The following is a 144,179-nucleotide window of genomic DNA, read 5'->3' as shown; positions in this document are numbered from 1 at the left end:
CCTCTAAAACTTTCCCCAGTCAGTGACGGGACGATTTGTAGCGCGCGTCTTTTGTGGAATGGATAGTGCGTCAAGGCGCGCAGCATCAATCGTTTTCATATAGACACTGTCCAAGGTCCCTAATGAACTCAAATACTCTCTTTCAAATCAAATCACATTTTAATGGTCACATACACATGGTTAGCAGATGTTATTGCGAGTGTAGCGAAATGCTTATGCTTCTAGATCTGACAGAGCAGCAGTATCTAACAAGTAATATCTAACAATTCCACAACAAAAGCTAATGAATATGGCCTCTCTCTCTCTCTCTCTCTCTCTCTCTCCTCTCTCTCTCTCTCTCTCTCTCTCTCTCTCTCTCATCTCTCTCTCTCCTCTCTCTCCTCTCTCTCTCTCTCTCTCTCCCTCTCTCTCTCTCCCTCTCTCTCTCTCTCTCTCTCTCTCTCTCTCTCTCTCTCTCTCTCTCTCCCTCTCTCTCTCTCTCTCTCTCTCTCTCTCTCTCTCTCTCGGTGTTTTGTGAGCTGCATCATTAGTGTGGGGATCACTCAGTTCCCACATGTGATGGACCCCCAGCAGTGTGATGGAGGCCATGTGTCAGAGGGGTTGTAACACTCCTGGTAATGGGGACCAACTGGCCCCCCTCCTGCCAAACTGGTCCGCCCTGGAGTGTTGAACGGTGGTGGGGGCCCCTCAGGTCCACACCAGGGCAGGCAGGACGAGACAGGGGGAGCCCAGGGGTCAGAACACTTCAGCCCCCAAACTCAACCACACCCGCACCCACAACCCAAGAACTGGCATAATAGAGGTAAGACTGAAAAAGAAGAGTGGGGGCGCGAGAGGGAGGGAATGGATGAATAGAGGGGGTGAGATGGGTGAATAGAGGGAGGAATGGGTGAATAGAGAGAGGAATGGGGTGAATAGAGGGGTGAGATGGGTAAATAGAGGGAGGAAATGGGGTGAATAAGGGGAATAGAGGGGTGAGATGGGTGAATAAAGGGGTGAGAATGGGTGAACAGAGGTGGTGAGATTGGGTGAATATAGAGGGAGGAATGGGTGAATAGAGTGGGTGAGATGGGTGAATAGGAGGGAGGAATGGGTGAATAGAGGGTGGAATGGGTGAATAGAGTGGTGAGATGGGTGAAATAGAGGGAGGAATGGGTGAATAGAGGGGTGAGATGGGTGAATAGAGCAGTGAGATGGGTGAATATAGGAGTGAGATGGGTGAATAGAGGGGTGAGGTGGGTAAATAGAGGTGTGAGATGGGTGAATAGAGGGAGGAATGGGTGAATAGAGGGGTGAGATGGGTGAATAGAGCAGTGAGATGGGTGAATATAGGAGTGAGATGGGTGAATAGAGGGAGGAATGGGTGAATAGAGGGAGGAATGGGTGAATAAAGGGAGGAATGGGTGAATAGAGGGGTGAGATGGGTGAATAAATGGGTGAGATGGGTGAATAAAGCAGTGAGATGGGTGAACAGAGTGGTGAGATGGGTGAATAGAGGGAGGAATGGGTGAATAGAGTGGTGAGATGGGTGAATAGAGGGGTGAGATGGGTAGATATAGGGAGGAATGGGTGAATAGAGTGGTGAGATGGGTGAATAGAGGGGTGAGATGGGTGAATAGAGGGAGGAATGGGTGAATAGAGGGAGGAATGGGTGAATAGAGGGTTGAGATGGGTGAATAGAGGGAGGAATGGGTGAATAGAGTGGTGAGATGGGTGAATAGAGGGAGGAATGGGTGAATAGAGGGGTGAGATGGGTGAATAGAGCGGTGAGATGGGTGAACAGAGTGGTGAGATGGGTGAATAGAGGGAGGAATGGGTGAATAGAGGGGTGAGATGGGTGAATAAAGGGGTGAGATGGGTGAATAGAGCGGTGAGATGGGTGAACAGAGTGGTGAGATGGGTGAATAGAGGGAGGAATGGGTGAATAGAGTGGTGAGATGGGTGAATAGAGGGAGGAATGAGTGAATAGAGGGAGGAAAGGGTGAATAGAGTGGTGAGATGGGTGAATAAAGGGAGGAATGGGTGAATAGAGTGGTGAGATGGTGAATAGAGGGGTGAGATGGGTGAATAAAGGGGTGAGATGGGTGAATAGAGCGGTGAGATGGGTGAACAGAGTGGTGAGATGGGTGAATAGAGGGAGGAATGGGTGAATAGAGTGGTGAGATGGGTGAATAGAGGGAGGAATGGGTGAATAGAGGGGTGAGATGGGTGAATAAAGGGGTGAGATGGGTGAATAGAGCGGTGAGATGGGTGAACAGAGTGGTGAGATGGGTGAATAGAGGGAGGAATGGGTGAATAGAGTGGTGAGATGGGTGAATAGAGGGAGGAATGAGTGAATAGAGGGAGGAAAGGGTGAATAGAGTGGTGAGATGGGTGAATAAAGGGAGGAATGGGTGAATAGAGTGGTGAGATGGTGAATAGAGGGGTGAGATGGGTGAATAGAGCAGTGAGATGGGTGAATATGGGGTGAGGTGCGTAAATAGAGGGGTTAGATGGGTGAATAGAGGGAGGAATGGGTGAAGAGAGGGGTGAGATGGGTGAATAGAGGGAGGAATGGGTGAATAGAGGGAGGAATGGGTGAATAGAGGGAGGAATGGGTGAATAGAGGGGGGAATGGGTGAATAGAGGGGTGAGATGGGTGAATAGAGGGAGGAATGGGTGAATAGAGGGAGGAATGGGTGAGTAGAGGGGTGAGATGGGAGAATAAAGGGAGGAATGGGTGAATAGAGGGGTGAGATGGGTGAATAAAAAGGTGAGATGGGTGAATAGAGCGGTGAGATGGGTGAAAGTGAGTGGTGAGATGGGTGAATAGAGGGAGGAATGGGTGAATATAGTGGTGAGATGGGTGAATAGAGGGAGGAATGGGTGAATAGAGGGAGGAATGGGTGAATAGAGGGAGGAAAGGGTGAATAGAGTGGTGAGATGGGTGAATAGAGGGAGGAATGGGTGAATAGAGTGGTGAGATGGTGAATAGAGGGGTGAGATGGGTGAATAGAGGGAGGAATGGGTGAATAGAGGGAGGAATGGGTGAATAGAGGGAGGAATGGGTGAATAGAGGGGGGAATGGGTGAAAAGAGGGGTGAGATGGGTGAATAGAGGGAGGAATGGGTGAATAGAGGGAGGAATGGGTGAGTAGAGGGGTGAGATGGGAGAATAAAGGGAGGAATGGGTGAATAGAGGGGTGAGATGGGTGAATAAAGGGGTGAGATGGGTGAATAGAGGGAGGAATGGGTGAATAGAGGGGTGAGATGGGTGAATAGAGGGAGGAATGGGTGAATAGAGGGGTGAGATGGGTGAATAAAGGGTTGAGATGGGTGAATAGAGCGGTGAGATGGGTGAACAGAGTGGTGAGATGGGTGAATAGAGGGAGGAATGGGTGAATAGAGTGGTGAGATGGGTGAATAGAGGGAGGAATGGGTGAATAGAGGGAGGAATGGGTGAATAGAGGGAGGAAAGGGTGAATAGAGTGGTGTGATGGGTGAATAGAGGGAGGAATGGGTGAATAGAGGGGTGAGATGGGTGAATAAAAAGGTGAGATGGGTGAATAGAGCGGTGAGATGGGTGAATAAAGGGGTGAGATGGGTGAATAGAGGGAGGAATGGGTGAATAGAGGGGTGAGATGGGTGAATAGAGGGAGGAATGGGTGAATAGAGGGGTGAGATGGGTGAATGAAAAGGTGAGATGGGTGAATAGAGCGGTGAGATGGGTGAAACAGAGTGGTGAGATGGGTGAATAGAGGGAGGAATGGGTGAATAGAGTGGTGAGATGGGTGAATAGAGGGAGGAATGGGTGAATAGAGGGAGGAATGGGTGAATAGAGGGAGGAAAGGGTGAATAGAGTGGTGAGATGGGTGAATAGAGGGAGGAATGGGTGAATAGAGTGGTGAGATGGTGAATAGAGGGGTGAGATGGGTGAATAGAGGGAGGAATGGGTGAATAGAGGGAGGAATGGGTGAGTAGAGGGGTGAGATGGGAGAATAGAGGGAGGAGATGGGTGAATAGAGGGAGTGAGATGGGTGAATAGAGGGAGGAATGGGTGAGTAGAGGGGTGAGATGGGAGAATAAAGGGAGGAATGGGTGAATAGAGGGGTGAGATGGTGAATAGAGGGGTGAGATGGGTGAATAGAGGGAGGAATGGGTGACTAGAGGGAGGAATGGGTGAGTAGAGGGGTGAGATGGGAGAATAAAGGGAGGAATGGGTGAATAGAGGGGTGAGATGGGTGAATAGAGGGAGGAATGGGTGAATAGAGGGGTGAGATGGGTGAATAAAGGGTTGAGATGGGTGAATAGAGCGGTGAGATGGGTGAACAGAGTGGTGAGATGGGTGAATAGAGGGAGGAATGGGTGAATAGAGTGGTGAGATGGGTGAATAGAGGGAGGAATGGGTGAATAGAGGGAGGAATGGGTGAATAGAGGGAGGAAAGGGTGAATAGAGTGGTGAGATGGGTGAATAGAGGGAGGAATGGGTGAATAGAGTGGTGAGATGGTGAATAGAGGGGTGAGATGGGTGAATAGAGGGAGGAATGGGTGAATAGAGGGGTGAGATGGGTGAATAGAGCAGTGAGATGGGTGAATATAGGGGTGAGGTGGGTAAATAGAGGGGGGAGATGGGTGAATAGAGCGGTGAGATGGGTGAATATAGGGGTGAGGTGGGTAAATAGAGGGGGGGAGGTGGGTGAATAGAGGGGTGAGATGGGTGAATAGAGGGGTGAGATGGGTGAATAGAGGGGTGAGATGGGTGAATAGAGGGAGGAATGGGTGAATAGAGGGAGGAATGGGTGAACAGAGGAGGGAATGGGTGAATAGAGGGGTGAGATGGGTGAATAGAGGGAGGAATGGGTGAATAGAGTGGTGAGATGGGTGAATAGAGCGGTGAGATGGGTGAATAGTAGGGTTGTAAAACGAGGAATTTTCCAGGTAAAATTCCAAATGTACCAGTAAACTACTAGAATTTTGGAAAATTTCAAGAATTCCGGGGAATTTGCATGATGCTTTAGCTTTTCATTTCCAATGCCCTCTGCTTCTATCTGGATGCTGTGAAATGATTGGCTGTGATGTGTATCCGTCATCCCAGGAAGCCTGCTGCCTGTGATGTGTTTGGTGGAGCACAGAGAGAGCCCGGTCCTGGCAGTGGAGGCTGAGAGTAGAGAGGAGCATGCAGAGTTTGTACTGGTCAGGAGAGACCTGCTGTTTAACCAGCTGATAGAGATGGCTTTACTGGCCCTGGGCTACTCTCACAGCTCAGCAGCACAGGCGAAAGGTACACACACATGCTCACCAACACACACACTCACACACAGACATAAATCATGGTCACACACACACACACACACACACACACACACACACACACACACACACACACACACACACACACACACACACACACACACACACACACACACACACACACACACACACCTTCTCTTCCTCCAGTGTCAGTGTTTGTAACACAGTGTTTGCGTGTGTGTGCGTGCGTGTGCGTGCGTGTGTGTGTGCGCGTGCGTGTGCGCGCGTGTGTGTGTGTGTGTGCGTGCGTGTGTGTGTGTGTTTGTGTGTGCGCGTGCATGTGTGTGTGTGCGCGTGTGTGTGTGTGTGTGTGTGTGTGTGTGTGCGTGCGTGTGTGTGTGTGCGCGCGAGCCTGTGTGTGTGTATGTGTGTGTGTGTAGGTTCCATCCAGGTGGGTAGGTGGAACCCTGTCCCTCTGTCCTGTGTGACTGATGCTCCTGATGCCACTGTGGCTGACATGCTGCAGGACCTCTACCATGTGACCACCCTCAAGATTCAGCTCACCAGGTACACCATCATCTCTTGTGGACAGACATACGTAACATAAATGGTATCCAAACGTCTGTCTACAGACTATGAGATGGGACAACTAACGAGGAACATTGTTCCGGTGCGCTGGTTTTGTGTCACTGGTTATTTGGATGAATCACAATTTCGCAAGGCGCTGCATTTTTTGAATTTCTGAAGAGGAGGGCACATGTGACCCATAGACTTCCAGGAGACATGTGGAGAGAGGGGGGGGTGGAGCTACCAAAGAGGTTTTGGCACCTGCAGTAGATCCGCATGTCATACCTCCACCCCCAGAACCTAATCCAGTAGTTTACATTAGATTTTTGTTTCTGGGTTGCCGCGATTAGGTAGACCAGGACACAGCTTCTGATGCTACATCTATCAACCTGCTTTCAGTGGGGGTGTGTAGTGGCAGGAAATGGTTGGTGTGAAAATCTGCTTGGCTGCATTCGTGGTTCATGATATAATAATAATTCACCATTCTGAAAACACAGCAGATGTGTTGTGTGAAGTAATTAACTAATAACTACCACCAGGTGAGGCAGGCCGGCAGGCACACACACACACGCACACACACATAGGAACACACCCACAGAAACACGCAGTCAGCCAGTCTAAATCTAAAAGCCGAGGGCCCCCACAATTTCAGACAGCTTTTTTATTCATTTGTCAATCTACTTCTCTTCCACCCACCTCCATCTCTCTTCATCCACCTCTCTCTCTCTCTCTCTCTCTCTCTCTCTCTCTCTCTCTCTCTCTCTCTCTCTCTCTCTCTCTCCTCTCCTCTCTCTCTCTCTCTCTCTCTCTCTCTCTCTCTCTCTCTCTAGTTGTCCCATGTTGGAGGACCTCCCTTCAGAACAGTGGAGTCACTCCACAGTGAGAAACGCCCTGAAGGAGCTATTGAGAGACATGAACCAGAGCTCACTGGCCAAAGAGTGCCCTCTGTCCCAGGTACAACCAATGATTTATATATACACTAGATGACTGATAGGAGGCGCTGTGTTGAAGCCACAGCTTAGCCATCTTGGCACTCCTCCACCGTTGTAAAAAATATTTTGGAAGCTACAGAAATATATTTATTAATGTATACATAAATTTTTTACAAATGTATTCTATTACAGACACCTTAATGCATATTTTACATTATATTACGTGACCTAAACATAAAAATAAGAAATGAAAAATATATAACAAAAATTTCCTTAAAGGATATTTTTAGAGATTACTAATGTTACTGTCCCCAATCAAAACAAAAAAATACTTAATTTTGTCCAACACACACACAGGCATTAACATGTACACGCACACACACTCACATAGGCACAAACACGTACACACACACACAAAGGCATAAACACATACATACACACACAAACAAACACACACACACATAGGCATAAACACGTACACACACACACACACTCACGCACGCACAAACACGTACAATCACGAACACACACACACACACACACACACAAACAGGCATAAACACATGCACGGATTGCTGAGACAAATAAGGTCTGCGGGCAGAGAGAGATATAAGGGATGTTTATCTTTTAATAGGGATAAGCGTCCCATCAATGGGGCAGTTGTAAGTCATGCAGCGCCGTGTGTCACGATCGCAGATTTTAGAGAAACAACGAATGTCGGTACATATAAGTGTCTTATGTCAGCTGAAAGCTTAAATTCTTGTTAATATAACTGCACTGTCCAATTTACAGTAGCTATTACTGCGAAAAAGTGCCATGCTATTGTTTGAGGAGAGCTCCTAACAACAAAACACTTTTTTCACCGCGATAGCTTTGATAAATTCACCTCTGAAGGTGAAATGTGTACTTACATTCTGAAATCTTGCTCTGATTTATCATCCCAAGGGTCCCAGAGATAACATGAAGTGTCGTTTTGTTAGAGAATATCCTTTTTCATACCCTAAAAAGGTCCATATAGCATGCATGATCGATTTTGTATTTACTCTCGTTCAATTTGCAAAGAAAGGAATCTGTGAAAATCTAACCCTAATGTTGTTTCAACCAGTCAAATTACGTTCGTATTTATTCCTCAGAGATCCTAGAATGGAACCAGACTTCACTATATCATTAGGAGTGTAGTATATCCTATAGGACACCATTTCAAAGATGGTGGTAGAAGATTTTTTCTTTGTATTTTCTTCTACCAGATCTATTGTGTTATATTATCCTACATTCAATTCACATTTCCAAAAACGTCAAAGTGTTTCCTTTCAAATGGTATCAAGAATATGCATATCCTTGCTTCAGGGCCTGAGCTACAGGCAGTTAGATTTGGATATGTCATTTTAGGCGAAAATTGAAAAAAAGGGGGCTAGAGCCATGCTGCATCCCGTTACCTACAGCTCTGCTGGCACATACTATACCACTGTACCCTTCTGCTACTGTCTGTCTCTTCCTAGTCAATCTCTGTCTTTCTCTTTATTTCTTTCTGTGTGTGTTTCTCCTACTTGTTGCATGCCCAGCCTTTAGCTCAGTGGGCTAAAACAGTCTTGTATCACGCAGGCAGGTGACCCAAGTTTGAACCCAGTTGGCCACACATACACAGCATCTCACTCACACGCTGAATTTCTTTCCACACACACACACACACACACACACACACACACACACACACACACACACACACACACACACACACACGTAGAGGCACCTAATGTTGGAGAACAGATGGATGTGTCTTGTGAATATTTATAACAATCAAAATAGTCTGTCTGTTACTCACCCTGAGAGCAACAACTACAGCCTCAGTCTAATAAACAGACATTGTCTCCCTCTCTCTTTCTCTCTCTCTGACTCTGCCCCCCCCCCCTCTTAATTCAATGGGCTTTATTGGCATGGGAGACATATGTTTACATTGCCAAAGGAAGTGAAATAGATAATAAAGAAAAGTTTCTCTCTCTCCCTCTCCCTCTCTCTCTCTCCCTCTCTCTCCCTCCCTCTCTCTCTCTCTCTCTCTCTCTCTCTCTCTCTCTCTCTCTCTCTCTCTCTCTCTCTCTCTCTCTCTCTCTCTCTCTCTCTCTCTCTCTCTCTCTCTCTCTCTCTCTCTCTCCTCTCTCCCTCCTCTCTCTCTCCCTCTCTCCCTCTCTCAGTTATTGGAGCAGATTAGAATAAATATGAAGTGATTAAAGGTGTAATCAGATGTTAAGATGACACAGGATTGTCTTGAGGGATTAACTTCAGCATCCATTTCTTAAATGACAGATGACACCTAGATGAGGTAGCATACACACACACTCAAACACACACACACACACACACACACACAAACTCATCTGTCTTTATTAAAGAGTTTACCTGGGGGTGTGTTTTAATAACCCTGTTCTGAGTCCGTTATCATCAAACATTCTATGTTCAGCTGAGACACACACACCCAGGGAGAGAAATGGAGTCTGTTAAAACTGAGACAAAATGAGAGACAGAGCAATTATTTAAAATGTGATTCGTTACTTGTTTGTCGCTTTTATTGAAACTGTTGTATAATAAGTTATTTCTGACTTCAAATGCAATTCTTGCCCAGTTCTCGAGCTCTGTTGCCAAGAGGAAAATAGCCTGGGCCTCAGGCTAGCGTATGTACAGTATATAACATGCATTATATTTAATAGACTGGGCCTCAGGCTAGCGTATGTACAGTATATAACATGCATTATATTTAATAGACTGGGCCTCAGGCTAGCGTATGTACAGTATATAACATGCATTATATTTAATAGCCTGGGCCTCAGGCTAGCGTATGTACAGTATATAACATGCATTATATTTAATAGACTGGGCCTCAGGCTAGCGTAGGTACAGTATATAACATGCATTATATTTAATAGACTGGGCCTCAGGCTAGCGTATGTACAGTATATAACATGCATTATATTTAATAGACTGGGCCTCAGGCTAGCGTATGTACAGTATATAACATGCATTATATTTAATAGACTGGGCCTCAGGCTAGCGTAGGTACAGTATATAACATGCATTATATTTAATAGACTGGGCCTCAGGCTAGCGTATGTACAGTATATAACATGCATTCTATTTATTAGACTGGGCCTCAGGCTAGCGTATGTACAGTATATAACATGCATTATATTTAATAGTTCTATATGTTGCATTGATCTGCTGTGGTTTAGTATTCATAATGCTTTTCCCTGCCACTGTTACGACTCCATCTTCTATTTTCTTTGTGTCTTTTGTCCCTCTCTCTCAGAGTATGATCTCCTCCATTGTTAACAGCACCTACTATGCAAATGTATCGGCCTCCAAGTGCCACGAGTTTGGCCGTTGGTATAAGGACTTCATGAATACCAAAGGCATCATGGGTAAGACTACAGGGGGGCTTAAAGGGGTAGTTCACTTATATTGATCCTCAATGCTATTGTTAGCAAATAGCAGCTTTGACTATTGATATTTACTCCCCCTCTCATTTCCATCTCTCTTCCTTCATCCCTCTCTCCACTATTCTCTTCCTCACTTCAGAGATTGACAGCTTCTCTGACCAATCCCAACCGAGCTCCACCCACCCATCAACCAAACAACCATTCCCAGGCAGGACAGCCGAGCAGGTCTGCTCCTCGCCCCTCCCCTTACCTCACGGGGGTGCCACCCACATTTCTGGGCGTAGTTGTCTGGCCCCAAGTCTCTGCCCCCCGGGGCTGGTGACCGCCCCCCTCAGCCCCCAGCTAGTCAGCCCCCAACAGATAGTCATGGCCCAGTTCCTCAACCAGCAGTATGCAGTCAGCCATATGCTAGCCCAGCAAAGCCTGTCTGTATCTGTCTCCACCTCCCCCCACCAGTTCCTCAACCACCCCCCTGTTGTGAGGCCTCCCCCCTCCCTGGCCCTAGCCAAGGGCCTCGACCCCCAGCCCCAGGCTGGACCACCAAGACCCGGGTCTGGGTCCCAGAGCCAGGTGTGTGGACCATCAGACATCTCATGTGAGATCTACCAGTGGGTGAGAGAGGAGCTGAAGAGAGCAGGCATCTCCCAGGCTGTATTCGCCCGTGTGGCCTTCAACAGGACCCAGGTAGGAGACAGACAGGGAGATAGGGGTACTGTATGTATGGGACTGTGCTGTAAACTAAGGGTTAGGGATTAATTAGGGGGTGGGGTTGGTGGAGGACAGAGTGTTATGATGTGTGTAAACTGTGTGCTGGTGTTATCGGATTGAGTGTGTGCGCTTGTGCATGGTGATTAGCTCTTGGCATGGCCTTTGCCGCATTGTCTGTTCTGTGTGTGTGTGTGTGTGTGTGTGTGTGTGTGTGTGTGTGTGTGTGTGTGTGTGTGTGTGTGTGTGTGTGTGTGTGTGTGTGTGTGTGTGTGTGTGTGTGTGTGTGTGTGTGTGTGTGTGGAATACGTGTGCTGGTGAATGTGTGTGTGCTCTGTCTGTGTGTGTGTGCGTGTGTGTGCCAGCTCTTCTCTGCAGTAGGAACACATGCCAGCGGTGAAGCAGCTGCTGGGCCAGCTAGTCACGCTCCCTCAGAGAGTCCCTACCTCTCCCTATCTAATCACACTTCCCCAGAGAGTCTCTACCTCTCCCTCTCTAATCACACTTCCCCAGAGAGTCTCTACCTCTCCCTCTCTAATCACACTTCCCCAGAGAGTCTCTACCTCTCCCTCTCTAATCACACTTCCCCAGAAAGTCTGTACCTCTAAAATCACACTTCCCCAGAGAGTCCCTACCTCTCCCTCTCTAATCACTTCCCTCAGAGAGTCTCTACCTCTACCTCTCTAATCACACTTCCCCAGAGTCTCTACCTCTAATCACACTTCCCCAGAGTCTCTACCTCTACCTCTCTAATCACACTTCCCCAGAGTCTCTACCTCTACCTCTCTAATCACACTTCCCCAGAGTCTCTACCTCTACCTCTCTAATCACACTTCCCCAGAGAGTCTCTACTCTCCCTCTCTAATCACACTTCCCCAGAGAGTCTCTACCTCTCCCTCTCTAATCACACTTACCCAGAGTCTCTACCTCTACCTCTCTAATCACACTTCCCCAGAGAGTCTCTACCTCTACCTCTCTAATCACACTTCCACAGAGTCTCTACCTCTCCCTCTCTAATCATACCTCCCCAGAGTCTTTACCCCTCCCTCTCTAATCACACCTCCCCAGAGTCTTTACCTCTCCCTCTCTAATCACGATTCCCCAGAGAGTCCCTACCTCTCCCTCTCTAATCACACTTCCCCAGAGAGTCTTTACCTCTCTACTCACACTTCCCGAGATTCTCTACCTCTCCATCTCTAATCACACTTCCCCAGAGTCCCTACCTCTCCCTCTCTAATCACACTTCCCCAGAGAGTCTTTACCTCTCTAATCAAACTTCCCAAGATTCTCTACCTCTCCATCTCTAATCACACTTCCCCAGAGTCCCTACCTTTCCCTCTCTAATCACACTTCCCCAGAAAGTCTTTACATCTCTAATCACACTTCCCTAGATTCTCTACCTCTCCATCTCTAATCACACTTCCCCAGAGTCCCTACCTCTCCATCTCTAATCACACTTCCCCAGATTCTCTACCTCTCCATCTCTAATCACACTTCCCCAGAGTCTCTACCTCTCCCTCTCTAATCACAGTTCCACAGTCTCTCCCTCTCCCTCTGTTTGTCTCCATCCCTCCATTATGCTTTCTCTCTCTCATCTCTCTATCACTCTCTGTCCATCTCTCTATATCTTCTTTTCTCTGTCCATCACTTACTAGCTTCCTTTCTTTTTATATTTCCTATATGTATTTCCACCCTTCCTCTGTATCCAACTTCATGACATCTCCATGTGACAGGTCTATCCCTTGTTTTTCTCATTTCATTTAAATCTTTCTCCTTTCCCTATTTCATACCTCCCTCCCTCCCTCCCTCCCTCTGTCTATCCTGTCTGCTCCTGCTGTTAGAAGGCACTCACATTAATGGCTTCTAGAGAGACCTAGCCCACTGTTACTATTACCGTCATTATCACCAGCATCATCATGGGTGTCATTATAATGATCACAGACCGCCATTATAGCCACCTGCCCTGTATTTCTCTGTCGCTGTGACAACTGGGGTCTGTGAACAGGTAGAAGGGAGTGGGGCAGAGGAAGGAATGTCTCACCTGGGCAAGGTGCCAAGGAGTAGAGTGGACGGGGCTTGGCTTGGAGTGTAAAGACCCTATTGGAGTGTGAAGGCTTAATAGCTAGTGTGTGTGTGTGTGTGTGTGTGTGAGGAGTGAGGGGGGTCTACATTAGAGGGGTATAGTCCTAAGAAAATGACATATATTTTGGGCGGGAGGGAGGATAGAGCAACCCCCTATTAGAGCCCCATTGTATGGAAGAGTGAGTGACTGCTGTACGAGCAGGAGCTGACAGATAATAACTTAATAAGGGACGAATCTGTTTAATAGCAGTGTTTTAGAAGGTGTCTGGAGTTGGTATCTGCTATGTTTACTCTAGCACTGTGAAGGGAAAAACTACCTGTGAGGACGTGTGCTTTCTGGGTGGGTGTGAGTCTCTATGTTCAGAGGTTATCCTAGTCTAGACTAATGGCCTTCAGCCAGTTTTAGTATGAAACTTGCAGGTTGACATTTTTTCGCTTTTTTAATGTTAGAGTTAGACATTAGGGTTAGCAGTGTGGTTAAGGTTAGAGTTAAGGTTAGGGTTAGGTTTAAAATCAGACTTTATGACATTGTGGCTGTGCCAGCTATTGACCACTCTACAGAGCTGCCTCCAGAACAACATTCATGACCAAAACGCTAACCTGCACAAAACTTTCCATTAGGGTTTTGTTTGATGGTGTTAATAATTTATCTTTATCAAACATTGTCTATAAGTTTCTCTTGGCCTGGTCAACATTACAGGGCTGCTACCCTGGAAGCGTAACTTGCCAAGTGTGACACACTCTCATTCATTTAAATCAGGGGTCTTCATCTTTCTCTTGCCCAGGAGCCCCCACCCTGGTTGATAAAGTCATTCATGCTTTGCCTGGCTACACAAACTCCTTGCTCCGGCCAAACTCTACAACACGCCCATGGACATTAGTTTATTCTCCACAATGAGTTTGGATCTGAGTACCTCCCAACGATTTCTAGAATGGAAATCCATCCTAGAACGCCTGATTGGTCACAGAAACTGGTGGGTTGGGCCAGAGCCAGAACACACGTGGGCAAAGCGGCATGGAGAAAATTTGTCATTGGCTTTCATACTCTGATTGAACCAATCGCTGATGGCTTTGGTTTGTACAGTGCCCGTCGTCACCACAAATGACTTCAATGATGGCAGTCTCAAACTGAAGTATGTAGCGAACGACAGAGCTGTGGAACAATTCAGTTTGAGTCGTCACGCAAATTCCTGCTCTGCTCATGCCGACAAACGTTGCATGTCCAGTGTAGCAGCTGTTTTCATGACGTAGTGATTCTATTTCTATGGTGTGTATCTTGTCTTCATGTGTCTTTCTATCCTGTGTGCCAGGGCTTGTTGTCTGAGATCCTGCGTAAGGAGGAGGATCCTAAGAGCGCGTCTCAGTCTCTCCTGGTCAACCTGCGGTCCATGCAGAGTTTCCTACAGATACCGGAAGGTGACCGCGACCGTATCTACCAGGAGGAGAGAGAGAGGAGTCTGACCACGTCGACCATTATCAACCATTCATCCAACAACACTACCCCACCATGCCACACACAGGTCAGACAGACAGACAGAGCGAGATGGAGTGTGTGTGTGTGTGTGTGTGTGTGTGTGTGTGTGTGTGTGTGTGTGTGTGTGTGTGTGTGTGTGTGTGTGTGTGTGTGTGTGTGTGCATGTGTGTGTGGGTTGAAGTTATATCTTGTTCATGATAGTCTAAGATGTATTCCTCTGATGTTTCAGACCAGAAAGGAAGAGGGAAACTTTGTTAAGGCTGAAGATTGGCACTCCCAGGTTTCCATTGTATTTCCTAAAGTAAGCTCTCTCTCAAATTGTAAATGCTTTATAGCCAAAGTGACAATGGCAACATCTCTGCTAATCGAACTGAAATCAGAACAGAAATATCTTTACTAATCAAACGATACAGCTGTTTTAGTAACCACATCAACGCCTCTCTCCCCTCTCTCTCCCCTCTCTCCCCTCTCTCCCCTCTCTCCCCTCTGCAGGTGAGGCTGTCTCCAGTAGCAGTAGTAAACAGAGGGGTGAAGAACGAGGGATGTGTTCTAAACAGAAGGGTGAAGAGCGAGGGATGTGTTCTAGACAGAGGGGTGAAGAGCGAGGGATGTGTTCTAAACAGAGGGGTGAAGAGCGAGGGATGTGTTCTAAACAGAGGGGTGAAGAGCGAGGGGTGTGTTCTAGACAGAGGGGTGAAGAACGAGGGATGTGTTCTAGACAGAGGGGTGAAGAACGAGGGATGTGTTCTAAACAGAGGGGTGAAGGACGAGGGATGTGTTCTTAACATCAACAGTTCCATCTATGAGGAGATCCAACAGGAGATGAAGAGAGCCAAGGTTTCTCAGGCCATGTTTGCCAAGATGGCCGCATCCAAGAGTCAGGTACACACAGACACGCACACACAACACACACAAGCACACAAGCACACACACACACACACACACACACACACACACACACACACACACACACACACACACACACACACACACACACACACACACACACACACACACACACACACACACACACAGGAAAGAGAGTATGGTACTCACTGACTGGGGGATGCCTATGGAAACAATGCTAATCTTGGACTGAAACAGAAGAAAACGTTCATTACAGATTGATATTAGTAAGTGTGTAACACACACACACATTTCCGCAAGTCCCTATAATATGAGATTTGGTATGTGATGTATGAATTTGTGAAAACATCTTTACACAGAGCCACGTTGGGCAGTAACCGGTTGTGTAGCAAATGATCCACTAGCATGTGCAGTCTCTGGAGAGCTCTGATCACTGCATCAGACCGTTATTGTTCTATAAATCACCAGTTTACACACACACATTAACACGCACATGTCACACACATGCGCACACACTTATACACAAACACACACACACACACTTGAACACACACCAAATGCGTGCCAACACACAGACACACTGGTGCTTCCATTGTGCTAGTTTTCCAGGCAGAACCATAAGCTTATTATTGCCTTTTGTTTTGGGATAATTTCCCTCTGTAGAATGGAGGGATTTCTGTCTTTCTCTCTCTGCCTTTCTTTCACTCTCTTTCTTGCTTCACGTCTTGCCTGTTTGGCAGGCAACACCATATTAGAGCTCACGTTATTGTAGGGCTGTTTGGCAGGCAACACCATATTAGAGCTCACGTTATTGTAGGGCTGTTTGGCAGGCAGCACCATATTAGAGCTCACGTTATTGTAGGGCTGTTTGGCAGGCAGCGCCATATTAGAGCTCATGTTATTGTAGGGCTGTTTGGCAGGCAGCGCCATGTTGGAGCTCATGTTATTGTAGGGCTGTTTGGCAGGCAGCACCATATTAGAGCTCACGTTATTGTAGGGCTGTTTGGCAGGCAGCACCATGTTGGAGCTCACGTTATTGTAGGGCTGTTTGGCAGGCAGCACCATATTAGAGCTCATGTTATTGTAGGGCTGTTTGGCAGGCAGCACCATGTTGGAGCACACGTTATTGTAGGGCTGTTTGGCAGGCAGCGCCATATTAGAGCTCACGTTATTGTAGGGCTGTTTGGCAGGCAGCGCCATGTTGGAGCTCACGTTATTGTAGGGCTGTTTGGCAGGTAGCACCATGTTGGAGCTCACGTTATTGTAGGGCTGTTTGGCAGGCAGCGCCATGTTGGAGCTCACGTTATTGTAGGGCTGTTTGGCAGGCAGCACCATATTAGAGCTCACGTTATTGTAGGGCTGTTTGGCAGGCAGCGCCATGTTGGAGCTCACGTTATTGTAGGGCTGTTTGGCAGGCAGCACCATATTAGAGCTCACGTTATTGTAGGGCTGTTTGGCAGGCAGCACCATGTTGGAGCTCACGTTATTGTAGGGCTGTTTGGCAGGCAGCACCATGTTGGAGCACACGTTATTGTAGGGCTGTTTGGCAGGCAGCGCCATATTAGAGCTCACGTTATTGTAGGGCTGTTTGGCAGGCAGCACCATATTAGAGCTCACGTTATTGTAGGGCTGTTTGGCAGGCAGCACCATGTTGGAGCTCACGTTATTGTAGGGCTGTTTGGCAGGCAGCACCATATTAGAGCTCACGTTATTGTAGGGCTGTTTGGCAGGCAGCACCATATTGGAGCTCTTTGTTGTATCTTCTCACTGCATCTGCATGGCTTTGTGTGGTATTGCTGGGCTACGGCCAGGTGTGTGTGTGCCACAGTAATTGTGTAGAGGACAAGAGCTTGGCACTGTCGCTGCTTTCCTGCGCTGCCTCCTCTCCCTCGCTATCCCCTCCTCTCCTTGGCTGGCCTCTCCTCTCCCTCACTATCCCCTCCTCTCCCTCGCTGCCTCCTCCTCTCCCTCGCTATCCCCTCCTCTCCCTCGCTGTCCCCTCCTCTCCCTCGCTGCCTCCTCCTCTCCCTCGCTGCCTCCTCCTCTCCCTCGCTGCCTCCTCCTCTCCCTCGCTGGCCCCTCCTTTCCCTCGCTATCCCCTCCTCTCCCTCGCTGCCTCCTCCTCTCCCTCGCTGGCCCCTCCTTTCCCTCGCTATCCCCTCCTCTCCCTCTCTGCCTCCTCCTCTCCTCTGGCTCCTGAGAGAGAGAGAAGTGTTCTGCTTGATGTTGACTAGTAGTTTGAACTGTAGTTATTTTATATAAAACATCAATAACAATGTTGTTTTCTGGTCATAAAAACAGAAGCTGTGTTTCAATATCTACAAAAGATAGTATATTTTAGTATCTTACTTGAATGGGTTCTGGGAAGGTTTGTATTTATATTCTATGGGTTCTCTGACCGGATTCTGATGTGGGTTCTGTGTGTTTGTTCTGCAGGGCTGGCTGTGTGAGCTGCTGCGCTGGAAGGAGGATCCGTCCCCGGAGAACCGAACCCTGTGGGAGAACCTGTGTATGATCCGGCGCTTCCTGAGTCTGGCCCAGATGGAACGAGACGCCATCTATGAACAGGAGAGCAACACTCTGCACCAACACTGTACAGACAGACTCACACAGCTAGTCAACAACAACACACTGGTCAGTCTACTCTGGATAGCCTACATACACACGTACACGCATGGAAGCACACACACGCACACAACACAAACACAATTCTACAGTGTAAATGTACATGCATATATGCACACTCAAATGTGTATATCATCAGCTCCCATTGGTTTGTTTGTAACTTAACATCCATCTGTCTCCACCAGCTCCAACGCCACTCCCCATTGCAACAACAACACCATCAACGAACACTGACCGCTCTGTCCCAGCTGCCCTTGCAGCCCCAGGCGGAGCCTCGCCTGCCACCACGACAACCATCCACAGCATCACCGGCCGAAACTGAGGGGGGTAGGGGGCAACTGAGGACCTGGTGGGGGAGTAGTCAGGGTGATGGGAGGGACGAGGACATTACTGGCAGGGGCTGTAGGGGTTGGGGCCAGGGCAGGGTTAGGGGGGTGTGTAACAATGACAAGAAAGGGGGAGAGGGACGGTGGGCGGGGGGCAGACAGACTAACGGCGAGGGCGATGGTGGGAGTGATGGCGAGGGGTTTCGGGTGTCCCGGGAAGCGCAGGGGATCCTGCAGAGCTTCATCCAGGACGTTGGTCTGAACCCAGACGAGGAGGCTGTCCACACCCTGTCAGCCCAGCTGGGCCTGCCCAAACACACCATCCTCAGCTTCTTCCACACCCAGCACCACAGCTACACTCACCAGAACCATAGACAGCACTACAGTGAGATCCACCAAAACCACAACCAACATCCGAGCCAGGACCACAACCACAGAGAGAATCACAACCAACACCACACGGACCAGGACCAGCTCTTCTATAATGGAGCAGGCCCAACCCAGCCTAAGAGAACTACAGGGGGGGAGTGGACCATAGATCTCGCTGGACAAATGGGGGGAGGAGGGGAGGATATGGAGCGGGAAGGGGAAATAGAGGGGAAGGGGGAGGAGGACGCCATTTTGAAAGAGTTGGATGTGAGCAGTCAGACTAATGCCGTCGCCACCCTAGAAGAGGAGCAACATGATTCTAACCAATCTGAGACTGCCCAACCACATGACTCTGATGAATAACATGACTCCATCCACTAGTTGTCCCCTTTAACCCAATGAGAAGGCATCAATTTGATAGACTCATCTAGCTCTGCAGAAAATAACATTAGCGTTTTCTGGAGAACTGTAGTAATTTATGATGTGGTGTTATTGGCGTTTCCCTTATTTGTAATGAAATTATGTAGTTATACATGTATGCAGAGTTATTTTAAATGCCCAGTGCAGTCAAAAACTAGATTTTCCTGTGTTTTGGATACATTTCCACACTGAGGTTGGAATAAAACAGTGAAATTGTGAAAAGTATGATAATGCCCTTTTAGTTTTTAGTTTGCCTGTTTGGGTGGGGGGGAGATTTGGCCTGCCTGGTGACATCACCAGACACTAAATTAGTTAATACACCAATAAGAAAGAGAGTTCCAAACCTCTGCCAATAACAGCTAATTTTCAGTTTTCCCCTCCTCACTCAGACCACTCCCAGACAGTCCTAGCAAAATTTTTGCTTGAGAAATTGTTTCTTTTTGACCATTTTAACTAAAACAATCACAGTAAGGTACTTAATTGTTACCTACAAATTCTTTGATATTGAGATAAAAATGGCTGCATTGGACCTTTTACTGTTGAGGATCCAATTTTAAAGACATTATGCCAACAAATGCCTTGTTGTATGTGGCACTACCCATCTGTTTTATGCCTAGATCATCCTCTCTGGATTTAAAAGACATTGAAATGTGAATATTTATATTGATCCACTGGCAACAGCTGTATTATAGACACATGATACAGTATAGTGTTTTGGTTTCTTTCTCCTTTACAAAACTCTGACAACTATGCTTTCTTACATCGATCTGTCATAATGTCCACTTACTTGTCTCTTTGACTGACAGTAAAATGTAAAAGTGTCTTAAAGTCATTGCTGATCAACATAGTTGAGGGACATCACTCAAATTTTGTATGCAAATTATTTCACTCTAGCAAATGTAGTGTAGGTCAATTGCCTAATTGTAGAAGAAAAGGCTAAATATGCAAAGGGTGTGTGTGTGTGTGTGTGTGTGTGTGTGTGTGTGTGTGTGTGTGTGTGTGTGTGTGTGTGTGTGTGTGTGTGTGTGTGTGTGTGTGTGTGTGTGTGTGCATTAATTAGTTCCTGCCTTGTCTTCTTTTGATTAACTCTACCATCTTTCAATCTGTTTTTGTTGAAAATAAAATGTAGTATTTGTTTTAAGAGTTCATTCCATTGATGCATGAGTTATATTTGAAGTGGTCGTTTTAAACAGCAATGCATTGGATTGCAGAATGACATTAAAGCTGTGATTTACTATTTGTTTCATCACACATTAAACAGTTCTAAAATGGAGCTGCTGATGATGAGTGTTTCTGTAATATGGTACAAATCTCCTATCTCCATGCTGAACCACAAACCTCCTGATCAGTCAACTTGACTTTTACCAGACAGACTAAGCTAGGTAGATAGGCATGTTCTCTCCTGCTCAGTTATTATTCCATTGAAAAGAAATGAACTACTGTTAAAAGTTGTTTTGGTTAGAAGTCAATCTTGTCATTTCACAATGAATGTAACATGGGGAAATGGTAAATAACATTTCACATATTAGTGACCTGTAAGATCCAAGGTCGTGGGAGGGTCAGTGTTAATGGCTTGAATGGCAGCTACAGCTTACTGTGATTACAAGCAAAAGTTTTCCAATACCATGGAATCATAAAACTTCTTATCAGACATGACTGGAGATGTGTGTGTGTGTGTGTGTGTGTGTGTGTGTGTGTGTGTGTGTGTGTGTGTGTGTGTGTGTGTGTGTGTGTGTGTGTGTCTGTGTGTGTGTGTGTGTGTGTGTGTGTGTGTGTGTGTGTGTGTGTGTGTGTGTGTGTGTGTGTGTGTGTGTGTGTGTGTGTGTGCATTAATTAGTTCCTGCCTTGTCTTCTTTTGATTAACTCTACCATCTTTCAATCTGTTTTTGTTGAAAATAAAATGTAGTATTTGTTTTAAGAGTTCATTCCATTGATGCATGAGTTATATTTGAAGTGGTCGTTTTAAACAGCAATGCATTGGATTGCAGAATGACATTAAAGCTGTGATTTACTATTTGTTTCATCACACATTAAACAGTTCTAAAATGGAGCTGCTGATGATGAGTGTTTCTGTAATATGGTACAAATCTCCTATCTCCATGCTGAACCACAAACCTCCTGATCAGTCAACTTGACTTTTACCAGACAGACTAAGCTAGGTAGATAGGCATGTTCTCTCCTGCTCAGTTATTATTCCATTGAAAAGAAATGAACTACTGTTAAAAGTTGTTTTGGTTAGAAGTCAATCTTGTCATTTCACAATGAATGTAACATGGGGAAATGGTAAATAACATTTCACATATTAGTGACCTGTAAGATCCAAGGTCGTGGGAGGGTCAGTGTTAATGGCTTGAATGGCAGCTACAGCTTACTGTGATTACAAGCAAAAGTTTTCCAATACCATGGAATCATAAAACTTCTTATCAGACATGACTGGAGATGTGTGTGTGTGTGTGTGTGTGTGTGTGTGTGTGTGTGTGTGTGTGTGTGTGTGTGTGTGTGTGTGTGTGTGTGTGTGTGTGTGTGTATATGTATGTCTGCTCACGTGCACACTTACACAAACACTGACGCATAAACACACACCCACATGGTCACATGCACAGTTAATCAGAGTTATTTATCAGACACGTTTTACTATTGAAAACAAATTAACATTTATTGTATACAAATTAAGACTGACCTATGCCCATAAACATACACTTTGACCTTAGTTTATAACGCATCAGCAAATCTATTAATAGATGGGTAATTCCAAGAAATTAGTGCCTTTTCCGTCCACTTTGATATTTTAAGTAGAAATTGGGCACCAATATTGAATTTTAAAAGCCTTTTATATTTAATGAAGTGCCCTTTAATATAGACAACATGGAGAATTAAATACATCAGATTTTGTATATGAATAAAGACTTGCGAATGTGCCAATATTCAGCATTTTGACATGTCCCTCCGTGCACACACTGTGACTTCCAGGAAGAGTTTAACTCACTTAACCCCAAAAGTTTTCACAAAGTCATTTCTGAAGATATAATTTATTTTATGTGTTTAGTGGTTAATTGTAAGGTAAAAAACAACAACCTGTTTCTCATTTTAAGGTCAACCCTGGTACGTGGACTGAACTCTCATTTTAATATGGTGAAAGTATAGAACATAGAACATCTAATAGTAATATCATTGTGTGTTGAGAACAACACGTCAGCCCTGTTACTCATAGATGGACAGGCTAGGAATGTTTGAATTGTTACATTTTCGGGGTGAAGTTTGCATTCAATTGCCCCACCCTGTTGCACCCAGCTTCCATTTCGCCTGTCACAAGGGGATTTATGGCTGATTTACAGTGCATTCCACCTTTTCTTACGTTACAGCCTTATTCTAAAATGGATTAGATAGTTTTTTCCTCATCAATCTACACACAATACCCCATAATGACAAAGCAAAAACAGGTTTTTAGAATTGTTTCCAAATGTATTTAAAATAAAAAATGGAAATATACATTTACATAAGTATTCAGATCCTTTAAATAGTACTTTGCCGTAGCACCGTTCCTCCCATTCTTCTCTGCAGATCCTCTCAAGCCTATCAGGTTGGATGGGGAGCGTCGATGCACAGCTATTTTCAGGTCTCTCCAGAGATGTTCGATCGGGTTCAAGTCCAGGCTCTGGCTGGGCCACTCAAGGACATTCAGAGACTTGTCCCGAAGCCACTCCTGTGTTGTCTTGGCTGTGTACATACATAGGGTCGTTGTCCTGTTGGAAGGTGAACCTTCGCCCCAGTCTGAGGTTCTGAGCGCTCTGGAGCAGGTTTTCATCAAGGATCTCTCTGTACTTTGCTCCGTTCATCTTTCTCTCGATCCTGACTAGTCTCCCAGTCCCTGCCGCTGAAAAACATCCCCACAGCATGATGCTGCCACCACCATGCTTCACTGTAGGGATGGTGCCAGGTTTCCTCCAGACGTGACACTTGGCATTCTGGCAAAAGAGTTCAATCTTGGTTTAATCATTCTCATGGTCCGAGAGTCCTTTAGGTGCCTTTTGGCAAATTCCATGCGAGCTGTCATGTGCCTTGCACTGAGGATAGGCTTCTGTCTGGCCACTCTACCATTAAGGCCTGATTCTGATTCTCCCATCTCCACAGAGGAACTCTGGAGCTCTGCCAGAGTGACCATCGGGTTCTTGGTCACCTCCCTGATCAAGACCCTTCTCCCCCGATTGCTCAGTTTGGCCAGGTGGCCAGCTCTAGGAAGAGTCTTGGTGGTTCCAAACTTCTTCCATTTAAGAATGATGGAGGCCAATGTGTTCTTGGGGACCTTCAATGCTGCAGAAATGTTTTGGTACCCTTCCACAGATTTGTGCCTCGACACAATCCTGTCTCGGAGCTCTATAGACAATTCCTTCGACCTCATGGCTTGGTTTTTGCTCTGACATGCACTGACAACTGTGGGACCTTATATAGACAGGTGTGCCTTTCCAAATAATGTCCAATCAATTGAATTTACCACGGGTGGACTCCAATCAAGTTGTAGAAACATCTCAAGGATGATCAATGGAAACAGGATGCACCTGAGCTCAATTTCAAGTCTCATAGCAAAGGGTCTGACTACTTACACTACACAGATAAGGTATTTCTGTTTTGAAGGTTTAATAAATTAGAAAACATTTCTAAAAACCTGTTTTCACTTTGTCATAATGGGTTATTGTGTGTAGATTGATGAGGATTTTTTTTATTTAATCCATTTTAGAATAAGGCTGTAATAAAACAAAACTTAATTGGCACTTACTATAGTTTTTTTTTATTTAACCTCTTGAGATGGGATTTTTTTTAGGACAGAATGTTAAAAAGAGGTGAAATCCAAAATATTTTTCACCAATTTACACATCTCAAAAGGCACCGAATTGGTAGAACGACCCACGATGCACAGAGGTATTTATCAGACACGTTTTACTATTGAAAACAAATTAAGATTTATAAATGTTCTACTAAACCACATGTTAATAGCAGCAGGTAATGTAAATGTTATGAAACTGTTATAAAACTAAGGTCAAAGTGTATGTTTATGGGCAAATGAAGACCGATCTATGCCCATAAACAAACACTTTGACCTTAGTTGTATAACAGTTTTACAACATTTACATTACCAAATCAGTACATGCTGCTAGTATTTAACATGTGCTTTAGTGCAACATGTATAAAAGGCAGTGGGACTGAGGAGTAGAAACAGAAGACTGACTTAACTGTAGCCTACAGAAGAAAAGCAATACTTAACTTCCAGCACAGAAGAATGATAGAGAGAGCAACTCTAACTCTGGCTCTAGTGTTTCGGTGCCTGCTTGGAGAACAGGGTCTCACTAACGGTGTCATGGAGAAACAGATCCTCACAGGAAAAGGACAGATAGAGGGAGTGGGGTGAGGGTCAGAGAGAAGGAGCGATGGTGAAAGAGAACAGAGTGGAGTAAGAGAGAGGGAGAGACGGTGGGAGAGAGAGAGTGGGTGCCAGAGGATGAGGATGAATACCATTCAGGCTGAGAGGAAGGGGGTAGAGGAGGTGTCACTGGAGGCCAGGCTGACAGCTGCTGAGGGTCTCTTAGAAGAGGAGAGAGTCCTGGTGTCTGAGCTGAGAGCTACAATGGAGAAACAGAGCATCATGCTGCAGAGGCTGAGCATGCAGAGAAGAGGTACACTATTTTACCATACCAGTGATGTTCTATACTGTGGTTGTTCTTTTGTAACAGAGGAGACTTTCATGAGGCTTGATTTCTCACAGCATGACAAAACGTTACTGGAAATTTAACTTGATATAATAAAAACAGAATACCATTATCTTCTTTATAGGCCAACCAAAAGTGGCATTCTCCGCTTCACTGGGAAGTTTGAATCATTTTGGACCTGTCAGTATTGATGTCACATTGGTCTATAATGATGTCATCTCAAATTATGGCATTGCATACAGCCCTGTTAGATGTAATGCATGGGAAACGTTGCAAATCTTCATCAGAACTTAAAATACACCAGCGAACACACACAGGAGAGAAATCGCACCATTGTTTTGATTGTGGGAAGAGTTACTTAAGATATTTCTTTTACATTTTTGTACCTTTATTTACAGTTGAAGTCGGAAGTTTACATACACCTTAGCCAAGCACATTTAAACTCAGTTTTTCACAATTCCTGACATTTAATCCTAGTAAAAATTCCCTGTCAGTTAGGATCACCACTTTATTTTCAGAATGTGAAATGTCCGAAAAATAGTAGAGAGAATGATTTATTTCAGCTTTTATTTCTTTCATCACATTCCCAGTGGGTCAGAAGTTTACATACACTCAATTAGTATTTGGTATAATTGCCTTAAAAATTGTTTAACTTGGGTCAAACGTTTCGGGTAGCCTTCCTCTTGCTTCCCACAATAAATTGGGTGAATTTCGGCCCATTCCTCTGACAGAGCTGGTGTAACTGAGTCAGGTTTGTAGACCTCCTTGCTCGCACATGCTTTTTCAGTTCTGCCCACACATTTTCTATGGGATTGTGGTCAGGGCTTTGTGATGGCCACTCCAATACCTTGACTTTGTTGCTTCAATATATCCACATAATTTTCCTTCCTCATGATGCCATCTATTTTGTAAAGTGCACCAGTCCTTCCTGCAGCAAAGCACCCCCACAACATGATGCTGCCACCCCCGTGCTTCACGGTTGGGATGGTGTTCTTCGGCTTGCAAGCCTCCCCCCTTTTCCTCCAAACATAACAATGGTCACTATGGCCAAACAATTCCATCTTTGTTTTATCAGACCAGAGGAAATTTCTCCAAAAGTATGATCTTTGTCCCCATGTGCAGTTGCAAACCGTAGTCTGGCTTTTTTTATGGCGGTTTTGGAGCAGTGGCTTCTTCCTTGCTGAGCAGCCTTTCAGGTTATGTCGACATAGATACTTTTGTACCTGTTTCCGCCAGCATCTTCACAAGGTCCTTTGCTGTTGTTCTGGGATTGATTTGCACTTTCGCACCAAAATACGTTCATCTCTAGGAGGCAGAACGCATCTCCTTCCTGAGCGGTATGACGGCTGTGTGGTCCCATGGTGTTTATACTTGCGTACTATTGTTTGAACACATGAACATGGTACCTTCAGGCATTTGGAAATTGCTCCCAAGGATGAACCAGACTTGTGGAGGTCTACAATTTTTTTCTGAGGTCTTGGCTGATTTCTTTTGATTTTCCCATGATGTCAAGCAAAGAGGCACTGAGTTTGAAGGTAGGCCTTGAAATACATCCACAGGTACACCTCCAATTGACACAAATGATCTCAATTAGCCTATCAGAAGCTTCTAAAGCCATGACATAATTTTCTGGAATTTTCCAAGCTGTTTAAAGACACAGTCAACTTAGTGTATGTAAACTTCTGACCCACTGGAATTGTGATACAGTGAATGATAAGTGAAATAATCTGTCTGTAAACAATTGCTGGAAGAATGACTTGTGTCATCCACAAAGTAGATGTCCGAACCGACTTGCCAAAACTACAGTTTGTTAACAAGAAATGTGTGGAGTGGTTGAGAAACGTGTTTTAATGACTCCAACCTAAGTGTATGTAAACTTCCGACTTCAACTGTAACTAGGCAAGTCAGCTAAGAACAAATTCTTATTTGCAATGAAGGCCTACACCGGGCAAGCCCGGATGACGCTGGCACAATTGTGCGCCGCCCTATGGGACTCCCAATCATGGCCAGTTGTGATACAGCCTGGATTCGAACCAGGGTGTCTGTAGTGACGCCTCAAGCACTGAGATGCAGTGCCTTAGACCGCTGCGAGGAAGGAGCAATAATGTGTGTGTGTGTACGTGTGTGAACATACGTGTGTGTATGTGTATGTGTGTGTGTACGTGTGTGTGTGTGTGTGTACGTGTGCATGTATACTATGCATGCACATGTTTTTGTGCGTATGTGTGGCGAGCATGTGTTGGTGGGTGTGTGCGTGCGTGTGTTTGTGTTGATGCATCTGAAGTACGGTAATCTACTGTACATGCTCTGGTTGTAATACACCCTCTCTCTTGATTCAGGATTATTCACAGCACCAGTGAGAGGAGTATACTTCACTTTCTACAGCCATGCAGGGGGTGAATGGAGAATAGTGTGTGCCTTGTTCAAAAATGGACATAGAGTGGTCACTGCTATGGATCATTCCAGTAGAGCGGACATTGCTGACACAGTGGTGAATGGAGCTACCCTTCAGCTGAACAGGGGAGATCAGGTGTACACGCGTCTTGCGGCCAACACACACATCTTTGACGATTCACAACGCAAAAGTACATTTAGTGGCTTCCTGCTTTTCACTGTGTGAGTCCCTTATGATTCAAGATCATTTGGTCACTATAATGTTACCTATATAAAAATGTCTGTATTTCAATTTTATTTTGTATGCATGTCATTTGTATGTGTGTTGTACTGTATGTAATATCTCTTACTGATTTTTCCTTTGTTTGTATGTTCTACCTCTGTCACGGATTTCTTCGTCGTCAGACGATATAGCGAAATCATCGTCGGAGAAAGTAGACCAATACGCAGCGGGTTGCGTGTTCAACAACATATTTATTAAAGGACGTTGACCACGGAAAAACAAGAAAACTAAATAAGACTAGTGACAGTTTTACAGGCATAAATAAACGCAGTGCAAAATACAACTACCCACAAAACACAAAGACAAACACACCCTATTATATAGGACTCCCAATCAAAGGCAACTCAACACACCTGCCTTCAATTGGGAGTCCAACCCCAATTAACTATACATAGAAAAACAAACCTAGAACCTATACCAACAACTAACACCCCACTACACCACACACAAAACCCCATAATACAAAACAAATATACCTCTGCCACGTCCTGACCAAAATATAATACAAATAATACCTAAATATTGGTCAGGACGTGACAACCTCTTTTTGGTCACTAAAAAGTCCAGCCACACAGGTTCAGTTTCATCCAGTGGAGGCTGCTGAGGGGAGGACAGCTCATAATAATGTCTGGAACGGAGCAGATGGAATGGCATCAAACACAAAGAAACCATGTATTGGATGTATTTGATACCATTCCACCGACTCCGCTCCAGCCATTAACACGAGCCCGTCCTCCCCAATTAAGGTGCCACCAACCTCCTGTGGTCTCATCAAATGTTGTTCTGTGTTTACCTCCTACTGTACATCCACCCCTCACAGACACACATGTTCTGGGGTACAAGATAACTGTAAAAAGCTCCCAATTCACTGATTTATTGACAATGTTTCCATCCCAAACAGATCTTCGTCAGGTCAAACAAACAAACTGAGTGTTCACATCCCAAAATATACACGTCACCTCACATGACCGTTGCGGACATGACACATTAGTAGATGATGGCCAGAAACGTTATAATTTGGTATCAATGTTAGCCCTAGTGTCAGGTGCATCTAACCATAAACTGTTGTCCATGCTGAAGGCAGGTCATAAACACAAGTCATAAACACCATTCAAAGAAGATTAAATCCTTCAGAGAAGCTATTTTTATATTTTTAAAAGCACCTCCACACAGTAACCGGCGATGCATACAAAGTGAAATCATCTTAATTATTCTTTATTGTTGTTCAAGGCAAGGACTTTTTAATCAACTGCACATTTTCTCTCTTTAGATTATTTTTAGCTTATTAAAAAAAATAATCTCTCAAGACAAAAAAATCATTGTTTTCAAAGATCATTTCTCACATATTAATGCGGGGACAGGATTTATGCGTTGTGCGCAGAGAGACTATGAGACAAACTGCCTCTAATTCCTTAATTTATACTCTGCTGTAGAAGAGCGAGAAGTAGAACACGGGCACATGACAGTTCATAGATCAAAAGGCTTTCATTAGACACACATTAGCATACAGCTGACTTAATATATATATATATATATATATATATATATATCTAATAACATATTTGTATTCTAGATCATTCTCTGTGGACGTTAAAAGCTCACTTCAAGTTCAAGTTTAAACTGTATTTGTCCCAGAGGGCAATTGGTTTTGCAGCAAAAAAGAACATTGAACATATACAATCTATATGGATCACAATGACACACAGTTATAGTGTCATAGGTCTGACAGTCATCAATACAAATATATACAGTAGACCTACTAGTGATCAACATTAGCAGCAGCACAAATGTATAGCTGTCACGCCCTGACCTTAGAGAGCCGTTTTATTTCTCTATGTGGTTAGGTCAGGGTGTGATGTGGGGTGGGCATTCTATGTTGTTTATTTCTTTGTTTTTGGCCGAGTATGGTTCCTAATCAGAGGCAGCTGTCTATCGTTGTCTCTGATTGGGAATCATACTTAGGCAGCCCTTTTCCCACCTGTGATTGTGGGATCTTGTTTTTGTGTAGCTGCCTGTAAGCAGCCCAGAACGTCACGTTTCGGTTTTTCCCCCATTGTCTACTAAACTCCAGTCCAGCTCTCTGTCTGAACACACACACACACACACACACACACACACACACACACACACACACACACACACACACACACACACACACACACACACACACACACACACACACTTTAGTTTTTACTCTGAATAGTTCATAAAACAATAATGTTCCCTTTGATAGCATTGAGTGCCAACTAGCCAACATCTCAGTCAACATTAGTTGATTGAAAATTTGTTAAATTAGTCAACATCATTAAGGTGCAGCAGGGCTGTAGGGTTAGTAACGGTGGTCAACATCATTAAGGTGCAGCAGGGCTGTAGGGTTAGTAACGGTGGTCAACATCATTAAGGTGCAGCAGGGCTGTAGGGTTAGTAACGGTGGTCAACATCATTAAGGTGCAGCAGGGCTGTAGGGTTAGTAACGGTGGTCAACATCATTAAGGTGCAGCAGGGCTGTAGGGTTAGGGTTAGTAACAGTGGTCAACATCATTAAGGTGCAGTGGTGCAGCAGGGCTGTAGGGTTAGGGTTAGTAACGGTGGTCAACATCATTAAGGTGCAGTGGTGCAGCAGGGCTGTAGGGTTAGGGTTAGTAACGGTGGCCAACATCATTAAGGTGCAGTGGTGCAGCAGGGCTGTAGGGTTAGGGTTAGTAACGGTGGCCAACATCATTAAGGTGCAGTGGTGCAGCAGGGCTGTAGGGTTAGGGTTAGTAACGGTGGCCAACATTCATTAAGGTGCAGTGGTGCAGCAGGGCTGTAGGGTTAGGGTTAGTAATGGTGGTCAACATCATTAAGGTGCAGTGGTGCAGCAGGGCTGTAGGGTTAGGGTTAGTAACGGTGGTCAACATCATTAAGGTGCAGTGGTGCAGCAGGGTTGTAGGGTTAGGGTTAGTAACGGTGGCCAGAGGTGTTCGATGGGGTTGAGGTGAGGGCTCTGTGCAGGCCAGTCAAGTTCTTCCACATCGATCTCGACAAACCAGTTCTGTATGTACCTCGCTTTGTGCACGGGGGCATTGTCATGCTGAAACAGGAAAGGGCCTTCCCCAAACTGTTGCCAAAAAGTTGGAAGCAAAGAATCATCTAGAATGTCATTGCATGCTGTAGTGTTAAGATTTCCCTTCACTGGAACTAAGGGGCCAAACCCAAACCCTGAAAAACAGCCCCATATCATTATTCCTGCTCCACCAAACTTTACAGTTGGCACTATGCATTGGGGCAGGTAGCGTTCTCCTGGCATTCGTCAAACCCAGATTAGTCCGTCGGACTGTCAGCCGGTGAAGCGTGATTCATCACTCTAGAGAACGCGTGTCCACTGCTCCAGAGTCCAATGACAGCGAGCTTTACACCACTCCAGCCGACGCTTGGGGTGGCGCATGGGGATCTTAGACTTGTGTGTGGCTGCTCGGCCATGGAAACCCATTTCATGAAGCTCCCGGCGAACAGTTCTTGTGCTGACGTTGCTTCCAGAGGCAGTTTGGAACTCGGTAGTGAGTGTTGCAACCGAAAGACAGGCTATTTTTACACGCTACGCGCTTCAGCATTCGGCGGCCCTATTCTTTGAGCTTGTGTGGCCTACCACTTCGTGGCTGAGTTGTTTTTGCTCTTAGACATCCACTTCACAATAACAGCACTTACAGTTGACTGGGGCAGCTCTAGCTGGGCAAAAATTATATGAACTGACTTGTTGGAAAGGTGGCATTCTATGACGGTGCCACGTTGAAAGTTACTGAGCTCTTCAGTAAGGCCATTCTACTGCCAATGTTTGTCTATGGAGATTGCATGGCTGTATGCTCGGTTTCATACACCCGTCAGCAATGTGTTTGGCTGAAATAGCTAAATCCACTCATTTTAAGGGGTGTCCATATACTTTTGTATATATAGTGTAGCTGGGAAGGGGTGACGATACCAGCCGCTACAACTTCCTGTTGTACATTGTGATTTACTACAATGTACTTTCCCACCGTGCCTGACTACTTTGATAGATCAGACCAGATAGATCAGAAGTGTTGAGTTGATGGATGATTTCAACCGATAAACACGTTTTCCCATCATGCACCTTTAACTACTTCAATGAATGCTCAACCAACCTGTAACTCTCAGACACAGGGCATTGATAGAAACAGGTGTTTTATTGAAGAGAGGTGGCATGCACAGTTTAGTGGCTTTATCTAGTTCTAATGTGTATTGTGTAACATTGCAACAACAACAAAAAGTTTATCTGTCCGAGTGAATCTGTGTCTTGTCAGACATAGGCTAGGGCCTCTCAGTGCTCTGTCTGGCTGCTGTCGATCTCTCTCTGTCATTCTCTCTCTCTGTCATTCTCTCTCTCTGTCATTCTCTCTCTCTCTCTCTGTCATTCTCTCTCTCTCTCCGTCATTCTCTCTCTCTCTCTGTCATTCTCTCTCTCTCTCTCTCGCTCTCTCTCTCTCTCTCTCTCTGTGTGTGTCTCTGCTCAATGATGTTGCCCATTGCTACTCTTCATCAGATAGTGAAGCGTTCAAGCCCCATTTGCTCTGAATGGCTTTTAGCGTAATTCAATAAAGATTTGTGGCATTCTGTCATCTGCTAGCATGACGACGTCTCTGCCGGGGCCAATCAGGGGCCGTGGAATCCTCGTCATCGGTAATATTAGCGATAATAATGATAATGGTGTTTCTGAAAATGCAGCGCTTCTGAGTATTATGATGATGATGACGATGGTAATGATGATGATGATTAGACATTATTGTTGTTTCGTTACTCTGCCCCCCCCCCGCCACCCATATCAACATCCTTCTACATTACTCTTTAAAGGTCCAATGGATCTGTTTTTACCTCAATATCACATCATTTCTGGTTAACAACTAAGTACCTTACTGTGATTGATTTAAATTAAAATGGTCAAAAAGAAACAAAAATAGCTTATTAGCTAAGAGCACTTTCTCAAGCAAAGAACAGCTCTTACACTGAAAGGGCGTTATCATAATTTTCACAATTTCACAGTATTATTTCAACCTCATAGTTTGGAAATAAATATACAACAGTTGGAAATCCCGTTTTTGACTGCACTGGGCCTTTAATGCAGGACAGGTTAATGACCCCTTATACCACCACTCTCTCCCCCCTCCCCTCTCTCCCCCCTCTCTCCCATCAGACATTACTGAGGTTCTGAAAGGGGCTGTAGACTTATTGCCTTTTACTGTGATGACCTTCCTGGCTGTGACCAAGAAGTCAACTCTGAGAAGTATGAAGCACCATGAGCATTGAAGTATCATCAATACTGGTCAAAAGCAATCTTAAAAAGAGACCCCAGTACAGATGGTTTCTCTCTTGTACACTCTCTCTCTCTCACACACACACACACACACACACACACACACACACACACACACACACACACACACACACACACACACACACACACACACACCTTTTTCTCATATAAACTTCCGTCGTACTTTGTACTTGATATATATTTTCTTAGTGACTACTCCAACAATTATCATCAATTGTCTCTAATTATCTCGTTAACTTTATCTTAATCAGCACTAATGAGTTTGATTGTTCTGAGAACCGCCTCGCTGCTCTTAATAATCAGTGTCTGCTTCTCTATCAGTGTTTCAGGTGCTCACCAGAACCCTACAAGGCTCTTAGCGACGTACATGTATATATACTTTACCTACCTACAGTATATATAGGTCATAACTCAGTTATTACCCAATAATACTATAAATTGTGCCTTCCTGTATTATACTTATGCTAAAATCTTTATTGTATTCTACTGCCATTTACTTTATGTTCGTATTCTTATTTTAGTGCTATTTCTTATTGTTGTTGCATTGTTGAGAAGGAACCTGTAAGTAGGCATTTTGTTCGATGATATACAGTATAAGGGAACTAACAAGACTGCCCTGTTAGAGCTCCTAATCGACAGGTGTATTTGGTGCATTGAGTTGGGTGGAAGCTCTCCAGCACTCTAATAATAAACAATGATTCAATTAAAATTGACTTTGAGTGTCCCGTGGTAAGATTTTACATAAGTGGCAGCATCATGCTGTGTGGATGTATTTCAGAGGCAGTGACTGGGAGACTTGTGAGGATTGAGGGAAAGATGAATGGTGCAAAGTACAGAGAGGTCCTTGATGAAAACCTGCTCCAGAGCACTCGGGACCTGGGGCAAAGGTTCACCTTCCAACATGACAATGACCCTAAGCACACAGACAAGACAATGCAGGAGTGGCTTCAGGAAAAGTCTCTGAATGTGCTTGAGTGGCCCAGCCAGAGCCCGGACGTGAACCCGATCGAACATCTCTGGAGAGACCTGAAAATAGCTGTCCAGCGACGCTCCCCATCCAACCTGACAGAGCTTGAGAGGATCTGCAGAGAAGAATGGGAGAAACTCCCCAAATACAGGTGTGCCAAGCCTGTAGCGTCATACACAAGAAGACTCGAGGCTGTAATCTCTGCCAAAGGTGCTTCAACAAAATACTGAGTAAATGGTCAGAATACTTTAATTCATTTTTTTATATTTGCAAACATTTCTAAAAACCTGTTCTTGCTTTGTCATTATGGGGTATTGTGTGTAGATTGATGAGGGAAAAAAACTATTTTGGAACAAGGCTGTAACATAGCAAAATGTGGAAAAAGTCAAGGGGTCTGAATAATTCCTGAATGCGCTGTATATCATGCATATCCCGTGCATACAACTAATAAAGTAATTGTTTTTCTCAATCCACTTGTCTGTCTGTTCTCTGTATCTCTCTATCTCTCTCAACCTCAGCCTCCCTCAGTCTCTTGTCTCCTCTCTTTATCTCCTACCTCTTTCTCTACTTCAATAAATCAATGTCTAATGCCCTAATCCATCTACTTCTTCTCTCTCTTTGCCATTTCTTCCCTTCTCCTCCCTCATTATGAGAGATGGTATAGCGTGGCGCTTGCAATGCCAAGGTTGTGGGCTCGATTCCCCTGGGGGACCAGTATGAAAGAAAAGATAGATATATATATTTATGTACACTCACTATTTTTTTATTTTTTTTAACCTTTGTTTAACTAGGCAAGTCAGTTATGAACAAAATCTTATGTTCATTGACGGCCTATGAACAGTGGGTTAACTGCCTTGTTCAGGAACAGAACGACAGACTTTTACCTTGTCAGATCGGGGATTCGATCTTGCCAGCTTTCGGTTACTAGTCCAAAGCACTAACCTCTAGGCTACCTGCTGCCCCTGTTGACTGAAATGACTGAAATGTAAATGTGCTAAGGGGAAGGAAGAGAGGTAGAAGTGACCTTGAGGGAATTAGGCCTACATCCATCCGATCTAATCTACAGAGGAACATTCAGTGAATCTCCACAGAGCACCAGCAGCGGGGATTTGTTGCTTAAACACACTATTCAGATACTTGGTACCAGTAGGCCTATGTCTATCAGTGAGTTGGCAACAGAAGTGCAGAAAGCCTGGAGTCAGGAAATGTAGGCCTATTCATCCAAAGATTATGTGAATCTCTTAAAAGGTAATAAAACTGTGTTTTATTGTGTTTTTTTTTGCATTGTTTGTAACTTATTTTGTACATAATGTTGCTGCTTCCGTCTCTTATGACCGAAAAGAGCTTCTGGTTATAAGAACAGCAATTACTCACCTCGAACTGGACGAAGATTTGTTCTTGAATGAGTCCGACGCAAAAAATATACTGCTTCTCCAAACCAGGCCCATATCCCCATCATTCACGTGAAGAAAATATGTTAACACGGGGAGGAGATCAGGATGCCTTGCCCATCCTTTCTATTGGCCAACGTGCAATCCCCGGAGAATAAACTGGAACAACAACAATTACGAAGTCGTTGGATGTGATAGGTCTTGCAAACTATTACGGACTACAAAGGGAAACCCAGCCCAGTGACGCAAGCCTATCAGACGAGCTAAATAAATTTTATGCTCACTTCGAGGCAAGCAACACTGAAGCATGCATGAGAGCACCAGCGACTGTGTGATCATGCTCTCAATAGCTGATGTGAGCAAGACCTTTAAACAGGTCAACATTCACAAGGCCGCAGGGCCAGACCAATTACCAAGACGTGTACTCAGAGCATGCGCGGATCAACTTGCAAGTGTCTTCACTAACATGTTAAACCTCTCCCTGACCGAGTCTATAATACCTACATGTTTCAAGCAGACCACCATAGTCCCTATGCCCAAAAAAGCAAAGATAACATGCCTAAATGACTAGTGCCCAGTAGCACTCACGTCGATAGCCATGAAGTGCTTCTTTATTTTTGTTATTTTTTATTAACCCCTCCACCACCCCCCTCTTCGGAGGACAAATAACTTAGTTTTTTTACAGCTTTTTTGCTACATACATTTTACATACATGGTACTTTTATATAAAGCAGTCACATAACAATAATACATTAAAACATAAGCTCTTTAATCCCAACCCTCAGCCACTCTCAGCCCTTCCCACCTATCACCATAGACCATAGGTTTCCATGTGCCATATATTTTTAAATTGTGCTGTGATGTTTTACAAAATGTTTGAAGCTTTCTAATCGTATTTTATCCACAGGTTGTGAGCTAAAGATGAAAACCTTTCCTATGAGTATTATTACATTATTTATTGACTGACTATGACTTTCCAAATCACCCAACACTGCTATTTGTAAGGTTAATTTGAATTGCATGTTGTGATTTTTTAACCATTCCTGAACCTGTGAACCGAAACATGCTCCATAGGGACAATACCAGAATAAATGATCTCTTGATTCTGTCTCTTCACAGCAAAATCTACAGAGCTGAGATTGATGTATGCCCCATATATATATATAGCATTCTGTTGGTGGCAAGAATTTTATATAATAACTTAAATTGAAAAACTCTAACTGTTGAATCACGTGTAGTTTTTTGTACCAGCTCATAAACCATATCCCATGGAATTGGTACATCGAAAAGCTCCTCCCATTTATTTTGCAACCTGTATGGCGCAGCTGTCAACATTTTTGTCATCAGATGAAACTGGTATATTTTTCTATTTATGCCAGTTCCTTTCAGCCAATTTGTATCTTTCATTTATGGCAGGCAAACAAGTTCCCAACCTTCTCCCTTTTCCACTTGCCTCCTCCAATTTTGTGGTAGTGCTGCAATCAGTTGGTTGTAAATTTGGATTGAGCAGATATTCCCATATCTTTTTGATAACTGCATATGTGACATAACTCCTCCGTTTCTATTCATAATATCATTAACATATATACAGTTTAAAAAAAAAAAATCCATAAAGAATGATTAATCAGTATATTTGAATTTAACCATAACATATGTTGTAATATTTGTTCTATCTTTTCTGAAGGATAAAACTGACAATGTAACCAGCTTTGTATGGCTTGTTTAAGAAAGGGCGATACTTTAAACAAAATGTATTTTTCAATTAGTCGGAAATGAGAAGTTGTGATCTGTATAAAGGCAAAAAGGCAATTTTTGAACTAACGGTGAGCCTTTCTTAATAATCTACTGGAGAACCATTTTGGGTTTAAGTATAATTTATGTGTGAGTGAAGCTTTTAGTGAAAGGTTTTAAGCTTTAATATTTAATCATTTTAGCCACCCAAACTCATATTCTGTAACGGTCGTCGTGAACACAGGACCAAATCGCAGCGGGAATATGAATGCTCATCTTTTTAATATTAAGAAAAGTGAACACTTACGAAATAAACAAAACAACGACTACACAGTTCCATAAGGCAAAGTAGCTATACAGAAAACATCTACCCACAAAACCCAAAGGAAAAACAGGCTGCCTAAGTATGACTCCCAATCAGCAACAACGATATACAGCTCTTCCTGATTGAGAGCCATACCCGGCTGAAACAAAGAAATCCCAAACATAGAAACACGGACATAGAATGCCCACCCAAATCACACCCTGACCAAACCTAAATAGAGACATAAAAAGGCTCTTTCAGGTCAGGGCGTGACATATTCATTAGATAAATAGGCACGTTTAATTTTGTCTGGTTTAGCATTCCAAATAAAATGAAATATTTTTTGCTCATATGATTTAAAAAACGAGTCATCTAGAGTAGGCAGTGCCATTAGTAAGTAACTAAACTGTGATAGGACCAAAGAGTTTATCAGTGTGATTTTTCCATAAATAGTGTCACGGATCCCTCTGGAACTTTCATTGCGCACACCTGGTCCCTATTCCCACAGATTGTATGTTTATATATGTGCTCTTTGTTCACCATGGTGCTGTCGATTATTGCTACAATGTCCGTTGGTGCGTGTGAGTACCTGTGCTGTGTGTTTGGGGATTTTGTGCGGTTGTGGATTGCGCAGATGATTACGGGTCTCGTCCCGTGTGAAAATCATTGTGCGCTAGTGTTATTTATTAGAGGTAGTCCTCGCTCTTTTGTTTGGGTTTCAACCCTATGTGTTTGTTTGATCTTCGTCCCCGTGCCTTTACACCGCACACCGTAATTTGGGGCTTAATAAAAAAACAACTATAACGCATTCCTGCGTCTGTCTCCCGAATCATATATACCAGCATGACAAATAGACAAGTATTTACAGTTGAAGTCGGAAGTTTACATACACCTTAGCCAAATACATTTAAACTTAGTTTTTCACAATTCCTGACATTTAATTTAATGTTTACATACACTCAATTAGTATTTGTTAGCATTGCCTTTAAATTGTTTAACTTGGGTCAAGCATTTCGTGAAGCCTTCCACAAGCTTCCCACAAAAGTTGGGTGAATTTTGTCCCATTCCTCCTGACAGAGCTGGGGTAACTCAGTCAGGTTTGTAGGCCTCCTTTCTCACACACACTTTTTCATTTCTGCCCACAAATTTTCTATGGGATTGAGGTCAGGGATTTGTGATGGCCACTCCAATACCTTGACTTTGTTGTCCTTAAGCCATTTTGCCACAACTTTGGAAGTATGCTTCGGGTCATTGTCCAATTGGAAGACCCATTTGCAACCAAGCTTTAACTTCCTGACTGATGTCTTCAAATGTTGCTTCAATATTTCAAAAATTTTCCTACCTCATGATGCCATCTATTTTGTGAAGTGCACCAGTCCCTCCTGCAGCAAAGCACCCCCACAACATGATGCTGCCACCCCCGTGCTTCATGGTTGGGATGGTGTTCTTCGGCGGCAAGCTTCCCTCTTTTTCCTCCAAACATAACGATGGTCATTATGGCCAAACAGTTCCATTTTTCTTTCATCAGACCAGAGGACATTTCTCCAAAAAGTGCAATCTTTGTCCCTATGTGGAGTTGCAAACCGTAGTCTGGCTTTTTTTATGGCGGTTTTGGAGCAATGGCTTCTTCCTTGCTGAGTGGCCTTTCAGGTTATGTCCATGTAGGACTTGTTTTACTGTGGATATAGATACTTTTGTACCTGTTTCTTCCAGCATCTTCACAAGGTCCTTTGCTGTTGTTCTGGGATTGATTTGCTCTTTTCGCACCAAAGAACGTTCATCTCTAGGAGACAGAGCGCGTCTCCTTCCTGAGCGGTATGACGGCTGCATGGTCCCATGGTGTTTATACTTGCGTACTATTGTTTGTACAGATGAACGTGGTACCTTCAGGTATTTGGAAATTGCTCTCAAGGATGAACCAGACTTGTGGAGGTCCACAATTATTTTCTTAGGTCTTGGCTGATTTCTTTAGATTTTCCCATGATGTCAAGCAAAAACGGCACTGAGTTTGAAGGTAGGCCTTGAAATACATCCACAGGTACACCTCCAATTGACTCAAATGATGTCAATTAGCCTATCAGAAGCTTCTAAAGCCATTACATAATTTTCTGTAATTTTCCAAGCTGTTTAAAGGCACAGTCAACTTAGTGTATGTAAACTTCTGACCCACTGGAATTGTGATACAGTAAATTATACGTGAAATAATCTGTCTGTGAACAATTGTTGGAAAAATGACTTGTCATGCACAAAGTAGATGTCCTAACCGACTTGCCAAAACTATAGTTTGTTAACAAGAAATGTGTGGAGTGGTTGAGAAAAGAGTTTTAATGACTCCAACATAAGTGTATGTAAACTTCCGACTTCAACTGTACCTCTCCATGGTTGCAGAATCTTATGTATTTTTGCTAACTTTCTATTGAAATTATTTGTGGTAAGTTAATTAATACATTTTTTTTTAGATGTGAATGCCAAGTATGTCTACTTCACCATCCGCCCATTGTATTGATAAACTACAAGGTAGTGTAAATACTGTATTTTTTTACGATCCAACACGTAATATGACACACTTGTGATAATTAGGTTTTAATCCGGATAGGCTAGACAAGTGATCAAGATCTTCAATGAGACTGTACAGGGATCCAGATTGCGGACTTAAGGATTTTTTTTATTTATCTTTGAGTACATCAAAAAAGGTCTGGTATACCTCTACTGGTATACCGTCAAGCCCTGGTGTTTTTCCAGACTGAAAAGATTTTATTCCTTCAAAAAGTTCCTCTTCTGTAAATTGTCCTTCATACTGTAAATGTGTTAATTTTACATTATTATTAGGAAAGAAATCCTTACAGTTAACATCATTCAGTGGAAAAGGAGGAGACTGAAAAGAAAACAATACATTTTGCTTCCTCTTTGAAAATATAATTTGGTGAATCATGGATAACTCCATAATTTGTAACGAGTTTCTGTAAACTATTGTTGGTAGAATTTCTATGTTGACGATTCTAGAAAAAGTCAGTGATGAATTATTTTGTCTTAGTTAAGAACAAATTTTCATCCAATAGGCTTTGATTAAATTTCCAATATCCCCGTCCACGTCGAAATTCTGTAAGAGTTATATGGAAGCCAATTAGATGGTGGTTCGATCTCATTCGGTCTCCTATTAATGCTTGTTTTACTTTTGATGCCAGCAAGAACGAAACTAGGAAGTAATCAAGATGGCTAGCTTGATTAAGCCTCCTCCATGTATATCTCACTAGGTCAGGGTTTTTCAACCTCCATATATCCACTAGTTCTAAAGTATCCATGATCTTTGTGATCTCCTTTAGTGCTTGAGGGTTATAGTTTGTAGAGTGATTTCCTTTACGATCCATTGAGGTACTTAAAACCGTATTATAATCTCCCACCATAATAATACATTCTTTCATTGCTTGTGAGCTCAATAGATTATTATATATATTTTCGAAAAAGTGTGGATCATCATTATTTGGCCCATAAAGATTAATTAGCCAGATCTGTTTTTGGTTCAATAGCATTTTGTCACGTGTACCCCCTTTCCGGCCTCTAGGTCACCAGGCTGCTCGTTATGGCGCACACCTGTTACCATCATTACACGCACCTGCGCGTTATCAGACTCACCTGGACTCCATCACTTCCCTGATTACCTGCCCGATATATGTCACTCCCTTTGGTTCCGTCCCCAGGCGTCATTGTTTCTGTTTCAGTTTCATGTCTGTGTGCTGTTAGTGTTTCTTGTTTTGTATTATGTTCTGATCATTTTATTAAAACACTCACTCCCTGAACATCCTTCCCGACTCTCAGCACATATCGTTACACATATTTAAAATAATCCATCTTCATGAAGTGCTTTGAAAGGCAGGTCATGGTTCACATCAACACCCACTCCAATTCGCATACCACCCCAACAGATCCACAATTGACGCAATCTCAATCGCACTCCACACTACTCTTTCCCACCTGGACAAAAAATAATACCTATGTGACAATTCTGTTAATTGCCTACATCTAAGTGTTCAACACCATAGAGCCCAAAAAGCTCATCACTAAGCTAAGGACCCTGGGACTAAACACCTCCCTCTGCAACTGGACCCTGGACTTCCTGACGGGCCACCCCCAAGTGGTAAGGGTAGGTAACAACACATCTGCCACGCTGATCCTCAACATGGGGGCCCCTCAGGGGTGCGTGCTTTGTCACCTCCTGTACTCCCTATTCACCCATGACTGCGTGGCCAAGCACGACTCCAACACCATCATTAAGTTTGCTGATGACACAACAGTGGTAGGCCTGATCACCGACAATGATGAGACAGCCTATATCTCTCCCTCAACGTGAGAAAGACAAAGGAGATGATCGTGGACTATAGGAAAAGCAGGGCCGAACATGCCCCCATTCACATCGACGGGGCTGTAGTGGAGCGGGTCGAAAGTTTCAAGTTCCTTAATGTCCACATCACCAACAAACTATCATGGTCCAAACACACCAAGACTATCGTAAAGAGTGCACGACAACACCTTTTCCTGCCCAGGAGACTGAAAAGATTTGGCATGGGTCCCTAGATCCTAAAAATATTCTACAGCTGCACCATTGAGAGGATCCTGACAGGTTGCATCACCGCCTGGTATGGCAAGTGCTCGGCATTAGACCTTAAGGCGCTACAGAGGGTAGTGCGTACGGCCCAGTACATCACTGGGGCCAAGCTTCCTACCAACCAGGACCTATATACCAGGGGGTGTCAGAGGAAGGCACGAAAATTGTCAAAGACTCCAGTCTCCCAAGTCATAGACTGTTCTCTCTGCTGCTGCACGGCAAGTGGTACCGGAGCGCCAAGTCTAGGCCCACATGGCTGCTACTAGCTGTTTATTATCTATGCACAGTTTACCCATACTTACATGTACAAATTACCTCGACTAACCTGTACCCTCACACATTGACTCTGTACTGGTACCCCTGTATACGTCCTCGTTATTGCCTTTATTATGTTATTTTTTATTTTTACTTTAGTTAATTTAGTAAATATTTTCTTAACTCTATTTCTTGAACTGCATTGTTGGTTAAGGGCTTGTAAGTAAGCATTTCACGGTAAGGTCTACACCTGTTGTATTCGGTGGATTTGACAAATACAATTTGACTTGATTTGATATCCATACCTGGGTGCTTTTCCAAAACGAAGGCCTCAAGTTGTCACGCATCCCAAGATAACTGTATGTGTCTGTTTCCGATTATTTAAAGTCCTTTGAATCATCGGTCTTTGATCTTTCTATTGAGTAGATAAATCTGGTAAAAGGCCAAGCCTACTCCCACAATTCAAGTTACCATTACAATGTGCACGTAGTTAGCCTAATGAGATCGCTATTTCCATATTGCAAAATGTTTAGGACTTACCTGTATATCCTCGTAATTGAAAAGGTAAAATGTTTGTTCCTCTCTGAGCTGTGTTCAGGAGCGCCAATTATCCTGTGGTGTTGGGTAATGCCCATATTGCAAATCCCAAGGAGCAGAGTAATGAATACACTACCCCTGGAGTACTTCTGCTTAATGCAGGATTCTACACTGAGGGTACAACTCAATATTAGAAAGGTGTTCTTAATGTTGTGTACACTCAGTAATGACAAAGCAAAAACAGGTTTTTAGAAACTTTTGCAAATTTATATAACAAAAAACCCCGGAAATATCACATTTACATTTATATTCAGACCCTTTACTCAGTACTTTGTTGAAGCACCTTTGGCAGCGATTACAGCCTCAAGTCTTCTTGGGTACACCTGAATTTGGGGAGTTTCTCCCATTCTTCTCTGCAGATTTTCTCAAGCTCTGTCAGGTTGGATGGGGAGCGTTGCTGCACAGCTATTTTCAGGTCTCTCCAGAGATGTTCGATCGGGTTCAAGTCTGGGCCACTCAAGGACGTTCGGAGACTGGTCCCGAATCCACTCTTGCGTTGTCTTGGCTGTGTGCTTAGGGTCGTTGTCCTGTTGGAAAGTGAACCTTCGCCCCAGTCAAAGGTCTTGAGCGCTCTGGAGCAGGTTTTCATCAAGGATCTCTCAGTACTTTCCTCTGTTCATATTTCCCTCTCCTGACTAGTCTCCCAGTCCCTGCCACTGAAAATCATCCCCAGAGCATGATGCTGCCACCACCATGCTTTACCATGGGGATGGTATTGGCCAGGTGATGAGCGGTGCCATGTTTTCTCCAGATGTGACACTTAGCATTAGGGCCTACAGAGTTCAATCTTGGTTTCATCAGACCAGATAATCCTGTTTCTCATGGTCTGAGAGTCCTTTAAGTGGGCTGTCAAACTCCAAGTGGGCTGTCATGTGCCTTGTACTGAGGAGTGACTTCCGTCTGGCCACTCTACCATAAAGGCCTGATTGATGGAGTGCTGCAGAGATGGTTGTCCTTCTGGAAGGTTCTCCCATCTCTGCAGAGAAACCTACAACTCTGCAGAGAAACTCTGGAGCTCTTTCAGAGTGACCATCAGGTTCTTGGTCACCTCCTTGACCAAGGCCCTTCTCCCCCGATTACTCATTTTGGCCAGGTGGCCAGCTCTCGGAAGATTCTTGTTGATTCCAAACTTCTTACATTTAAGAATGATGGAGGACACTGTGTTCTTGGGGACCTACAATGCTGCAGAAATGTTTTGGTACCCTCCCCCAGATCTGTGCACAATCCTGTCTCAAAGCTCTGCGGACAATTCCTTCAACATCATGGCTTGTTTTTTTGCTCTGACATGCTGTCAACTGTTGGACTTTATATAGACAGGTGTGTGCCTTCCCAAATCATGTCCAATCAATTGAATTTACCACAGGTTTTTATTTTTTTACTAGGCAAGTCAGTTAAGAACAAATTCTTATTTTCAATGATGGCCTAGGAACAGTGGGTTAACTGCCTTGTTCAGGAGCAGAATGACAGATTTTTACCTTGTCAGCTCTGGGATTCGATCGTGCAACCTTTCAGTTACTAGTCCAACACTCTAACCACTAGGCTATCTGTAGCCCCAAAGGTTGACTCCAATCAAGTTGTAGAAACATCTCAAGGATGATCAATGGAAACAGGATGCACTTGAGCTCAATTTTGAGTCTCATAGGAGTCTGAAAGGGTCTGAATACTTATGTAAATAAGGTGTTTCTGTTTTAATTTTGAATACATTTGCAAAAATCTCTAAAAACCTGTTTTCACTTTGTCATTATGGGGTATTGTGTGTAGATTGATGAGGATTAAAAAAAAAAAAAATCCAAGTTAGGATAAGGCTGGAACATAACAAAATGTGGAAAAAGTGAAGTGGTCTGAATACTTTCCGAATGCACTGTATACTAGCCTAATTGTTGATTGGTGCATAATGCTATCTTCCAAGGTGAGGCCTTGATGGAAGGTGTAAACTCTGTCATACCTGCCGTGGCCAGACAGGGGTAAGGTTGCCATACTGGTGTTGCTATCACTACTCAGGATATGACCCAGACACAGACACAAGGGGCAGATAGTTTGGTTCTCAGAAAATGTATTACAACAAAGCGGCAGGCAAAGGGCAGGTGGAGCGCAGGCAGAGGTTCGTAATCCAAGGCAGAGTCAATCAGGGACAAAATGGCCGGCAGGGTCAGGACAAGCAGAAAGGTCAGAACTGGGAAGACTAGAAAACAAAAACTTGAGAACAGGCGAAATGGGAAACACACTGTTAAGATCTGACAAAACAAGATGAACTGGCAACAGACAAACAGAAAACCCAGGTATAAATACACAGGGGATAATGGGGAAAATGGGAGCCACCTGGTGGGGGGTGGAGACAAGCACAAGACAGGTGAAACAGATCAGGGTGTGACAGTTGCGCTTTCTGTCATGATTGAGGCCTGTGTTAATTAGAGCTCTGTATTTTGTGTTATTGATTATTTGTTTCATTTTATCTGAGTTTGTGTATAGTAAGGAGTCTACTTCCTGTTTTTTATTATTGTTGTACATACAGTATGTAGCCTACATAGTATACAGTTCTCATGGAGTTGATTTCACCTCCTGCAAATAAACACCCTGAGTTTTGCACCATAGGCTTACCAACTAACCCTAACCCTACCAACAGGCCTCCACTGCCACTTCACACTGTCATTTGAAATCAAGTATTTTAAAGAAAGCTCATGATGAGACAAACTCACCAAAGGTGGCAGAAAGAAAGCCTCTCTTGAAAAGCCAAACCTTGACCTGGAAAATGTAAAAAACTATCAGCCTATATCGAATCTCCTATTCCTCTCAAATATTTTTGAAAAACTGTTGCGTAGCAACTCACTGCCTTCCTGAAGACAAATAATGTATACGAAATGCTTCCGTCTGGTTTTAGACCACACCACTGAGACTGCACTCGTGAAAGTGGTAAATTACATTTTAATGGCGTCAGACCAAGGCTCTGCATCTGTCCTCGTGCTCCTAGACCTTAGTGCTGCTTTTGACACTATCGATCACCACAATCTTTTGGAGCGATTGGAAACCCTAATTGGTCTACACGGACAAGTTCTTGCCTGGTTTAGATCTTATCTGTCGGAAAGATATCAGTTTGTGTCTGTGGATGGTTTGTCCTCTGACAAATCAATTGTACATTTCGGCATACCTCAAGGTTCCGTTTTAGGACCACTATTGTTTTCACTATATATTCTAACTCTTAGTGATGTCATTCAGAAACACAATGTCAACTTTCACTGCTATGTGGATGACACACAACTGTACATTTCGATGAAACATGGTGAAACCCTAAAATTGCCTACCCTGGAAGCTTGTGTTTCAGACATAAGGAAGTGGATGGTGGCCAATTTTTACTTTTAAACTCAGATAAAACAGAGATGCTAGTTCTGGGTCCCAAGAACAAAGAGATCTGCTGTTGGATCTGACAATTAATCTTGATGGTTGTACAGTCGTCGCAAATAAAACGGAAGGACCTCAGTGTTACTCTGGACCCTGATCTCTCTTTTGACGAAGATATCAAGAATATTTCAAGGACAGGTTTTTTCCATTTTTGTAACATTGCAAAAATCTGAAAAGTTTTGTCCAAAAATGCTAATGCTAATCCATGCTTTTGTCACTTCTAGATTAGACTACTGCAATGCTCTACTCTCCGACTACCTGGAAAAAGCACTAAATAAACTTCAGTTAGTGCTAAACCCGGCTGCTAGAATCTTGACTAGAACCCCAAAATATGATCATATTACTCCAGCGCTAGCCTCTCTACACTGGTTTCCTGTTAAGGCTAGGGCTGATTTCAAGGTTTTACTGCTAACCTACAAAGCATTACATGGGTTTGCTCCTACCTACAGTATCTCTCCGATTTGGTGCTGCCGTACAAACCTACACGTACGCTACGGTCACAAGACGCAGGCCTCCTTATTGTCCCTAGAATTTCTAAGTAAACATCTGGAGGCAGGGCTTTCTCCTATAGAGCTACATTTTTATGGAATGGTCTGCCTATCCATGTGAGAGACGCAGACTTGGTCTCTACCTATAAGACTTTACTGAAGAATCCTCTCTTCAGTAGGTCCTATGATTGAGTGTAGTCTGGCCCAGGGGTGTCTCAGGGTAGTAAGTTGGTGGTCTGTTGATATCCCTCTAGTGGTGTGGGGGCTGTGCTTTGGCAAAGTAGGTGGAGTTATATCCTGCCTAGTTGGCCCTGTCCGACCCCCTCCTTTCTCAGCCTCCCGTATTTATGCTGCAATAGTTTATGTGTCGGGGGGCTAGGGTCAGTCTGTTATATCTGGTGTAATTCTCCTGTCCTATCTGGTGTCCTGTGTGAATTTAAGTATGCTCCCTCTAATTCTCTCTCTCCCCCTCTCTCCCTCCCCTCCCGGAGGATCTGAGCCCTAGGATCATGCCTCAGGACTACCTGGCCTGATGACTCCTGGCTGTCTCCAATCCAACTGGTCGTGCTGCTGCTCCAGTTTGAACTGCCCTGCCTGCGGCTACGGAACCCTGACCTGTTCACCGAGCATGCTACCTTGACCCGGACCTGCTGTTTTCGACTCCCCCCCCCCCCCCCCCCCCCCCACTGCACCTGCTGTCTTGACCTCTGAATGCTCGGCTATGAAAAGCCAACTGACATTTACTCCTGAGGTACTGACCTGCTGGTCATCTATGAACGTTTGAACATCTTGAAGAACAATCTGACCTTAATGGCTATGTACTCTTATAATCTCCACCCGGCACAGCCAGAGAGAACTGGCCACCCCGCTGAGCCTGGTTCCTCTCTAGGTTTCTTCCTATGTTCCTGCCTTTCAAAGGAGTTTTTAAGGAGTGCTTCTAGTCTGCATTGCTTGCTGTTTGGGGTTTTAGGCTGGCTTTCTGTATAGCACTTTGTGGCATCTGCTGATGTAAAAAGGGCTTTATAAATACATTGGATTGATTCATTCATTAGTTCACCACCACACACTCATCATCTTCATCATCATGGGCATATTCACTATATGACAGAGGAAATATAGTGAAGCCCATTTGATGCATGCTATGTTTTCATGTAGGATATGTTAGATTATATAAATGAAACATATCACAAGGTTACTATTTTGCAAGCCCGTCTTGTCTTTTTAATGATTTATTATTTTGGGGATTATTATGCATCTCGCGCACGCGCTATAATCACTTAATCTCCCTAGTCACATGTTCTGTCAGCTGTGCCTCAACATACATCCACTTGACTCGCGACTGTTTACAATCAGAAGACAGCACAGAATGGGGAGCCCCGCATGAACAGAACAGGTAAAATACACACTCACATTAAACGACAGAATATGCAATGGAATTTTTAATAACTGGAAATAACCCGTGCGTTTGTATGAAGTTGCTATATTGATTTGTCTTTAGCCACCGAGCTGTATGTCGGAAGTGTAGCGCTAGGCCTATGTGCAAGCTCGTGCAGCTAGCCTGAAAGCTAACCCGCAAAAAGCTTGCAAAACAGTTTGACGACTAGATTATATAGCTAGCTAGACGTCAGCAACGTAAGTATTTTCTAGCGATTGTAAATATGCATGGTGTTCCTACCTAGTTAGACGTTTGTTTTTCTACCACCATGCTGGACATCTAACTAGTAGAGCTAGTTGCTAGCTATATCATGCCAATATATTGTACATCGACAGTCATTGCGGTGAAAATTGGTCTGATCACCTTTTCTATAAAGAAAACTGTATTTTACGGTGCAGTTTGATTCAGACGTTTATTTAATAGCGAGGATCATATTTCACTTTACGCCTGGTAAGTAGAGTTCCTAGAGATTATAAATATGCCTTTGTTGACAGAACGTTTTTTTTGTGTAGCAGGCTATTTTATGGTTGGGGATATTTTCCTTCTCCAACCACTAGAACGATTCACAAATCAGGGAGTCCAAACAATAGACTCCCGATGTTGTCCCAAAGCTGTTTGCTAACTATGTTTCTTCTTATTTTAAACAATGGCAAGCACTAGCTAGCCTATGTCTACCTGTTTTTATTATGTCCAAGTTACAGGTGCCAACAGCACTATCGTGACCCAGCATAGTGCAGTGACTACCAAAGTCAGGTTGTATAAGAGTTGTTTTGGCCAGAGGCCGCCCAGACAGGAGAGGTCTGTACCATGAGAGAACCGTTCTGTCAGTATCGAACCTTTGATCTCTGAGCGAGGTGCACTGACTGCAGGGACTGAAATGAGCAGCCAGCCAGCACATAACCTACTCAAGCGAAACGATCTGTGTATTGTGAGGCAAACCACTTATGAGAAACTGCAATAATATGTGACCAACCGCCTTGATTCGGTCTTATGTAGCAACATATGAAATTGTTTTTTTTACATTGGATAAAAGCAGAGTTGCAGAGCTACAACATGGTATATCATACACTGCATTTGAGGAACAATGAAAAAGTCATTCTGCTTTGAATGTTGATAAACTTATAACCTCACTTTTGAGAAAATGGCCTTTGAATGTTTTGGTACCTACTGGAGAGCTCTTCTTTGTCTACACCATTCAGCATCATTCACACCCTCTTAACCTCTCTTGGGGAGGTGGGACGCTACCGTCCCACCCACGGGTGCACTATTCAACAGCCAGTGAAAAATCAGTGCGCCAAATTCAAAACAACAAAATATCGGAATTCAAAGTTCTCAAACATACGACTATTTTACACCATTTTAAAGGTACACTTCTCCTTAATGTAACCACATTGTCCGATTTCAAAAAGGCTTTACGGCGAAAGCATAAAGTTAGATTATGTTAGGACAGGTACAACACAAGAAAAACCACACAGCCATTTTCCAAGCAGGAGAGGGGTCACAAATACCAGAAATTCAGCTAAAGTTAAGCTCTAACCTTTGACGCTCTTCATCAGATGACACTCCTAGGACTCAATGTTAGACAATACATGTATGTTTTGTTCGATAAAGTTCATATTTATATCCAAAAACAGCATTTTACATTGGCGCGTGATGTTAAGAAAATATTTTGCCTCCAATACTGCCGGTGAATCAGCACAACAATTTACAAAAATACTCATCATAAACGTTGATAAAATATTAAACTGTTATTCAAAGAACTTTAGATAACCATCTCCTTTATGCAACCGCTGTGACAGATTTCAAAAAAGTTTCACGGGGAAAGCACACTTTGCAATAATCTGAGTGCGGTGCTCAGAAACATACACAAGGCAATACAGATACCCGCCATCATAAATAGCATTATAAATATTCACTTACCTTTGATCTTCATCAGAAGGCACTTCCAGGAATCCCAGGTCCACAATAAATGTTTTGTTTGATAAAGTCCATGATTTATGTCCAAATACCTCCTTGTTGTTTGCGCGTTCAGTAAGCTACTCCAAATGTAGGAAGTGCGCCCAAAAGTTCACGACGAAAAGTTTAAAAAAAGTTCTATTTACGTTCGTTGAAACATGTCAAACGTTGTATAGCATCAATCTTAAGGGCCTTTTTAACTTAGAACTTCAATAATATTCCAACTGGACGATTCAGTCTTGAAAAACATTTTGGAACACAGCTACCTCATCATGTGAATGCGCGCCAATGAACTCATGTCCTTTCCTGAGTCACCAACTTCCCGGCCTTCTTGTTCGCTCTCTGTTCACTGCAAAAGCCTGAAACTAGGTTCTAAAGACTGTTGACATCTAGTGGAAGCCTTAGGAAATGCAAAATGAACCCTAAGTCACTGTGTGTTGGATAGGCAATGACTTGAAAGGACTACAAGCACCAGATTTCCCACTTCCTGGTTAGATTTTTCTCAGGTTTTTGCCTGCCATATGAGTTTTGTTATACTCACAGACATCATTCAAACAGTTTTAGAAACGTCAGTGTTTTCTATCCAAATCTACTAATAATATGCATATTCTAGTTCCTGGGCCCGAGTAGTAGGCCGTTTAATTTGGGTACGTTTTTCATCCTGCCGTGAAAATACTCTCCCCCTACCCTAGAGAAGTTAAGCTTTAGCTCCCACCCAAACTCTGACCATTTTACTTGCCCTAGCAGAGGTGGTTAGGCTGTATTCATGTTATCCAGAGCGTTAGTGACTGTAAGCATGCTGCTGGCAACAATTTAGTTCTGCTTTTTTGCTGATGTTTACTGACAGTGGTCATATTCAACGGGTGTTGAGTGATCGTAAATTCATTAGTTATTCTGCGCTCTGGCACACTCAGACACACTCAGACGAGAGTGCTCTGAAATCGGAGTAGATTGTCAGACTGAATTTACGAACGCACCAGAAATGGTTATTTGAATAGTGGAGTCTTTTGTTAAGACATCTAGCTAGCTAGCTAAACAATGAGCCATAATCCCAACTCATGATGTTACTACCCTGCATGAATCTGCAGGTAGCTTACCAACCAGGTTAAATGTTAGCTAGCTAACATTAGGCTTTAACTAGCCAAGCAAATGGCTCTGAGATATGAATAATAAGATCATACATGTAACATTAGCTAGCCAGCCAGCTAACGTTAGCTAGCTAACAGTACACTTTAACTTGAAATGAAGCTACTTTCTATCCAAATTAGAAACGTGTAATATCTGAAAATGTAGCTAGCTAGACTATCTTACCCGTATACATCATAGATGGACGTGTCTCCTGTCACGGATGCCATGGTTGCTCTTAGTTTGAAGATGTAATCCAGAGACTGGTGTTTTCTCCATCTCCTTAGCTATCATACTTGAATTCCACTGATTTCAAAACTTGATCCTCCAGAAAGTGGAGAACAACTCTTATGCACTTTTAACTGCGCGATACACTGATTTTGATTTAAAAAAAGTTTACGTTCAAACGGTTCTTCTGTGATGTAGTGACCTGCGACATACGCCTAGTTTCCTGAAACGGGTGACCTATGTCAGTGTCATGTTGTTTTGACCCCTCACTGTTCAGTCACCGAACAATGACTGATATTAGCTAGTGTAGGACTTTTTTACCAATACATTCGTCACAAATTGCTTATCAGAAACCTCAGCCTAACCTCTATAGAGCAAGCGGAGGTGACAGTCTCAGAGAAACAACTCCCTGGGTAGTGAATAGATTGTGTAGATTGATTGGGGGGGGGGGGACGATTTAATCAATTTTAGAATAAGGCTGTAACATAACAAAATGTCAAGGGGTCTGAATACTTTCTGAAGGCACTGTACCAATACAAACATTGTCATAGCTGTAGTATGATTCTGCAGGTAGCGAAAGCAAACCAACTAGGTTCAATGTTAGCTAGCTAACATTAGGCTATAACTAGTAATTAAAAGTGATTTTCTGATTCAAATAATATTACTACACAGATCATACAAGTAACCTTAGCTAGCATGCTAATGCTAGCTAGCTAACAGTACGCTTTATCTTGGAAAGAAAATGACTTTTTAAACTAAATTTGAAACTTATCTTTGAAAATGTAGCTAGACTCTTACCAGCATACATGGATGAATGCTTCATGGCAGACTGGAACCGTTGAACTATTTTTTTTGTTTGTAGGTACATCTTGTTTGGCCAGCGTTGTTGAGTCACTGCGGTTCACACTGACTGTGGCGTGTGCAGAAAGTAGCCCATCACTTTTTTCCAGCTGATCTGTCGACAGCGCCTGTTAAAATAAGGGCATCAATGTTGTTGAGAAAAGTAGCAAGACTTTTGTTATTCTCAATAGCTAACATTTTACTGCACTGTTTTTGAAAGATATAAAGGGCTGCCAATACATGCTGAACAGCTCATGTTATAGACAGAAGCATGGCAGACCAATCCAAACTCATCTCCCAGCATGTCCAGCCCATCCATAATCTCAGCCAATCATGGCTAGCTGGAATGTTCCTGTCTTTTTCCCTTGCTAAACCAACTAGGCATTTAATTTGACAGTTTTATTCATATTTACGTATGGAATACAAGTTTATTATTAATGCACATGAAAGTTCCATTTCATTGTTTCGGAGTCCTCTTGATAGCAATCTGTATAGTGTACTGCATCCACTAGAATGGACCCTCAGTCACATGAAAGCCGTCAGGCTAGTCCTCTCTACTGGCACTGAAGTACCCTTCTCTGTTTGTTATTCCTCAGTATATTCTGCTATACTGCTGTTGTCTCCAGTGTTGTTGTCCGAACCCAGAATGCCCAGGGCCTCTCAGCTGATCTGTTGTTCTAAAACAGCATCATCAAAGCCTCACAGAAAGCAGAAGAGCTTTATGGCTCTGGGCAGAAGCTACACAGCCTCTCTGTCTAGCACCGTTTTGGGCCTTCCAAGTCCTACGTCTCGCTCTCTCTCACACACACACACACACACACACTAATTTCACCTCTTCACAGCAAGGGATGTTCTCCATCTGTTTATAGTAAAGAGGAAGTGAGTCATAATGGTGCTCTATTAATATCCCTGATAGTATGAAGGTGTAGTTTTATGTATTTCCCTTGCATTTCTCATTTTATTTTGTCAGGTGTTTGTCTAATTTAGCCTTCTGTTTCTTTGTGTTCTCATCGTACCCTCTTCAATCAACTAGGATAATGTTTCTAGGCTACTGGCTGGGGTCATGTACAGGTCAGGGCAGGAGGACTCATGTGTCATGATGATTTGTGTTAATGGCTTACAGACTAGGCATTCTTCAAATGCCTGGGTTGTATTCATTACTGCACACGTAGCAAAATGTTTTGCAAATTAATATGAAAACAAGCTTTTCGTATTGGACAAGTTAAGGTAGGTCCCTCCCTGTTTTGTTCCGTTTGGTACCCAGTGGACCCTTTTTCCACACAGAGGTGGGATTCAGTGGACCTTGTTACAGTAGGCTAAATCACAGGCAAGTACACTACATGACCAAAAGTATGTGGAGATTAGTTTGTTGGACTGCCAGATGGTGAAGCATCATGCCATAGAACGCTTTTCCGCTGCTCCAGAGACAAATGGCAGCGAGCTTTACACCACTCCAGCCGACGCTTGGCGTTGCACATGGTGATCTTAGGCTTGTGTGCGGCTGCTCGTCCCCGGGACAAACAGTTATTGTGCTGACGTTGCTTCCAGAGGCAGTTTGGAACTCGGTAGTGAGTGTTGCAACCGAGCAAAGACGATTTTTACCCGCTCCCGCTTCAGCACTCTGTGGTCCCGTTCTGTGAGCTTGTGTGGCATACCACTTCGCGGCTGTGCCTTTTGTTGCTCCTAGAAAAATTGAATTGTTGGAAAGGGGGCAATCTGTGACAGTGCCATGTTAAGTCACTGAGCTCTTTCGTAAGCCCATTCTAGTGCCAATCTTTGTCTATGGAGATAGCATGGCTGTGTGCTTTTTTTTTTTTTTTTTAAACACCTGTCAGGAGCGGGTGTGGCTGAAATGGCCAAATCCACTTATTTGAAGGGATGTCCACATACTATATATACACAGAAGTATCTTCTCATCCTAATGTAAGTTTGTAGATAGCAGTGCAAGCAATTTACCTATTGGTTTATTAATGCCTTCCATTATGTATTTATTTGATTACATCATCAAAAATTAATTCAGTGACTTATTGACGTATCTCCCGGTGATATGTAATACATTATGCAGTACTTAATGTGTTTATTGCGCTGAGAAGTTTGTCATTGTTGCAGAGCAGAAGATTACTCTGTGGAGGATAACTTTTAGAATGGAAGTGAAACCTTCCACCACGCATGGCCGTGAACATGCAACACACAGCACTTCTTAGTAGTACAGTCACTCTGTTACATTCCCTTAGCCTGAGTAGTGAGTGATTTTATATATGAGGATCACAACATCCTGTTCAGAATTACAAGATTGAGGGATTAATCAGTTATTAGGTTTCCTCTTCCTGGAATACAGAATGTTGGAATAGCCTCTGGATTCTGGGAGTAGAGTCATAATGAATGAAACTATTCAACTACGGTAAAGAAGAATTCCTCTAAGAATCCTCACCTGTAGTTCTGAGTTTCGAGCCCTTCAGACACTTCTGAAACATGCCTAACTCTGAAAGGAATCTGTTCCACTTCAACCTGATGAAATGCAGTGCATTATTATTGACCTATTCACAGCATGTCTGGAGATTAGTTTTAATTATTTAATGGGATATTGTCTTTTAAAAGAGGGAAAAAACTCAGATGACTTGAAGGCATTAGTCTTTGTGAGGAACAGATGTTGCAGAGCCAAACAGGAGCATAGAGTACGCATATAAAATGATTTCTATTTTGATCGTGTGCGCGGTCGATTTATCAAAGCCGGGTTCCATGCTCCTCGTTAATGGGTTTAAGGAGATGCCTTTGTTGGGTGATTTCCATAATTAATAAAGGAAAATGCTTAATGCTCTCGCTGCTGTGGTGGAAGGAATCGTGTGTTATGTAGGCTAAGCCTATGTGTACGCACAAGGGTTGTCACGATACCAGCATCGCAATACTCCGAGGTATCATGGCAAGGAAATGTCTTTGCTTTCCTTTTTCCCATGGAAAATCAGGTATTGTCGTATTGTGACAACCCAAGTACGTGTACACACACATACATAACCATGGAAGACGCCCATCCAGGATAAGTAATGGAGAGGTGGGGTTATTAAATATTTTTTTGTAGTTATTTTTATTTTGGGAGGTACTTTTTCCCCCTCTTTTTTTTTTTTTTTCCCCCAATTTGGTCATACCCAATTGGTATTTACAGTCTTGTCCCATCCCTGCAACTCCCGTACGGACTCTGGAGAGGCGAAGGTCGGGAGCCATGCGCCCCCCGAAACAAGACCCCGCCCAGCCGCACTGTTTCATGACACGCTGCTCGCTTAACCTGGAAGACAGCCGCACCAATGTGTCGGAGGAAACACTGTACAGCTGGCTACCGAAGTCGCTAGAGTGCGACGGGACAAGGACATCCCGGCCGGCCAAACCCTCCCCTAACCCGGCGACGCTGGGCCAATTGTGCGCCGCCTCTCCCGGTCGTGGCCGGCTGCGACACAGCCTGGGTGTCGAACCCGGGTCTGTAGTGACGTCTCTAGCACTGCGATGCAGTGGCTTAGACCGCTATGCCCCTCGGGAGGCCCACGGGTTTAACCTTAATTAAATCAACATGGTTTGAGGACAATTTTAAAACATTGGCTTTTTTTGATGAACGGCATGTCGTCGACTAGTTCCTTAAGGGTCCTGCTCAATGTCCGTGTCATTGTACTGCTGTGTGAAACGTCTTGATTGGTCATTTTCTTTTGGTAGGACCATGTAGTGTCAATGTTTCATTTGTCACAGATCTCCCACAGAGCTGTCTGAAATGCCATAGTGAATATTGGGGAAGAATTCCCTGGGCTATCCCTGCTCTTCTTCCATGGAAGAGGTGGTTTTTATGCACAAGCTACTTGACTCTGTATGTGATTAGAATGTTTTCCTTTGTACATTGAGACGTGAGTTATTTTTCAAATCTTGTCCAGTCTTATTAAATCAGTGTATCCTATGTCAGTGATGTTCCAAAGCCACTCAAGACATTTGAGTAGCCTACACTAGGGTTGGCCGGTACCCACACTTTCATACCGTTCCTGTACCATAATGAGGTATTCGGTATTACTGGCAATGCACACAAGGGGCACTATTACTTTCCAAACATGCATTTGACGCACAAAACCCATTTAGGCAGCAGGGATCTTGATCCAGGAGGGAATTGATCGTATCTGTCGTAACCAAGAAGCTTGATCTTGCAAGCTAGCCATTTGGTTAGCAAACCATGTGGATAGTTGGAGACCTGAGATGGAGTAGTTTATTTGGCATATCTTTGATAGTTAACTTGTATAAGCAGTTGTGTACGGTATACCGCACAAGCCTAGCCTATACTGCGTTGCCTTGTTGTCTTGTGTTGAGTTCCCCCAAGTGATCCTATTTATACCGAGGGACAGAGGGACAAATACCAAGCCTTCGCTTTTTGTGTTTCTCTTTTTGTCCTGAACGTCTTTTTGTGTTTCTCTCAGATATCCCAAACTCTCATCTTTCCTGAGTATCGGCTGAGAAGAAACACAACGTTGTGACTGTAAGTACTGACATGGAACAAAGACAAAAAGCACAGGCCTAAAGCTGAACTGGATAATATTATTAGTAGATCAAATCAAGCTTTATTTATACAGCACATTTCCGACAGGGAATGTAACTCGATGTGCTTCACAGGGGAAAAAACAAATGAAAATAAAAACTTAAATATTTACTGCACAATATGCTTAAGAGGATAAAAAACAAAATGATAACAATAAAAACTAACGACTGAAAAGCACTAAGGAAAACTAAAACATTTCCACAGTTTAGGCCCCTCTCAGGTTCTCTGGCAGGCTATTCCAGAGGCTGGGGCAAAATAACAATAGGCTTCCTCTCCATGCCTCTTGGTCCTAGGCTTTGGGATAGTTAAAAGGCTAGTGCCAGAGGACCTGAGCGACCTACTGGGTACATAACATGCATAACGTACATAACATGTTTTTAATTTCTATACTCAACTTAGTCCCAGTGGTGTAAAATACTTAAAGTACTTTAAAATACTGCCTAAGTAGTTTTTTGGGGGGTATCTGTACTTTACCATTTTATATTTGACAACTTTTACTTCACTACATTCCTTAAAATATTTGTACTTTTTACTTCAAACGTTTTCCTTGACACCCAAAAGTACTCGTTACATTTTGAATGTTTAGCAGGACAGGAAAATGGTCCACTTCACACATGTCCACAGAACATCCCTGGTCATCTCTACTGCCTCTGATCTGGTGGACTCACTAAACATACATCCTTCGTTTGTAAATGATGTCTGAATGTTGGAGTGTGCCTCTGGCTATCTGTACATTTTAAAAACAAGACTGTTGCTCTCAGGGTTGCTTAATATAATTAATTTGAAATTATTTATATTTTCTTTTGATACTTAAGTATATTTTAAACCAAATACTTTTACTCAAGTAGAATTTTACTGGGTGACATTTACTTGAGTCATTTTCTATTAAGGTATCTTTTATCAGACGAGTCCTCTTGCTCTGTGGTGTTCAGTTTTGTTCTTACTGTATAGTGTTTACTGCTGCAGTCATCCTACTCTTGTTCTGTGGTGTTGCGTTTCATTCTTGTTCTGTGGTGGTACACAGGTAGTTTTAACCCCTCCTGTTGTTCTCATCCCAGGTTCTGTTGTGTGGTGGTCATGCAGCACCCTAACTTTGAGACCCACCACCCTCTCCAGCCTGAGGGAGAGCAGGAGACTGGCTTCGACCCTCTCCACAACTTCAACAAGAACCGCAGCCGTGGTGAGTCAACCCAAATGCATGTTCATTACAGCTATATTTACATGTTAACCCTTTATAGCAACTATTTGAGCCTTAATTAAGCAGTTATTAACACTTCATATTCATAACCAAACACCATTTAATGACGAGTGAAGGAGAGTCGGGGGGGGGTAGTTGAATATGGGGATAACGAAAGACTGTGACAGATAAAAGGAAATATTGCTGGAGAAAGGTATGGAGTGTAGTGGATTGTATAACGGTGATTTATGAACACAGTTGAAGACGCCTGCGGATGAAAGAAGGGTTAGCGTGTTTAGCTAATGAATTTTCATAGTGAGTGTCCCCAGAGCAACGTCACATGATACACTTCTGTAACTAATGTTGATTGACAGCTCCCAGGAGTGTGTGTGTTAAACTGCAGGGCAAATTAGTTATTATTTATGATGATGATTTAGGTTTGTGACTTCCCTGCGTCTTACTCACGCTTGAGAAATACCCTGAGACATACCTGTCCTTCTCCCCATGACATGATTTCATTGGTAAATGTAATGTGGTAGAAACCATGCTATTGAACATGCCTATTGAAATCTGTCACAGAAAAGGATGCATTCAAACATCCATTAGGTGGAAGATGAGCCTCACTGAGCCATGTAATTGGTGTCTATGCCGCCTTCTAGTGGCTGCGTGTGTGAACTGCATTGTTTGTTTTACAGGAGGATCTCTGGATAGTAACACATTGTCTTACTCAGAGTCTGAGTCCACCTTCCTTTCCTACAGGTAAGAACTCATGTTGCTGTGTGTGTTCATGCTTAATATGTGCGTGTGATTTATATTTTGGTCCATGTCACATGCAGATCTAATTCTCTGTGTATTGCACATTAGATTAAACAAAATTGCACAAACTCACTAAAACCTCTTCTCATCTCTCCCTCCCTCCCTCCCTCCCTCCCTCCCTCCCTCCCTCCCTCCCTCCCTCCCTCCCTCCCTCCCTCCCTCCCTCCCTCCGAAGGAAAGAATGGGATGACTTGTTCCTGAACAGTAATTATCTGGCCAGGATTCGGCAGGCAGGCATCAGCGGCCGATTGCGGAGCAGCCGATTCCGCAGTGTGTGCTGGAAGGTAAACCACTCACAAAGATGGCTCTCAGGTTTCTCTCTCTTCAGAATACTCTGTGTGTGGCTGTGTCTTATCTGATTATCTAGACCTAGGTAATGGATTGAAAGGTTTTAATAACATTTTTATAAACCCTTTTTCTCCCTGATTTGTCATATCCAATTGGTAGTTTAGTCTTGTATCATCGCTGCAACTCCCGTACGCACTCAGGAGAGGCGAAGGTCAAGAGCCGTGCGTCCCCCGAAACACAACCCCGCCAAGCCGTACTGCTTCTTGACACAACGCACGCTTAACATGGAATCCAGCCGCACCAATGTGTCGGAGGAAACACTGTACAGCTGGCGACCGTGTCAGCGTGCATGCGCCGGGCCCGCCACAGTAGTCACTAGAGCGTGATGGGACAAGGACATCCCAGCCGGCCAAACCCTCCCCTAACCCGGACGACACTGGGTCAATTGTGCGTTGCCTCATGGGTCTCCTGGTCGCGGCCGGCTGCGACACAGCCCGGTATCGAACCAGGATCTGTAGTAACGCGCTGCGCCATTTGGGAGGCCCAATGGATTAAAAGTTAACACTGATATGACTGTGTTGTGTGAAAGGTGTTTTATCTATGGTGTTAAATGTTTTGTTTGCGTCTATGCGGTCGATGGTATCAGAAGGAAGTTGTAGCATGTTTGTTGTCCTCTAGTTGTACCTGGAGGTCCTTCCTGAGGATAAGAGCCAATGGCTCAACAAGACCAAGGAGCTGCGAGCCCAGTATGAGAAGATCAAAGAGACTGTAAGTGTGTGTGTGTGTGTGTGTGTGTGTGTGTGTGTGTGCGGCGCGCGCGCCAGTCACTGACTGTTTCCCCTCTCGTCTCAGCATATCACCAATCCCCGTAAAGCTGCAGGCCAGCAGGACCTGGTGGTCAACAATCCACTCTCACAGGACGAGGGGGTAAGTGTAGTGTAGCCTGAGTGTCTCTGAATACACCTTATCCATAATGGGGTATATGGATGTCTAAATATCCCTCTATCACAGGACTAAGGGGGTATCCCAGTTGTAAATATCAACCTATATCATACCTTTATTATGATGTACATGTAACTGCCAAAATAATGGAAACACCAACCTAGTGTGTTAATAGGGTGTTGGGCCACCACGAGCCAGAACAGCGTCAATGTACCTTGGCGTAGATTCTACACCTTCTTCCACAAGAAATTCCATAATTGAAAGTTTTGTTGGTGGTTGAAAACACTGTCTTAGGCAATGTCTCCAGAATCTCCCATAAGTGTTTAATTGGGTTGAGATCTGGTGAATGAGAGGGCCATCGCATGTGGTTTACATCATTTTCATGCTCATCAAACCATTCAGTAAACACTCTTGCCCTGTGGACGGGGCATTGTCATCCTATGAGGGCATAGCCATGGTAGCCAAAATAGTGGCCTGCCCAGCATTTTTATACATGATCCTAATCATGAGATGTTAATTGCTTATTTAACTCTGGAACCCAACCTGTGTGGAAGCACCTGCTTTCAATATACTTTGTTTTCCTCAAATGTACTTAAGTGTTTCCATTATTTTGGCAGTTACCTGTATGTCCCTATATTGTGTTATAATGTATTGTAACATATAAGTATGGTGAATGGGTTTATGGTGTATTTCCTGGTTCATATGTCCCTGTGCTCTCCTCTCCCTCCTGTCCAGAGCCTGTGGAACAAGTTCTTCCAGGACAAAGAGCTGAGAGGGATGATCAAACAGGATGTGATGAGAACGTGAGTCTGCTACACCTTTAAATACACCTCTGGTTATCAAGTAATGGCACTAATGTCCTTCTACTGTATGCCTCTCATATAAACACCATCTTTTCTTTCCATTCACTTCTCTCTCCTCTTCTCTCCCTCTATCCTCTCTCGTGTTCCTCTTTTCTGTCTGTAGCTTTCCTGAGATGCGGTACTTCCAAGACGAGGCCGTCAGGACCAAGCTGACAGACATCTTGTTCTGTTACGCCAGAGAGAATGAACAGTTACTGTACAAGCAGGTACCACTACACACAATGTTAGATTTGCACACCATGACAGGGCCACCAGGCATGCTGTTGCAACTCCTAGAATAGACCGTGTACTGTCCACATTGTGCTACACAGGGAGAGAGCATTGATGCCCACTCAATGTTCTAACAGGAAGTGACATACGGCTGGCCACTGGTTAATTAAGTTTAATGATGCTCTGTCAATACTGATAACACAACTCGTGCATCGCGCTGAGAGAAACACAGGCCATGCTGAATCATGTTCTCTTTCTGTCTCTCGCTGACTCTGTGACCTCGCTGACTCTCTCTCTGTTTGCAGGGAATGCATGAGTTGTTGGCTCCTATCGTGTTCGTCCTGCACTGTGACCATCAGGCCTTTCAGCACGCCAGCGAGACCGCCTACCCCAGGTCAGTCACACCGGCACCCCTACTTCACATCTATCTCCTACCCTTCATTTACACCCTATGCTGTCCATTCCTCCAAATTGGTTTCTGTGTTGATCTAATGCTTTTGTCTTTGGTCCACAGTGAGGAGATGCTGTCTCTACTGAGTCCTATGTTCCATGAACATGACGCCTAGTGAGTGAAATATGCATTTGACATACTTCTACATTCTAAACGTGGAAATCATATGGACAGGTCAGAGACTATTAACATGTTCTTGTTGAGCCCCAGTCCATATGACTCCGTTCTCCTCTGTCTGTGTTGTGCAGTGCCATGTTCTCCCAGCTGATGGAGACAGCAGAACCCTGGTTCTCCAGCTTCCAGAGAGAAGTCAGAATGGTCAGTGCTCTTGTTAATATTCTCTTTAAGTGAAAAGATGTAACACTCACTGGCTACTGAAGCTCCATTGTAGCTGCTGCTGCTATTCTAACGTGTATCAGCGTTGTATATTATGTTCATGTTATTCCACTGTTGATGTTGTGTGAACGTTCTCCTCAGGGGAAGGACGAGATGCTGACCAGCATGCCGTTCGCCCGTCCTCAGGACTTGGGGCCGTCCGTTGCCATAGTGACCAAAGTGAACCGCATCCAGGACCAGCTGGTGAAGAAGCACGACGTGGAGCTGCACATGCACGTCAACCGCCTGGAGATCGCCCCGCAGATATACGGCATGTGAGTACTGCCACCTGTCTGTGTATTGTCTCTGTAGTGTGTGTCTGCCTGCGTCTGTTTAAATGTGTGTGTCTGCCTGCGTCTGTTTAAATGTGTGTGTCTGCCTGCGTCTGTTTAAATGTGTGTGTCTGCCTGCGTCTGTTTAAATGTGTGTGTCTGCCTGCGTCTGTTTAAATGTGTGTGTCTGCCTGCGTCTGTTTAAATGTGTGTGTCTGCCTGCGTCTGTTTAAATGTGTGTGTCTGCCTGCGTCTGTTTAAATGTGTGTGTCTGCCTGCGTCTGTTTAAATGTGTGTGTCTGCCTGCGTCTGTTTAAATGTGTGTGTCTGCCTGCGTCTGTTTAAATGTGTGTGTCTGCCTGCGTCTGTTTAAATGTGTGTGTCTGCCTGCGTCTGTTTAAACTGTGTGTGTCTGCCTGCGTCTGTTTTAAACGTGTGTGTGTGTGTGTTTGCGTCCCTAGTCGCTGGGTGCGTCTGCTGTTTGGCCGTGAGTTCCCCCTGCAGGACCTGCTGGTGGTGTGGGATGCCCTGTTTGCTGACAGCATCACTCTAGACCTGGTGGACTATGTCTTCGTAGCCATGCTGCTCTACATCAGAGACGCCTGTAAGGACCTCCCTCACTGCCCATCAATACATGTCAGTCACATAGATGGTTGGTTTGCCAGTCATAGTCAGCTATTCAGCCAGTTGTATTCAGCCTGCCGTCGTCGTTCGGCCAGCGTTCAGCCTGCCGTCGTCGTTCGGCCAGCATTCGGCCAGCGTTCAGCCTGCCGTCGTCGTTCAGCCAGCGTCTGGCCGGCCAGCGTTCAGCCTGCCGTCGTCGTTCAGCCAGCGTCTGGCCGGCCAGCGTTCAGCCTGCCGTCGTCGTTCGGCCAGCGTCTGGCCGGCCAGCGTTCAGCCTGCCGTCGTCGTTCAGCCAGCGTCTGGCCGGCCAGCGTTCAGCCTGCCGTCGTCGTTCAGCCGGCCGTCTGGCCGGCCAGTGTTCAGCCTGCCGTCGTCGTTCAGTGTCAGACAGTCAGCCGTAGACAGTCAGCTATAGTCAACCAGCTATTCAGCCAGCCTGCCTGCTAGCCTACCTGTCTGTCTGCTAGCATGTCTGTCTGCTAGCTAGTGTGTCTGTCACGGAGCCTTGCTAACTCTTTGTTTTTTTTCCTGTGTCTCAGTGATAGCGAGTAACTTCCAGACCTGTCTGGGCCTTCTAATGCACTACCCACCTATAGGAGACATCCACACCCTACTACACAAGGCTCTGTTCCTCAGAGATCCCAAGGTAAGAACACACACCTACCCACCTATAGGAGACATCCACACCCTACTACACAAGGCTCTGTTCCTCAGAGATCCCAAGGTAAGAACACACACACTACCCACCTATAGGAGACATCCACACCCTACTACACAAGGCTCTGTTCCTCAGAGATCCCAAGGTAAGAACACACACTACCCACCTATAGGAGACATCCACACCCTACTACACAAGGCTCTGTTCCTCAGAGACCCCAAGGTAAGAACACACACTACCCACCTATAGGAGACATCCACACCCTACTACACAAGGCTCTGTTCCTCAGAGACCCCAAGGTAAGAACACACACACTACCCACCTATAGGAGACATCCACACCCTACTACACAAGGCTCTGTTCCTCAGAGACCCCAAGGTAAGAACACACACACTACCCACCTATAGGAGACATCCACACCCTACTACACAAGGCTCTGTTCCTCAGAGACCCCAAGGTAAGAACACACACTACCCACCTATAGGAGACATCCACACCCTACTACACAAGGCTCTGTTCCTCAGAGACCCCAAGGTAAGAACACACACTACCCACCTATAGGAGACATCCACACCCTACTACACAAGGCTCTGTTCCTCAGAGACCCCAAGGTAAGAACACACACACTACCCACCTATAGGAGACATCCACACCCTACTACACAAGGCTCTGTTCCTCAGAGACCCCAAGGTAAGAACACACACACTACCCACCTATAGGAGACATCCACACCCTACTACACAAGGCTCTGTTCCTCAGAGACCCCAAGGTAAGAACACACACACACACTACCCACCTATAGGAGACATCCACACCCTACTACACAAGGCTCTGTTCCTCAGAGACCCCAAGGTAAGAACACACACACACACTACCCACCTATAGGAGACATCCACACCCTACTACACAAGGCTCTGTTCCTCAGAGACCCCAAGGTAAGAACACACACTACCCACCTATAGGAGACATCCACACCCTACTACACAAGGCTCTGTTCCTCAGAGACCCCAAGGTAAGAACACACACACTACCCACCTATAGGAGACATCCACACCCTACTACACAAGGCTCTGTTCCTCAGAGACCCCAAGGTAAGAACACACACACTACCCACCTATAGGAGACATCCACACCCTACTACACAAGGCTCTGTTCCTCAGAGACCCCAAGGTAAGAACACACACACTACCCACCTATAGGAGACATCCACACCCTACTACACAAGGCTCTGTTCCTCAGAGACCCCAAGGTAAGAACACACACACTACCCACCTATAGGAGACATCCACACCCTACTACACAAGGCTCTGTTCCTCAGAGACCCCAAGGTAAGAACACACACACTACCCACCTATAGGAGACATCCACACCCTACTACACAAGGCTCTGTTCCTCAGAGACCCCAAGGTAAGAACACACACACTACCCACCTATAGAAGACATCCACACCCTACTACACAAGGCTCTGTTCCTCAGAGACCCCAAGGTAAGAACACACACACTACCCACCTATAGGAGACATCCACACCCTACTACACAAGGCTCTGTTCCTCAGAGACCCCAAGGTAAGAACACACACACTACCCACCTATAGGAGACATCCACACCCTACTACACAAGGCTCTGTTCCTCAGAGATCCCAAGGTAAGAACACACACTACCCACCTATAGGAGACATCCACACCCTACTACACAAGGCTCTGTTCCTCAGAGACCCCAAGGTAAGAACACACACTACCCACCTATAGGAGACATCCACACCCTACTACACAAGGCTCTGTTCCTCAGAGACCCCAAGGTAAGAACACACACTACCCACCTATAGGAGACATCCACACCCTACTACACAAGGCTCTGTTCCTCAGAGACCCCAAGGTAAGAACACACACTACCCACCTATAGGAGACATCCACACCCTACTACACAAGGCTCTGTTCCTCAGAGACCCCAAGGTAAGAACACACACTACCCACCTATAGGAGACATCCACACCCTACTACACAAGGCTCTGTTCCTCAGAGACCCCAAGGTAAGAACACACACTACCCACCTATAGGAGACATCCACACCCTACTACACAAGGCTCTGTTCCTCAGAGACCCCAAGGTAAGAACACACACTACCCACCTATAGGAGACATCCACACCCTACTACACAAGGCTCTGTTCCTCAGAGACCCCAAGGTAAGAACACACACTACCCACCTATAGGAGACATCCACACCCTACTACACAAGGCTCTGTTCCTCAGAGACCCCAAGGTAAGAACACACACTACCCACCTATAGGAGACATCCACACCCTACTACACAAGGCTCTGTTCCTCAGAGACCCCAAGGTAAGAACACACACTACCCACCTATAGGAGACATCCACACCCTACTACACAAGGCTCTGTTCCTCAGAGACCCCAAGGTAAGAACACACACACTACCCACCTATAGGAGACATCCACACCCTACTACACAAGGCTCTGTTCCTCAGAGACCCCAAGGTAAGAACACACACACTACCCACCTATAGGAGACATCCACACCCTACTACACAAGGCTCTGTTCCTCAGAGACCCCAAGGTAATAGACACACACACTACCCACCTATAGGAGACATCCACACCCTACTACACAAGGCTCTGTTCCTCAGAGATCCCAAGGTAATAACACACACAAGCTGTCCAGTCCAGTCTCCTCCATTTGACCACTGACCCATAGAAATTGTGACTGCTTGGTCCCATCATGGTGTGGTGTTCCTGACAGACGTGGAGGTCTGATCCGGTGTGACAGAACCGCCCCGGGTCGGACTGCATTGTCCAGACACGTCCCCATTTCCCCCTGGGGTGGTACAGGGGGAGATGGGATGGATTGATGGAGATGGGTGACATTCGAGGCAGAAGAGATGAGGGTTAGGGAAAAGAGGATGGGTGGAGAGAGGGAAGGGAAAAACAGAAAAGTGGCTGAATCACGTGTTTTTATGATATTTATCAATTTAAGGCAGTTGGGACATGACCATGATAGTCAGAGTAGTTGGCTAAAGCACAGATCTGGGACTAGGCTATGTGGGGGATCCCCACCCAACAGTATTCTTCACACCGTCTCTATTTTATCACTGTATTGATTTGATCACTATTTAATGAGCTGTATTCACTGATGCCTTTTCCTTTAGAACAATCCTCGGCCAGCCAACTACCAGTTTCAACAGAATCTGGACTATTACAAGACCAGAGGAGCAGACCTGGTCAACAACACCCGGTAAGCAGACACACGCATGAGGAACAGTCATGGTAACAAACAACACACACACTGTTGTTTCACAATATTCTGCTAACTAACCCTTTCTCTCTTTTCTCCTCTCTCAGTGCCAGTGGCAAGATGGCTCCTCTCAACATCAACAAGGTCTCCAGCAGTCTGCTCAGCTTCGGTAGGAAGCTCATCGCCCCTGCTCTGTCAGGGGGTGGTTCCAGCGGCATCTCTCCAATTAATAGCGAGGTCCTGTCTGCCCCCTCCCCCGTCACTGCAGGTCCTCACTCCCAGGCCGAGCCCTTGTTGTTTGGCCATGCACCCCTGCAGACGCAGACACCACCCCATTCCCAGCACCACCGCCTACTCAAGTCTGAGAGTATGCCTGTCCACCTGAGCAAAGGTGAGGGTCGGAATCAGGCACGTGCGCGCGCACACTTTTACGCTGAACAGGTACACTGAAGCTCACATGTCCATACATACAGGTGCTTAGTTGCGTCACGAGAAGGTTGACTCAATAAGCACATGATAGCAATACTCAACTATGGACTGTGTGTGTGTCCACGAGTGATACCATAGCCTTACTCTCCTGTCTGTTCAATGTAGTTTCAGGAGGAGTCTCTCAGGTTTCTGTCCCTGCCCACATTTTCCCTGACACAAAAGGTAACTGCTACCACAGCACCTGCTTGTGTGGTGTGTGACGTGCTGGCATGTTTTTGCATTCCCTTTGACCAGTTAGTTTCAACAGTGATCTTTGACCGTCACAGTACTGCTGGCTTTCTGTATTATTTTCCTCCTGGTTACTTAATCAACTAATTAATCGGTCAATAAATGGCATTATTGATCAGCCGTATTGTTCAAACACCCATTCACCCTTGTCTTAATCAATCACTGAACGCTACAAGCCAGCAGTACTGTGGCAGTCCAGAGTTTTGTATTTATGGATCCCCATTAGTTCCTGCCAAGGCAGCAGCTACTCTTCCTGGGGTCCAGCAAAATTAAGGAAATGTATACAATTTTAAGAAACATTACAATAATTGACAGATTTCACAGCATACTGTGTGCCCTCAGGCCCCTACTCCACCACTACCACATATCTACAGTAATAAATCCATGTATATAGTGCATATGTTATCGTTTGTGTTGCTTCACAGTCCTCGCTGTTCCATAAGGTGTTTTCTTTTCTATTTTTTCTATCTAATTTTACTGCTAGTGTCAGTTACTTGATGAGTTCCATGTACTGGCTCTATGTAGTACTGTGTACCTCCCATAGTCTGTTCTGGACTTGGGGACTGTGAAGAGACCTCTGGTGGCATGTCTTGTGGGGTATCCATGGGTGTCCGAGCTGTGCGCCAGTAGTTCAAACAGACAGCTCGGTGCTTTCAACATGTCAATACCTCTCATTAAATTCAAGTAGTGATGAAGTCAATCTCTACTCCACTTTGAGCCAGGAGAGATTGACATGCATATTATTATTAGCTCTCTGTGTACATCCAAGGGCCAGCCGTGCTGCCCTGTCCTGACCTAATTGCAATTTTCCTAAGTCCCTTTTTGTGGCACACGACTGAACAGTTTTCCAGGTGTGACAACCCTTGTTGATAGTGTTAAGAAGGTAGAGCAGTGCTTTATTACGGACAGACTTCTACCCATCTTAGCTACTGTTGTTTCAACATGTTTTTACCATGACAGTTTACAATCCAGGGTTACTCCAAGCAGTCTAGTCACCTCAACATTCTCAATTTCCACAATATTTATTACAGGATTTAGTTGAGATTTAGTGAATGATTTGTTCTAAACACAAGGCTATAATTTTTGAAATATTTAGGACTAACTTATTCCTTGCCACCCACTCTGAAACTAACTGCAACTCTTTAAGTGTTGGAGGTGGGAGCGTTGGAGCATGGGAGCGTACTCATGCATTGAAGAGATGCTGGTGTTGCATTTTATGTTCTTGGCTTGTCCTGCTTTCTGTGAGTTCCCTTGTTTTGTGTAATATTTGGCTTTTCTGTACAGGAGTTATGGTTGACTCATGTTGTAGAATTTAAGCAAGACGTTTAAACGGCTGGGACATTTGTATCTATTTCGATGTCTTGGGTGTTCCAGCATGTATCTACCTGGAAGTTCTCACTGGTAAAGGTATTTGATTAATCAAATGCAGCTCTACAGGACCAAGGTTGTCGACAACTGGACTGGTCCATCTGTTCTTCTCTCTCTCTGCTACTCACAGCCCACGTGTCTGTTTCTCTCTTTCAGGCCAAATCTCCAGGACAGCTAGCTCCTCCCCCAGCATAGAGAGCCTCTCTGGAGGGCGGGGTCACACCACCGCATCCCCGCCCCTTCCTGTCACTAGGGAAAGTGACACCAGCACCTCGTCTCCGCCCCTCTCGGCCACCAAGAAGGACTCCTTCTTCAACATCACTCGCTCCCGCTCCCACAGCAAGACCATGATGGGCAAGAAAGAGGTGGTGAGTTCACTAGCTCTGTCTCTCTCTGTCTCTCTCTGTCTCTCTCTGTCTCTCTCTGTCTCTCTCTGTCTCTCTCTGTCTCTGCAAGTCTCTCTCCTATCTTAATTGCGCCATCTCATTTCTCTCTAACCATCCACCCTCTCTCTTTCACTCTACCTCTAAACTCTCTGTCCCCTCTGTGTTGTCAGGAGGAGGAGTTGGAGGCCCAGGTGTCCTTCCTGCAGGGTCAGATCAACGACCTGGAGGCCATGAGCAAGTACTGTGCCAAGATGATGAACACACATATTGGTAAGTCTACCTACTACCAATACAATAGTGGAAAAATCAGCTGTTCTGCCCTTGAGCAGTTAACACCCAACAAACAGGGACGGCAGGTAGCCTAGCGGTTAGACCGTTGGGCCAGTAACCGAAAGGTTGCTGGATCAAATCCCCGAGCTGACAAGATAAAAATCTATCGTTCTGCCCCTGAACAAGGCAGTTAACCCACTGACTTGCCAAGTTAAATAAAAATAAAAAACCAGCTACTGCTCCCCGGCGCGGGTGACATGGACGACATGGACGGCGACGTAAGGCATCTACCCACACCTCTCTGATTCAGAGGGTTATTTGAAATTCTTCAAAGTAGCCACCCTTTGCCTTGACAGCGTTGCACACAATCAACCAAATCTGCTAAATAGTGCTTCTAATAACTCCTTTGGAAATAGTTCAGAGGTTAAGTTGTTTAAAAATATAGGTCCATTATCATTTCTACACACATACACTTGGCCTGACAAATAAGGTTGTTGACCAATCAGGACCTGAATATGACTGCACGTCACATAATAATTTAACACGTTCATAATTTTTTTTTAACATAGTTATTACACATTGATTACACTCATTCGTATTTTATAGACATTCACCGATACTTATGCTATGATGCTGGTGAAGTTTGGTGTCGCATACCTGACGCTGCCGCATGAGGCAGACACACACTTCCCCAAGCTCTGGGACAGTGCTGGTCAGAAACAAAGATTGTTCGCATCCATCAGCAAGCTATGTTCTCCTCAAAAAACATAGCAAAACGACAATCTGTTTCAGTAGCTATAGTTGGCTATCTACCTAGGTTTCATAATTTTAAAATACCCATAATTTGGCCTCCTGAGTGGTGCAGCAGTGCTTGAGGCGTCACTACAGACCCGGGTTCGATCCCAGGCTGTGTCACAACCAGCCGTGACCGGGAGTCCCATAGGGCGGCGCACAATTGGCCCAGCGTCGTCTGGGTCAGGGGAGGATTTGGCCGGGTTGGCTTTACTTGGCTCATCACGCTCTAGCGACTCCTTGTGGCGGGCCGGGTGCCTGCAGGGCGACTTGGTCGTCAGGTGGACAGTGTTTCCTCCGACACATTGGTGTGGCTGGCTTCCGGATTAAGTGGGCGGGTGTTAAGAAGAGTGGTTTGGCGGGTCATGTTTCGGAGGACACGTGACTCAACCGAGCCCGTTGGGGTGTTGCAGCGATGAGACGAGATTGCAATTGGATATCACAAAATTGGGGAGAAGGGGGTAATATCCTTTTATTTACTTATATCCATAATTTACAAGACCGTTTTAGTATTTGGTTGATGATGGTCGGACCCACCTATGTGAAGCTAGCGGTTTGCCTTCAAAATAAAAGTCCCTCATTGAAAGTGACGCAAATAGAGAATCATGCCATAGTTGGTGCTAAACAAGGTTGGAATGTTATATAAATGCAACAAAAGACAATTTGTTAATTTGACAAATCGGTTCAAATCACTCTGTGGATATGTTAGACTTTAGAATTGCATTGGGGGCATACTGTATTCTTAAGGCTGTACAGTGCAATAGGAATGTCAATACCCACAATAGGTAGACTGGGGAGGTGATTTCCCATAGTCAGTCTCGCAAGAGCTACGCTGCAAAAATGTGTGGACTCTTCACAGTTGTGTTCTGTGGGTGTTACTGAGTAGACTGATACCTATGGATTGTGGATCAATGAAATTGGGTAAGGCTTGACAGTGAAATACAAGTATGCCCCAATGCATACTGAAGTCTAATACATCAACAGTGCGACTTCAACAGATTTGTTTTGTCAAATTAACTAATTGTCTTTTGTTGAATTTACATAACATTTCAACCTTGTTCAGTATCATCTAGTCCAAATATTGCTTAATTCCACTATTTGTATCCATTTGCATTACTTTCAAAGAGGGACCTTTTTATTTAGAAAGCGAATTGCAAATTCCACTTGACTAATCCTTATTGTGGCTAGCTTCACATAAGTGTCGGGTCCAGTCTTAATACATTAGTTTGGGGGTAACTGGGCTAGGTAGCTGGCTACCTTGTTTATTTACTTATCTAGCTAGTTATTTTAATGAACAGAAGTTCGATTTAGAATAGGAGAACAAGTGGCTGCCTGGGTAATACTTAGTCACATGGATTCCTAAATCATTGCTAAGAATATTGAAAATGGTTGCAGTTTTTGGTCAATATTTTCAGGGTGGTTGCATTGGTGCTAGCGAGATACCAAGCTAAAGCTAGCTAGCTAGCTAGCAATCCCAGAAGTTGCTAATAACATCTGTATCAAAGATATTTATGAGTGACTTTATCATAATGCAAACCAAAGTCAACATAGTAGGGTGACAGCCTGGCTACAATTTCCAAACTGTTATCAATGTTGACAAAATGCTTCATTATTATTCTGTATTTTATATTGACAAGCTAGGTTGAATCGGGTGCAATTACTTGGGATGTGGCTGGCTGGCAGGCAGAAGCAGTAGGGACTTGAAGCAGCAGGATCCCCATCCGTTCTCCCCAGCCTCTGGGATTGTTGCAAGTCCGGGAGAATGTTGGACTACCTTGCTTACATTTTTTTTTAATCCTGCTTGTTGATCCTGCATCTTATTTCAAATGTTTAGACGTTTTCCCATTCAGTCGAACAAATAAATGTCTTCTTACCAAAGTGGTATTGAAAACTCATTGTGGCCGGTATGTACTTGTTTGCAGATGTCTTCATTTTTTTCTGCTTTAACAGTGCTACTGATCGTAGTGGTGGCGCTTGGCTTGCACATGCAAATTCAGCGCACACAACATTCTATAATATAGTTGTTATTTGACGTGCCAAATTAAAAGCTTATTTAACATTTTGACACGCAAAGACCCAAACGGCATTCCATATCTACATAGTTTTATTCGTTTTATGTTAAGACTGGAGTATTTTTTTTCTCAGAAAAATACATAGTTTTTACTCAGACTGAGTCATGACCCACCAGTTGAGAATGGCTGAGTTAACCTATAACCACAGTGATGTTTTGAGCAATCTAGTGATTTTAAATCAGTATACACGTGTACTCAGTTGTGTGGTTAAAACTGGTTGGCTGTGTGTTACTGCTATATCTGTGATCTGATGTCTGTCTGTCTCAGGTAAGATCCAGGAGGTGATCCTACAGGAGCACCTGGAGAAAGAGGATGAGGTGTTGGTGTCACTGGCTGGACTCAAACAGGTGTGTGTGTGTATGCATTTGTGCATAAATCACATTTTAATTGTCACATTTGCTGAATACAACAGGTGTAGGTAGACCTTACAGTGAAATGCTGAATACAACAGGTGTAGGTAGACCTTACAGTGAAATGCTGAATACAACAGGTGTAGGTAGACCTTACAGTGAAATGCTGAATACAACAGGTGTAGGTAGACCTTACAGTGAAATGCTGAATACAACAGGTGTAGGTAGACCTTACAGTGAAATGCTGAATACAACAGGTGTAGGTAGACCTTACAGTGAAATGCTGAATACAACAGGTGTAGGTAGACCTTACAGTGAAATGCTGAATACAACAGGTGTAGGTAGACCTTACAGTGAAATTCTGAATACAACAGGTGTAGGTAGACCTTACAGTGAAATGCTTACTTCAAAGCCCCTGACCAACAACGCAGTTCTAAGTAATAAATACAAATAATTAAAGAGCAGCAGTAAAATAACAGTAGCGGGGCTATATACAGGGGGTACCAGTACAGAGTCACTGTGCGGGGACACAGGTTAGTCGAGGTAATATGTAGGTAGCGTTAGTGACTGCGTAGATAATACACAGGGAGTAGCAGCAGCGTAAGGGGGGGAACAATGCACATAGTCTGGGTAGCTATTTGACTAGATGTTCAGGAGTCTTATGGCTTGGGGGTAGAAGCTGTTTAGAAGCCTCTTGGACCTAGACTTGGCACTCCGGTACAGCTTGCCCTGCTGTAGCAGAGAGAACAGTCTACGACTAGCGTGGCTGGAGTCTTTTTGATATAAAAAAAATAAAGAAAATGTAGGGCCGTCCTCTGACACCACCTGGTATAGAGGTCCTGGATGGCTGGAAGCTTGGCCTCGGAGATGTACTGGGCCGTACGCACTACCCTCTTTAGTGCTTTGTGGTCGGAGGCCGAGCAGTTGCCATACCAGGCGCGGATGCAACCAGTCAGGATGCTCTCGATGGTGCAGCTGTAGAACCTTTTGAAGATCTGAGGACCCATGCCAAATCTTTTCAGTCTCCTGAGGGGGAATAGGTTTAGTCGTGCCCTCTACACGACTGTCTTGGTGTGCTTGGACCATGTTAGTTTGTTGGTGATGTGGACACCAAGGAACTTGAAGCTCTCCACTTATTTCCCTCATTAAAATGCTAATCATTTTATAACATTTTTTACATCTGTTTTTCTGGATTTTTTTGTTATTCTGTCTCTCACTGTTCAAATAAACCTATTAAAATTATAGACTGATCATTTCTTTGTAAGTGGGCAAACGTACAAAATCAGCAGGGGATCAAATACTTTTTTCCCCCAACTGTAGGTGTTCCTTTTGTCTAGGGCAGTGTAGAGTGCATCATCTGTTGGGGCGGTATGCAAATCGGAGTGGGTCTAGGGTTTCTGGGATAATGGTGATGTGAGCCATGACCACCCTTTCAAAGCATTTCATGGCTACAGATGTGAGTGCTAGTCATTTAGGCAGGTTACCTTGGTGTTCTTGGGAATGGGGACTACGGTGGTCTGCTTATTCTTCCAGAACGAGGTGAGTGATCGCTGTCCTGATATCCAGAAGCTTTTTTCTCCCGTAAGATACGGTTGCAGAAACATTATGTACAAAATAAGTTACAAATAACGTAAAAAAAACACATAATAGCACAATTGGTTAGGAGACCGTAAAACTGCTGCCATACTTCCAGCGCCATTATATATTGTCATTTAACCATATGTGTTGTCAGTTCGTGTGTTCTTTGTAGTGTGTGTGTGTGTGTGGGGCATCATGACTTGCTCTGTGTGTTTATGAATGAATCCGTCAGATCAAGGACATCCTGAAGGGAGCGCTGCGTTTCAACCAGAGTCTGCTGGAGGCTGAGGAGAACGAGGAGATCACCATCGCTGATGACCACTATGACCACGCCTCCAATGCCGCTGCAGCCATCGTAGAACAGCTCGCCAACCGTCACCATGACAAACACCCCTTCCAGGCCACACCGCAGCGTGGCGACGGTGATGGAAAACAGAAGGACCGAGAGGAGGAGGAGGAGGAGGAGGAAGAGCATGAGCACATGGCGTCAGAGCAACAGGTGAACACACACATGGTTGTATTCATACATGCACTCTTTGCAGTGTACCCTTGCATACTTTGGTACTTGCAAATAGAGACCATTCACACTCGTTCCGATATCCCACCACTTCGTATACATCCCCTATGCATAATTTGTTTTGATGCGTTGTGGGTAAATGGTGACTTTATTTATGATACAAGGTGATTTGTAGATCAGCCTGTCAGCAGCAGTGTTGAACAAGCCTCTTGTCTCCCCATGCAGGCGTCTCCCCCAGAGTCCTCTCTGTCTGTGGGTTCGGAGGGGAAGAACTGGGACGACTACATCCTGGTCTCGCAGGATGGAGAGCTGCAGCCCACTGAGGGAGGGGCCGAGAGGACCCCTCCAATCAGACTGCTCCGTGGCTCGCTCAGGGTGGAGCCGGAGGGCGTGGGGGTGTTCCAGGACCCCCTGATGGGCGCAGCGTCTGGCTCCTCCAGCCCAGACGAGGGCAGCACTCACAGCAAAGACTATGACTTCACCATCGTCAACCCCCAGGACCTGTGAGGGACTATACTGTACTGATCTGGGTGGGAGTTACCCCTAACCAGAGATGTAGGATCAGTTTATCAATCCCCTTATCCCCACCTTAACCATTAGGGGGAGAAATGCAAAACTGACCTTAGATCAGTCTTTAGGAGGTTACTTCATCCCAACCTGGAGGATATGCTGTTTCACAGGGGGAAACCAATGTGCCACTGCTGGATCAAACTTGCACATGTGGACTAGGCTATGACAGCCTACCTACTGTCAGGCAGCCAATACTTTATAATCTCCTTTCTGTCCTCATCATGTCTGACACATTACCCTCTCTAACCTGATCTGTATTCCTTCTAGAATACTATAGATCTCTCCTATGCCTATTGCCTGCCCTCCTGTATGCTTGGGACTTAGCAGTTATCCAACCCCACCTCTGACTTCAAGACAAGTGACTTTAATAGTAATACCCATTTTGCCACGACATGGCACCACTAGACCGTTCACTACAGGCTACCCTCAGGAGCTGTAATTCATACTGCATTTATCAGTGTGGGGAATCCTTTCCCTTCTCACTGTATGTAGTAATTGAAGGGTAGTACCCTGTTTCTCCAGGTGGGGGAGCTGTCTGTCCATCTAATGCCTGTGTCTAAAGATGAATGGCGGTAAGACAAGTCATCTCTTTGATTGGTCTTTAACTGTTCAAGAGAAGTTGCTCTTAACAGATCTAGGATCAGATTCCCAATCGCTAGTCCTTCACCTACCATTAGGGGGATTTTAAAAGATCTGATACTGTATCAGTTGTTAGGGACAACTTCTACGTACTCTTAACCAGTGCCTGTAAACCATGCTGACAGATTACCTGACTCCCTCTCTTTCTCCTTGACGTTGTTAGAAGCTATTTTAACCTGCACTGCATTACAAGGTCAACGTTTTTTTTTTTTTTTTTTTTTTTTTAAAGAAATTAATTCTATCTATGGAATAATAACATAGGTTTCATTATTTCCGGTATCCTTGTATTTAGTTCTCTTGCTTCCTGTGGTAGCCAAGTAAAGCATTGCACACAAGGGATAACCCAGATTAACTAGACCAATAAAAGCATTGCTCTTGCTAAAGTATGCCTGTGTCGTTGTGGCTTTGTACTGCTTTTCAACAGGACATTGTAGTCTGTAGCAACATGCTGAGTTGTGAGTACAACTCAGCTGTACAAATTGAATAGAGCCTGACCCCTTAGTGTTTGGAGAGTTGTCAGTCAAAGTGAGGACCAGACTGATGTGTGTGTGACATTTGAAAATGCCAGTCCATTACTTTGTGGCTTCTCTTTGATGTCAGGCCCTGGTTTTGTCTCTGCTTGCATGTGTGGCTATCAACAGTCCAGGGTCAAAGCTGTGTGATTTTGAAAGCACTGTTTTATGGTATTAAAGACACAGCCAGTTTATAAATTAATTGGTTTATTTGCATATAGTTTTTTTCATCTTTTTTTAACCAGGTAGGCCAGTTGAGAACAAGTTCTCATTTACAACTGCATCCTAGTTTGGGTCTGGTAATACATCTAATGGATATGGTTTGGAGGAGATATTGATGTCAATTTATCAAGAGACAACTTATCTTACAACATCAGGTGAAAAACAGGTTTTCAAGACGCCAACCATTGTCTTCCGACAGGTGGCATCTAAGCAATGCTCATCCCTCAGTGCAGGCAGATTTGTCGCACTGACTTAAGACAAATGATTGTAAATTACCATTTTGTAAAAGTTCAGTAATATTTTACTCAGAGGATATAACCAGATATAAATTCTGTAATGTGACACACAACACCATAAAGCGGTGGTCAAAGTGCCATGGAAGGAGAACTTGAAATACTGTTAAATTGTTTTTGATAGAGTTGAACCATTAACACTGTCTGGTTGAGTTCCATTAACCCTATGCCACCAATATAGACATCCATAGAGTTAGGATGAGTAGAACATGCTTGGCCCTTCTGACCATAGCAATTCTGACTGCTAGTGAGAATAAGCTAAGTGCCATTTCTGACCAGCATCCCATTAACAGCCCAACTAGTCCAAATCTGAAACTAACCCAACTGTAACCAATTCAGAAAATAAATATGGGTTTAACGTCAGCCATGTCCCCTAAGTTTTCCCCCCTCTGAGGACACTCAAAATGCCAGCCAGTCCTTCCATTATGGTATAATTTACATGAAGGGGGATGCCGTTCTACACATTGAAATTCTACGTACACATGTCTACGTTTTTCTGTTCCACTGTACCCGGAGATGCTGAGAAAAAAACATCTCAGTGGCTCAGTTGGTAGACTGCTGGCATTTGCAACTTCAGTATGCAGTGCTGTAAGTTGCTTTGGATAAAAGCGTCTGCTAAATGGCATATTGTATTATTAGATATCAGTAGCATTCACACAGTGTCACACACATTCTGTATCAGCCTCCTGAAGCACACACACTTCTGTCAATCAGTTTCACTTTTTGCTACAGGCCTTCAAAAAATATTCACACCTCCTTTTCCGGTAAAAGTTAGTTTGAAGGGGTCCTTATTACAGTGTAACAAGTACTGTAACTAACAAGTTTGTGTAATTGTATGTAAATACAAGGGTGTAACAATGAATACTTGTTACCAATGGGCAGGTTTCCACTAAATTCACCAACTTAGTGTTTCGCTTCTTCTCAGCTGCATACAGTAACAACTGCCACACAGGTTGTGATCCGTCGTGAATGTGCTGGGTGTCTGAGATTATAGCTTATGCTCAATAGGCTGTAATTACTTAGCCTTGAATGTGCACTGTTCAAACTATATCTCCGCTCAGTGTTGTTGCTAGCACTTGACCCCAAAATAAAGTGTACCATCTGGGTTAACTTGGTTGCTCAGGTAAAAACAGATCAGTAGGTCAAACTCACTGACTGGGATCTAATTTGGGTGGCATCCCAGATGTGGAAAAACACTTTCAACACATAGTACAATGTAATTACTAGTTGTTACACTTCATTTTAACTAGCTAAATCCTGTGTATCTTGAAGGATGCTTACTTGTAATTAATGTGTACTCATACAGTACACTACCCATCCTGACAATCTGGCCCTCATTTTAAAGCTTCTGGAAGCTACACATTTCACAATAAAGGTACAGAAATGAACTTCCAAAAGCTTCAGGGCCAAGTTGTCAGGATGGGTAGTGTCCTAAATTGAATCAATTTAAAATAGAGGCTGTAACACATTTTGAAAAAAAGCAAGGGGTGTGAATACTTTCTGAAGGGACTGTATAGTTTAATGACCCTGAAAACCCTCTCCTCACTTCCCCCAAAATAAACACAAACCAAGAGTAACAAACATTGCATATAGGGCCCGATTCAGACTTAGGAAATGTACACTTTTCCTACGCAACCCTTTCCTACTCACTTGTCAGTAGTTGTTATTCAGACTTACCTTATGTAGGTGCGTAATTGGCTTTGCAGGTGTGGTTCCCTTACGCGTGCTGAATAAAATGTAATTACACAGCTGAAAACCCTCCCACTGGCTGACCAACATATTTTCTTGTGGAGTTAGTTTTCAGTACATTTATCTAAAGCCACCCCTTAAAATTTGGCGTACCTTTTGATTAGAATTTTCTCGCCAGACAATTTATGGAAAGAACTGTTCAGAATATTAGGGATTAATGAAAGAAAGCCATGTAAATAGACGTCTCCTTTTCAGCACCAATTGGTAGATTTAAAAATACTCACATCATTGTATATTATTTAGGGTTAGGAAAGTATTTCTGAAAAATAAAAAAAATACTTTTGGATGGCTTTTATGCACAAAATATATTGGTGAATCAAAAATAGTGGTTTGATTCATCCTGAAAGTTGCCGTATTCAATTGTTCAATTCATTAAATATTGGAAGGTGAGAAACCCAATAGGGGTTGGAACAGTAGTCCTATAAATCTACCCTAATAATCCTCACTGACCATGTTGGTATTTGTCATGGAACTGTGATGACAACAGTTCAGTGGTCGTGAACCGTGCAAACAGGGTCCAGGTTTAAACTACTACGTATGGTCTGCATTCCATAATGATTCAAATAGGCTGCAGGTCCCAAATTATTGCACAACTTGTAATACTTTATCCTTATATGATCCACTATTGCTAGCAATCCTCTGGAACAGCCACATGAACGTGACATAGGAAATAAAGGTAAACTAACAATGTAATGGAATGATGCAAAATGCAAAGAAACTAACATTAAAGTCACAGTTATAAATGTATGTGGGTAAAATGGACGGTGACTACTGATAGTGGCTAATATTTAACAGAATACAAATTGTAAAAAAATACGGTGAGAAGTCGGGGCATATAATTAAAACATTCTATAAATCAACTCGGTAGGTTTGGCGCTATACTATTATTTGCGCATAACTACAGAAGCCTATAGCTTGAGTCTCCACATTTCATCCCTGCAAGTTATAAGGCCAGCATTTCATCAAATTCCCTGTGGAAAAGTTGATATGTTGATATGCTTCAGTTTACTGACATATGAATGGTTTTACATTCATCTGGAGCGATCATCAAGGTAAAATAGTTCTAAACAATTGTAATATATATTTACTATCCCCTTATCCAAATGGTTTACTGATTTATCTAGACCAAATCAGTAGCTCTTATCAATTTGTAAATGACTGTGTGGAGAATGGTGTTATTTGTATCAGGAATAAATTAAGTAGAAGTTGTTCCACCTGGAACCCGACAGGTTGTTCCACCTTACCTTTCCTCGCACGTAAAGTTGGTGGAATTAAGGTAAGAATACAGCGCCATTCGCAAAGTATTCAGACCCCTTGACTTTTTCCACATTTAGTTACGTTAGCCTTATTCTAAAATTGATTAAATAAAAAAGTTCAGCAAACTACACACAATACCTCAATGATAAAGCGAACAGGTTTTTAGAAATGTTTGCAAATGTATAAAAAATGTTTACCTTACATAAGTATTCAGACCCTTTGCTATGAGACTCAAAATTGAGCTCAGCTGCATCCTGTTTCCATTGATCATCCTTCATATGTTTCTACAACTTGATTGGAGTCCTCCTGTGGTAAATTCAATTGATTCAATGGATTGTGTCAAGGCACCAATCTGCGGAAGGGTAACAAAAAATGTCTGCAGCATTGAAGGTCCCCAAGAACACAGTGGCCTCCATCATTCTTAAATGGAAGAAGTTTGGAACAACCAAGACTCTTCCTAGAGCTGGCCGCCCGGCCAAACTGAGCAATCGGGGGAGATGGGCCTTGGTCAGGGAGGTGACCAAGAACCTGATGGTCAATCTGATAGAGCTCTAGAGTTCTGAGGAGATGGGAGAACCTTCCAGAAGGACAACCATCAAGCGTCAATGCCAAGCGTCAAGTCTGGAGGAAACCTGGCACCATCCCTACGGGGAAGCATGGTGGTGGCAGCATCATGCTGTGGGAATGTTTTTCAGAGGCAGGAACTGGGAGACTAGTCAGGATCATTTACATTTACATTTAAGTCATTTAGCAGACGCTCTTATCCAGAGCGACTTACAAATTGGTGCATTCACCTTATGATATCCAGTGGAACAACCACTTTACAATAGTGCATCTAAATCGAGGGTAAGATGAATGGAGCAAAGTACAGAGAGATCCTTGATGAAAACCTGCTCCAGAGCGCTCAGGACCTCAGACTGGGGTGAAGGTTCACCTTCCAACAGGACAACGACCCTAAGCACACAGCCAAGACAATGCAGGAGTGGCTTCGGGATAAGTCTCAATGTCCTTGAGTGGCCTAGCCAGAGCCCGGACTTGAACCCGATCGAACATCTCTGGAGAGACCTAAAAATAGCTGTGCAACAATGCTCCCCATCCAACCTGACAGAGCTTGAGAGGATCTGCAGAGAAGGTTGGGACACCCCAAATACAGGTGTCCCAAGCTTGTAGCATCATATCCATGAAGATTCGATGCTGTAATCACTGCCAAAGATGCTTCAAAAAGTACAGAGTAAAGGATCTGAATACTTATGTAAATGTAATATTTCAGTTTTTTTATTTATTCATTTCTCTGATCTCCACCCGAAAGAATAGCTGGCTGAAACATTTTTTAAATTCAAGCACAGACTACGTTTTAGAGAAAAGCGCATAAAAAGGGAATTAGTTCCATTTACAAGTGCATAACTCAGGTCTGAATCGGTCCCATAGAGAGCAGGATTAAACATTTCTTATTTACAGCTGCATACTTAGGGGACAGGGCAGTCTGATTGTCTCTCTCTTTCTCTCAGACCTCATTCCTTCATTCCTCTCTACATTCCTGTCTCCAGTGTCTTTGACATTACTCCTCCTCCAGTGCTATAACAGGAGTTTTTCTCTTCAACTGTGTCCATCTTCCTTCCTCCTCATCGTTGTGTGGAGGAAATGGCAGACTAATCTCCAGCAGCCCCCGAGTGAGATGCAGAAGGAGCCTATCACTATAGAACGAATGTAGCAAATTCTTATCACCCTGCCAATCCTCAGAATAGGACGATTGTGCTCTTAGAAACTGACCTACGGTCAGATTTTACATTTCCCCCTTATGGTTCAATATATAATTTCAGACAGGTAAACTGTTCCTAGACCTGTCTGTGCCTAAGGGAAACTTCTTGCCGGAGCTGTACCCGACACTGAAGGAGGGGCGTCCAGGCTGCGCCGGGTGTGAGTTGTCTCTCCTGTCCCGCCCTTACTGAGGTTAGAGGTCAGGGCAGCGTAGTGGACCTGCTTTATGTTCTCCTGCACCTCAGTCTTAGCCCGTTTCAGCAGGTCTGCCTGCCCCTGAGAGAGAGAAGGGGAAGGTTAGGAAGAGATAGGAGTTGGTCTGAGTTGGCCAATGTGGAAACAGACTGGCAATATTCTGTGGTATGTGGTTGTCTTTGGTCTGGTGTGTGTGTGTGTGTGTGTGTGTGTGTGTGTGTGTGTGTGTGTGTGTGTGTGTGTGTGTGTGTGTGTGTGTGTGTGTGATATTCACCTTCAGTATGGTGATGTTCCAGCTGAAACTCTCCACAGCTCTGGTGACCTTACGACCTTTAAGCCCCTCCTTCACTGCCATGGGCTTTAACTTCTCATGGAACTCCATGGCTAGGTGACCACAGACACACATACACACACAATATTACAATATTGAACCTTTCCCTCTTTGTCAACCTCTCCAGATCTTAACCAAGGCCCAAGACTAGCTCAACCTCTCCGCGTTTTAACCAAGGCCCAAGTCTGCCTCATCCTCTCTGCGTATTAACCAAGGCCCAAGTCTGGCTCAACTTCTCCACGTATTAACCAAGGCCCAAGACTGGCTCAACTTCTCCATGTATTAACCAAGGCCCAAGACTGGCTCAACTTCTCCACGTATTAACCAAGGCCCAAGACTGGCTCAACTTCTCCACGTATTAACCAAGGCCCAAGACTGGCTCAACTTCTCCATGTATTAACCAAGGCCCAAGACTGGCTCAACTTCTCCACGTATTAACCAAGGCCCAAGACTGGCTCAACTTCTCCACGTATTAACCAAGGCCCAAGACTGGCTCAACTTCTCCACGTCGTAACCAAGGCCCAAGACTGGCTCAACTTCTCCACGTATTAACCAAGGCCCAAGACTGGCTCAACTTCTCCACGTATTAACCAAGGCCCAAGACTGGCTCAACTTCTCCACGTCGTAACCAAGGCCCAAGACTGGCTCAACTTCTCCACGTATTAACCAAGGCCCAAGACTGGCTCAACTTCTCCACGTATTAACCAAGGCCCAAGACTGGCTCAACTTCTCCACGTATTAACCAAGGCCCAAGACTGGCTCAACTTCTCCACGTATTAACCAAGGCCCAAGACTGGCTCAACTTCTCCACGTATTAACCAAGGCCCAAGACTGGCTCAACTTCTCCACGTATTAACCAAGGCCCAAGACTGGCTCAACTTCTCCACGTATTAACCAAGGCCCAAGACTGGCTCAACTTCTCCACGTATTAACCAAGGCCCAAGACTGGCTCAACTTCTCCACGTATTAACCAAGGCCCAAGACTGGCTCAACTTCTCCACGTATTAACCAAGGCCCAAGACTGGCTCAACTTCTCCACGTATTAACCAAGGCCCAAGACTGGCTCAACTTCTCCACGTATTAACCAAGGCCCAAGACTGGCTCAACTTCTCCACGTATTAACCAAGGCCCAAGACTGGCTCAACTTCTCCACGTATTAACCAAGGCCCAAGACTGGCTCAACTTCTCCACGTCGTAACCAAGGCCCAAGACTGGCTCAACTTCTCCACGTATTAACCAAGGCCCAAGACTGGCTCAACTTCTCCACGTATTAACCAAGGCCCAAGACTGGCTCAACTTCTCCATGTATTAACCAAGGCCCAAGACTGGCTCAACTTCTCCACGTATTAACCAAGGCCCAAGACTGGCTCAACTTCTCCATGTATTAACCAAGGCCCAAGACTGGCTCAACTTCTCCATGTATTAACCAAGGCCCAAGACTGGCTCAACTTCTCCAGTCGTAACCAAGGCCCAAGACTGGCTCAACTTCTCCAGTATTAACCAAGGCCCAAGACTGGCTCAACTTCTCCATGTATTAACCAAGGCCCAAGACTGGCTCAACTTCTCCATGTATTAACCAAGGCCCAAGACTGGCTCAACTTCTCCACGTATTAACCAAGGCCCAAGACTGGCTCAACTTCTCCACGTATTAACCAGAGGCCCAAGACTGGCTCAACTTCTCCAGTATTAACCAAGGCCCATGTATTAACCAAGGCCCAAGACTGGCTCAACTTCTCCATGTATTAACCAAGGCCCAAGACTGGCTCAACTTCTCCACGTATTAACCAAGGCCCAAGACTGGCTCAACTTCTCCATGTATTAACCAAGGCCCAAGACTGGCTCAACTTCTCCATGTATTAACCAAGGCCCAAGACTGGCTCAACTTCTCCATGTATTAACCAAGGCCCAAGACTGGCTCAACTTCTCCATGTATTAACCAAGGCCCAAGACTGGCTCAACTTCTCCACGTATTAACCAAGGCCCAAGACTGGCTCAACTTCTCCACGTATTAACCAAGGCCCAAGACTGGCTCAACTTCTCCATGTATTAACCAAGGCCCAAGACTGGCTCAACTTCTCCACGTATTAACCAAGGCCCAAGACTGGCTCAACTTCTCCACGTCGTAACCAAGGCCCAAGACTGGCTCAACTTCTCCACGTATTAACCAAGGCCCAAGACTGGCTCAACTTCTCCATGTATTAACCAAGGCCCAAGACTGGCTCAACTTCTCCATGTATTAACCAAGGCCCAAGACTGGCTCAACTTCTCCATGTATTAACCAAGGCCCAAGACTGGCTCAACTTCTCCATGTATTAACCAAGGCCCAAGACTGGCTCAACTTCTCCATGTATTAACCAAGGCCCAAGACTGGCTCAACTTCTCCATGTATTAACCAAGGCCCAAGACTGGCTCAACTTCTCCACGTATTAACCAAGGCCCAAGACTGGCTCAACTTCTCCATGTATTAACCAAGGCCCAAGACTGGCTCAACTTCTCCATGTATTAACCAAGGCCCAAGACTGGCTCAACTTCTCCACGTATTAACCAAGGCCCAAGACTGGCTCAACTTCTCCACGTCGTAACCAAGGCCCAAGACTGGCTCAACTTCTCCATGTATTAACCAAGGCCCAAGACTGGCTCAACTTCTCCATGTATTAACCAAGGCCCAAGACTGGCTCAACTTCTCCATGTATTAACCAAGGCCCAAGACTGGCTCAACTTCTCCATGTATTAACCAAGGCCCAAGACTGGCTCAACTTCTCCATGTATTAACCAAGGCCCAAGACTGGCTCAACTTCTCCACGTATTAACCAAGGCCCAAGACTGGCTCAACTTCTCCATGTATTAACCAAGGCCCAAGACTGGCTCAACTTCTCCACGTATTAACCAAGGCCCAAGACTGGCTCAGGTCAGTGGTTTGGTGGTCTCTATTATTTGTGATTCAATCAAAAGTCTTCACCAGTCTATTACACCACAGAGAGAAACAGTGGTGTATATTTATGGATGCCAGAATATCTTTCGCCTCTATGTTTAATACATTTGAATGCATCTCACCTGAGAGCATCTGAGCGAGCGAAACAGCGCCCCTCTGTCTCTGAACGTGTAGTGAATCGATCGGATGCTGTCTGGTCAAAAAGAGTATGACCTTGTTGCTGCTTGCGTTGAATGCAAGGGAAGCCAGCAAGCATGTGGCCTACCTTGACCAAAAAATATTAAATAATAGACAATCAGCGTTGAACTAAACTGAGTGGGCTCAGCTGTGAATGGTTCTGGCACACCAAAAAACAGTGCTAAGGGAAACCAGATTGTATTTGGCTTCAGACCAATCACATCGGAAGCCAAACGTCACTGACAAAACAAATTAATTTTTGCATCTCGTTGGGTCATTGTCTTCCGGTGGCTAGCTAGCCTGCTAAAATTAGCCATGGCTGGAGATAGGGATTTGTTCGATAAACTCCTTTTTTATATCCCCAAAATGTCCATTTATTTGGTGCGTTTGATTCAGAAAAACACCGGTTCCAACTCACCCAACATGACTACAAATTATCTAATAAGTTACCTGTAAACTTTGTCCAAACATTTCAAACAAATTTCCTAATCCATCCTTAGGTATCCTAAAACATAAATAATCAATACATTTTAAGATGGAATATACTGTGTTCAATAGTAGATAAAATCAAAGTGGAGCGAGCTACAGGTCGCGCGCCACAAACAAAAGAGTCCACTTTGCTTTCAAAGGAAAAACAACCAATTTCTAAAGACTGTTGACATCTAGTGGAAGCCATGGGAACTACAACCAAGTGCCTCATAAATCTAGTTTACCATAGAAACCCAATTGAAAACACAGTGAACTTAAAAAATAATTTTCCTGGATGGTTTGTCCTCGGGGTTTCGCCTGCCAAATAAGTTCTGTTATACTCACAGACATAATTTTAACAGTTTTAGAAACGTTCGAGTTTTCTATCCAAATCTAATTATATGCATATCCTAGCTTCTGGGCCTGAGTAGCAGACAGTTTACCTTGGGCACGCTTTTCATCCGGACATCAAAATACCGCCCCCTCCAAAGTTATTTGGATTTTTACGAATTATCTTTGAAAAACAGGATCCTGAAAAAGAGACAATTCTTTTTTTTGCTGAGTTTATATACCAGGCGGTGTCAGAGGAAGGCCCAAAAAATGTTCAGACTCCAGTTACCCAAGTCATAGACTGTTCTCTCTGCCACTGTATGGAAAGCAGTACCTGAGTGCCAAGTCTAGGTCCAAAAGGCTGTTTAACAGCTTCTACCCCAAAGCTGTAAGACTGCTGAACAATTCATCAAATGGCCACCTGGCCACCCCCCCGCAACTCGCTGTTTATTATCTATGCATAGTCATTTTACCCCTACCTAATGTACAAATGACCTCGACTATCCTGTACCCCCGCACACTGACTCGGTACCGGTACCCCCTATACATAGCCTTGTTATTGTTATGTAAGTTTATTGTGTTGCTTTTTTTTCTCCCCCCCTTTATGTTATTTAGTAAATATTTTCTTAACTCTATTTTTTGAAATGCATTGTTGGTTAGGGGCTCATTAGTAAGCATTTCACTGTAAGGTCTACACCGGTTGTATTCGGCGCATGTGACAAATAACATTTTATTTGGGGAGTTTCTCCCATTCTTCTCAGCAGACCCTCTCAAGCTCTGTCAGGTTGGATGGGGAGCGTCGCTGCACGGCTATTTTCAGGTCTCTCCAGAGATGTTCGATCGGATTCAAGTCCGGGCTCAAAAACATTAAGAGACTTGTCCCGAAGCCACTCCTGCATTGTCTTGGCTGTGTGCTTAGGGTCGTTGTCCTGTTGGAAGGTGAACCTTCACCCCAGTCTGAGGTCCTGAGCGCTCTGGAACAGGTTTTCATCAAGGATCTCTCTGTACTTTGCTCCATTCATTTTTCCCTCGATCCTGACTAGTCTCCCAGTCCCTGCCGCTGAAAAACATTCCCACAGCATGATGCTGCCACCACCATGCTTCACTGTAGGGATGGTGCCAGGTTTCCTCCAGACGTGAAGCTTGGCATTCAGGGTAAAGAGTTCAATCTTGGTTTCATCAGACCAAATAATCTTGTTTCTCATGTTCTGAGAGTCCTTTTAAGTGCCTTTTGGCAAACTCCAAGCGGGCTGTCATGTGCCTTGCACTGAGGAGTGGCTTCCATCTGACCATTCTACCATAAAGGCCTGATTGGTGGAGTGCTGCAGGGATGGTTGTCCTTCTGAAAGGTTCTCCCATCTCCACAGAGGAACTCTGGAGCTCTGTCAAAGTGACTATCAGGTTCTTGGTCAGCTCCCTGACCAAAGCCCTTCTCCCCCGATTGCTCAGTTTGGCCAGGCAGCTCTAGGAAGAGTCTTGGTGGTTCTAAACTTCTTCCATTTAAGAATGATGGAGGCCACTGTATTCTTAAGGACCTTCAATGCTGCAGACATTTTTTGGGTACCCTTCTCCAGATCTGTGCCTCGACACAATCCTGTCTCGGAGCTCTATAGACAATTCCTTCAACCTCGTGGTTTGGTTTTTGCTCTGACATGCACTGTGGGACCAGGTGTGTGCCTTTCCAAATCATGTCCAATCAATTTAATTTACCACAGGTGGACTCCAATCAAGTTGTAGAAACATCTCAAGGATGATCAATGGAAACAGGATGCACCTGAGCTCAATTTCAAGTCTCATAGCAAAAGGTCTGACTACTTATGTAAATAAGGTATTTAAGTTTTTTATTTTTAATAAATTAGCAAAAATGTCTAAAAACCTGTTTCGCTTTCTCATTATGGGGTATTGTGTGTAGATTGATGGAAAAAAATATTCTATCCATTTTAGAATAAGGCTGTAACGTAAGAAAATGTGGAAAAAGGGAAGGGGTCTGAATACTTTCCAAATGCACTGTATGTTTGTGGACTTCACAGGACAGATGTTGCTCTCCGGTTTTGCAATGAAACAAATGTGTGGTTGAATTTATTCTGCTACTGTGTCTTCTTATTGTCTCGGCCTTAACCCTATATATCAGTGTCAAGGAATATGAACTAACAGGTTATAGAGCAAACAATGCAATTATCACAACACATAGGTTGTAACATGTTTTTTTGGGGGGGGGGGGGGGGGGGCTTGGCTTTCCAAGTGATTTTACCCACGCACCTGGAGAGAAAGGTAGAGAGTTAAGATATCTGAATACAAGAATAAAGAGATTGAGACCGGGAGTTGGGACTTGCGCATTGTTTTTGACTTTTAAAGGTCATTTATGGTTGAGCCAACACCCTCAATGTTTGCCGTGAATCTCCGCAAACGTTGGAAATATTTTCTTTAAAATGTGCATCGTCCACAGTGGAATGAGCTTGTTGACAATGTGCATTTGGTTTAATCCTGGCCTGAATTAAAGAGTGAGAGAGAGAGAGGGCAGACTCCTCGTCCTCTCGTCCCTCTGGCCAGATTGACCGTGTGGTGCAGTGTGTAAATTCTGCCTGGCTTCCTCTGTCCGCCCCAGGACACTGTCACACTTTATCACCATCTCCATGGAGACAAGGAAGTGGGTTAACACCGGTCACACACTGCTAGGAGCGATAATGTGAGGGAACTTTTAAACACAGCATCCTGAACAACACCACACAACCAACACAACTCAACGCAAACCTGAACGCAACTCAGTATATATTACTGTTTAATGCTCTCCCTCAGCCTTTCCCTCGGTCCCTCTCCCTCAGCCTTTCCCTCCCTCAGCCTTTCCCTCCCTCCCTCTCCCTCTTTCTCTCTCTCTCTCTCTGTCTCTAACATACACCTGAAAACAACCCACTAACTTCAACACTCACTTATACACAATTACACATCATCTCGTATACACTGACTAAATCCACCCTCCCCTCCCCTTCACACACACAAACAAACACACACACACACACACCATGTTGCCTGCCAGTGCAGTTGCTAGGCGACGCTTGGCTTGAGTGCCAGGGCATTCCGTTGTGTGTGTGCATGTGGGAAACGTTCTATTTCCCTGTGTAGCCGAGCGGAACCGACAGAACAGAGAGAGATCAGCACGTGCCAGAACTCTTCCTCCCCTCCGACTCCTGGGGCCTCACAAAAACCCTGCACCACAATATATATGCTGACCTCTCATCCCCTCTCCTCAGCTCTCCTCTGACTCCTGGGGCCTCACAAAAACCCTGCACCACAATGTATATGCTGACCTCTCATCCCCTCTCCTCAGCTCTCCTCTGACTCCTAGGGCCTTACAAAAACCCTGCACCACAATGTATATGCTGACCTCTCATCCCCTCTCCTCAGCTCTCCTCTGACTCCTAGGGCCTCACAAAAACCCTGCACCACAATGTATATGCTGACCTCTCATCCCCTCTCCTCAGCTCTCCTCTGACTCCTAGGGCCTCACAAAAACCCTGCACCACAATGTATATGCTGACCTCTCATCCCCTCTCCTCAGCTCTCCTCTGACTCCTAGGGCCTCACAAAAACCCTGCAGCACAATGTATATGCTGACCTCTCATCCCCTCTCCTCAGCTCTCCTCTGACTCCTAGGGCCTCACAAAAACCCTGCAGCACAATGTATATGCTGACCTCTCATCCCCTCTCCTCAGCTCTCCTCTGACTCCTAGGGCCTCACAAAAACCCTGCAGCACAATTATCATAACTGTCTTTATGAAGGTTTATTATAAAGTCTGTGTTACAAATGGCACCCTATTTCCTATATAGTATACTATCTTTAACCAGAGCCCTATGAGGTCTGCTCATTAGGCCTATACAGCCAACAATGAGTCTTTTAAAGTTATTTTCCCCAACATTTGCGCAGATCACATTCACGGTAAATCCTGCTCATTTTGGCTCAAGCGTAAATTACCTTTAAAAAGTATGTTGTAGTGCACTGCGTTTTAATGCGTCTTGCATTGAATCCCGGCCAAAGTCTGCTTATCCCGGCCAAATAACTATTTCTAGTTATTGAGCCTTTCTATCCAGACTTCCCACGCATCTCAAACCAACATCCTCTCCTCATAGACTCTACCTTTTCATCTGCAGATCAATCACCATCTCCTGGCAACCACGGAATGCTCACTGTTTATCACCATGGCGATGACTGTCTTGCCAAGTTCTGTCAGCCTACCCATGATGCCCAGCAACCAGAGTCGCTGCGGGGTAAACGAACCTTGCTCCACCTACTTACCCCTAGAGACTGATCTAAGGTACGTTTTGCATTTCCACCTCTATTGGTTAAGGATAGGATTTGGGGAGGATAAACTGATTCTAGATCTGTGCCTAAGGCCATCTTGACCTGTACCCAGAGCTTATGCCAACACAAACTACAGATCGCCCACACAAATCAAGAGCTCAGTCAATAAACAAACTCATCAAATAGTAACATATTGACAGATCTGCCTCAGAGCCAGGATGAAAATAGCTCCTGTGATTGGTGAGGTAGAGAGATGATGTGAGTCCCAAATGGCCCATAGGGTTCTGGTCAAAAGTAGTGCACTATATAGGGAATAGGGTGCCATTTGGGCCATAACCATGGACGTCTCAGCAGACTACAGGCTTCAGGGTGTTGTTGATGATGTCTCAGTGGGAGAGTCTGTTGGCAGGGCCTGTAGGCAAGGCTTTCTCACAGCTACTGGGCTGTTGACTGAAGAAGAACATCCTGCCTGCTCTCTAACCACCTAACTAGCCAACACAACATTCCTTCTTTCTCTCTATGTACAGTATATTCTCTCTCCTCTCTCTTTCCTTCTCTCTCACCTGTTGTCTGTATCTGTAGGATCCTGTCGTAGACTCCGTCTGACAGCTCGATCACCGCTCTGCTCGCCTGGATCATCTGTAGACAGAGTACACGAGATCAGTTCATTATTTAGACACACACACAAAACATATGTATCAGTTTAGCATTACAACTATGCTAAAAATAGCATACATTTCATGAATAACCCCAGAGAGATTAAGACTAAAACCCTGATTAACTAAACACTTAGTGCAATGCCTTCTGGGACATGACCCCACTTTGTGAGTCTGGTGTTCGACAAATGAAGATAAACACTGCTGCTCCTAAGGGTCTGCCCACCACACAGACACACACACACACACACACTGCTTCCTCCCATTTCTTTCTCCCCCAGGCAGGCATCCAAGTCAATGTGTGAGAGCCACTTAGCGGAATGAGATTCACATTTATGCTAATAATATTCAGGGCCAGCTCTTCTCACTCTGATCCATCAGGGATGAGGATGCATTCTCAAAGCACACACACATACACACTGGTTTTACTATCTAAGTGGGACCAAAATAATTATTCCCATTCAAATTCCTACTTTCCCTAACCCTTAACCAACCTTAACCCTGACCTTTACTCCAAACCCTAAAACTAATTTTAACCATTTTACATTTTAGTCATTTAGCAGACGCTCTTATCCAGAGCGACTTACAGTAGTGAATGCATACATTTCATACATTTTTTCTCCATACTGGTCCCCCGTGGGAATCGAACCCACAACCCTGGTGTTGCAAACACCATGCTCTACCAACTGAGCCACACGGGACCCTGACCCTAAACTTAACCCCTAAGCCTAAAACTGCTTTTTTCCTTTTGGAAACCGGTGAAATGTTCCTTGTTTTACTATCCTTGTGAGGACTTTTGAAACCCAAAAGGATAGTAAAGTTAAACCACACACACGCATGCAGGCACACACACACACACAACCATGCATGCGCGCACACACAGACACACTCGCACACACACACACACACACACATATATATTTCTCACCTGGAAAGCTCTGCAGTTGTTTAACATTGAAAAATGACACAAAATTAAAATGTTACATTTTTCCACTTTGAGATGTAATCATTATTCAAAATGAAAAGAGGCATAGTTATCTCCTGTGAACCCTTTCCTGGCTGTTCCACTAAAGCAAGTGTAAGTGATTGTGTGTAATGGGAAATTTCGCACACATACACACAGACAGTCCACTTCATCATGTTTGGGGGCGTTTGCGAAAGCAAGCACTTTTCAGTCAATCATTAATCAATTTAAAATCTCTCTGGCTTTACTCTGGGACACAGCTAAAGGTGAAAGCTATAAAGATACCTCTATAAACCAGAGAGAACAGAACAGAGACATATTGTCATCAGATATCAGACATCTTACATAACAAAACTACTTACATAATGACCTACAGGTGTTGGATCTTAATTTGATCACCCTGTTGCAGGAGAACATTCCCGCTATACAGGAAAGGTAAAACTTGTAGTGTATTTGAGGTTTCAAAATGCTTCTGAAGTGTGTAATTTTCCCTTTGAAATTTCTGACATGATTTTCCATTTATGATTTTTATTTTTATTTTATCCACATAATAATTCACATTTCCTTTTTCTGCAGGATTGTTTTCCTGCTGTATTAAACTGGCTCAAATTAAGATCCTATATCTGTAGACAGATGAACCCAGACATAATCTGACTAGTGGATTGTTCAATTAAAAGCACATCTATCTGCCCAGTGGATGGTTCAATTAAAACCACAGCTTTCTGCCCAGTGGATTGTTCAATTAAAACCACAGCTTTCTGCCCAGTGGATTGTTCAATTAAAACCACAGCTTTCTGCCCAGTGGATTGTTCAATTAAAACCACAGCTTTCTGCCCAGTGGATTGTTCAATTAAAACCACAGCTTTCTGCCCAGTGGATTGTTCAATTAAAACCACAGCTTTCTGCCCAGTGGATTGTTCAATTAAAAACAAAGCTATCTGACCGGCCAAGCATCCATTATCAATTACACTGCTCCGAGGTATGGGAGAAAGAGAGAGACAGAGAGGGGAGGCAGGGAGATGGAGGGGGGTGGGGGATGGGAGATATTGAGAGAGGGGGGAGGGGGAAGGGAGCTATAGAGAGAGGGGGAGGGGAAAGGGGGAAGGGAGAGCGAGAGAGGGAGGGGAAAGGGAGAGTGGGGAAGGGAGAGTGGGGGAGGGGAGAGCGAGAGAGTGGGGGAAGGGAGAGAGAGTGGGGGAAGGGAAAGAGAGGGGAAGAGGGAGAGCGAAGGGAGAGAGAAAAAAAGAGAGAGTGGGGGGGAGCGGGGAGGGGGCGGGGGGGAGAGCGGAGAGCGGGGGAGGGAGGCGAGAGAGAGGGGGAATAGAGATAGAGGAGAGGGGGAAGGGAGATAGAGGAGAGGGCCATAGAGAAAGAGTGGTTAAAAACGTCAAAGTATCAGAAAGAAACAATCAACTTCATTTAATCTGTATTCACAACTATTCTTAAACGAAACCCAAAGCCCTACAACAAAATCTAATGTGAAGGATTAATTGATTGATTAATTAATTCTCACCGTTTCGTAAGTGGACACCACCCTGCGTAGGACGTCTGGCAGGGGCCCCTGAGACTCCATGGAGGGGTACTGCTCCTTCAGCTCAAACAGCAACAGGGGGGCCCCATCAGCCCCCGCAACTCGGGACCCCAGGGCCAACACACACTGCATGAGGTTAGCCACCGCTGACACCCCACACAGATCCCTGAACACTGCCACCGAGTTCTACAGGGACAGAGAGAGAGTGGGGGGGGGGGGGGGGGGTTGTTAAGGCAACACGCATATGTACAGTACCTTCGGAAAGTATTCAGACCCCTTGACATTTTCCACATTTTGTTACGTTACAACCTTATTCTAAAATGGATTAAAATAGTTTTCCCCCGCATCAATCTACACACAATATCTCATAATGAAAAAAACTAAAACTGTTAATAATTTGAATTTGCCAATTTATTAAAAATAAAAACCTGAAATATCACACTTACATAAGTATTCAGACCCTTTACTCAGTACTTTGTTGAAGCACCTTTGGCAGCGATTACAGCATCGAATCTTATTGTGTATGACGCTATAAGCTTGGCACCTATATTTGGGGAGTTTCTCCCATTTTTCTCTGCAGATCCTCTCAAGCTCTGTCAGGTTTGGATGGGGAGTGTTGCTGCACAGCTATATTCAGGTCTTTCCAGAGATGTTCGATCGGATTCAAGTCCAGGCTCTGGCTGGGCCACTCAAATACATTCAGAGACTTGTCCCGAAGCCACTCCTGTGTTGTCTTGGATGTGTGCTTAGGGTCTTGTCCTGTTGGAAGGCAAACCTTTGCCTCAGTCTGAGGTCCTGAGCGCTCTGGGGCAGGTTTTCATTAAGGATCTCACCGTACTTTGCTCCGTTCATCTTTGTCTCAATCCTGACTAGTCTCACAGTCCCTGCCGCTGAAAAACATTCCCACAGCATGATGCTGCCACCACCATGCTTCACTGTAGGGATGGTGCCAGGTTTCCTCCAGACGTGAAGCTTGGCATTCAGGGTAAAGAGTTCAATCTTGGTTTCATCAGACCAAATAATCTTGTTTCTCATGGTCTGAGAGCCTTTAGGTGGTTCCAAACTTCTTCCATTTAAGAATGATGGAGGCCACAGTGTTCTTGGGGACCTTCAATGCTGCAGACGTTTTTTGTTACCCTTCCCCAGATCTGTGCCTCGATACAATCCTGTCTCGAACCTCTACGAACAATTCCTTCGACCTCATGGCTTGGTTTTTGCTCTGACATACACTGTCAACTGTGGGACCTTATATAGACAGGTGTGTGTCTTTCCAAATCATGTCCAATCAATTGAATTTACTACAGGTGGCCTCCAATCAAGTTGTAGAAACATCCCAAGGATGATCAATGGGGACAGGATGCACCTGAGCTCAATTGTGAGTCTCATAGCAAAGGGTCTGAATACTTATGTAAATAAGGTATTTCTGTTTTTTATTTTTCCTACATTTGCTAAACTTTCTGTTTTATGCATTGTCATTATGGGGTATCGTGTGTAGATTGCTGATCAAAATAATAATATTTCATCCATTTTAGAATAAGGCTGTAATGTAACCAAATGTGTAAAAAGTGAAGGGGTCTGAATACTTTCTGAAGGCACCGTATATAAACACATACACACACACACACACACACACACACACACACACACCTATAGAAATACACAGCCACATCCACACCCACACAAACTTTCCCTGTATTAGTGATGCAGTGGGATTACATACTGTAATCCCCTACTAAGTGATTAGAGTTGCCGAGGGTTTATTCATAGAACAAACTGTCACATGGTTTCCTGGGATACCATCACTGAGAGAACATCTGATTGAATTATAGAAGCTTTATGAGTATAATGAAAGAGACAACCACAAATCGAACCTATCACTATAGCACTAATTAAATGAATGATTATTAATATTATGGTCATTCAACCGCTAAAATCTAAATCAGGGAGGCTGTTCTAATCTCTTCATGATGTCATGATGCTTGCCTTCAGAGTTTACTTCTGTTTAGGTGTGTGTGTGTGTGTGTGTGTGTGTGTGTGTGTGTGTGTCTTCACTGTCTGTTTGCATTAGTGCATTAGTCTACGACATCATAGTCTGGCATGAATCCCAGTCATCTCCAGCCTAAACAGATTAGAGCAACTCCAGATCACTTAGACAGCCAGATTAATGCTTACAGTTACAGGTACCATAACCTTACCATAACCATACCCTTACCATAACCTGTCAGTCTAAAGCAGAGCTTCATAGATGAGGCTAACTAGCCAGTTTAGACACAGTAAACATTATCTCACTGGTTCTGTGTTGTTTTACTCCATTCAGTCTGCAGCTGTTGATGTCTCTGGAGGAATGACCATGTCAGCCATCTTTAGCTGAGTCATAATTTAGTGATCACTGAGATTGGACGAGGGGGTTGGGATATATACCTGAAGTTGACTGGCTATTCTGAGCTGGACATCATCCGTTGTAAATACAGGTATACAGGTATTTCTGTCCTTCAATCTGAAAATGGTGACTGTCTATATGATAAATGACTATCCTCCTCACCTGCATGTTCTCCCGCATGTCTGTGGCTTCCTTCAATGACGGGGCCGCCATTTTGAAAACATCATCCAAGGCTTTGACCCCCAGGTCCCTGAGTGCAGCGTACTCCCTCCCTCGCCTCGCCTTTCGCACAGACAGCCCCCGCTTGTGGGACTTGCCCCCTCCTCTCCGGTTGGTGAGAGCCACATGGACGAACAGCCGGGCATACGGGAGGTCCTCCCCCGTCAGAGAATGTAATGGTACGTGCCGGTAGCCTGGCTGTAAGCACTCCAGGGGAATGGTATACTGACCTGTGGTAAAACAGGGGGGATTAAAATTGATGTAGAGTGGTGTTAGACAATGAAATGACCATGAAAAGATAGTGAATGTTCAGTCACTCTTTAACTGCTTCCAAGTGTTTTTTTTATCTTAGCCAGTGATACTTCCACAGTGAGCTAGCGATGACCTTCATATGGCTGAAAAGTTGTTGTAGTATCACTAGTTCAACCTAGTTCAACCCAAAGCAGACTGGACACCGGACTAGCAGTCAGTGCAGAGCTGACCTTCGCCCTCCCACCACTACTGACCTGCTGACCATTGCACTCATTCCAGTACTAACCTATGAACTCGTCCCCTATGAATTCATCATCCAGCACCACGAAGCGCACCATGGCCAGCTCGGGCAGGTTGATCTGGAACTCAAAGCTCTCGTCGAAGATGGGGTTGTCTCCGTTCTCCACCACCGTGCGGGTGCGGCGCTCGGCACAGTCAGCAGGGATACCGTGGATCTCCACGTAGACGTACGGGTCCACCACATCTCCTTTAGCTCCAGAACCACTCGGACGGGGCAAGTTCTGACCACTGATCACCTGCATGAATGGATTGATTGGTTAGTTGATTGTTTGAGTGTCAGTTTGTGTGTTAGTTTGTCTGTCTGATTGTTCATTTGTTTGTTTGATTGAAATGTTCCCACATCTTCTTTTAATTCAGGTTCAAGAGAAGTGTACTAAATAACAAACAATACCATTCAACCATGAAGGAGTCAACAAGCCAGACAGTGTGTAGGAGCCTCTATTAAACAGATAGAAATAGACAGACAGCAGTGGGTTTATCTGCTAGCCACTCACCTTAACATGGAGCAGCTGAGGGGACACACCCGGCACAGATTCTCTTGTATTGGCGCTGAAATATGAAACCTCCTGTCGCATGATGGCGGGTCGCAGCACGTACCCACAATTCCCGTTCTGGCGGAACCAGGCGATGTTTAGGTCCATCATCAACCCGGGCGTCTGGTAGTTCATAGCCACAATCTGGCAACCGCACTTCCACAGGTCCTGTGGGTTCATGTTGCTGGAGTCGATGCGCATGGCGCTGGGGTAGACCCGCGACAGGAAGCGCTTGTTGTAGTTGACAAAGTCTCCCGGGCACTCGCTGGCGCAGCGAACCGCTAGGGTCTCGTTGAACGAGCAGAACTCCCAGGGTTTCTGGGTAGAGAAAGACTTCTGGAAGTCCGTGAAGCGTACCGACTTGCACAGAGTCACCAAGTCCGAGAGCTCCTTCAGAAGCTGGAACCGTTTAGAGGGAGGAGCAGGGGTCAGGGTTTTCACGCTACTAGTAACACCGCCCCCGCCACCTTTCTGTCCCCCCTCCCCTCCTCCTCCTTCACTGTTACCAGCCTTCATCCTCTGGCACATCTCCGCCCCCTCGTCTTCATCAGTCACATCCCCCTCGGTCTCACCGCACCCCTCCTCCAACTTCTGCCCCTTCAGCAGGATCTTGCCCCTCAGGGCATGGGGTGAGGGCAGGTACCCCTCCCCTTCCCTGAGGGGCTCCGTGTACAACCTCTCTCCCAGTATCCTCCTCAGGTGCTGGAGCATGACTCTCTGCTGGCGGGGGGAGCAGTGGTTCTCCAAGCACAGGATTAGAGGACACTCTGACGCTGCGAATGAAAAGCACCCAATCACGTCCAGGACACAGCGGAACAGGACAGGCGAGGTGAGGGTGTAACCAGTATAAACCACGGGTTCGTCGTCAGGGCCGTCCCACACGTCCACCTCCACACACCTGCAGCCCATCTTTAAAGCCCGGATGTAGCCGGTGATGTCAGTGGGCCCCCTGAACTGGTCCTCGATGAGGTAGGTGTTGTGGGAGGAGTTGATGTAGTAGTGGGATAAGGGCTGGCTCATGTCCTGGCACACCTGGCTGTGTTCCGGGTCAAACAGGTGGCACTCCAGAGAGGTGAGATAGCTGGTGAAACCGTCCAATGAGAGGCAGCCCTGGCGACGGCCCTCCTCCGACGGCTCGTGGGATTGTATGAGCTCCAGACTGGTGTCTTCAGTCACCTAGACAGGGAGGGGAGAGCAGAACAGATTAGCATCTCTTGAAGTGACATACAGTACCAGTCAAAGGTTTGGACACACCTACTAATTATTTTTACTATTTTCTACATTGTAGAATAATAGTGAAGACATCAAAACTATGAAATAACACAAATGGAATCATGTAGTAACCAAAAATTAGTTAAACAAATCAAAATATATTTTATATTTGAGATTCTTCAAAGTAGCCACCCTTTGACTTGATGGCAGCTTTGCACACTCTTGGCATTCTCTCAACCAGATTCATTAGGTAGTCACCTGGAATGCATTTCAATTAACAGTTGTGCCTTGTTAATTTGTGGAATTTCTTTCCTCAATGCATTTGAGCCAATCAGTTGTGTTGTGACAAGGTAGGGGTGGTATACAGAAGATAGCCCTATTTGGTAAAAGACCAAGTCCATATTATGGCAAGAACAGCTCAAATAAGCAAAAAGAAACGGCAGTCCATCATTACTTTAAGACATGAAGGTCAATCAATACAGAACATTTCAAGAACTTTGAAAGTTCCTTCAAGTTCAATCCAAATTTGAGATTTTTGGTTCCAACCGCCGTGTCTTTGTGAGACGCAGAGTAGGTGAACAGATGATCTTTGCATGTGTGGTTCCCAAAGTGAAGCATGGGGGAGGAGGTGTGATGGTGTGGGGATGCTTTGCTGGTGACATTGTCATGATTTATTTATAATTCAAGGCACACTTAACCAGTATGGCTACCACAGCTTTCTTCAGCGATACGCCATCCCATCTGGTTTGGGCTTAGTGGGACTATCATTTGTTTTTCAACAGGACAATGACCCAACACACCTCTAAGCTGTGTAAGGGCTATTTGACCAAGAAGGAGAGTGATGGAGTGCTGCATCAGATGACCTGGCCTCCACAATCCCCCAACCTCAACCCAATTGAGATGGTTTGGGATGAGTTGGACCGCAGAGTGAAGGAAAAGCAGTCAACAAGTGCTCAGCATATGTGGGAACTCCTTCAAGGGTGTTGGAAAAGCATTCCAGGTGAAGCTGCTTGAGAGAATGCCAAGAGTGTGCAAAGTTGTCATCAAGGCAAAGGGTGGCTACTTTGAAGAATCTCAAATATACTTTGATTTGTTAAACACTTTTTTGGTTCCTACATGATTCCATATGTGTTATTTCATAGTTGTGATGTCCTCACTATTATTCCACAATGTAGAAAATAGTGAAAATAAAGAAAAACCCTTGAATGAGTAGGTGTGTCCAAACTTTTGACTGGTACTGTAGTTCTATTCGGTAAAACCTGACCCAACAACTGTCCATTGGAGTTATGGCTGTTATGGTGACCATTTTACTGCCATACCGGTGGTCACGAGTCATGACTGCAGTCAAATTCTACATGACCGTTTAGTCACGGTAACTAGGCATCTCCAAAACTGTGCTCTGATGCTGCTGATGGTTATTAGAAGCCTACCAAACTTGCTAACTGCCAGTCTCTAATGGCCTGGTACTCAGAGCTCTAATGTTCCTCTAATTACTTTGACATCAATGAAAATGCAATCGAAAATCAAATCAAACACTCCATGAGAGCACATGAGTTCATGTTGCGCAACATTTCTATAGGCTATGCAATTGTAGAGTTTTGATGGCCTCTATTAAAAAGAGGAGGATCCCATCAGATTACTATATTTATTTCTCAACTTTCCTAATATTAAGCACATTGCTTCGCTTTACAACATGAGTATAGCCTACCTAGCTGGCATGAAAATGAACAACGGGAAAAGCATCCTCCATTATCTATTTAAGTGCATAGATGATGTACTTTTTCTAAATCAAAACTCCTTTCACACATATTATGTAATATATGTAAAGACAAGATCAAATTAAGAATAGTCTGATGGCTGACAATATTATAATTTGTGAATGATGTATTATCACTGAATGATGCCCAGCATGTGCAGTTAGGCAAGAAACAGCGCATGCTTTTTCCCCCCAGACTTTTTCAAATCGTAGTCACACACATCATGTAACCTAGCCCATAGGCCTATATGTTTTGATAAGGTTTGTATCACAACTAAAGTGGCCAAATAACTCCAAATGTAGCCTAGGCCTAGAACCATGGAACAAGCTTAGAGAGCACATAGCCTACAGAGGCTAGTGAAAGATGTGTTCTTATAAACTCAGTCATTACACAATCATGTGTGAAAACAGAGTTTTGACTGGCCACTATTTAAAAGAGGATCCTAGCTTCTCGGGCTGCTAGTACACCTAGGCTATATCAGATACATTTCTTCTTTATTTGTATAGGAAAAATGTGGCCTTTTATAAACATATTTCAAGCAACTAGACTGCACTTTATATGACTGGAGACATTAGCAGAATCTTTTGTAATAGGTCAAATGTCAGGGTAGCCAACTCTGCTGACACTGACAAACAACCAATCAAAACGACGTTGTCCATATAACAGGCCGGAGAGAAGGGAAGACACAAATATAATATGATGTCCATCTAAACTGGAAAAGGAAATGATTGTCCAAAAACATACAGACCCAACAATGATAAATATTGAATATGCACAGTGCACATAAATAACTCTAAATGAAGCATATGGGAGGACCTGTTTCTTTGTTAACCGCTCAACACAGAATAGTGTGAACTCCCTCAGAAATCATTTGGAGAAAATATCCTTTCTATTTTATTCAGCTACTGTATGTTCAATTGTATTATTCATACTATAAAATAATGCCACAGAATTCTAAGCAAATATTGTCTGCTAAATGAACTAGTATAGTCCACAGCCATATGGCATAACCTCAGAATATGCTATTCTGAAATAGACTACATTTTCTTCATATCATGTTTCTTTAGACCTGTCTAAAATAAATAATGGATTTATTGTGAAGGTGTAGGCCATATTAAATGGATTTATTCGACTTTTTAAAATGCAGATGTTCCAAAGGTCTGCATCAGTGGCTTGCTTGTAGGCTATGCGTTGAAGCCAGGAGACGCTAAATGTGTTTATGTTAATTGTTGGTCAATTACCATGAGACCGGCAGTATTTGCATGACAATCACCGGCTGACAAAATTGACCGCCACAGCCCTAACTGTAGGGACACTTTATTTCTTATCAGCTAGACAGAGCTAAGAAGAAGAAAAGAGAAGGAAAAGAGAGGAGAAACAGGGAGAGAGAAAACACAGGAACAGTTCTTCTGGTATAATATTCCTCTTCCCAATCCTTACCTGAGCCACGCCCTGCTCAGCCTCCAGGAACTTCATCAGATCCTTGGTATCCAGGAACTCCTTGTTGCTAGAGAACTGCACAAGCAGGAAGTAGATCTCCGGTCGGGTGCAAAGTTCGTGAAATACCTCAATGAACTCCTCCTTGGTGACCATGTCCTCTATTTCTCCTTTTCTGTTGTCTGTGTTACCTTTACCGACTACCTCAGTTCTAGTCCCAGCCCCATCTCCTTTACCGACTACCTCAGTTCTAGTCCCAGCCCCATCTCCTTTACCGACTACCTCAGTTCTAGTCCCAGCCCCATCTCCTTTACCGACTACCTCAGTTCTAGTCCCAGCCCCATCTCCTTTACCGACTACCTCAGTTCTAGTCCCAGCCCCATCTCCTTTACCGACTACCTCAGTTCTAGTCCCAGCCCCATCTCCTTTACCGACTACCTCAGTTCTAGTCCCAGCCCCATCTCCTTTACCGACTACCTCAGTTCTAGTCCCAGCCCCATCTCCTTTACCGACTACCTCAGTTCTAGTCCCAGCCCCATCTCCTTTACCGACTACCTCAGTTCTAGTCCCAGCCCCATCTCCTTTACCGACTACCTCAGTTCTAGTCCCAGCCCCATCTCCTTTACCGACTACCTCAGTTCTAGTCCCAGCCCCATCTCCTTTACCGACTACCTCAGTTCTAGTCCCAGCCCCATCTCCTTTACCGACTACCTCAGTTCTAGTCCCAGCCCCATGTCCTTTACCGACTACCTCAGTTCTAGTCCCAGCCCCATCTCCTTTACCGACTACCTCAGTTCTAGTCCCAGCCCCATGTCCTTTACCGACTACCTCAGTTCTAGTCCCAGCCCCATCTCCTTTACCCACCACCTCAGTTCTAGTCCCAGCCCCATCTCCTTCACCCACCACCTCAGTTCTAGTCCCAGCCCCATCTCCTTCACCCACCACCTCAGTTCTAGTCCCAGCCCCATCTCCTTCACAAACCACCTCAGTTCTAGTCCCAGCCCCATCTCCTTTACCCATCTCAATTCCATCCCCAGAACCAGTCCCAGCTCCAGCTACAACTGAAGTACCAACCATTGCTTCAGGTCCAGCCACAGCACCAACATCAGTTCCAACTCCAGTTGTCCGAGCCCCACTCGTCCTCTCTTTGATTCGATGGAGCTCCTTAAACCTGCGTTCTACTTTCCCACTCCTCACTCCAGGGTTAACACTCTTGATCAGTCCTATAGCTGACCGCAAGCTGATCCCCTCCTCTCTTCCCCCCTGTCCATTTGAAACAACCTTAGAGGAGAACATCTCTGCTAGCCAGACGAGACGAAGGCTGTCCTCACTGCTGGCTATCATGTCCATGGCATGCTTCCCATACAGAATCAGATACCTAGGATGAGACAGAGAAGGATTACAAGGAGATGTCGTCATAATTTAAAGATACTAGGGTAGGAAATAATATGGGATATGAGTCAACTCTTCCAATTGTTTTCATTCACTTCCATTGTCTAACTAGGACTTCCATTTGGGTGCCAGTGGATCTTCAGATCGTTATGGTATGACATCACTAGGCCATGGAGAGTTGGCTAAACTACAGCACAACCAGATCTGGCAACCCGGAAATACTTTGTCGACATGTATTCTACATCAAGATCTGGCAACCCGGCAAGACATTGACGACATGTATCCTACCTCAGGCCAGTTACCCAAACGTTGGCCACCTCTGCAGAGTTAGCTACCAGGTCCAGAGCTTCATAGGTCTCTCCGTAGATGATAGAGAAGGCACAGTCCTCAGAGATCTGGTCATAGATGCCGTTAGTCCTAAATGTCTCTGTGTTGCGGCCGGTGCGGACCTGGAATGACATAAAGAAGGATCCAATCAAAAGAGACCAGGAAGTACAGAACAGTATACAAAGGAGTCAACTGTTCCTATTGTTTCACCGAGTTCCATTCACTGACTGAATGTTCTTTTTGGCTTCAAGACAGTGCTGAAGAATAGTCAAATCCTGATGAGCGCAAACTCCATTTAAATGTATTGCAGATCATCCAATTAAAATTGTTCTGGTTCAGTGCATAAACTCATTCATGGCATTCCCCAGCCATTGCATTTATTATGATTCATAGCATCCCTGTCTCCACTTTGTTCTCCTCCTGGGTGTGTACTTACCTCTCTGACGGAGGAGACGGCGATGCGGGCCTTGTCTGACTCCTTCTTGGAGGGCTCCCATCGCAGGGCCTGCAGACCTGACTCCAGCAGGTAGTAGCGTTGGTAGACCCGTGAGTTGGAGCGCACCTTCCGCAGCTCAGTACCCCTCACCTGAGACAAACAGCACGTCAATTATGCACAGACCTTGATCCTATTCACTGGGAAGCAAACTGGACGAAACGGACTACCTGGCCAATGAGAAACGCCTGTTTGCGTTTTTCAACGGTGTGCACTAATGAATATGCCCCAGGTCTATTTCTGTCACTTATATAAATAACTGAAACCAACTGCCACTGCAGAACTATATAACTAGTTTATAACTAGTGTGTGTAACAGGTGATGTTCCCCACCATAGCACTGATGCAGTCTGCAGCGCTGCTGATCTTCCTCTCAGAGAGACTGCTGCTGAAGGAGACCGTCTTCTTTCTCTCACGACCAGCACGAGAACCAGACTACAGAGAGACAGAGGGAGGTTCAAAGGCAGGGATGGATGGAGGGAGGGAGAGGGGAAGAGGATGAGAGGGGAAGCGATAGGAGGAAATTGGGAAAGTGGAGAGAGAGTGGAGCAGAGGGAAAGGCAGAAAGAGAGAGAGAGAGATATTAATACAGATGAATCTTCACTCCAACCAGCACAGGTTCATTACACTCTGTAGTTGTTCCTTCTGATATCATGTGTCAGAGTGTCTTTGCCCTTCACCATTAATCAAACACTGATGGGCTTTGAGAATTCTAAATCCGATTGTCCTCAATATCGTCTGAGTTCTAAATCACTGTCCCGCACAATCGACCACTCAAAAGGGCAGAGAGAGAGAGAGAGAGAGAGAGAGAGAGAAGAGAGAGAGAGAGAGAGAGAGAGAGAGAGAGAGAGAGAGAGAGAGAGAGAGAGAGAGGAGAGAGAGCAACATCATTGTTTGGGGGTGGGTTTATTTAATTACAGATATATCTAGCTCTAGAAAAAAACTGTCAAAGACAATCAGTAGCAGCATGAATGCTGGAGTCTGACAGAATGATGGAGCATCAGGAAAGACAGAGGGAACACTGTTGCGTTCTGTAATCTAATCACGTTAACACACATTGAAAGGTGCCCTGACGCGGCCAATGACGACTGGCGACATTATCATTCAGCCTAGCCAATACACAAGAATAGATTTAAACCTAAAAAATGTTGGACCTCCCGAGTGGCGCAGGTTAAGCGAGCAGTGTGTCAAGAAGTTGTGCGGCTTGGCCTGGTCGTGTTTCAGAAGATGCATGGCTCTTGACCTTTGCCTCTCCCGAGTCCGTAGGGGAGTTGCAGCGGTGGGACAAGACTGTAACTACCAATTGGGGATTTAAATTTTTTTTTAATTATTATTCAGAATAAATTAAAACCAAACCCATAGAGAAATTGACCCAACAAATAGCTGTAGGACCTTAGCAGTTAGCAGCCTTAGCAGCCTTCTATATGTCATTCTATGGATCCTTCCGTCTTCTGCATCTCCTTCTATCTTCTGCATTTCCTTCATCTCCTTCTGTCTTCTGCATCTCCTTCTGTCTCCTGCATCTCCTTCTGTCTTCTGCATCTCCTTCTGTCTTCTGCATCTCCTTCTGTCTTCTGCATCTCCTTCTGTCTTCTGCATCTCCTTCTGTCTTCTGCATCTCCTTCTGTCTTCTGCATCTCCTTCTGTCTTCTGCATCTCCTTCTGCATCTCCTTCTGCATCTCCTTCTGCATCTCCTTCTGTCTTCTGCATCTCCTTCCATCTTCTGCATCTCCTTCTGCATCTCCTTCTGTCTTCTGCATCTCCTTCTGTCTTCTGCATCTCCTTCTGTCTTCTGCATCTCCTTCTGTCTTCTGCATCTCCTTCTGTCTTCTGCATCTCCTTCTGTCTTCTGCATCTGCGTCAACCTTGTTCAGAAGCTCTAGGTGAAACTGTGTGCTAAATGACCATGTCATTTCGTTAAGGATGCCTGCATCATCAACTGATCAGGGTCAAAGGTTAGTTGGCTAGTCAGGCATGACCAATTAAAAGCCCCTTTGACTGTTCACTGTAAACTGTAGGACTGTTCAGTAGAAAGAGGGAGAGAAAGAAAGGGAAAGAGAGAGAGAGTGGGAAAGAGAGAGAGAGGGGTGAAAGAGAGAGAGTGAGAGATGAAGAAAGAGAGAGAGAGGGGGGGTAGAAAGTGTGGAAATTCCTGGTATGTATACTTGAGTGTGGTCACAGAGAGGTGAGAAGGGGAGAATGCAGAAAGGCAGCAGTTCTTTTATGTGGAGTATGAATGAACATGTGAACAAGAAAATACCATTGATGAAAGATGAAATGGCTTCCCTCACATCAGCAGGGGTGGAGAAGGAAAGAAGGAATCCCATCCTCCTTTTAACGCAGAAGACAGTGTTCACACAGTGTGTGTTGGTGTGTGTGTTTGTTCAATCAGATTTGCATGTAAAACTGTTGTCTATTGTGGGCATCCCAAGTGGCGCAGTGGTCTAAGGCACTGCATCCCAGTGCTAGAGGCGTCACTACAGACCCGGGTTTGATCCTGGGATGTGTCACAACCGGCCGTGAGTTCCATAGGGCGGCGCACAATTGGCCCAGCGTCGTCCGGGTTAGGAGAGTGTTTCCTCCGACACATTGGTGTGGCTGGCTTCTGGGTTAAGTGGGCGGGTGTTAAGAAGCGAGGTTTGGCGGGTCATGTTTCAGAGGACTCATGACTCGACCTTCACCTCCCGAGCCCGTTAGGGGGCGAGTGAGACAAGGTTGAAATTGGGGAGAAAAATGGGGTAAAAGACCCCCCCAAAAATGTATAGTTTTCTATCCCTGTACCAAAACTAGTTTTCTCCCATGGACATTATAAGAATGTTTGATCAGTGACACATTGTAACCACTGCATGAACAACCAGAAAGAGAGAGCTAGAGAGAGAACCGTGGTGGTGGTGTTTAAGTCCCTGCTCCTTCATGTAACTCCACCTCAAACAGATGTTCTCCCAACAGGGATCAATTATGTCTGATCATCTTATCTCCTTTATTCATCAACTCATGGTTCCCTCTTCTCTATTCCCTCTCTTTTCTTGTTCCTGGAAGAGAAAGAATGAGTATCCCTTGCCTTTCTGCTGCTTCTATGAGAATATCATGGCAGAAACACTGGTTGCACATGCGCACGCACACACACACACACACACACACACACACACACACACACACACACACACACACACACACACACACACACACACACACACACAGAAAACTGTACTAGATACAGAGCTGTACTGCTGTCAAAGAAAATCAATGTGGCACTAAATCTACAGTACCTTATCAGTACCTGTAAGGTTTCTCCACAGCCATTCACACCCAAGTGAAATCACTGGACATACAGTAAATACCATCCAAATGCATTTAAAGACTTGTTTCTCTCGCAGTTCAAAGACCTGTGTCTATTCTATGTATAGCTTAAACGTCAGATTAACGTTATTGGTACCAAATGGCACCCTACTCCCTATATAGTGCAGTACCCTATGGGCCCTGGTCGAAAGTAGTGCACTATAGGGAAATAGGGTGCCATTTGGGACGCAGACAGACAGTAACTACACTCTAGAACTAGGACATGCAGTTCTATGAGGTTCATGTGGTAGCCTCACACCAGCAGAGGTTTGCGTGTCTGTTGGGCTGGAGGAGCAAATGCCATGTGACCTATTCAATAGCCTGATTAAATTGAAGTCTGTATAGGGCCACTTCATACTGTATGTAATAAACTCACTGTCAACTGTGTTTATTTTCAGCAAACTTAACATGTATGAACATAACAAGATTCAACAGATATAAACTGAACAAGTTCCACAGACGTGACGAACAGAAGTCGAATAATGTGTCCCTGAACAAAGGGGGGGGGAGTGTCAAAATCAAAAGTAACAGTCAGTATCTGGTGTGGCCACCAGCTGCATTAAGTACTGCAGTGTATCTCCTCCTCATGGACTGCACCAGATTTTCCAGTTCTTGCTGTGAGATGTTACCCCACTCTTCCACCAAGGAACCTGCAAGTTCCCAGACATTTCTGGGGGGAATGGCCCTAGCCCTCACCCTCCAATCCAACAGGTCCCAGACGTGCTCAATGGGATTGAGATCCGGGCTCCTCACTGGCCATGGCAGAACACTGACATTCCTGTCTTGCAGGAAATCACGCACAGAACGAGCAGTATGGCTGGTGGCATTGTCATGCTGGAGGGTCATGTCAGGATGAGCCTGCAGGAAGGGTACCACATGAGGGAGGAGGATGTCTTCCCTGTAACGCACAGCGTTGAGATTGCCTGCAATGACAACAAGTTCAGTGCGATGATGCTGTGACACACCGCCCCAGACCATGACGGACCCTCCACCTCGATCCTGCTCCAGAGTACAGGCCTCGGTGTAACTCTCATTCCTTCGACGATAAACACAAATCCGACCATCACCCCTGGTGAGACAAAACCGCGACTCGTCAGTGAAGAGCACTTTTTTCCAGTCCTGTCTGGTCCAGCGACGGTGGGTTTGTGCCGATAGGCGATGTTGTTGCCAGTGATGTCTGGTGAGGACCTGCCTTAAAACAGGCCTACAAGCCCTCAGTCCAGCCTCTCTCAGCCTATTGTGGACAGTCTGTGCACTGATGGAGGGATTGTGCGTTCCTGGTGTAACTCGGGTCAGTTGTTGTTGCCATCCTGTACCTGTCCTGCAGGTGTGATGTTCGGATGTACCGATCCTGTGCAGGTGTTGTTACACGTGGTCTGCCACTGCGAGGACAATCAGCTGTCCGTCCTGTCTCCCTGTAGCGCTGTCTTAGGCTTCTCACAATTTATTGCCCTGGCCACATCTGCAGTCCTCATGCCTCCTTGCAGCATGCCTAAGGAACATTCACGCAGATGAGCAGGGACCCTGGGCATCTTTCTTTTGGTATTTTTCAGTCAGTAGAAAGGCCGCTTTGGTGTCCTAAGTTCATAACTGTGACCTTAATTGCCTCCCGTCTGTAAGCTGTTAGTGTCTTAACAAACATTCCACAGGTGCATGTTCATTAATTGTTCATGGTTCATTGAACAAGCATGGGAAACAGTGTTCAAACCCTTTACAATGAAGATCTGTGGAGTTATTTGGATTTTTACGAATTATCTTTGAAAGACGGTCCTGAAAAAGGGACGTTTCTTTTTTTGCTGAGGTTATGTCTACACACACAACCTCATTACACGTATCCACACACACACACACACACACACACACTAATCTCTGACGTCAATATAGACCCTGAACACATTACCTTGAAAAGAGAGGAGCTGGTCACACACAAACACACTCATTCAGTTGTAAAGAAGTGACCGATGTGCACATGTAAACAAGCACGGTGAGAAAACACACCAACACACACACACACCCTGTGTTCACTGTCTTCTAACATTTTCGTCAAAGAGCCATATAACCTTTTAAGGTCTGTAACCTCTGCTTGAATTCTATAATTAGCCACGCTACCTTAGACTGGGGGGGGTGCGTGTGCATGTGTGTGTGTGTGTCTGTGTTAATGCTTCGGTGGAAGACAGAGCAAGAGAGGAAAAAAAGACACAAATACAAAAGAAACAAAGCTTGGTCCTGAACAGTTGTCCTTTGAGGCTTTAAAAGCATGATTTTGAACATTCAAAGCAACTGGGAAACGTCCATGACAGGCATTGTTGTCCCCTTAGCTTGTTACATACCTTCAGAGTGATAGGAAACGTCCATGACAGGCATTGTTGTCCCCTTAACTTGTTACATAACTTCAGAATGATAGGAAACGTCATGACAGGCATTGTTGTCCCCTTAGCTTGTTACATACCTTCAGAATGATAGGAAACGTCCATGACAGGCATTGTTGTCCCCTTAGCTTGTTACATACCTTCAGAGTGATAGGAAACGTCCATGACAGGCATTGTTGTCCCCTTAACTTGTTACATACCTTCAGAATGATAGGAAACGTCCATGACAGGCATTGTTGTCCCCTTAGCTTGTTACATACCTTCAGAATGATAGGAAACGTCCATGACAGGCATTGTTGTCCCCTTAGCTTGTTACATAACTTCAGAGTGATAGGAAACGTCCATGACAGGCATTGTTGTCCCCTTAGCTTGTTACATAACTTCAGAATGATAGGAAACGTCCATGACAGGCATTGTTGTCCCCTTAGCTTGTTACATACCTTCAGAATGATAGGAAACGTCCATGACAGGCATTGTTGTCCCCTTAGCTTGTTACATACCTTCAGAATGATAGGAAGCACGAGTACCACCACCAAATAGCCTACACCACTGCGCACACACTCGTCGTAACTATGACAACTAGCATAGCCTTGTCAGCAAATAACTGCTGTCTGAACACACAAGTCCGGTCACTTGTAACTTGCTGTTTGGCCAGTCAGTATTCCAAAACAGATTTGAAAAACAAAAGTGATTTGAGCATTAAGGCCTGCAGTGTGAACAAGGCTTTAGAGACTCATGATTGATGACATACTTTGTACCAACACCTGGCTGTGATCATCTGGAATTTCTGTGTTAAAACACAAACATATACCCACGACCAAAAACCATCATGCTAAAAAAAATGATAAATCTTCTGGGCAGGGTGGCTTAGCATTAAAAAAGTTAGTACAAACTATGATCATATTTCTCTCACTTCTGTGTGTGTCTGTCTGTCTGTCTGTCTGTCTGTCTGTCTGTCTGTCTGTCTGTCTGTCTGTCTGTCTGTCTGTCTGTCTGTCTGTGTCTGTCTGTGTCTGTCTGTGTCTGTCTGTGTCTGTCTGTGTCTGTGTGTGTCTGTGTCTGTCTGTCTGTGTCTGTCTGTCAGGGTTGAGGTTCCATTTAAATTCCTGTCAATTCAGAATGTAAACCAAATTCCAATTCCACATTTTCCTCATTGAAAAGCATTGAATAGAATTGGAATTTCAGTGTACTTCCTGAATTGACTGGAATTTAAATGGAATTGACCCCAACTCTGTTGTGCATGCATGTGAGTGTGTGTGTATGTGTGTTTATGCGTATTTGATACAGTATGGGACAGGAAGTCAATTACAGTTACAACGCAGAGGAGAAACAGGAAGTATATGAAGTGGTCGTATCATTCACTCAGCAACAACATGATTCAACACACCATTTACTATGCAACACCCACACCAATTCAGAACCAGCAGATAGACTCAGTCGAGTAGAAACGACCAACTAAGAGCTTACCAGAAGTGTCTCTCCTTCTCTATAAGTCTTTGATGTTCCAGATGAGATGCAGGTTTGAGTATGATTCAAATGTAAAAGGCAGACATGAAAAGGTCATTGTGACAGCAATCTAACCACAGTTTCTGCTGAAAAGGTCACAGCCGGAGCTCTCTTGTAGGCCTTCAGCTCAGCCCCAAACCCACTGAAACAATAGAGGCTGCAGGGAACAGGAGTATGAGCAATCAATATGTGAATATTTGTTTGGTTGTTTGGGCATGAACAGAGTATTTGTTACAAATGTAGAATGCCTCAGTGGTGCCTTGGTGAGTTAGGGGCTGATGATGAATCTAGTGACAGTTCTCTCTCTCACACACAAACATATTTTTTGTGAAGAGCCCTCACTGTGTGTGTGTGTGTGTGTGTGTGTGTGTGTGTGTGTGTGTGTGTGTGTGTGTGTGTGTGTGTGTGTGTGTGTGTGTGTGTGTGTGTGTGTGTGTGTGTGTGTGTGTGTGGTGTGTGTGTGTGTGTGTGTGTGTGTGTGTGTGTGTTTTGCAGAGAACAGGTCTAGCTGTGTGCTGTTTGGATGGGAATTGGTGTAAAGGTGGTCCAAAGCAGGCTAAAGTGGGCTAAAGATTCCAGTCAGTGTTAACTAAAGTAGCAGGTCAGAGGAGCTACAACTCAAACCATATCCCTCCCCAGCTGTCTGCCAACCCCCCAAGCTAACACTGTTCTCTCAGTCAGAAAACACATCAAAATAACTCTCTCTCAAACACACACAGTCTCCCACATTACCATATATGGTGGTTAGGTTGTCTAAGGCACGCGCACACACACATAATGAGGCAATCATTACTACTCATACAATACTACAAACAAAGACCCGATCTGTTAGGTCATCAAACAGTTGTAAATAAAATAAGTTCCAAAGAAACTCATTACACCTATGTGTGTTTTGGTGTCCGTAACTGTGACGAAACAGGAAGCAAAGACAACATTTTGTCTCTGTGATTCTTACAGGTAGATGACAGAGTTGTTGTCTTATCGTTATCTCAATTAACATGAACTTCAGTCACAGAGACAGGTTACTACCCAGAGACAGTTTACTACCCAGAGACAGTTTACTACCCAGAGACTGGTTACTACCCAGAGACAGGTTACTACCCAGAGACAGGTTACTACCCAGAGACTGGTTACTACCCAGAGACTGGTTACTACCCAGAGACTGGTTACTACCCAGAGACTGGTTACTACCCAGAGACAGGTTACTACCCAGAGCACCCTTACCTACCTACCCACCCTGCATGAGCATTAGACAAAAAGAGAGGAGAAAACAGGCCTGTGTTCCAAAGTAGTGCACTATGTAGAGAATAGGCTACCATTTGGGACAGCTCAGGGGTGACATTAGGACAGCAGGGAAGGTCTCTAACCAACTAAAAGGAGAGAGGAGGAGAGGGGTAAGACAGGAGGGAAGGTCTCTAACCAACTAAAAGGAGAGGAGGAGAGGGGTAAGACAGGAGGGAAGGTCTCTAACCAACTAAAAGGAGAGGAGGAGAGGGGTAAGACAGGAGGGAAGGTCTCTAACCAACTAAAAGGAGAGGAGGAGAGGGGTAAGACGGGAGGGAAGGTCTCTAACCAACTAAAAGGAGAGGAGGAGAGGGGTAAGACAGGAGGGAAGGTCTCTAACCAACTAAAAGGAGAGGAGGAGAGGGGTAAGACAGGAGGGAAGGTCTCTAACCAACTAAAAGGAGAGAGGAGGAGAGGGGTAAGACAGGAGGGAAGGTCTCTAACCAACTAAAAGGAGAGAGGAGGAGAGGGGTAAGACAGGAGGGAAGGTCTCTAACCAACTAAAAGGAGAGGAGGAGAGGGGTAAGACAGGAGGGAAGGTCTCTAACCAACTAAAAGGAGAGGAGGAGAGGGGTAAGACAGGAGGGAAGGTCTCTAACCAACTAAAAGGAGAGAGGAGGAGAGGGGTAAGACAGGAGGGAAGGTCTCTAACCAACTAAAAGGAGAGGAGGAGAGGGGTAAGACAGGAGGGAAGGTCTCTAACCAACTAAAAGGAGAGGAGGAGAGGGGTAAGACAGGAGGGAAGGTCTCTAACCAACTAAAAGGAGAGGAGGAGAGGGGTAAGATGGGAGGGAAGGTCTCTAACCAACTAAAAGGAGAGGAGGAGAGGGGTAAGACAGGAGGGAAGGTCTCTAACCAACTAAAAGGAGAGGAGGAGAGGGGTAAGACAGGAGGGAAGGTCTCTAACCAACTAAAAGGAGAGAGGAGGAGAGGGGTAAGACAGGAGGGAAGGTCTCTAACCAACTAAAAGGAGAGGAGGAGAGGGGTAAGACAGGAGGGAAGGTCTCTAACCAACTAAAAGGAGAGGAGGAGAGGGGTAGACGGAGGTCAAGAGGGTAAGACGGAGGGAAGGTCTCTAACCAACTAAAAGGAGAGGAGGAGAGGGGTAAGACAGGAGGGAAGGTCTCTAACCAACTAAAAGGAGAGGAGGAGAGGGGTAAGACAGGAGGGAAGGTCTCTAACCAACTAAAAGGAGAGGGAGGAGAGGGGTAAGACAGGAGGGAAGGTCTCTAACCAACTAAAAGGAGAGGAGGAGAGGGGTAAGACAGGAGGGAAGGTCTCTAACCAACTAAAAGGAGAGAGGAGGAGAGGGGTAAGACAGGAGGGAAGGTCTCTAACCAACTAAAAGGAGAGGAGGAGAGGGGTAAGACAGGAGGGAAGGTCTCTAACCAACTAAAAGGAGAGGAGGAGAGGGGTAAGACAGGAGGGAAGGTCTCTAACCAACTAAAAGGAGAGGAGGAGAGGGGTAAGACAGGAGGGAAGGTCTCTAACCAACTAAAAGGAGAGGAGGAGAGGGGTAAGACAGGAGGGAAGGTCTCTAACCAACTAAAAGGGAGAGGAGGAGAGGGGTAAGACAGGAGGGAAGGTCTCTAACCAACTAAAAGGAGAGGAGGAGAGGGGTAAGACAGGAGGGAAGGTCTCTAACCAACTAAAAGGAGAGGAGGAGAGGGGTAAGACAGGAGGGAAGGTCTCTAACCAACTAAAAGGAGAGAGGAGGAGAGGGGTAAGACAGGAGGGAAGGTCTCTAACCAACTAAAAGGAGAGGAGGAGAGGGGTAAGACAGGAGGGAAGGTCTCTAACCAACTAAAAGGAGAGGAGGAGAGGGGTAAGACAGGAGGGAAGGTCTCTAACCAACTAAAAGGAGAGAGGAGGAGAGGGGTAAGACAGGAGGGAAGGTCTCTAACCAACTAAAAGGAGAGGAGGAGAGGGGTAAGACAGGAGGGAAGGTCTCTAACCAACTAAAAGGAGAGGAGGAGAGGGGTAAGACAGGAGGGAAGGTCTCTAACCAACTAAAAGGAGAGGAGGAGAGGGGTAAGACGGGAGGGAAGGTCTCTAACCAACTAAAAGGAGAGGAGGAGAGGGGTAAGACAGGAGGGAAGGTCTCTAACCAACTAAAAGGAGAGGAGGAGAGGGGTAAGACAGGAGGGAAGGTCTCTAACCAACTAAAAGGAGAGAGGAGGAGAGGGGTAAGACAGGAGGGAAGGTCTCTAACCAACTAAAAGGAGAGAGGAGGAGAGGGGTAAGACAGGAGGGAAGGTCTCTAACCAACTAAAAGGAGAGGAGGAGAGGGGTAAGACAGGAGGGAAGGTCTCTAACCAACTAAAAGGAGAGGAGGAGAGGGGTAAGACAGGAGGGAAGGTCTCTAACCAACTAAAAGGAGAGGAGGAGAGGGGTAAGACAGGAGGGAAGGTCTCTAACCAACTAAAAGGAGAGGAGGAGAGGGGTAAGACAGGAGGGAAGGTCTCTAACCAACTAAAAGGAGAGGAGGAGAGGGGTAAGACAGGAGGGAAGGTCTCTAACCAACTAAAAGGAGAGGAGGAGAGGGGTAAGACAGGAGGGAAGGTCTCTAACCAACTAAAAGGAGAGGAGGAGAGGGGTAAGACAGGAGGGAAGGTCTCTAACCAACTAAAAGGAGAGGAGGAGAGGGGTAAGACAGGAGGGAAGGTCTCTAACCAACTAAAAGGAGAGGAGGAGAGGGGTAAGACAGGAGGGAAGGTCTCTAACCAACTAAAAGGAGAGAGGAGGAGAGGGGTAAGACAGGAGGGAAGGTCTCTAACCAACTAAAAGGAGAGGAGGAGAGGGGTAAGACAGGAGGGAAGGTCTCTAACCAACTAAAAGGAGAGGAGGAGAGGGGTAAGACAGGAGGGAAGGTCTCTAACCAACTAAAAGGAGAGGAGGAGAGGGGTAAGACAGGAGGGAAGGTCTCTAACCAACTAAAAGGAGAGGAGGAGAGGGGTAAGACAGGAGGGAAGGTCTCTAACCAACTAAAAGGAGAGGAGGAGAGGGGTAAGACAGGAGGGAAGGTCTCTAACCAACTAAAAGGAGAGGAGAGAGGGGTAAGACAGGAGGGAAGGTCTCTAACCAACTAAAAGGAGAGGAGGAGAGGGGTAAGACGGGAGGGAAGGTCTCTAACCAACTAAAAGGAGAGGAGGAGAGGGGTAAGACAGGAGGGAAGGTCTCTAACCAACTAAAAGGAGAGGAGGAGAGGGGTAAGACAGGAGGGAAGGTCTCTAACCAACTAAAAGGAGAGGAGGAGAGGGGTAAGACAGGAGGGAAGGTCTCTAACCAACTAAAAGGAGAGGAGGAGGAGAGGGGTAAGACAGGAGGGAAGGTCTCTAACCAACTAAAAGGAGAGGAGGAGAGGGGTAAGACAGGAGGGAAGGTCTCTAACCAACTAAAAGGAGAGGAGGAGAGGGGTAAGACAGGAGGGAAGGTCTCTAACCAACTAAAAGGAGAGGAGGAGAGGGGTAAGACAGGAGGGAAGGTCTCTAACCAACTAAAAGGAGAGGAGGAGAGGGGTAAGACAGGAGGGAAGGTCTCTAACCAACTAAAAGGAGAGGAGGAGAGGGGTAAGACGGGAGGGAAGGTCTCTAACCAACTAAAAGGAGAGGAGGAGAGGGGTAAGACAGGAGGGAAGGTCTCTAACCAACTAAAAGGAGAGGAGGAGAGGGGTAAGACAGGAGGGAAGGTCTCTAACCAACTAAAAGGAGAGGAGGAGAGGGGTAAGACAGGAGGGAAGGTCTCTAACCAACTAAAAGGAGAGGAGGAGAGGGGTAAGACAGGAGGGAAGGTCTCTAACCAACTAAAAGGAGAGAGGAGGAGAGGGGTAAGACAGGAGGGAAGGTCTCTAACCAACTAAAAGGAGAGAGGAGGAGAGGGGTAAGACAGGAGGGAAGGTCTCTAACCAACTAAAAGGAGAGGAGGAGAGGGGTAAGACAGGAGGGAAGGTCTCTAACCAACTAAAAGGAGAGGAGGAGAGGGGTAAGACAGGAGGGAAGGTCTCTAACCAACTAAAAGGAGAGGAGGAGAGGGGTAAGACAGGAGGGAAGGTCTCTAACCAACTAAAAGGAGAGGAGGAGAGGGGTAAGACAGGAGGGAAGGTCTCTAACCAACTAAAAGGAGAGGAGGAGAGGGGTAAGACAGGAGGGAAGGTCTCTAACCAACTAAAAGGAGAGGAGGAGAGGGGTAAGACAGGAGGGAAGGTCTCTAACCAACTAAAAGGAGAGGAGGAGAGGGGTAAGACGGGAGGGAAGGTCTCTAACCAACTAAAAGGAGAGGAGGAGAGGGGTAAGACAGGAGGGAAGGTCTCTAACCAACTAAAAGGAGAGGAGGAGAGGGGTAAGACAGGAGGGAAGGTCTCTAACCAACTAAAAGGAGAGAGGAGGAGAGGGGTAAGACAGGAGGGAAGAGAAGTCGACAGAAGAGAGAAAGAGCAATAGTGGGACAGAAAAAAAGAGGAGAGGTGAGTTTGGGGTGTGTGAGGCAGAAGGGCATGTGGAGCTTCTCCCCTACAGACCTGCCCCTATCCAAACACACACACAGGAGCCAAAAAGGCCAGGAATGTCATATGTCCAGTTTTCCTACATACTGTACCAGACAGGGATTGATCCCATCCTGAGGAATTATTGAGATGAACCATACAGGTTGTTTTCATGGGGGCAGCAGGGGTGTGCAAGGAGGAATGGGCAGGGGAATGAGATGAGCAACTAGGGTGCTAGCTACTGCATGCTAGTCAGCTACTGGTAAGCCTAAACGTGTTAGACTTCAGTGTGTAGGCTATGTGGCTCACTGAGCATGGCGCTTGCAACGCCAGTATGGTGGGTTTGATTCCCGCTGGAGACACCCATATGAAAATGTATATTTGTATTTTGCGCTGCGTTGTTGTTCCATGCTGTGTCGTGCTCTGCTGGCCTTTAAAGATGCACCGTTTGTGTGTTGCAAGTAAGACGTGATGTAGCTAACCACCACATCAAACAAACTCATAGCAGATAGCGGCGTACGTCGAGCAGCAGCGCCCTCACAGAGAAGTCATTTAACGCCACTTTCAGCCCAGCGTGGGACGGAGCTGGTTATTTTAGACGCAACACAACTTTCCTGAAGCGTGAGAGAAAGCTAAACACATTTCTGTTTCCGACAATCCTATCCTGGCAACGCAGAAACAAATGAAGTCAATGGGTAGGAAGAGAAAACGGAGATAGAGAGTTTACGACCCAGCTAGCACATAACGTTCTGATAACCATATGTTTCTTAGCGCTTGGTGAGAGGTTGATTGTCCAATGGTTATTCTGGGAATGGTGCAGGATAGTTGCTTGGCTTTGGAACATTCTCAGCACATTTAATGAACTTTCTTGGTATTTCATTACTTTAACATAACGTTTCCTAAAAGTTCAAACATGGTTACATTTAATAACATTTTTGGTAATGTTCTAAGAACATTCTCCAACTGGTTTGACATTGGAAATAGTTAAGAGAACATTAAGAAACAACGTTCTCCTGTGGGAATTTCAATACTTCATCATAACACTTCCACACACTTCCACCAGGTTTCCTCATGATTCTATTTAAAGTAATGTTCTCAGATTGTTTCTTAACGTTCTCGGAACAGTGTTCTCTGTGGGAATCTGTGTACTTTAGCATAGCGTTGTCTGTAGGTTTCCTCGTGTTTGGCATGATCTCAGGCATGATCTCAGAACATTAAGAAACATTTCCATAAAAACATAAGAAAACATTAGTAATGTTCAAAAAACATTCTAGGAATGTTAATGAAAAACATCTGCATTCCGTTCTCAGCGTCAACAAAACTCTCTCTATCCTCTATCTTGTTAAGTGTGTTCAGGGGTTGGCCGCGTCCACTAGTTGGCCACAGGAAATAGATAGAGGTTGAAGACAAAAAAAGCGCGAGAGAGAGAGAGAAAGAGACAGGAGGAAATAGATGGAGGTCGAAGACAAAGAGAGTGAGAGAATGAAAGAGCGATAAAGAGACAGAGAGGAAAGAGATAGAGGTCGAAGACAAAGAGAGTGAGAGAATGAAAGAGCGATAAAGAGACAGAGAGGAAAGAGATAGAGGTCGAAGACAAAGAGAGTGAGAGAATGAAAGAGCGATAAAGAGACAGAGAGGAAAGAGATAGAGGTCGAAGACAAAGAGAGTGAGAGAATGAAAGAGCGATAAAGAGACAGAGAGGAAAGAGATAGAGGTCGAAGACAAAGAGAGTGAGAGAATGAAAGAGCGATAAAGAGACAGAGAGGAAAGAGATAGAGGTCGAAGACAAAGAGAGTGAGAGAATGAAAGAGCGATAAAGAGACAGAGAGGAAAGAGATAGAGGTCGAAGACAAAGAGAGTGAGAGAATGAAAGAGCGATAAAGAGACAGAGAGGAAAGAGATAGAGGTCGAAGACAAAGAGAAAGAGCAATTAGACCCAACCAAATCATCAAATAACAAAAAGATAATTACTTGACACATTGGAAAGAATTAACAAATAAACAGAGCAAACTAGAATGCTATTTGGTCCTAAACAGAGAGTACACAGTGGCAGAATACCTGACCACTGTGATTGACCCAGAATTAAGGAAATCTTTGACTATGTACAGACTCAGTGAGCATAGCCTTGCTACTGAGAAAGGCCGCCGTAGGCAGACCTGTCTCTCAAGAGAAGACGGACTATGTGCACACTGCCCACAAAATGAGTTGGAAGCTGAGCTGCACTTTCTGACCTCCTGCCAAATGTATGACCATATTAGAGACACATATTTCCCTCAGATTACACAGATCCACAAAGAATTAGAAAACCAACCCATTTTTTATAAACTCCCATATCTACTGGGTGAAATACCACAGTGTGCCATCACAGCAGCAAGATGTGTGACCTCTTGCCACAAGAAAAGGGCAACCAGTGAAGAACAAACACCATTGTAAATACAACCCATATTTATGTTGATTTGTTTTCTCTTTTGTACTTTAACTATTTGCACATCGTTACAACACTGTTTATAGACATAATATGACATTTTAAATGTGTAATGTTTACTGTTAATATGTATTGTTTATTTCACTTATGTTTATTATCTACTTCACTTGCTTTGGCAATGTTAACATGTTTCCCATGCCAATAAAGCCCTTGAATTGAGTTGAGAGAGAGACAGAGAGAGAGACAGACAGAGAGACAGACAGACAGAGAGAGAGAGAGACCGAGAGAGAGACAGAGAGAGAGACAAAGACAGAGAGAGAAATAGAAAGAGAGAGAGACATAGAGAGAGACAGAGAGAAAGAGACAGAGAGACAGAGAGAGAGACAGAGAGAGACAGAGAGAGACAGAGAGAGAGAGACAGAGAGAGACAGAGAGAGAGAGACAGAGAGAGACAGAGAGAAAGAGCCAGAGAGAGAGAGACAGAGAGAGAGACAGAGAGAGACAGAGAGAGACAGAGAGAGAGAGACAGAGAGAGACAGAGAGAGAGAGACAGAGAGAGACAGAGAGAAAGAGCCAGAGAGAGAGAGACAGAGAGAGAGACAGAGAGAGACACAGAGAGAGAGACAGAGAGAGACAGAGAGAGACAGAGAGAGAGAGACAGAGAGAGACAGAGAGAGAGAGACAGAGAGAGACAGAGAGAAAGAGACAGAGAGAGACAGAGAGAGAGAGACAGAGAGAGACAGAGAGAAAGAGCCATAGAGAGAGACAGAGAGAGAGAGAGACAGAGAGAAAGAGACAGAGAGAGACAGAGAGAGAGAGACAGAGAGAGAGACAGAGAGAAAGAGCCATAGAGAGAGACAGAGAGAGAGAGAGACAGAGAGAAAGAGACAGAGAGAGAGACAGAGAGAGAGAGAGACAGAGAGAAAGAGACAGAGAGAGACAGAGAGAGAGAGACAGAGAGAGACAGAGAGAAAGAGACAGAGAGAGACAGAGAGAGAGAGACAGAGAGAAAGAGCCATAGAGAGAGAGAGAGAGAGACGAGAGAGAGACAGAGAGAGACAGAGAGAGACAGAGAGAGCAGAGAGAAAGAGAGCAGAGAGAGAGCAGAGAGGCGAGAGAGGAGCAGAGAGAGACAGAGAGAAAGAGCCATAGAGAGAGACGAGAGAGAGAGAGAGAGCAGAGAGAAAGAGAGACAGAGAGAGAGAGCGAGACAGAGAGAAAGAGACAGAGAGAGACAGAGAGAGAGAGAGACAGAGAGAGAGAGACAGAGAGAAAGAGACAGAGAGAGACAGAGAGAAAGAGCCATAGAGAGAGACAGAGAGAGAGAGCGAGACAGAGAGAAAGAGACAGAGAGAGACAGAGAGAGACAGAGAGAGAGACAGAGAGAGAGACAGAGAGAGAGAGAGAAAGAGACAGAGAGAGACAGAGAGAGAGAGACAGAGAGAGACAGAGAGAGACAGAGAGAGACAGAGAGAGAGACAGAGTGTAAGTAAGGGACCATCTCTATCTCTAACTGCTCATGACTCAAAGCAACATTGCAACATGAACTGTGAGGAAATTGGCCAACTGGCCAACTTCCTGCCCTGCCAAGTGCTGGGAGCGAATCAGACGGGCCCAGAGCCGACGTTGATGACAAGGCCAACCAACTCATTCCTCTGTATGGATCAACGTCATACAAAATTGGCAGCGACAAGAGATCAATATAAAGTCTAATAAAACATTCAACAATCCTATGACACAAGATAAAGTGTTTGGACAAGCCCAGAGGTCACGAATGTCAATATAGTCCCATTAAGAAACTGGGGACCTTCTTATTGAGGAATGGAATAGTTTTTCTTTCATATTTGTGTTTTGCTATTTTTGACCTGTTTTATATTGTATTTGATTTTAGATTTTGTCTATGAAATTGTATATGCAGGGTTCCCTTGTGAAAGGAACCCTGGTCTCAATGATGACTCCCTGCTTAAATAATGGTACCAGCTTGGATAGGTGCAAGCAATGACTCCAGCTCAGTAGCTGGGTCAAGGGTCAGGGGCGTCATTCCATCCAGCCAAGTCCAAAGATCTAGGAATCAATCTCGGTCTTTCTGTCTTGACGAACGCAACACGAGGCTAATTTAGTAGTAGGCCTAGAGATGGGCATGGTGCTCAAGGATCTAGGGTGTATCTCAATAGTATAAAGGGGATTCCTCTCCTTGTATCCTTCCCTTTATAAGCATTGATCTGAGAAGACAAGATAGCTGAAAGCTACTTTATGGTCCAAGGAGAGGAGACAGGGAGAAGGAGAGGAGACAGGGAGAAGGGGAGGAGATGGAGAAGGAGATGAGACAGGGAGAAGGGGAGGAGAGGGAGAAGGAGAGGAGACAGGGAGAAGGAGAGGAGACAGGGAGAAGGAGAGGAGACAGGAAGAAGGAGAGGAGACAGGGAGAAGGAGATGAGACAGGGAGAAGGAGATGAGACAGGGAGAAGGAGAGGAGACAGGGAGAAGGAGAGGAGACAGGGAGAAGGGGAGGAGACAGGGAGAAGGAGATGAGACAGGGAGAAGGAGAGGAGACGGAGAAGGAGAGGAGACAGGGAGAAGGAGCGGAGACAGGGAGAAGGAGAGGAGACAGGGAGAAGGAGAGGAGACAGGGAGAAGGAGATGAGACAGGGAGAAGGAGATGAGACAGGGAGAAGGAGAGGAGACAGGGAGAAGGAGAGGAGACAGGGAGAAGGGGAGGAGACAGGGAGAAGGAGATGAGACAGGGAGAAGGAGAGGAGACGGAGAAGGAGAGGAGACAGGGAGAAGGGGAGGAGACGGAGAAGGAGATGAGACGGAGAAGGAGAGGAGACAGGGAGAAGGAGAGGAGACAGGGAGAAGGGAGGAGACAGGGAGAAGGAGAGGAGAAGGAGAGGAGACAGGGAGAAGGGGAGGAGACAGGGAGGAGAGGAGACGGGAGAGGGCGGAGCGGGAGAAGGAGAGGAGACGGGAGAAGGAGAGGAGACAGGGAGGAGAGGAGCGGAGAGGGGGGCAGGGAGAAGGAGCGGAGACAGGGAGAAGGAGAGGAGACAGGGGGGAGAGGAGCGGGAGGGAGGGAGACAGGGAGAAGGGGAGGAGACAGGGAGAAGGAGAGGAGAAGGGGGGGAGACGGAGAAGGAGATGAGACGGAGAAGGAGAGGAGACAGGGAGAAGGAGAGGAGACAGGGAGAAGGAGAGGAGACAGGGAGAAGCAGTCACTTCAGACTCTAGACCCACAGACCAACTATTTCGCAATTAGCAGAGTGACAGTACCAAAACACCTCTCAATGACTAGATCAGAGTGTGATCTAACGCTACTGTGTGAATGTGTGTATGTCTGTTCATGAACAGTTAAGGATCAATTTAGTATTGTCAGTTTGGTGTATTTAATATCCCCCCAACTTTTACCTTGATAATACTGCTCCGCCGCGGGATTCCTTTGGCGTCTGTATCTCCTCCTGCTCCCGGCTTGTCAGTCATGGGGGATCCGGGACCAGTGTCGGTTTGGACAGCTGTAACGGTGTCTGACATTCCGCAGCCTCCGTTGGACACCAAATCTTCTCGATGAGTCTGGAGGTTCACCCCGTTGCCCGGAGAGGGTTTCATCACAGCAACCGGTGGGCGCGCACCCTACCCGTCTTTCTGAAGTCCGCTACAAATTTGGATTTTTGTAGCTGTGAGTCTTGTTTGGTGTTCGCTTCGCTACGTGAAATAACTGACAATCATCTTATCCACGATGCTTTAGCGCGCCAAAGCGACTCCATGCTTGACAGACAGCTACACACTCTTGCTCTCGCAAAGTAGACTATCCAAAATATATTCTCTGCAAATCATGGTTCTCCGTCAGTAGCCTATGACATCGCTTTACCCGACGAGAATGGGAATATTTTACATAGCTTTAACCATCATTCTACTGCTGAGGTGCGTTCCGTTGTGATGTCGTCGGCGACTCGCCATAATAGAAAGTCAAAACGAGATTCAGTGACCCGAATGGCGCACACCTCAAATGCGCAGTAATAAGCACCGCTATTGTCTTTCATAATATGGAAATGAAAGCAAAAGGCTTGACTTGACAGTTCTCAGTGCGTTCTGGAACTTAGCCTTCCCACTGGGTGCAGATGTCAATTCATCGTATGTTCCACGTTGGTTCAACGTTGAAATTACGTGGAAACAACGTTGATTCAACCAGTGTTTGCCCAGTGGGTTGTCCCTACATATATCTTCCTTGAGAGCTGGGGTAGCAGGTGAGCGTCATGTTTCCAGCAGTTGTCGAATTCTGTCGCTGTTTGTGCGGACAGAGGCGCGAGTATCGCCTTTCATAAAACACTATGATTGGATTTTCCCATAAAAAGTTATTGGGCAAACAAATGTAATTGTACCAACATTCAAATTTGCATAAATTATGGAGGACCAAACGTGCCGTAATTTGAAATAAATATGTAAATGCACACATAAATAGACAAATGAATGAATAAATAAATACATCCACACATAATTAAATACATGTGCAAGGAAATACAAAAATACTGACCAAAATTCATTCATTTTGTCAACATATCTGTATGTATTGAATTATTTATCTATGTATTATCTAATTATTCAAACTTTAATTCATTTTATTAATTTATATATTTATTAATGTATTTATTTCTGTATTTCTTCCTCCAATATGATAATGAGGGGGTGTCAGTCAAACGTCTGTGGGTGGTATCTAACACACCATTGGTTGATCAATGTCACGGGGCATTGCTTGATCGCTTCGCCTGCTTTTGCACCACCTATGTGAAGCTAGCCACAATAACGATTAGCCACAATAGTGGAATTTGCAGTTTGACTTCAAAATAAAAGTCCCGCATTTAAACTGATGCAAACAGATACAAATAGTGCAATCATGCCATATTAGGACTACAAAATGCTTAACAAGTTTGGAATGTTGTTATATAAATTCAACAAAAGACAATAATTCATAGGCTTAATGGTGAGGTGATTTCCCACAGTTAAAGTCCTGTAATAAGAGCTACAACGCGAATATTTGTGTAAACTCTTCACAGCTGTGAACATTTCATGGGCCCACGATCCATAGGTAAGGCTGTGCATCGCAATATGAATGTTCAATACACATAGTAGGTTGACTGGTGAGCTAATGTGGCTCATTTCACAGTGGTGTCAAAGTCCTGCAATAAGAGCTACACTGTGCCTGTGAGTTTGCCAGTGAGAATCTGGAGAGGGCGCAAACTAAAATGAAAAAATGAACACATACTGACTAACGAGGTGACACCAACCTCAAAACATAAATGGAAAAACCAAAGCCTGTAACGCCTTCCCCTTAAAACAAAAAATTTATCCTATATTTCTGTTGGACAAGTTTCTCACAACCAACAGAAAATAACTTCCATTTCACAACATAATCAACTCAAATGCGTCACCTTCTCCAATGTAAACAGGCTGTCAAACATTAAATACAAGACAAAAACAGCCACTTTTTTTGTAAATATTACTTTTATTATTTTATATAGCTGGTACAGAGACCAAAAGGGTATTTGTCTTCTCAAAACCCTCCTGACAGTTGGGGCTTCAACAGAAAGTGACTTTCAGACTGGGCAAATCTGTTAGTGGCGCAACAACCTGGACAAAGTTCTTGCAAAAATCCAGTTTGTAACTGGCCATTCCCAAGAATTGGCGCAGTTCCTGGCGAAAAGTTGGCACTTGAAGACTGTTGATGGCCTCCATTTTTGTCAGAACTGGTCAGACTTCCCCTTGCCTCACCACCTTCCAGAGATACTGTATTTGACTGTTGCTCGGCCAATTTCGCTCTTAGCCAGATTAACTGTCAGGTTGGCAGCTGCGAAAGGCCTGAACAGACTGCCAATATCCTGAAGGTGTTGGGGCCAGGTTGTGCTAAATACACCCACATCGTCTAAATTTTCCTCAGCATTTTCTAGGCCACGTGTCACGATGTGCATAAGCCTTTGAAACATAAGCCTTTGAAATTTGGCTCCGGCATTTCGTAACCCGAACGGGAGACGAAGGTAGAAAAAAACAAACCATCAGGTGTGACAAACTCTTTAGCGCGCTCAGATAGAGGGACCTGCTAATATCCCCTCAGCAGATCGAACTTGCTAATGTACTTAGCAGCGCCAACATGGTCCACACAATCGTCTACCCTGGGCAAAGGGAAGGAGTCTGACTTAGTTACGACATTAAGTTTCCGAAAATCAGAACAAAACTGCAAAGACTCATCTGCTTTAGGTACCTATATACAGGGCGAACTCCACGGACTGTTGCCATGTTGTGCAATGTCGTGCTCAAGCATGAACTCCAACTCCATGTGGATCTTCTTTCTCTTTTCAGAGTTCACTCGATAGGCATGTTGTTTGATCGGGCCGAGTCCCCAATGTCATGCTCTAGTACATTTGTCTGGGTTGGCACATCTGAGAATAAACCCTGATATTCTAAAAACAGTGCAACAATGTTGCCTTTTTCCTCCAGAGACAAGTGTGCCAAAAAGACCTCATGTTTGTCTAGAATCTCTGAGTTACTCAACCGGCACAGGAAGTATTGGGCTTTCCTCGTACTCTTGAGGAAGACTATAGTCAACGGTGACAGCAGTGGCCACAGGCAGAACATCACAACTGGTTTTCCTAATATTCAGTTGCACCCCTTTTGCCCTAAGAATAGCCTAAATTCATCGGGACATGGACTCTACAAGGTTCGAAAGCGTTCCACAAGGATGCTGGCCCATGTTGACTCCAATGCTTCCCGAAGTTGTGTCAAGTTGGCTGGATGTCCTTTGGGTGGTGGACTATTCTTGATACACACAATAAACTGTTTAGTGTGAAGAACCCAGCAGTGTTGCAGTTCTGCACACAAACCGGTGCTCCTGGCCCCTACTACCATACCCCATTCAAAGCCACTTAAATCTTTTGTCTTGCCCATTCACCCTCTGAATGGCACACATATACAATCCATGTCTCAATTGTCTCAAAATCTTTCTTTAACCTGTCTCCTCCCTTTCATCTACACGGAAGTTGATTTAACAAGTGACATAAATAAGGGATCATAGCTTTCACCTGGATTCACCTGGTCAGTCTATGTCATGGACTGTGTTCATAATGTTTTGTACACTCAGTTTATTTGCTAGCTATTCATCTGATTGATAAAGTTGATACAAATGCCATTAAAAGTGCAATATGCATCTGTCATTCTCATTGAAAGCAAGTCTATCTTGAAACTGCTGGGGGAAAGCTAGCTAATGTTAGCTTAATTCCACCATCAGTTCACATTAGCTATCCATCTAGTTAACTAAGTGGACTGTAGCTAGTTTTCTAGAAAATAACAACCAGCTATATAATTGGTAGCTACATTTTAAAGACTAGTTAGTTAGTTACTTATTGAACACTTTGTTCCCCTGTCCATTTATTGATGTATTGGTGACTGAAAGTTGGCAAGAAAAATGCCCCTCCAATTTCACTACAAATAATTTTCTTATCATTTGGCTGATTAGGCTTGTGCACATTTACACAAATGTTTCATTAGCTAGTTAGCTAAGTTACTGACTGACTATGCTAATTGTTATTCATATTTTTTGTTGTTGTTACATTTCAGGTGGAGTGGCATTGCTGACAGGCCAGCATGCTGACAGGCCAGGGCCCATATTAGGGCTGTGGCGGTCACAAAATTTCATCAGCTTGTGATTTTCAAGCAAATAACTGCAGTCTCACGGTAATTGACTGGTAATTAACATAAACACATTTAGCATATTCTGGCTTCCACACATAGCCTACAAGCCACTATGGAGCATCCTCATTTTAAAAAGTCTAATAAATCCATGTAATATAGCCAACACCTTTACAATGAATCCATTATTTATTTTAGACAGGTCTAAAGAAACATGATATGAAGAAAATGTAGTCTATTTCTGAAAAACAGAATAGCATACTCTGAGTTGTCCTTAGGTCCTGATCTGGCTATGCCAAATGGCTGTGGGCTACACTAGTTCATTTAGCAGACAAGATTTGCTTAGAAGTCTGTGGCATTTTATAGTATTTTATAGCATGAAGAATACAATTGAATAAAATAGAAAGGATATTTCCTCCAAACGATTTGAGGGAATGCACACATGCGGCTATTCAGTGTTTAGCGGTTAACAAAGAAACATACTCCTAAATGCTTAATTTAGAGTTACTTATGTAACTTCAGTTGTGATACAAATGTTGGGCTATATGTTTAGATTTTTTTATACATTCTAAGGCTGCATGGCGTGACTAATGATGGTTTGAAAAAAGTCTAATGAAAGGCATGAGCTCTGCTTGGTTTGTTGTGCAGACTGTACACACATCAATCTCTCATTCACAATTTGACTAGCACTTGATAATGCCTCGAATTTGCAGTGGCATCCCCTTTGTATGGCCATAATGACCCATAAAAAAATCCATGCCTTTTGCGGCCAATGGCTGTTGTGCCCTTGGGCTGAATATAATAATAATAATTCCCTTCTTCCTGCCTTGCTCGAAGCACCTCTCACTCAAATGGCTCTCGATCACGTGATCGGGTCTTTCTCACAGGCTACAAGTGAAAACAGACATATCCGGGATGCAACTATGTATGTACTTATCCAATTCCGAGGACCATATTGAAGATATTGGAAGAACTGTCCACATTTACTTTTCGTCAGCCAACAAGATGATTAGGCCTAACGAACAGCAAAAGCACTATGTCAATCTACTATCCCCCGTAGTACAAAAGTCAAACTATTATATTCTGTGCCAGAAATAAATATCCCAAACATAGTCTGGAACAGTTGTGGGATGTGATAGATCCCAAATTAATACAACCACTAGCATCAAAAAAACTTTTTACGCAATGAGGCTGACGCAACAGATCAGAACGTTTAGTTTAAAATGTTGATAAACTATTAGGCTATTTATTCAGACTTAAAAGCACAGCAATGTGCACACGGCAGTAGGCTATAACCGCGAATGTTCCATTAGCGGAAAACACCATTATCAAAAGTGACCACAAACTCGATTATGCATGTAATGCTTTTATTATAAAGGTGCATTTTTATGGTGAACATTATCTTCCCCAAACTTCAAACCCACGCACTGCGTAGGTATGCCAGTTAGGCTCGACACCCGTTGTAATGCGGATTAATGTGCTTAATTTTAAGAAGTTATTTGGCCACTTTAGTTGCGATACAAACTTTATAAAAACATAGAGGCCTATGGGCTAGGCTACATGAGGTGTGCAACTATGATTTGAAAAAGTTGCAAAAAAAGGTAAGCATTGTTTCTTGCCTTATGCTGGGCATCATTCACAAGTGTTAATATATAATTCACAAGTGATAGGCTAATATCTTGTCTTTACATGTACTAAATAATATACTGCTCAAAAAAATAAAGGGAACACTTAAACAACACAATGTAACTCCAAGTCAATCACACTTCTGTGAAATCAAACTGTCCACTTAGGAAGCAACACTGATTGACAATACATTTCACATGCTGTTGTGCAAATGGAATAGACAACAGGTGGAAATTATAGGCAATTAGCAAGACACCCCCAATAAAGGAGTGGTTCTGCAGGTGGGGACCACAGACCACTTCGCAGTTCATATGCTTCCTGGCTGATGTTTTGGTCACTTTTGAATGCTGGCGGTCCTTTCACTCTAGTGGTAGCATGAGACGGAGTCTACAGCCCACACAAGTGGCTCAGGTAGTGCAGCTCATCCAGGATGGCACATCAATGCGAGCTGTGGCAAGAAGGTTTGCTGTGTCTGTCAGCGTAGTGTCCAGAGCATGGAGTTGCTACCAGGAGACAGGCCAGTACATCAGGACACGTGGAGGAGGCCAACAACCCAGCAGCAGGACCGCTACCTCCGCCTTTGTGCAAGGAGGAGCAGGAGGAGCACTGCCAGAGCCCTGCAAAATGACCTCCAGCAGGCCACAAATGTGCATGTGTCTGCTCAAACGGTCAGAAACAGACTCCATGAGGGTGGTATGAGGGCCCGACGTCCACAGGTGGGGGTTGTGCTTACAGCCCAACACCGTGCAGGACGTTTGGCATTTGCCAGAGACCACCAAGATTTGCATATTCGCCACTGGCGCCCTGTGCTCTTCACAGATGAAAGCAGGTTCACACTGAGCACATGTGACAGACGTGACAGAGTCTGGAGACGCCGTGGAGAACGTTCTGCTGCCTGCAACATCCTCCAGCATGACCGGTTTGGCGGTGGGTCAGTCATGGTGTGGGGTGGCATTTCTTTGGGGGGCCGCACAGCCCTCCATGTGCTCGCCAGAGGTAGCCTGACTGCCATTAGGTACCGAGATGAGATTCTCAGACCCCTTGTGAGACCATATGCTGGTCTGGTTGGCCCTGGGTTCCTCCTAATGCAAGACAATGCTAGACCTCATGTGGCTGGAGTGTGTCAGCAGTTCCTGCAAGAGGAAGGCATTGATGCTATGGACTGGCCCGCCCGTTCCCCAGACCTGAATCCAATTGAGCACATCTGGGACATCATGTCTCGCTCCATCCACCAACACCACGTTGCACCACAGACTGTCCAGGAGTTGGCGGATGCTTTAGTCCAGGTCTGGGAGGAGATCCCTCAGGAGACCATCCGCCACCTCATCAGGAGCATGCCCAGGCGTTGTAGGGAGGTCATACAGGCACGTGGAGGCCACACACACTACTGAGCCTCATTTTGACTTGTTTTAAGGACATTACATCAAAGTTGGATCAGCCTGTAGTGTGGTTTTCCACTTTAATTTTGAGTGTGACTCCAAATCCAGACCTCCATGGGTTGATAAATTGGATTTCCATTGATTATTTTTGTGTGATTTTGTTGTCAGCACATTCAACTATGTAAAGAAAAAAGTATTTAATAAGATTATTTCATTCATTCAGATCTATGATGTGTTATTTTAGTGTTCCCTTTATTTTTTTGAGCAGTGTATAATTATGAAAATCTATTTGGATTTAGAATGGACCATTATCATGCACCTTTCTCGTAACAGGGGCAGGGGGGAAATACATGTCATCTATGCACTTAAATAGCGAATGGAGGAGCTTTTCCAGTGGTTCATTTTCATGCCAGCCAAGTAGGCTATACTCATGTTGTAAAGAGAAGCAATATGCTTAATATTAGGAAAGTTGAGAAATAAATATAGTAGGTCAAGCCTATAGATAGCTGATGTGATCCTCCTCTTTTTAATAGAGGCCATCACTCTGTTTTCTCACGCAATTGCATAGCCTATAGAAATGTTGCGGCACATGAGCTCATGGGCTCTGATGAAGTGTTTGATTAGATTTTCGATTACATTTGCATTGATGTCAGAGTGATTAGAGGGACAATAGAGTAATAATACTAATGACCATCAGCAGCATCAGAGCTTGGTGAAGCCTAATTACCGTGACTAAACGGTCATGTGGAATTTGACTGCCTTCATGACTTCATCATTTTTTCCTTCACACTGAGTACAATTATGTTGACAAGTGGGAGGTTATCCTAGATCACTATCCCTACTCTGACACACTTTATGAATATGTGCCCTGGAAGAAAGCTGTTGCCCAATACCTAGCTCAGCAGTCGTTTCACCACAGCACCCTAGAGCAGGGGTAGGCAACCCTGTTCCTGGAGTGCCAAGTGTACTGCAGGATTTTGTTCCAACTTTACACCACATCAGGGGTGCGTTCAGTTCACTTGAACGTTTGCTGCATTGCGGATCGGTTTGTACTGAACAACATGTTTTCCCAAAACATTCTTGAACAGATGCCTGTAATTGTTAAGATATAATTTTGCAGCCAAACTGCTTCAAAGATGGATGATGTCGAGAATTAGCCTAGGTAGCTAGATAGCTAATTAAGTATCCACTCTATTGCTTAATTCAGAAAGTAGGCTACACCTCCGAGTTACAGCTGTAAACTACATTAGCTAGCTAGCTAATGTTATCTATCTAACATGAGTTAGCCAACATGCATTGCTTCTGACACATGCCACAATCCTGCTTGTTTTACATCTGACGGATATTTAGCTACCGTAGATAGCTAGATAATAGTGGTTTATGATAATTGCAGTTTAGTTCATTATCTAGCCAACTAAGTTTAAAACAGAGTGGCTGTAAAACATCGCTAACTAGCTAGCCAACTCAACTTTATCAGTTGTAGCTAACTTGATACTCACTCAGTAACGTTTGCTTACCATGCTTTTCTGGCCAACTGATCATTCATCTCGCCAATCCCGGTGGACTCCTTCTTGCCTACTCCTGTCTCTCGGTCTTGTTGTAGGTTCAAAACTACACTGAACATTTAAAGTGTTGGTCCCATATTTCATGAGCTGAAATTAAAGATCCCATAAATGTTCCATACGCACAAAAAGCGTATTTCTCTCAAATTTTGTGCACAAATTTGTTTACATCCCTGTTAGTAAGCATTTCTCCTTTGCCAATATAATCCATCCACCTGACAGGTGTGGCATATCAAGAAGCTGATTAAATGGCATGATCATTACACAGGTGCACATTGTACTGGGGACAATAAAAGGCCACTCTAAAATGTGAAGTTTTGTCACACAACACAATGCCACAGATGTTGCAATTGGCATGCTGACTAGGAATGTCCACTAGAGCTGTTGCCAGAGATTTGAGTCTTCATTTCTATACCAAAAGCCACCTCCAACGTCATTTTAGAGAATTTGGCAGTACGTCCAACTGGCCTCACAACCCCAGACCCCGTGTATGGCGTCATGTGGGCGAGCGGTTTGCTGATGTCAACCTTGTGAACAGAGTGCCCTATGGTGGCTGTGGGGTTATGGTATGGACAGGTATGAGCTACGGACACTGAAAACATTTGCCTTTTATCGATGGCGATTTGAATGCACAGAGATACCGTGATGAAATCCTGAGGACCATTGTCGTGCCATTCATCCGCCGCCATCACCTCATGTTTCAGCACAAGGTGTACTCAATTCCTGGAAGCTGAACATTTAGCAGTTCTTCCATGGCCTGTATACTCACCAGACATGTCACCCATTGTTTGGGATGCTCTGGATCGACGTGTACGATAGCGTGTTCCACTTTCCGCCAATATCCAGAAACTTTGCACAGCCATTGAAGAGGAGTGGGACAACATTCCACAGGCCACAATCAACAGCCTGATCAACTCCATGCGAAGCAGATGTGTCACGCTGCATGAGGCAAATGGTGGTCACATCAGATACTGACTGGTTTTCTGACCCACCCCCACTATCTTTGTAAGGTATCTGTGACCAACAGATGCATATCTGGATTACCAGTCATGTGAAATCCATAGATTAGGCCTAATGAATTTATTGACTGATTTCCTTATATGAACTGTAACTCAGTAAAATCTTTTAAATTGTTGCATGTTGCATTTATATTTTAGTTCAGTACATACAATGCATTTGGAAAGTATTCAGACCCCTTCCCTTTTTCCACATTTTGTTATTGTCATGACTTCTGCCGAAGTCGGTTCCTCTCCTTGTTCGGGCGGTGTTCGGCGGTCGATGTCACCGGCCTTCTAGCCATCGCCGATCCATTTTCCATTTGCTTTGTCTTGTTTTCCCACACACCTGGTTTTCATTCCATCATTACGTGTTGTGTATTTAACCCTCTGTTCCCCCCATGTCTTTGTGTGGTATTGTTTGTTTGTAAGTGCTTGTGCACAAGTGTACTGGTGCGCGTCGGGTTTTGTACCCATGTCGATTATTTCTTTATGCCGTTGGTTTTGTATTAAACTGCTCCGGCTATTTACCTAGTTCTGCTCTCCTGCGTCTGACTCCACTGCCACCAGTTACGCACCCCTTACAGTTATATTACAGCCTTATTCTAACAGGATGAAATTATATGTTTTCCTCATAAATCTGCACACAATACCCCATAATGACAAAGTGAAAATAGGGTTTTAGACATTTTTGTGAATTTATAAAAAATAAAAGACAGAAATATCTTATTTACATAAATATTCAGACCCTTTGCTATGAGACTCGAAATTGAGCTCAGGTGCATCCTGTTTCCATTGATCATCCTTGAGATGTTTCTACAACTTGATTGGAGTCCCCCTGGGGAAAATTCAATTGATTGGACATGATGTGGAAAGGCACACACCTGTCTATATAAGGTCCCACAGTTGACAGTGCATGTCAGAGCAAAAACCAAGCCATGAGGTCGAAGGAATTGTCCATAGAGCTCCGAGACAGGATTGTGACGAGGCACAGATCTTGGGAAGGGTACCTAAATAATTCTGCAGAATTTAAGGTCCCCAAGAACACAGTGGTTTCCATCATTCTTAAATGGAAGAAGTTTCTAGCTCTAGGAAGAGTTCCTCTTTGGAGATGGGAGAACCTTCCAGAAGGACAACCATCTATGCAGCACTAATCAGGCCTTTATGGTAGAGTGGCCAGGCGGAAGCCACTCCACAGTAAAAACCACATGACAGCCCGCTTGGAGTTTGCCAAAAGGCACCTAAAGGACTCAGAACATGAGAAACAAGAGTCTTTGGCCTGAATGCAAAGCGTCACGTCTGGAGGAAACCTGACACCATCCCAACAATGAAGCATGGTGTTGGCAGCAATATGCTGTGGGAATGTTTTTCAGCGGCAGGAACTGGGAGAGTCAAGATCGAGGGAAAGATTAACGGAGCAAAGTACAGAGAGATCCTGATGAAAACCTGCTCCAGAGTGCTCAGGACCTCAGACTGGGGTGAAGGTTCACCTTCCAACAGGACAATGACCCTAAGCACACAGCCAAGACAAAGCAGGAGTGGCTTCGGGACAAGTCTCTGAATTTCCTTGAGTGGCCCAGCCAGAGCTCGGACTTGAACCCGATCGAACATCTCTGGAGAGACCTGAAAATAGCCGTGCAGCGATGCTCCCCATCCAACCTGACAGAGGTTGAGAGGATTTAAAAAATATATATATTTAACCTTTATTTAACTAGGCAAGTCAGTTAGAACAAATTCTTATTTACAATGACAGCCTACCCCGTCCAAACCCGGACAACACTTGGCCAATTGTGCGCCGCTCTATGGGACTCCCAATCACGGCCGGATGTGATGCAGCCTGAATCTGCAGCCAGAAACTCCCCAAATACAGTTGTGCCAAGCCAAGAATCGAGGCTGTCATCGCTGCCAAAGGTGCTTCAACAAAGTACTGAGTAAAGGGTCTGAATACTTATGTAAATTTGATATTTCAGTTTTTATTTTTATACATTTGAAAACATTTCTAAAAACCTGTTCTTGTTTTGTCATTATGGGGTATTGTGTGTAGATTAATGTGGGGGAAAAAACAATTTAATACATTTTAGAATAAGGCTGTAATGTAACAAAATGTGGAAAAAGTCAAGGGGTCTGAATACTTTCAGAATACACTGTATGGGTGTAGTCCGGTGTCTTATTGTCAAAAGCAACCCATTCCTAATACAGCCACTTGGTGTAGTCAATGGCTCAGTGTGTCACGTCCTGACCAGTAAAAGGGGTTATTTGTTATTGTAGTTTGGTCAAGGCATGGCAGGGGGTGTTTGTTTTGTGTGTTTCGTGGTTTTGATGTATGTTCTATATTTTATATTTCTATGTTCATTCTATGTTCCCTATCCATAGATAGGGAACATTGTATTTCTTTGTTTTGGCCTGGTATGGCTCTCAATCAGGGACAGCTGTACATCGTTGTCGCTGATTGGGAGCCATACTTAGGTAGCCCTTTTTCCACCTGTCTTTTGTGGGAAGTTGATTTTGCATTGCTGTGTGTTAGCCTGCAAAACTGTCTAGCTGTCGTTCGTTTTCTTGTTTTTGTTTAAGTGTTCAATAAAAGTCAAAAATGAGCACTCAACCCGCTGCGCCTTGGTCCATTCACTACGACGGCCGTTACACAGTGTTCCAAAACTGTTTACCTGTTTCCAGTGGTGGAAAAAGTACCCAATTGTCATACTTGAGTAAAAGTAAAGATACCTTAATAGAAAATGACTAAAATAAAAGTAAGTCACTCAGTACAATTCTATTTGAGTAAAAGTCTAAAAGCATTTGGTTTAAAATATACTTAAGTATCAAAAGTAAATGTAATTACTAAAATATACATAAGTGTCAAAAGTAAAAGTATAAATAATTTCAAAATACTTATATTAAGCAAACCAGACGGGACCATTTTCTTATTTTTTTTTAATTTACGGATAGCCAGAAGCACGCTCCAACATTCAGACATCTTTTACAAATGAAGCATGTGTGTTTAGTGAGTCCACCAGATCAGAAGCAGTACAGATGACCAGGGATGTTTTCTTGATAAATGAGTGAATTGGACCATTTTCCTGTCCTGCTAAGCATTCAAAATGTAATGAATACTTTTGGGTGTCAAGGAAAGTGGATGGAGTAAAAAGTACAAATATTGTCTTTAGGAATGTAGTGAAGTAAAAGTTAAAGTAGTCAAAAATAGAAAAAGTTAAATACAGATACCCCCAAAAAACAAGTATTTTTTCTTAAGTATTTTACACTGCCTGTTTCTACGTCAAGCAAGGACAATGTTCTTTTTGTGTGTTTTCATGGTGTGCGTACGGCACAGCAGCATGTCATCGATTTTATCTCCAATTTCCAATGTAAAAAAGGTGAAATATCATATTGATACATAATTATTTGCGCTACATAATATTTGTTGGTGGGGTGCTAATGTGTTACATGGTCTTTAAATGTTGAACACATGTACCAGGTAAATACAATCGAGCAACGCTCCGTGGCATTGACCAATTGTTTGTTATTTACCACCCATATACGTTTGCTTGACACCCCCTCATTATCATATTGAAGGAAGAAATACATAAATAAATAATATAAATTAAGAAAATGAAGAATTTTAATAATTATTTATCTATTTGTGTGCATGTATATATTTATATATTTATATGTGCATTTATTTATTTATTCATGTATTTATCTATGAGTGCATTTCTTTCTTTCTAGTTATGGCAGTTTTGGTCCTCCGTAATATTTAGACTACAGAATATAAACACTATTCTATTCTGTAAGACAAAACCTGTGTTATGCAGAATATGCAAGTGGCCATTTTCTTATCTGCACTGACCTGCTCCAAATGTCATTGTTGTTTGTTGTAGGTAAACATTATTGGATGCCCTTCTCAAAATAATTGAATGTCATGGGATGAATATAACAATAAATTACATTTGCTGGGCTTCAGAGGGGGATTATTATTGAGCCTTTCTTCTTCAAGGGTAAATGCCAGCCAGATGGAATGAATGAATCTCTGCGTTATTTTGTTCTTCCTTCATAACAAAAGAACACTAGTCTGTTCCTGTGAGGACAAGTTGCAGTAAGGGGATCCAGTACCTATAAGTACTGGAGAGACGATCCCTGGCCTGCCCCTTGCAGTGACTCGTTTGTACACATGCATAACTGAATAGCTACGGAAAGACTGGCCATAAAGCAGTTTGGGCAAATGCCAGAGGGGCCTGTCCATCTTTAGCCTAGTGGGCCTGTCTAAATGAGGGGTTTTGTGCAGAATGATCATTATTTGGCTAGTAATGGGGGCCTCAAGGGAAAAAACAGGTGTGTGTGTGTGTGTGTGTGTGTGTGTGTGTGTGTGTGTGTGTGTGTGTGTGTGTGTGTATGTTCATTTCTCCAGAGAAGTTGAATGATGGTGAGTAGGTCTATCCTTTATACTTTGTGCCTATTATTCTGAGAGCAGGGGTCAGACACTGAGGGCAGGGGTCAGACACTGAGGGCAGGGGTCAGACACTGAGAGCAGGGGTCAGACTCTGAGGGCAGGGGTCAGACACTGAGGGCAGGGGTCAGACACTGAGAGCAGGGGTCAGACACTGAGGGCAGTGGTCAGACACTGAGGGCAGGGGTCAGACACTGAGGGCAGTGGTCAGACACTGAGGGCAGGGGTCAGACACTGAGGGCAGGGGTCAGACACTGAGGGCAGTGGTCAGACACTGAGGGCAGGGGTCAGACACTGAGGGCAGTGGTCAGACACTGAGGGCAGGGGTCAGACACTGAGGGCAGTGGTCAGACACTGAGGGCAGGGGTCAGACACTGAGGGCAGTGGTCAGACACTGAGGGCAGGGGTCAGACACTGAGGGCAGTGGTCAGACACTGAGGGCAGGGGTCAGACACTGAGGGCAGGGGTCAGACACTGAGGGCAGTGGTCAGACACTGAGGGCAGGGGTCAGACACTGAGGGCAGTGGTCAGACACTGGGGGCAGGGGTCAGACACTGAGAGCAGGGGTCAGACACTGAGGGCAGGGGTCAGACACAGTGTACATGTAGTGGTTCTCTATGAATTGATGTTGATATAATAATCAGTGGTGTAAAGTACTTATGTAAAAATACTTGAAAGTACTACTGAAGTAGTTTAAAATTTTTTTTTTTACTATTTATATTTTTGACAACATTTACTTCACTTCATTCCTAAAGTACTCGTTACATTTTGAATGCTTAGCAAGACAGAAAAATAGTCTAATTCACACACTTATCAAGAGAATATCCCTGGTCAATCCTACTGCCTCTGATCTGGTGGACTCACTAAACACACATGCTTCTTTTGTAAATTATGTCTGAGTGTTGGAGTGTACCCCTGGCTATCCATACATTTAAAAAACAAGAAAACGGTGTCGTCTGGTTTGCTTAATATAAGGAATTGGAAATGATTCATACTTTTACTTTTACTTTTAATACTTAAGTTTATTTTAGCAATTACATTTACTTTTGGTACTTAAGAATATTTAAAACCCAATACTTTTGAACTTTTACTGAAGTAGGATTTTACTGGGTGACTTTCACTTTAATCATTTTCTTTTAAGGTATCTTTACTTTTACTCAAATATGACAAGTTGGTACTTTTTCCACCACTGATAATAATAACTTGGTGGGTGCTTCTATTTGTCCTATTTCACACATGCACAAGTGTGTATTATACAGATGTGTGAATTGGAAATGTGTTTTTTGCATATCCCAACTCCCCCTGAGACACCCCAGAGAGTGGGGTCACAGCCAGGGTCAGCCATTATCAACAGCATCCATGGAGAAATTAGGGTTAAGTGCCTTGCTCAAGGGAACATCAACAGATTGGCTCAGGGATTTGAACTAGCAACCTTTCATATACTGGCCCAAAGCTCTAACCGCTAGGCTACCTGCCACAGTAGAGTAGGTCGCAGGACAAGGGGTTGGCTGGTAATTCTACTTAGCTGCTGTTAAGCTATGTGATGTCAATTCTAAATAAAAAATGTTCCTATACATATGAGAATGTGTCTGACTGAGAACGCCATTCTCTCTCTCCATCTCCCCCCTCTCTCTCTACCTCTCTTTTACACAAACACGTAGGCACGCACGCACACACGCACAGAGCAGACAGCACATTCAACAATGATTCTACAGGGAACTCTAGTGGCCATTGGGAGCGCTGAAACTCAACAGTGTGGAATACAGCCATAAGGGGGCACCCTAGCCTTGTCTAGACTAGAGTCACGTCTGTCCTGCATGCCACTCTCCCTCCCTGTTCATCTCAGAGCAATATCAATATGTGGCAGCTCGATTGATCATCACCTGACTTGGATTATATTCAATGAAAGGAATGGACTTGATTGCTGTTCCTGCCATATTGTGGTTATTTGTTATATTTGGTCTCCAGAGTGGCGCTGTGGTCTAAGGTACTGCATCTCAGTGCTTGAGGTGTCACTACATACACTCTGGTTTGATTCCAGGCTGTATCACAACTGGCTGTGATTGGGAGTCCGATAGGGCGGCACACAATTGGCCCAGCGTTGTCTGGGTTTGGACGGTGTAGGCCGTCATTGTAAATAAGACTTGCCAGGTTAAATAAAGGTTACCTTTTTTTTATAATGGAGCTGAAGAGGGACAATCGCTGTCCTGCCCCTTACAGCTTCTGATGACTCATAACTGATTAATTGATCAATCAGAAATTGATCACCAAGAGACTTCTAAACACACACACACACGGAAACAGTTCAGACTGTGTATACTGCCAGGGGAAGTGTGTGTGTGGTGTGTGTGTGTGTGTGTGTGTGTGTGTGTGTGTGTGTGTGTGTGTGTGTGTGTGTGTGTGTGTGTGTGTGTGTGTGTGTGTGTGTGTGTGTGCATTACGTTTACACAGGCAGCTCAATTCTGATATTTGTTCCAATTCTGATATTTGTTCCACTAGTAACTAGTGACTAGTTGGTCTTACCAATCACATCAGATATTTTTCAGAGCTGATCTGATTGGTCCAAATAAATATCAGAATTAGGCTGCCTGTCTAAACGCAGCCTTGTGTGTGTGTGTGTGTGTGTGTGTGTGTGTGTGTGTGTGTGTGTGTGTGTGTGTGTGTGTGTGTGTGTGTGTGTGTGTGTGTGTGTCATACTTTGTGTTAAAACAGCAAAGGCCTCTAGGAGCCAGTTTCCCAGACACAGATTAAGCCTAGTCCTGAACTAAAAAAAATATTTCAACGCAGATTCTCCATTGAATATGTTTTTTATCCATGAACAGGTTCAGTTTCTCCTTAGTTTTACTCCAACTCATCAGAGTGGTCTTTTCCATCTGTTGGACCTGATTCCTATCAGTCCTGACACCCCAGCAAAAATTGGCTTTTCATTTATCTGATTTTGACATAAGCAGTTGAATTTATGAGTTTTATTGACAAATGTCAATTTAAGAAATGAGGTCAGCCAAAGCAAAGACCTGATCAAATACATATATATGAATGCTGTAATTACAGAAATTGTTTGCTCAGTGGCAAATGAATATCCAACTAATCAGAGACAACTGTGTGCAGTTTGGAGTTTGTGACAGAGACTACAGTATGTGAGCGTATTATAGACACTATTTCCTATGATCTTTCCTATGATCTTCTATGTAGAAGAACCCCTTACAGTATTATAGACACTATGTCCTGGGATTTCCTATGATCTTCTATACAGAAGAATCCCTTACAGTATTATAGACACTATGTCCTGGGATTTCCTATGATCTTCTATATAGAAGAATCCCTTACAGTATTATAGACACTATGTCCTGGGATTTCCTATGATCTTCTATACAGAAGAACCCCTTACAGTATTATAGACACTATGTCCTGGGATTTCCTATGATCTTCAATACAGAAGACCCCTCACCTTCTAACAACTCTTGTGTAGCTTGTGAGCGTCATAGAGCAAAACATGTTACAGTCTCAGCTTTTCATAGATCGCTTTTAGTCGTTTGTAGCTCAAACCATTCTGACTCTACAGATGTTTTTGTAAAAAGGACCCGGCCCCAGGCCCCGCCCTCGTCTCACAAACATCGCTCTAGCTCCCGTTAATCACAGACTAATGGTTGGTACCGACAGATGCAGGAGAAATATACAAATCCAATGGTACAACCCAGAAGTCTGTAGTGCCCAGAATGTTTAAAAGGGATTAGAAGTCCTAAATCACGCCTGCGTGAGGGTGGGACTCCATGAGTTAAGGTGAACTACACAGCCTTTACTTTATTGGTGGCTTAGTAAATAATACATTATTACAACTTTATACCATTGCATAGCCTACTTACTTATAGTCTACTGTACTACTATTTTCTATATCTATAGTAAAGACATGAACAGAGTGATTTTCAAATGATAGTCCATTTTTATTGTGGACACATCACTTCCACACTCAGCAGGAGGTTCTGAGGTATGAGAGCTCAGTCTCCAGAGTGACAAGAATTAACAAAGCACAGCACAACACTTGCCAAAACAGACTATACAAAACAAAATGAGACTGGACAGACACAGTATTAAAAAGTCATAAACTTCAATTAATTAGCACCTTTTATACATACAGCCCAAGATGTATGTGCTACTCTTTACTTAGTCTTTCTGCATGTGCTTGGTCTGATGAGTGATGTTTAGTTAGTGAAAATTCCCACTCTTTAGTATTTGTATTGAACAAAGCACAGGGTAGTGAGTAGAGTTCTAGAACACTCTAGAACAAAATATAAAATAAAGGAAACCCCTTTTGTGGCCTTGGATAACCTTATTTAGAACCATAAGTAGCATCAAGGTTCTAAGTAGAGACCCTTTTTGGTGCCGTCTTGTTTTGCACACATTGTACATGCATGATGACAGGATCTTCGTAAACCACAGGAGGTTGGTGGCACCTTAACTGTGGAGGACAGGCTTGTGGTAATGGCTGGAGTGTAATAGGTGGAAATGTATCAAATACAAACACATGGTTTCAATAGGTTTGGTGACGTTCCATTCATTCCGTTTCGGCCATTATCATGAACTGTTCTCCTCAGCAGCCTCCGGTGTTCTAAACATAGCTACTTTAGTAACTGGGATGTTCATATTCATGTCTCTGGCCATGATGAACTGCAATGACCTACGACCTGGGTGGTCTAAACTATGTAAGCAATGATTATTCAGTATGTTAAAGGCCCACTGCAGTCAAAAATATGTTGTTTTCCTGTGTTTTATATTTATTTTCACACTATGGAGGTTTGAATAATACTGTGAAATTGTGAAAATTATGATTATGCCCTTTCAGTGTAAGAGCTGTTTGAAAAGACAGTCTGGCATTTCAGCCTTTTTTGGTGGGATAGAGTTTTGGCCTGCCTGGCACTTAACCCTAATTTGTTCCACTACTACAAAACACCACATTTCACTGCACCTATCCGGTGTATGTGACAATAAAACATTATTATTATCATCATAATCATCATCACCACCAGGCAGTAAATGAGTTAATAGACAAATAATAAAGAGAGTTCCAAACCTCTCTGCCAATAACAGCTAGTTTTCCCCTCCCCACAGACCACTTCCCGACAGTCCTAGCTACATTTTTGCTTGAGAAATGTCTCTTTTGCTAAAAAGCTTTTATAATTTTTTGGGGGCAATTTTAATTGAAAGTAATCACAGTAAGGTACTTAATTGTTACCCAGAAATTATTTGATAGAGATAAAAACGGCTGCATTGGATCTTTAACAAATATGAATAAAGGTTATTCAAAGGTTAAAGGTTCTACTTAGAAACCATTTTTGGAGAACCAATAGGGTTCTTTGATTTGTCCCTGTAGGGGAACCCTTTGTGGTGCTTTGTAGAACCCTCTCATGAAATATTATTTATATTTCCAGGTAGAACCAATACAAGGTGCTATCTAGAAGCGTACTAGTACTGCAACAATAATAATAATAATAATAATAAGAGAATTATGTCGGGATTCAATCCAAGGAAATTGCCTTTATAAAGGCTGTCTAGTGGCTGCTCTATAAAGCACCTTGGATTAAATCAGACTAAGACTCCAAACATTTTTCCCACTGGAAGTATCAAAGACATACCACCAATACATGTGCTTCAGCATTAGAAATAGCATTATATCACAAAAAAAGTAATTCAGCATTATATGACCGAAAAGTGATTCAGCATTAGAATCTTCATATAATGGGGTCTGGTTGTGTCATATACGGTGCAATTTTATAACAAATAAAAATATTACATTTACGTAAGTATTATGTAAACGGAAATATTACATTTACATAAGTATTCAGACCCTTTACTCAGCACTTTGTTGAAGCACCTTTGGCAGCGAGTACAGTATCGAGTCTTCTTGATTGGCAATGAAAAGCCAACTGACATTTACTCCTGAGGTGTTGCCCTGTTGCACCCTCTACAACCACTGTGATTATTATTATCTGACCCTGTTGGTCATCTATGAACATTTGAACATCTTGGCCATGTTCTGTTATAATCTCCACCCGGCACAGCCAGAAGAGGACTGGCCACCCCTCATAGCCTGGTTCCTCTCTAGGTTTCTTCCTAGGTTCTGGCCTTTCTAGGGAGTTTTTCCTAGCCATCGTGCTTCTACACCTGCATTGCTTGCTGTTTGGGGTTTTAGGCTGGGTTTCTGTACAGCACTTTGAGATATCAGCTGATGTAAGTAGGGCTTTATAAATACATTTGATTTGATTGATTTGATTCTTGGGTATGATGCTACAAGCTTAGCACACCTGTATTTGGGGAGTTTCTCCCATTCTTCTTTGCAGATCCTCTCAAGCTCTGTCAGGTTGGATGGGGAGCGTTGCTGCACAGCTATTTTCAGGTCTCTCCAGAGATGTCTGATCAGGTTCCAGTCCGGGCTCTGGCTGGGCCACTCAAGGACGTTCAGAGACTTGTCCCGAAGCCACTCCTGCGTTGTCTTGGTTGTGTGCTTAGGGTCGTTGTCCTGTTGGAAGGTGAACCTTCACCCCAGTCTGAGGTCCTGAGCAAGGACCTCATCAAGGACCTCTCTGTACTTTGCTCCGTTCATCTTTCCCTTGATCTGGACGAGTCTCCCAGTCCCTGTTACTGAAAACATCCCCACAGCAGGATGCTGCCACCACCATGCTTCACTGTAGGGATGGTGCCAGGTTTCCTCCAGACGTGACGCTTGGCATTCAGGCTAAAGAATTCAATCTTGGTTTCATCAGACCAGAGAATCTTGTTTGTCATGCTCTGAGAGTCCTTTAGGTGCCTTTTGGTAGACTAAGAGGGCTGTCATTTGCCTTTTACTGAGGAGTGGTTCCGTCTGGCGATTCTACCACAAAGGCCTGATTGGTGGAGTGCTGCAGAGATGGTTGTCCTTCTGGAAGGTTCTCCCATCTCCACAGAGGAACTCTGGAGCTCTGTCAAAGTAACCATCAGGTTTTTTTTTACAGTTTTACATTTTTTGTCATTTTAGCAGACGCTCTTATCCAGAGCGACTTACAGTGGTGAATGCATACATTTCATACATTTTTTTCTCCGTATTGGTCCCCCGTGGGAATCAAACCTACAACCCTGGCGTTGCAAACACCATGCTCTACCAACTGAGCCACATGGGTCACCTCTCTGACCAAGGCCCTTCTCCCCCGATTGCTCAGTTTGGCCGGGCGGCCAACTCTAGGAAGAGTATTGGTGGTTCTAAACTTCTTCCATTTAAGAATGAAGGAAGCCACTGTGTTCTTGGGGACCTTCAATGCTGCAGAAATGTTTTGGTACCCTTCCCCAGATCTGTGCCTCGACACAATCCTG

The 144,179-nt window shown here is 44.4% G+C and overlaps 3 protein-coding genes and 1 non-coding gene across 6 annotated transcripts; 3 read left to right on the top strand and 1 right to left on the bottom strand.

The window, feature by feature from the left end:
- The first annotated feature begins 5,080 nt into the window (after window positions 1-5,080).
- LOC106588885 (DNA-binding protein SATB1) lies at window positions 5,081-21,071 on the top strand. Its single transcript, XM_045709772.2, has 10 exons — window positions 5,081-5,259; window positions 5,669-5,795; window positions 6,626-6,749; window positions 10,026-10,137; window positions 10,295-10,839; window positions 14,253-14,462; window positions 14,646-14,717; window positions 14,909-15,298; window positions 17,720-17,917; window positions 18,094-21,071. The coding sequence occupies exons 1-10, from the start codon at window positions 5,091-5,093 to the stop codon at window positions 18,964-18,966; spliced, it is 2,820 nt and encodes a 939-aa protein (XP_045565728.2). The 5' UTR covers window positions 5,081-5,090; the 3' UTR covers window positions 18,967-21,071.
- Window positions 21,072-24,204: 3,133 nt separating this feature from the next.
- On the top strand, window positions 24,205-27,411 carry LOC106588869 (uncharacterized). Its single transcript, XR_014382941.1, has 2 exons — window positions 24,205-24,692; window positions 27,065-27,411. It is a non-coding gene; the product is annotated as an uncharacterized LOC106588869 (transcript).
- Window positions 27,412-47,732: 20,321 nt separating this feature from the next.
- On the top strand, window positions 47,733-76,173 carry LOC106588884 (TBC1 domain family, member 5). Of its 3 annotated transcripts, XM_082970211.1 has the most exons (23): window positions 47,733-47,853; window positions 56,487-56,545; window positions 57,664-57,785; window positions 58,478-58,541; window positions 58,774-58,882; window positions 59,565-59,654; window positions 59,739-59,813; window positions 60,564-60,631; window positions 60,795-60,897; window positions 61,207-61,295; window positions 61,416-61,466; window positions 61,601-61,670; window positions 61,830-62,002; window positions 62,461-62,603; window positions 63,163-63,269; window positions 66,443-66,528; window positions 66,636-66,919; window positions 67,123-67,179; window positions 68,770-68,981; window positions 69,170-69,269; window positions 72,401-72,480; window positions 74,294-74,560; window positions 74,804-76,173. In XM_082970211.1, the coding sequence occupies exons 3-23, from the start codon at window positions 57,683-57,685 to the stop codon at window positions 75,083-75,085; spliced, it is 2,613 nt and encodes an 870-aa protein (XP_082826337.1). In that variant the 5' UTR covers window positions 47,733-47,853; window positions 56,487-56,545; window positions 57,664-57,682; the 3' UTR covers window positions 75,086-76,173. The 3 variants fall into 3 exon arrangements, with proteins under 3 accessions (XP_082826337.1, XP_082826339.1, XP_082826338.1); XM_082970213.1 differs by lacking the exon at window positions 67,123-67,179 and having other exon boundaries at window positions 47,734-47,853; XM_082970212.1 differs by lacking the exon at window positions 56,487-56,545 and having other exon boundaries at window positions 47,744-47,853.
- Window positions 76,174-76,489: 316 nt separating this feature from the next.
- On the bottom strand, window positions 76,490-123,391 carry LOC106588883 (inactive phospholipase C-like protein 2). The gene is made up of 12 exons (XM_082970210.1): window positions 122,570-123,391; window positions 104,094-104,195; window positions 103,705-103,854; window positions 103,230-103,390; window positions 101,553-102,927; window positions 97,105-98,319; window positions 96,597-96,846; window positions 96,002-96,288; window positions 93,442-93,645; window positions 90,872-90,947; window positions 82,048-82,157; window positions 76,490-81,854 (listed from the first exon to the last, which is right to left on the bottom strand). The coding sequence occupies exons 1-12, from the start codon at window positions 122,765-122,767 to the stop codon at window positions 81,672-81,674; spliced, it is 4,311 nt and encodes a 1,436-aa protein (XP_082826336.1). The 5' UTR covers window positions 122,768-123,391; the 3' UTR covers window positions 76,490-81,671.
- Window positions 123,392-144,179: the final 20,788 nt, after the last annotated feature.

This window comes from Salmo salar, chromosome 27 (genome assembly GCF_965601325.2).
Source record: "Salmo salar chromosome 27, fSalSal1, whole genome shotgun sequence".
Lineage (NCBI taxonomy): Eukaryota > Metazoa > Chordata > Actinopteri > Salmoniformes > Salmonidae > Salmo > Salmo salar.
This window is presented reverse-complemented; position numbering and strand designations above follow the sequence as displayed.

Bases quoted from the DNA above. Each gene is read 5' to 3' on its own strand.
- LOC106588884 (XM_082970211.1), top strand. From the start codon at position 57,683: ATGCAGCACCCTAACTTTGAGACCCACCACCCTCTCCAGCCTGAGGGA. The intron at 63,270-66,442 runs GTAAGAACACAC...CTTTTCCTTTAG, and splicing joins TGTTCCTCAGAGATCCCAAG to AACAATCCTCGGCCAGCCAA. The intron at 74,561-74,803 runs GTGAACACACAC...CTCCCCATGCAG, and splicing joins ACATGGCGTCAGAGCAACAG to GCGTCTCCCCCAGAGTCCTC.
- LOC106588885 (XM_045709772.2), top strand. From the start codon at position 5,091: ATGTGTTTGGTGGAGCACAGAGAGAGCCCGGTCCTGGCAGTGGAGGCT. The intron at 14,718-14,908 runs GTAAGCTCTCTC...TCCCCTCTGCAG, and splicing joins TTTCCATTGTATTTCCTAAA to GTGAGGCTGTCTCCAGTAGC. The intron at 15,299-17,719 runs GTACACACAGAC...TTTGTTCTGCAG, and splicing joins TGGCCGCATCCAAGAGTCAG to GGCTGGCTGTGTGAGCTGCT.
- LOC106588883 (XM_082970210.1), bottom strand. From the start codon at position 122,767: ATGAAACCCTCTCCGGGCAACGGGGTGAACCTCCAGACTCATCGAGAA. The intron at 103,855-104,093 runs GTGGGGAACATC...TGTTTGTCTCAG, and splicing joins CAGACTGCATCAGTGCTATG to GTGAGGGGTACTGAGCTGCG. The intron at 103,391-103,704 runs GTAAGTACACAC...ATGTCATTCCAG, and splicing joins CCGTCTCCTCCGTCAGAGAG to GTCCGCACCGGCCGCAACAC.